We start from the raw sequence: 144,179 nt of genomic DNA on the forward strand, positions 1-144,179 counted from the left end.
AGATGCTCCGCTCTGAGACGCTCTGCTCCACTCCGCTCTGAGACGCTCCGCTCTGAGATGCTCCGCTCCGCTCTGAGACGCTCTGCTCTGAGACGCTCTGCTCTGAGACGCTCTGATCTGACACGCTCTGCTCCGCTCCGCTCTGAGACGCTCCGCTCTGAGACGCTCCGCTCTGAGACTGCTCCGCTCTGAGACGCTCTGCTCCGCTCCGCTCTGAGACGTTCTGCTCCGCTCCGCTCTGAGACGCTCTGCTCTGAGACGCTCCGCTCTGAGACTGCTCCACTCTGAGACGCTCTGCTCTGAGACGCTCTGAGACGCTCTGCTCTGAGATGCTCCGCTCTGAGACGCTCTGCTCTGAGACGCTCTGCTCCGCTCTGCTCTGAGACGCACCAGACTTGATGTAGTCCTCCGATGAGTAAAGGTATTTACTTGCGACTGTGTGTCTATTTGTGTCAGACCACCGTCCACATCGGTGGTCAGATGCTCACACTGGACAGGGCAGGGCAAAGGGCTCCACAGGGCAGGAGACCACAAGACTTGATGATTTACTTGGTATTTACTTGCGCCTGTGTACCACAATACCACAGGCAGGAGAGCACCAGACTTGATGTAGTCCTCCGATGAGTAAAGGTATTTACTTGCGCCTGTGTGTCTATTTGTGTCAGACCACCGTCCACATCCCACAGTAGAATCATACCCAAGTAGGCTGCAGCACTCAACATGCCATGGTGCTTGGCATGTCCATGTCCTTGGGATGTCCATTTCAGATTCACATGTCCTGCCATCGCCAAGATAGTAAATCTTCAGGGGATGATGAACAATAAGAGGGACAAAGAAGGGCATTTAAAATGCTGAATTATTTTGATGATCACTGCTTTTATGATGCTAATTAATCTGAGTAACTGGTCAAGGACCTCTTCAAATCACCTTTCGCCTCATAATGAGTGTGTAGTGAAAAGAACTTCTTTTCAGGGGCAAAACAGTGCCTTTTTAAGGGCAGAACAGGGAGAAAAAAAATGCCTTTTCAGGGCACTTTAAGGGAAAGAACAGTTCAGTAACTACTAAAGTTCAGTAACTACTACAGATGGTCACACTGGAGATCTGGGCACACGAGTTTCTAGACATCAGGGCACACCGGATAAGTGGGCATACGAACATGTGCACACACAAGATGAATCGGCACAAGGACATATGTCACACAAGATGACTGGGCACACGGCCAAGAGTTCACAATACCACAGGCCAGAAGAGCACCAGACTTGATGTAGTCCTCCGATGAGTAGGGTTAGGGCACCAAATACAGAACATGAACGACTACTTGACGAAGACTGTATAACAGAAATAGAACGACCAATGGAACAACAAGACTTGGATGACAATGCACAACTTCTAATGAGAAGGCCTACACAAACAACAAACAACCTTTACAGTGCTGAGATAAAGAAATTTCACATGCTTCACCATGATTATTGTAAAATGATGAGATCTCTAAACATTGAACAAAGGGAAATGATAGACTATCATCGTAAGTGGTGTAAGAAGACAATATTAGATTTAAAGGGAGGAAAGGTACCTACTCCCTATCATATATTCCTTAGTGGTCCAGGAGGAGTAGGTAAAAGTCATTTAATTAAACTTATAGATTATGACACTAAGCGATTGCTTAGATTGGCTGGACATACTGATCCTGAAGATATTATTTGTTTATTGACAGCACCTACTGGAGTTGCTGCTTTTAACATTGGTGGAATGACAATACATTCAGCATTTTGTTTAAAACCATTAAGATTTGGATTTAATTATTTACCATTGTCAAATGAAAAACTTCCTATTTTAGAGAAACAATTCCAGAATCTACAGTTATTAATTATAGATGAAATATCCATGGTTGGTGCAGACACTTTACTGCATATATACAGACGACTTTCTGAAATTAAGAAGACAAAATCATCAGATCTTAATGAATTTAATCCATTTGGGAATATATCCGTATTAGCGGTAGGAGATCCTTTTCAGTTACCACCAGTAAGACAAAACTATATATTTCATGAGACTAGGGATAAAATGGCAAACATTTGTGGAAATGGATGGGATTTATTTAAGTTATTTGAATTACATGAGATAACAAGACAGAAAAACGACAAGCCTTTTGCAGAACTGTTAAATAGAGTTAGAGAAGGTAATATAACAGATGATGATGTAAATATTTTGAAAACTCGACAGATAACTACTGACCAAATTGATGATCTGCAAGACATTCTTCATGTATATGCTATCAATAATTATGTCAATGAGCATAACTCCAAGAGACTTCATTGTTTAGATAAACACATCTTTCATATAAAGGCAAAGGATAAATGCAAAGATGATGACACAATGCTATTGAAGTTGGCTTCTACATCAGGCAAATTTAGTGATAAAGGAGGTCTAAGTAAAGTATTTTCTATTGCTATTGGTGCTAAAGTTATGCTTACTGTAAACATTGATGTCACTGATGGTTTAGTAAATGGTGCTAGAGGATGTGTTGAATAGACAACTGCAAGATGTTCATGCCATACTTGTAAAGTTTGAAGATGTTTTTGTTGGAGTAAATGCCAAATCCAGAAGTGTTTACAAAAACAATTACCCAAATGCTGTTCCTATTTTCAAATATGAATCAATACTTTATCATGGAAGGCATAAGGCTGTATCAACTAGAAGAATTCAATTTCCTTTGTCATTAGCATGGGCTTTAACAATTCATAAAGTTCAAGGTCTGACTGTAAATAAAATTCTTGTATCTATGAAAGGATCACGTTTTAATACCGGACAAGCTTATGTAGCATTCAGTAGAGTGAAGAATTTGAATGACTTGTATATAACAGACTTCAACCAAGAGAAAATCAAGGTAAACATACATGTACAAAAGGAAATGAAGAAATTACGTGAAACATCCCTCAGAATATCATCTCCGACTTCATTTTTTCTACGACCATTAACACAAACCTTGAAAATTGGATTATTAAATGTTAATGGTTACTTACAACATTTAGATGACATAAGGTCAGATCACAACATACAAATGTTAGATATTATTGCTTTGACTGAAACACATTTAAAAAGTGATCATTGTTTTTCTACCATGGAATTATCAGGATTGAACTATAACATTTTGAGAAAAGATAGATTAAAAGCAAAAGGAGGTGGCTTAATGTTTTTAACTACAAAAAGTTATGAGATACACAAAGAAGAATTAATTTTGGATAATGATTGGTCTAAAACCTTAGAATATTTAAGCATTGTTTTACATTTTGGTATGAAACTTCGTATAATACTTATTTACAGAGAATCAAAGATGAAATTTAACATTTTTAAGAACACAATGACATCAATGTTAAAAAATATATCTACAACACAAACTCTCATTCTTGGAGATTTTAATGATGACCTTTTAAAGACCAAAGATGAACATATAGACACACTTTTTTCAACTTTTAATTTTAAACAATTAGTACATTCTCCAACAACAGATCAAGGAAGTCTTTTAGATCATGTGTACTACAACAATGATCAAGAAAATAATATAACTATTGAAGTCAAAGACACATATTATTCAGATCATGACTTAATTACAATAAATGTATCTACAAACCAAGAAAATGTTGTACTTGATATTAACTGAACTATTTTTTTTTGATAATTACTACATTACCATACTATACTTGAAACACTGTTTTTTTTTTTTTTTTTCTATATATTTTTTTTGTACTAGCACTGAATTTTTTTTATTTAACTTTTGACAATATTTTTAAAATAACATTTGTTTGTTTACTATCTTTATTTCCGTTTTTTTTCTCAAGGCGCAAGTTAGCAATTGACAGATTGCAGTCTTGTTTGAGATTAAGATTGACCATTTTGAACAAATTCCTCAAATCATGAACGCAGCGTCCGATTGCAGTGAAACTTTGCACGCACAGTCACGCTACGTTGAGTAACAAATGCCACCCTTTTGACATTTCCCTATTATAGCGCCACCAGGAGGCCGATTTTTGCCAAACATTTGTTTTGATATTACACCTACAGATTTTGTCCAAACATCACGCAAATCGGTACACATTATCTCTATAGTCATGTGATCAAGATGGATCTGTCCCATTCTTCATATTCCATCAACATTGCTGGCCCACAATAACCTACCTGACCTGGCGGAGACCTGTGCTCCGAGGAGCACTTTTTCTGGTTAATGTATTAGTTCTTTGTGTCTGGGTAGCTCAGTTGTATGAGGATTATTCTGACAGCAGCCTGTGTGGAGACTGTATGATAGATCATCATGCACCAGCACTACACCAGCAAACACAATCAGCTCTCAAGGAGAGACCCAGCGCTTGCCAACAGACCATAAGATGCACAGATTGGGCCAGTGCGTCATTTAAAATAATGTATAGGCATGCCAGCATCTTGAGACATTTGGGCGCATGGACCATGATGATTAGACTGTGGGTGTGGAAGACTGTGGTCGCACTTGGCTGCATCTAGAGGTGATTATGTGTGACAATGAGTATAGTTACCCCCTATACCCATATGCAGAAATAGATGCGTGTTCAGCAATGTCCATTATAATGGTTTGCTATCGTTATGGCTCTTCATTCAATTCTCTAACTCTGATAGCATCAATTAATCAGAGATGAGCATTATTTAACCTCATCGAACTCTCTATGATAAGGAGTCCCTAAGACAAGAAAAGACCTTCAAGGTCGCAATGCGCTGTTTGAAGATCTGTTCTATTGGTTCTTTTCGGATGGAGTAGTAGGCCGATAAATTTAGTTTAAAGGTGCTGATTTCCCTGTGGAAATATTTCATCTTTCATCTGTTTCAGTCTTGAAACGTGAAATTGAACCATGGGTTTCACGAAGTCAGGAGTTTGTACGCCCATTAACAACACCTGGCATTAATGATGAATATTTTTTCATAATTTGCAGAAAATTATTATTATTATGCTTTGCTATCATTGATACAAATTACTTTTCATCTGTCCTTGAGTGAAGGAGTGGATGATGTTCAATTGATCAAACAGCTAACAGCTTGCGTCACTACACCATGCAACCTATTGCAAGCAAGTCCAGCAATGCTTGAATAGTGTGCTGTCAAAGCCTAAAATAGCAATAAACTTTTCTTTTGAAAGCTAGCCTAATTCAGCAGCAGCTGGTGTCAATCAATGATTAGGAGCAGAGACACAGAGAGCATAATTCAGCAACAGCTGGTGTCAATGTGAAAATACTGTATAAGTGATTAGTGATTCATGCTTTAAAGGTAGGGTAAGTGATATTTTTCGGGTTAAAACAAAAAGTATTTTGTTAAAAGGTTAAAGATAGTAATCATTGCTATAGAGTGTTTGTTCATTAACAGGAGTCTCCCCGTATCTCCAGCTCTTTAATAAACAGAAAATACATTTTCCGGTAGGTGTGAAAATCTCAGCCAATCAGGAGAAAGTACCCATTTCTAAGCTTAATTTTTATAGTGTTCCAGTTCCAATTTTGCCTGCTCATTTCTTAGTGTCATCACTTCCATTTCACTTGTTTAATCTATATCCTGATTGAGTTCTCTATCCTGATTGGATAAAATTGGAAATGAAACTGAAACTGAAACAAAAATGCATTTTCTGTTTTATAAAGAGCTGGAGAGACAAGGAGACTCCTTTTACTGAACAAACACTCTATCGCAATGAGTACTGTCAGAATATAGAGCTATTTAACACTTATTTTAACCAAAGAAAATCACTTTCCCTACCTTTAATTTGAGTGATTGAAGTTTGATTGTTTGTTAATGATAGCTTGTATGTTGTATTTAGTTTTTGTCTTTTCTCTTTGTAAAAGTTTTCAACCTAACAAATTGCAACTATACCTTACTTAACTACTTCAGCCCCCACTGGGAGGACTTGGAGCCTTTATTCAGTGCCATGTATCTCTAGGCAACATTTTACAAATGCAAAGTCCCTTACTCACCATTGCATCCTTTATGATTTGGTGGGTTGGACATCATTGCCCACTCGCAGACAGCTCAGGTTAACTTTTATCTAAGGCGATGCATGGGTAAACTTCAGCTTACCTCTGAGTTTGTACCCTTGTCTGTCCCAGCTCTGGTAGTTATCATCTATGCTCCTCCAAATTGGTGCTTTTCAATGTTTGGACAATGTTTTGACAGATGTGGGAAAACTGCATTTTCCTACTATGGATCTTGGTCATGCTGGAATAGTCTACAAAAATCTCTAAAATTGGATACATCTGATGCATTTAATGGCATCATTAAGGATGTGGTGATGAAGGCATCTGATTCCTGAGAGGCCACTATGATTGAATATAGCAGCTGCTTTTTCATTTGTATTGTGGAATCTTTATATAAAGTTGCATATGTTATGATTTGTGTTGTGATTTTATACGACTGGCCAGGTCTCTCTTGTAAAAGTGATTTTGGAATGGGACTGACTGGTAAAATAAGGTAAAATAACATTTTATAAAATAAAAATAAACTAAATCAAAACTCAAAAGACAGATGACGTCTGAAAGGCAAAAAGTCACGAACTGGAACTGAACGGGATGTTTTGAAAAAACATCATTGCATAATGGTATGCGTTAAGCTGCTTTTTACAGGTTGAGAGGACCACTCTAAATTAACATTATATTGCAATAGAGCTACATGATTCATAGTCGGAGGGAGGCAGTATAAATACCAGGATTACTGCAAGTTTTTGTGAGGGTACTTACCCTAGGGGACACAGGGAGAACATGTAAACTCCACACAGAAAGGCCCTTTCGCCAACCCCACCTAGGGTATGGGCACTGATGACGCAGAGGAGAAGACACGCCCCCAGCACCCACAGCATCCCCGGCGGGAATCGAACCCAGGACCTTCTGTGAGGCGACAGCACTGCCGAATGCGCCACCGTGCCCCCTAAATTAATTTCTTAACGATTATTCCATCAATTACATTTTCAATGATGTATGAAAAGTATATTTTTTGATCATTTGTTTTATTTTTATATATCACCAAAATTCGAATTCTTTTTTTTTTTTCAATAATCAACCAAATCGGTTCGTATGATTAACCTATTTTACATTTTGTCTTACAACAGTGTCGCAAAAAAAATCTATAATGTTTTATTAAAATCGATTTAGTGATTAACTCCATTAGCTTGATTAACTGCTGTTCCCCTATAGTTTTGAGGCTTCCTGAGACTGATCACTTTGTCCTTTGTTTTTACAACATTGGCTGCCACGCAGTAGGTCTGCCTCCAGGCTGTAACTGTGTCAACAGCCACTTGGCATCTGCCCTGCTAGGAAGCCCTTTGGAGAGAGTCAGGCCATCTGCACACTTTCTAAGCTCAACACTAGCTGGTAACAAGTTATGATGATTGTCAATGCAGAAAAGAAACAGGAGAGGGGACAAGACCCCACCATGCAGGGTCCTGGCCAAAACTGCCTGTGGCTTTGAGAAGCAATTACCTCATTCATTTGACTCTTTGCCACCTTTCTTCCAGATAGCTGCAAACTGTTAGCAAGATGTTCTTCGAAGTCCATGGCTTGGCATTCACAGAAAATGCTGACCATGGTTGATTGTGTCAAAAATAAAAAGAGAGAAACAAGAAATGACCATAATAGTCATAATAAAGCCGCATGCGGCAGGCTTTTTTTGCCCCAATCTTTTCATAGACCTGATTACTTGTTTTTTGGATTGCTTGTTTCTCTCGCCAAACCCGGCAACATTCACAGAATCTGCAACGCTAAACGCTCTAATGTTTTTTATATAAGTGGTGGCAACATTTTGTGACACCACACGGGTCTTCCCAACAATAGCTAAGATTGAAGTCAGTGTGAACATGGTCAAATAATAACTTAATAGCCAAACTAGGTCTAATGAAGCACGCTAGCATTTAGGCAAACCCTCCTGCCTGAGGCTCTCTCCCTCTCTCTCTCTCTGCTGCAAAGAAGCAGTGTTAATTTTGACAGCAAATTCTGATTTAGTCTTAGTATTTTGAATAACACGCCATTTAGTCTTAGTCCCATTTTAGTCTTCTGAAATAGTTTTAGTCTAGTCTTAGTTTAGTCGACTAAATATCAAAATATTTTAGTCTTAGTCTTAGTCTTTTAATTTTAGTCTTAGTCTTTTAGACTAAGTCTTTGTCGTTTGTCTTAGTCTTTTAGACTAAGTCTTTGTCGTTTGTCTTAGTCTTTTAGACTTTTAGTCTTAGTCTTTGTCATTTAGTCTTAGTCTTATAGACTTTTAGTCTTTGTCAAATACATTTTAGGTTTGAATGTGCAATACATTACAGATTTATAGTTGTAATATGAAACATGTCTTGTTTATTTTTAGTATCAAATGACAAGAAATAAGTACATGACCCAATTGATCTCAGATAAAATGAGTATATGGCCTATATAAGTATAAGGTATAAGGAGCTATGGCCTGCACCTGTGCAGAAATCCAAACTAGCCGACCTACAAGCTCACAAGGCATTGCAGTGCGACGTGTTGTGAGCTTGTAGATCTGCTATTTTCATGAAACAACATGTCGGACTTTGGCGTTGATTTTAGCTTTCAGTTTTGATGCTATCTTGGAATTGTTAGCATACTTTTAATCACAAGGCCCGTACCTTTAAAATGGTATATAGATTGACCATGTAGGTGACACACACGCTAGTGTAGACGTGTTTGATTGTCTAAAGAAATGCAAAAAGACGGCGATCCACAACACACGTCAAGAACTAGTGTTGCCCTGTATGCTTATTATAAGCGACCTCGTTTTCTGTAAAGTTGCTTGTAAATATTAGTAGTTGCTTTTTATTTGTTGTGAGCTTGACAGCTTGTAGATCGGCTATTTCCAAATAGTCTATTTTCAAATAGCCGTTGCGTATAGGTTTAAAGTGCTCATGTAGCCTAATAATCACTTAGTTCTTTGGGATTGTTTTCATTGACCTGGTTGCTTATTTCTCTCTCGGTAATCTGGCAACATAGACATAGTCATTGTTTACACCGTCGAAGAAGAAAAATGCGGAAGTGATCCCTCAGTAAAAAAAATACGCTATTTTATGATGTTAATGTAAGTCATTACCCCCATAACGTGGTTAATAAATTATCTTTTGGGATGCACAATACATTAAAATTACGGGAATAATAACGCGACTCGCGTCAATAACTAATGGGATTTTTTGTTTTTAACTAAGTACACTTTTTTTCTCCTCCTGTATCGTGTAACTCTGTGCGTTGGCTTGTTGTGATTTGTGTTCGTCCATGCTGGCCCCTAATATGGTCTGCTTCCGGGTGGATCAACCTAACTTAACAAGGGGGATCGTTCTGATTGGATCCCTTCCCAACTAGTCTCACAAAAAGAGTAATTCTGATTGGATCTCTTCTCCATTCGTCCCGCCCTAACATTTTCGTGTCGTCTAATTCGTTGATTAACGTGTCCATTACATTTTCGTCTCCCCATTGGCTTAAAAGGGGGGAAGTGTGAAGGACAGCCAGGACAGCCAATGACAAATAGGTGTCAAAGGAGGAGAGGCGGGTGCTGCAAAGAGCCGTCTCCCCATTGGCGGGAAGTGTGAAGGACAGCCAGGACAGCCAATGACACTTAGGTGTCACTCCGACTCACTCGGGTGTCGGACTAGGACTAGTGCTGTCTGTTAGAGCCGCCAGCTTTCAGCATGCGGCTAAAAATGACATGGTTTGCTGGACGTAGGAAATGCACAGACTAAAACATTATATATTCTTTAAAGCTACTAGTTGGGGAAATGTCTGTCTTTCAGACAAACTTAAACACAGATGAGCCTTTTTTGAAGTTTCCTGTCCAATGCTGTGACAGTTGTTGTAATGGTTAGGCCACATCACTCCCATCAGCAGCAACCAGGAGGGAGCTAGGTGTAATTCTTCCACACAGAGACGATTCTTTGTTCAGAACTTACACACTGGGCGTCTGCAGCTTGTGACTTGAAACAGTTGCCACTGCTGTTGTTTCTGAGACGAGAGACTTCGTCCTCGTAATGCCATCTGTCTGCATTTTGGAACAAATAGGATACTTTGGAGCATAGCGTCTTGAACTCAATGTTGACCTCATATTTGAAGACTGGAGCTTTTGGAGGTCCAGCACGTCTAGACGTGTTGTCATCAGATTTAGTGTTCTTTACAGGATTTAAGCTTGTCAGCGAGGGGTGCTGAATAGGAGGAGTAGGGCACTACATCCTCCTCACTGGCAAGCAAGCCAGTAGGGTACAACAGTTCAATAAGAGAGAGATTGAGTTGTTGTAAATGAGAATTTTATTGAATAAAACATTTTATTATTCAATAAACATATTTGGCAATTAGACTCCGTTAACATTTATCGTTGGCATTTACAGATTGGCTAGAAGTACACACGCTTAGAGCTACATCAGAGGCAACATTGGTTTAACGAATAATTGGCTACTCTAAATTTAGGATTGAAGTGTATGTGAACTGGCTCTGAATATAGGCCTTCGACGTTAGTAATGATATAGACTCGATTAAAGCCAAAGGTTGGTTTGGACTTGTTTCAGATTAAACCGAGAACATAGTGGACCAAGTGTCAAGGAGTTTGTGTCACCTGTAATCACAATGCCTGGGCCTGTTGTCTATGTTGACCAATGCCTAGGCAGGCAGCGCTGGAATTGTTCCAAGACCTGAGCATCAGACGAAGCCTTCTTAGATGATTTAGGAGTGTTGTAGGACCATGCAGTGATAGCAGGGATGGTCTCAACCAGATCCACATTGTATTCTCCTTGTAATCTCCTAAATCCATTGCATTCCCAGTCTCATTGATTTGTAGAGATGCTCTTCATACAGTATGTTGTTATGTTATGTTATGTTATGTTATGTTATGTTATGTTATGTTATGTTATGTTATGTTATGTTATGTTATGTTATGTTATGTTATGTTATGTTATGTTATACTTATAACAAACTAATCATTAACAGGCCTATTATGCACAGTATAGGCCTGTAAAACTGAAACACATTGAAAACTGTTCCCTTGACATTCAAGGTTAAATAAGACAACTCAAGCCAATTAGAAATATTTTGACACCTTGGTACCATTTTAGATAGGTCATTAAAGGAGAAATCCGGACATGTTAAGTGTTATCTTTGATGTGTCGCTAATCACTCACCAACATTGAAAGGGACGTTGAGTTCCATAGACGCCAGGTTCTATGGAAGAAACAAGCAACCTGCATCATCTCGTTCTGCACGAATGGTCGCTCGTTTGCGACATTCACTGCATGTTTGAGTATCATGACACTCAACAATGAGCAGGAGTAGCGAAAAAACTAATACATACAGACCCTTGCGGTACTCCCGTACTGTTGGTGAGCAGTTACTGTTTCTCCCCATTGACCCTGGTACACTGTTGTCTCCCTCCCAGGTAGGACTATCACTGTAAGGCTTCTGGACCCACGCACGCACGCACACACACACACACACACACACACACACACACACACACACACACACACACACACACACACACACACACACACACACACACACACACCGTTAAAAGGACGGATCAGCAACTATAAGCTGGTATTTAGGGGAAAAGATAAACACAATTGAATAATAGAAAAATAAATCCCTGTGTGTGTGTGCGTGCGTGCGTGCGTGCGTGCGTGCGTGTGTGTGTGCGTGTGTGAGAGAGAGAGACAGAGAGAGAAAGAGAGAGAGAGAGAGAAAGACAGTTGTTTGGGCAGCCTCATGAATAATGAATTGTTATAATCCAGCCCGGAGGTAAGAATTACAGAGGGCATCAAAGTACGCATAAACAGTTATCATGGGTGGGGAGTGTAAGTAATTAAGGACCACGGTGGAGGCATCCACCATCTGTATTTACTCTATAGGCGTTTTTTACAGGCGTACACTTCCCCCACGCTCACTCCCTGAGTTATAATCCTGTTCGTTTAAAGATTTGTATGTTTAATAGCTTTGGGAGTCAAGGTTGTCAGTCAAAGTGAGATACTTTCCTCTGTAACTCTTAAACACACTGTAGAGACATTTTTGCCATTATTGACAAATTGGAAGTCACATAATGTGGTATTTCATTTGCCAACATGACATTTGACCTTGAGCAACCTTAAAACTCTAACTCAATGTCACGAATGTGCAAGGCATAACTTCACCTTCACCTTGAAAGTTTGCGTGCTCTATTTTAACCATTAGCTCACTAAATCCATCCTTACATGGAGCATCAGGCTTAATGGTGGAGCAGAGCCAATCAGAGCTCACCTGGTATTTGTCTAATTCAACCAATTAAGCTCTACTGCAGGGGTCTTCAATGTTTTTCAGCCCAAGGACCCCATAGCTGAGAGACAGATGAAGCAGGGACCCCCACTACATATTGTATAAAATTGTGTTGCAGATTAAAGTTTTTCATAGATTTCATAGGTAGCTTCAGACTTGTTTGACAGCACCTACTTGAAAAAGAAAAAGACCGAAAGGGTCGTATCTGCTGTTTGTCATGAATAAAAACCTTTGGATCATTCAACAAGTGAGTTGCGAGCCCCACTTTGTTCTTCTTTGACAGCACTGTCATCAGTGTTGTGCTGGTTTCATGTTAATGTGTATTTTCAGTCATTTAACCACTTAAAGCCTCAATATGAAAACTTGACCTTTGGCTCTGTACTTGGTCTTCTCTTTTTTCCCTCTACACCAAACCTCTTTGCTACAAACGCCTACAAGCTCAAAACCCTCAAAACAAAGCTTGTAGATCTGCTATTTCTTGCTAAAGGGCTCCTCCGAAAATGGATGCTAGGGTTCAAGTGGTTAATGTGAAAAGAAAATCCTATCACACAAAGATTTGGCGGCCCCCCTGTAGTAACCCTGAGGACCCCCTAGGGGTCCCGGACCCCCTGTTGAAGATCCCTGCTCTACTGTATTTACTTTGTCATACAAGAAACAGCTCAAATACTGTAGCTGAGCTTGTTGATCTGCTATTGTCGTTTTTTGTTATTGCGATTGTTATTTGTTAATGTTGTGACTGAGGCTTATCAAATCAGTGTAGGCGTCAGTCTTGCCAGTGACAGCTTGAATGAAAATTCTTTGTTTACTGGACTATTGAGTTGTCCTCAGTCAATTTCAGTTTTCGGGGTATGTAAGGACAAAGTTTTGGAGTTATGTGCATGTGGCATTGGGGAGATGGAATATAATACAGGACTGTCATTACATCATTACGGTGCTACCAGAGAAGAGTAGAGGGGTTATGCGTGTCTATGAAAAGGCAAGGTGCAAAGGGGAGATGGGATAATAATGTAAGACTTCACAGCAAACCTAAATACGCACATCGATAATGGATGCTGGGCCAAAAGTGCTAACATTGAGAAAAGTAGAGCCCGCACTCCAGTTACATGGATTTTTGACAAAATGATGTGCACATTACAGAGACACACTTATAACAACATGCACAAAAAGAGAAAAGTGGTTATTTTCCATGTAGCGGAGTACGGGCTGTACTTTTCTCAAAATGATAGGACTGTCATTACATCGTTATGCTGCTATGCAGAGTACACAGGCGACTGTACATGGAGACACATCTTTGTACAATCAAGTTTAAACACGTTGAAAAGTAGTGTGTCATGTTCAGAAGCTTGTTTCAGAAAAGCTTAATCACTGTCAGTAATTCCAAGGTGTAACGCCATGATACTAAGCATTATCTACATTATCTTTGCTGATCTGACAGTGATTAATGTTGTCTGAAGCATTAATATATTGTTGTTCTGGACACTGTGAGCCTAGTGGGTGTAATAGTCTATACGGGACAGTATGAGTTTGAGCCTCTGTCAGACATTCGCTATCACTTGCTCTCACACACACACACACACACACACACACACACACACACACACACACACACACACACACACACACACACACACACACACACACACACACACACACACACACACACACACACACACACACACACACACACACACACACACACACACACACACACACACACCATGAAATACACACCCCATGAAGCCTGGAATTCATGGAGATTTTTTTTTTGTCGCATTCCTAAACCAATAATTTGATGACCGGCGGTGTCTCCGGTAGGAGACTCAATGGAGACTCTTTGAGTCTACTAGCTATACCGGGGTCTGGGGGGTCAGGACCCCCAGATTGGCTTAATGTGCAACATTGTTTTCTCACTCAACAGTAAACAAACCGACATACAGTATAAGTGTACACAGGGTATCTGCACATTTCTAAAGTTGCAATTTAATGACTTTAAAAAACTTTTTAATACCAAATTGGCCAAATTGTCAAATATTATGTAAGAAAGAGGCAAACATTGTGAAAATAGCCGATCTACAAGCTCACAACGCCTCACAGTGCGAGTCGTTGTGAGCTTGTATTCGGCTATTTTCATAATATTTATCTGTGGAACCAAGTGAAACTAACTGTAATGCCTACAATTCCAAGTGCTTGTCAGGGTGGGGGCTCCCAAGTTCAAATATGATTATTTTGCGGGGTCGCGCCCTGAAAGGTTTGGGAACCACTTAAAGGGATATTTCACAAAAAACGTTTGGTCATTTTATCGTCTACTCAGGCCTTTGAGAACCCCCCAGACGGTTTTTAAGTTGCTTGATTCAGTATTTAGATATTTGATATTCATTTTAACAGACACGCCTCCTTCCAATACAAACCCATTGTAACTTCAAACTTCATTTTAACCATGTTAGATTCATCAAAAACACCCGTGCTTGGTTCTGGTGAAAATAAATGAAAAACGTAATTGAAAAAACACGGCCCCCTCGTGTATTAGGGGGGGCGGTATGAGTCACCAGAACCAAGCACGGGTACTTTTGATGAATCTAACATGGTTAAAATGGAGTTTGAAGTTACAATGGGTTTGTATAGGAAGGGGGCGTGTCTGTTAAAATTAATATCAAATATCTAAATACTGAATCAAGCAACTTATAAACTGTCTGGGGGGTTCACAACGGCCAGAGTAGATGATAAAATGACCAAAAGTTTTTTTGAAAGTGAAATATCCCTTTAAGTCATTTATGAATCAGGAATAACTATACCCCAACCCACAACCCTATCCTCTAAAAGTCTAGAATCTTTTCCTAAGTGTAAGCCCAACTCCCCAAATCATTTTTTTTTTTTTTTAAAGATTTGTTTTTGGTATTTTTTTATTGGAGAGGGACAGGTAAAGTAGTCTGACAGGAAGAATGGGGAGAGAGATAGGGGGAAGACATGCAGGAAAGGCCGACGGGAACGGGACGCGAACCCGCGGCACACTGCTATTAAGGATTTGCAACCAGGGTGCCTAGACCGCGACGCCACGGTCTAGGCCTCCCCAAATCATTTTTAACCATACAACAACCATTTCTCTTGTGAGGGGAGGACTAGGGGAGGACTAGGGAATTGTCCTCATAATGTCTATTTCTCAAATTCTATTATACTTGCTGGGACATTTGGCCCAAGTTATACAAGTATACGCACACGCGCACGCGCACGCACACGCACACACACACACACACACACACACACACACACACACACACACACACACACACACACACCTTAGCCGCATAACCGTTTCATTTGTCATCCATATATTCTTATTAAGGAGGTGCCCATATAGGGGACATCTCCGTAACAATTGGATAATGGAGTGCCCCCCCCAGGGTGCATCTCTTGTGAAGAAAACGTGATGAGGCGCCCATGCAGCTCCTCATCATGTTCCAGTGGAGTAAGGGGAGGCAGGCTCTCAGTTCTGCTGCTAGAGGGACACCCCAGTTGACCCAAAATATGTCATTGCTATTGAACACATGGCCAGAAGAAGAATAAGTAAGTAGGCCTTGCCAAGCCATGTGGCCATAGGTCATGGGCCTATCTCTTGTTTCTGTAGTGTATATCCTCCAGCCATGATGTACAAGTACACACATCACACTAGTATGTCACAAGGACTTGTTACCCCCGATCCAACCCTTGATGCTGAGTGCCAAGCAGGGCGGCATTAGCTCCAATATATTTATAACTCTATGATTATGTCCCATTTCTTGTCTTTGATATGACCTGGCCAGGGAATCGAACCCCGACCTCCCAAGATCTCAGGGCAGACACTCTAACCACAACATCTACTCTTATTCTACCACCCTGACTATGCCCTACTGAGGAGATCTTGTGAACATCTTGTAGTTGTACGCCTACCTGTATTTAGGCTAGGACCTAGCCGCTATAGGTGCTGGATAACAAGGCACAATAATAATTTTAAATACCCGCACACTTTGTTAAAGCTCCCAAACAAATGTATTTAAAGTGCAATGTTTCGACAGTCTTCATCAGGCAAATGCCTGTACAGACAGACAGTTCACCCCCCAGCCCATCCCAATCCAACTTCCCTTACTAATGAGAATTGAGAATACAGCTACTGTGCAATTGTAAGTTCACTTTTCAAACACTAGATGGAGGAAGAACACACCATTTTGGAAAATTGAATTGGTGATTGACACAAACCTAAATAGGATTTTCTGTTGCCATCTTAATGTTATTACATTAGCAAGTAATGTAAAATAAATACATTTCTTACACATACTCACATCTTGGTGAACACACAAGTAACTCACATCTTGGTGAACATTCCTACTTACTGTGCATACAAAGTTAAATTCATATCAATGAGTTAGGCATGTTCACAGCAGGTGCGCGCGCGCGCACACACACACACACACACACACACACACACACACACACACACACACACACACACACACACACACACACACACACACACACACACACACACACACACACACACACACACACACACACACACACACACACACACACACACACACACACACACACACACACACTCACTCACACACACACACTTTTCCAGGTGCATCATGGAAGTTCAGTAACCTCCCCCTTGGGTGGATACAGAAAGACTCAGAAGCCATCCCCCTCCTATCTCTTCCCACACAGACACACGTGCACACTGTGTGCACGCACACACACTGATTATCTCACCAGCTCTGTATAAATAGAGGAAACTCTCCCTAGCCAAGCACAAACCATCTGGATCAGGAAGACAGTTAGCTGAGGCTTAACACAACCCTGACGTTTATTCACTTTCAAGGTAAGTTTGCTCTTAAGCTTCACCTATGAACCCCTACCCCCATTATCTGAGTCTGAACGCACTTTGCAAGTTCAGTTTGATATAAAATACACAAAACTGATCTGATTCCAAGAGCTTTTTATAATTAAAAATAACTTCCACTGGTAAACACTGACGGTGCAGCTTTTGATATAAGAATGTGTTCTTATTATGTTCTTCTGTTCTTCTGTGGTAGCCTTCGAACTCTGGACCCATGTGGGTGTTGGAACAGATCCGTATCTCTGTGGATCAGAACCACTTTGCTTTCCCGGTGGAATACAGGGACCGGCTGGCTGACATGTTCGGTGAGAAAGCAGCCCACGGGAAACGAAAGACAACCTCCCTGTGTCCCAACATCATCACACCTAACACAATCCCTGAGTTTTTCATCCCACCAAAGATCACACCTCTGCAGGAGCTAAAGCCCTTTGAGTGGGGTAAATCCCTCGCTGCAGTAGCAAAAGGGACTCTATCTGAAAACAGCATTCTGGAGAGCAACACTGCCGCTAGAGAGTCTTTCAGCACTCACATAATACAGGTGGAGAATGTGGACGAGTTCCCTTGCAGCAGCGGCCTAAGTGATGAGGACAGCACCAATGCAGACCCCCAGAGCCAGGCGGCACTGTCACTGCCTCATTTGGCCAAGGCTCAGACCTGCTACGGCTTCTGCACGTTGTTGGAGAGCCCACACACTCGAAGGAAAGAGTCAATTTTCCATAATGACCCTGGAGCTTGCGGACTACCACTGCCGGCTCCCCGAGGCAGGGCCACCACCTCCACCTACTCCATGCGTCCTCACTGCAGCTCCTTCAGTCTCAACAAATTCACCTCCAGGCGTGTGACCTCCCCACGGGTGACGGCGCTGCACCGGCAGGGCACCCTAGACAGTGACACCACCTCCTCTACAGAGTCTTCCCCATTTAACTCCCCATTACTGGCCAGACCGTCCCCCAAATCTTCCCTCCTCAAATCCCTCGGCCATGACAGATTACTGTCCAGGACAATTAGGAAAGCCATAGTGTCCCGGAATGATTCTTTATCCACGGATGAGGGCAGCTCCACCGACAACAGCCCCAACATTGTCCGGAGGGCATCAGAAGGGCTGTTGGAACCTACCCTGACCAACACTTTTAGTCTAGCCCCACCTGCTCTGTTCCCCACAGACTTGCTGCTGTACAAGGACAGAGTTCGAAAGGAGAGTCTGGTACCAATAGGGAGAGATGGAATGTTACGTCTGTCAGTCGAGTACTGTCCTGACAACCAACGACTCAGGGTGAGACTCATCAGTGCGGAGGGACTGTACGGCATGTCTGTGGACCAGAAAAGCATCAACTGCAACGTCAGCGTGTGTCTTCTGCCTGGGAAGATACAGAAGCAACGGAGCACGGTCATCAAGAGGAGCCGCAACCCCATTTTCAATGAGGACTTCTTCTTTGATGGGATCTGCCAGGAGGACATTGGGAGTAGAGCTCTAAGATTTAAAGTGGTTAATAAGATGTCTACCATGAAGAGAGACTATATTTTGGGAGACTGTGAGATTTTGCTGAATAGTGTGTTAACGGCATAAACATTATTTGTAAAGGAAAGATGTTTCATATTTGTCTTTTTATACTTCCCATCTATTAAACAGTTAAAAGAAAGAATGGTATTGGAAATGTGAGTTCATTGAGAAAAGTGCTGTATTGGTGTGACCATATTCAAGCCACATTGAGAAATTATTAATCAAATAGTCTGAAGCAAGTTTATCTCTGTTTTTATTACATATTTAAAGAGGATATTATTTAGGGTATTACGTTTATTTTTACAACCTAGCTCAAACCATGCAGTCAGATAAATAATAGTCCTTAAATAGGTATGTTTTTTAATTGCTATTTTGAAACTAAGCTGTTGAATATGGACTACACTAAACACACACACACACGCACACGCACACGCACACGCACACGCACACACACACACACACACACACACACACACACACACACACACACACACACACACACACACACACACACTGACACTGTAATATCTTTGTGAGAACTAAAATGTTCTCACGAGTCGACAATACAAGTATGAGAAAATGTACAGAAAGTGATCTCTCTCTCTCTCTCTCTCTGTGTGTGTGTGTGTGTGTGTGTGTGTGTGTGTGTGTGTGTGTGTGTGTGTGTGTGTGTGTGTGTGTGTGTGCGTGTATGAGTGCGCGTGCATACATTTACTGAAAAGTAAAAGTGAATTAGAAAATAAATCACCTGGTTGATCCACCTAGAAACAAACTCATTTGGGGATAATGATCATTTTGTAATGGAAATGTGCCGTTTCCATGCAATTGTACAAACATGACAAGACCAGGCATAAGACTGTAGTGTAAAATGTGGACTATATAGCCAGTGCCAGTGGTTCAATTTTTTTGTTTAAATTGTGAAAATCTTTTGAAACAAAAAGAGGGATATTTATTCGCGACCAACAAATGGGTCCCAACCCACTGTTTGGGAAACAGTGGACAAGACTCTTCTGACTCACTCTCACCTGACCAAACAGTTCAATGCCAGATCGATGCGCTCCGACAGACATAGACAATAAGGTATAATCTATCCCAGAGCGAATCGCTTCTGTCACGGATAGAGGTAATATTATTTCCCCGTAACACCAATTAAGGCACAATTAATATAACGTAGACCACCCGTAATTTTATTTCGTTTATGTATATATTTAATAGTGGAAAATCAGACCGCCTTTAAAAATAGATTGTTTAAAAAGAGTAACGCTTTAAACGGCCAGACTTGGTTATATTAGAGCTGCCTTGTACAGCCAACGTCCCAGGCTTGCCATAATAGGTCGAGGCAAAAAAAAGCACTTGAAGCTCTTGTCATCTTACACAGCAGGACGTGTAACCAAAGACAGTTAGTTAACGCGCTGGTGTTTTCTAAACCTAAACGCATGAAGCCTGCTGTATCATAGCAAAGGGCTCGACACTGACAGCAGCCCATCATGGTGTTTGAGTCCTTGGTCAGTGATCTGTTGAACAGGTTCATCGGAGATTATGTGGAGAACCTGGACAAGTCGCAGTTAAAGATTGGCATCTGGGGAGGTAAGCACTGAGCAGACAGACAGTGATGCTAGCTGCTCTAGCTGGGCGTGTAAACAAACCGCCTCTGCTGCTAGTAGTAAACCCTGGTTCTTCTGTGTCATGCAACCATACAACGTTGTCGTTTTTTTTGGCAGTGTCTTTTAAATATGCTCTGTCTCGACTGTCTGTCGTCCACGACCTTTTGGAAATGGAGTGTATACAACAACGCCATTCATGTGCAGGGCTGCCTGGTTGTGCAAAGTTAATGAACTCTGGTCACAAAAAAAGCCTGAGATGCATTGCAGCTGATGTCTGCCACTGCACACAACGAGCCAGTTTGCATTAAAATACTGACAAATACTGTTGATATGGTAGTGCTCCATATTCTTTATGTCAGGACTGGAGGTGTCACTGTTATATGAAGGTTTTTAGCCATGGATCACAAATATATGACAGTCATGTCAGGGGTAATGAAGGTTTTAACTCCAACCTTACAGCACACCTAGCCTTGGATCAAGACTATCATAGATGTATTCGATTCTGACATTTGCATAGAAACGAAAGTAAAAGTCAAGACTCGATAAAATACATCTATGATACTAGTCTTGATCCAAGGCTATAGTGCACACCAATTCTGGTGGGGTGCTCTGAAGGGTGGTCGGGGGTTGATTTGTACACAGCAAAAATCCTCAGTGTTTGCCTAATTTAACTCATGTACAAATGTACACGAGTTACTAATGGATAAATAAACCAGCACTGGGGAATTTTGTGTTGTGTAACAAAAACCTAAGTAACTGAATATCACTGGTCTGGACTCGAGACTTAACCTCTCTTCATCCCCAATGCAGGGCTGGACGCAATGGTGACAGGTTGCGGTAAGGATACACCTCTTACCTATGAGGAAGTAATGATAACCTCATAGGCAAGAAGTGTCGGTTTGCATTGCTGTCAACTCTGACTCTGTACATATGACTGTTCAAACATATCAGCCACCTTTTCCTTAGTCAGTGGTAGAGATTGTTACGTTTACAAGCTCAGTTCCTCATTCGATTGAACTTGTGAGAAATGTAACACTAGGTGTGGTCCATGTATACCAAACTAGGCCATTATAGTTCCCCACCAGTAATAGGATACCCCTGTCTTGTAGTCTTATTGTGGGTGTTCACTCTCCATTTTGACATCTCACCACTCCGACATCTCACCACTCCGACTAGTGGCTTCCGCGTGCGTCGGAAAGGCGACATGTCGGAAAGGAGAAATGCACCCCTTATTGTGTCTCCCTGTTGTAGACTACGGTACGTTTTAACAGCGGGCAACTCTGGGCGACGTCGCCCAAAAATATAATGAAAGTCTATGAGAGCCGGCGATCGGGCGAAGTGGGCGGGGGGGCGATGAAAGATGGATTTTCTTTATCTTTTTGGGCGATATCGCCCGGAGTTGCCCGCTGTTAAAACGCAGGGTGAGAGCATGTTTACTCTATGCAAAGTACAAAGTGATAAATATATTGGCTGCAGCCCAAGTGGTATGATCAGGTGACATGTTGTTGTTGTTGAAAATATGACGGAGTGACTTGGGCTTCTACACTGAGACTTCTCTTATTTGGATTATTGTAAAGGGACCCGGGTAGGGGTAGGTAACAATAGTGCATAACTAAGCTGCCAGAAGCAAGCTAACAGGTCCAACAGGAAGTATTATAATTGGTTAGCTGCCTGGCTGTGGAATTCCCCCATGTATCTTCACTAAGCAAAGCTTAAGATCAATTATTGACATTCAAGTGAATAATGACAGGACAGAAAGGGGTTTACTGGTCACGAGACAGATACAAACCCATGATGACGTTCTCCACCTACAGTATGTTGTATGCACACACTACATCATCAGGATGCCCCAGACATCTCTTAATGTCTTCGATTACAGTTCTGTTCAACTCTATTGTTATGCAGTGAGTGACACAAACCCTTTCATTTGAACAACTTAGTTCTGCAGTCAGTGCAACACCAGACATTGTTGTTGTAGCTCTGTCTGTGTGGAAACATAAAATAGATATAATTCCCCCTGTTTGCCATTGCCATTGTTCAAAAAATGTACCACCGCTGTTAGGGAATGTGGACGAAAAGGCAGATTTACTGTATCAGTAATCCACAGCGTGGATTAGAGTAGTACGGTAAGTAAGTATTTATCCTTGTGAATCAACGGTTCCCGAGCCATGTTGCCCATAGTTCAGGAGCCTCTCTCCTGTTTCTGTAGTTTAGGCGGCTTGATGTACAAGTGTATCCCCTGGCCATGATGTACAAGTACACCCCTGGACATGACGGTACTGTATGTCGCAGGGACTTACCCCCAATCCAACCCTTATTATGCTTATTGCCCATCAGGGAGCCATTGCCATTTTTTGTCTTTGAGCTGGTAGAATAGTACTGTACTTGGCAGCAAAAGGAGGAACTGTGACTGAGATTACATACAGTGACATAGCACATTGTTTAAGCCGCCAATTTCACTTTCACTATTGAATATAATTGGATCTTGCAGTGGTTGCTTTTCTGCCAAAGTCGCTCATATTGTAGGGTAGACTACCACTAACTTACTAAAACAACAACTATATTTGTAGAAAAATAATGACCTTGGACTTCCAAATGATGGTTAGTAACCTAAGGGTCTGGAAGACCAGAAATTAGAACTGAGCAGAATTTGTCTGTTCAACATAGAACAGAAACCAATATGGAAGCGTGTGTGTGTGTTTGTTGTGCTGTCTTTGGGTGTTTATATTCCATAAGTTGCTGTGCATTTGTTTTTTTGTTACATTGCTCTGTGTTGTTACATAATGATCAGACTACTGCAGGTCCAGGCTGCCCAAAGTAGGACTATCCATGCAAATCTGCCACCTATTCACCTATTCTAGATCCAATTGTGAGCATTTTTGTAAACTCATTTAAGAAGCTATGCAGCACTGTGACTCATCCGTGTTCAAGGTGCTCCTGTTGCCAAATGTCTCTCTGTCCTGGGTCATAGAGCAACTGGTAACAACAAATTCTACACTATGACTTGTCTCCTTTTTTAATTTACAACTAATAAAATGAATCTGGTTAGCAAGTAGTGAACACCCAACAAAGAAGAAGGAAAATAAGAATGATGTTTTAAAATGGAAAGAAAGATTACAAAAATGCCACACTGCATCACATCTTTGCTGCTTTGATGAATATGGTGAATAGGGCAGAGTTGCCAGATGTTTGCCCTTGACAAACAGCGGTAGGTTACTGCCCAAAACCTGAAATTGAACATTGATAATGTAGGAAACAAGAGCTCCATACAACTTTGTGTTATCAATAATGGAAGAAAGAAATGAATTGTCATCTGTAAAATGAATAGTCTGTAAAATGTTATTAGTTGACAATCCTAGCACTTGAGTTATTACAGCTTGTATCCTATAGCAAAGACGGGAAAAACTCACAGAAAAACTTTTTGTAATAGTGTATTTGTATATAGTTATAAAAGGGTGAAGATAGAGTACTCTGCAAGAGTCTGCATACTTAGAGCTCAAACAGTACATACTGAATAAATACATTTTATGTTACCTTTTGTTGCACAACATTTCAACAACATTACGTTAACAAGCAATCAACAGTGAGGATTACAAGGGTCATATTTATAGTGCCTGGGAAGCCCTTGTCTATGACTAATTTGATTAGAGCCCTTTCTTTATATGGTTAAGCCTTTGTTGAAAGCTTAAAGGTCACAATGAGACAAGTGCATCAGTCTCGGTCAGGCGTACAATATTAGGGACAGTAAACAAAAGAGTATCTGTATAAAATGTTTGTGGGACGTTTGAAAACAAACTACCCCCACTGGTCTTCGTGAAAACTTAAGGAAACCTTTGTCTCATAGGAGGGAATGTTCTGTGTGTCTGATTTTAGTTAGTTTTTTCCTAACATTGTTTTCTTTTTTTTATGCAGGAAATGTTGTACTTGAGAATCTGAAAGTCAAGGAAAATGCTTTGGTAAGTGCTAAAGCCTGCAGTATGGGTAATCGTTCTGCTGAAATTATGCTCATTCTCTGTATTTCGCTTTCATTGAGCCTCCATTTTAGAAAAGTAGGTTTGGTTAGCAATTGATTTGGTCCTAATGCTAATTGAAAGCGCATGAAGCTCTTCGGCATGGCATTCTGAACACAGGCCTGCTTACAGCATCACAAGCCCCAGCACCTGCTGACACTGATTAGCCTATACAGTGCTTCAATGTCAGCCCATTTACTGGTGATAAGTTGTGATACTTGTTACAATAAATGTAACTCCTTAATTTAGAGTAGCCAATTATCTTTACTCCCCTTTTCTACCCAATTAAGTCGTTATGCCAATTAATTCCTCACCGCACACATTTCTATGCGTTATCACTACTGTTTTATCCTACTGGCTCCCCTTCAAGTGAGGAGCCCCCACTGGGTTGACGTAGCGCCTCCGTCCAACTCTTCCCGTGACAGGTGCTGCCCCAGCTCGTAGGTAGCGTACTTCCCAGCCTTTTCTCATCTTTAAAGGAGAAAACCCTGGTAACGAGTAACGACCTGAAGCAGAGCGTGTCCATAGGACACGGACTTCCGTTGTATGTACTTTCCCTGGAAGCTGTCTTTTTCGACCAGGAAACACGGGTTACATGCGCAGGAATGTAAACAGATCTGAGTACTTTTGGTACTTTCGGTTGGACGCTCTCAGTAGCATGTCTCACTCAGCGTAGGAGTACATGCAGGCACATTTATCTGGTATTAGGTAAAGAAATATTGTGATATTTGATTTTGTCCATCCCTATTTGGAGTTGGAGTTAAAAACTGTTAAACGAACAATGATGATTTTACTGTGCAGTGTTCAAGTGTTTTCACCTTCCTTGAAGGTTTGATGTACTGTACAAAATCAGTAAGTCACCATACTGTATCACTGCACCAACAGGGAAGTGAACCTCACACATGACCAGGTGCACCGTTTTCTCAGCCCTGCTGTGTACTCCACGCTGTAGTGTATTGTATTTTAGTTGACAGTTTTTTACATCACTTATGATTTGTTTGTTGTTCATTGCTTTCTGTCTCTGTTTACTTTCTTACAGAGTGAACTAAATGTCCCATTCAAAGTCAAAGCTGGACAAGTTGGTGAGTATTGAGAAATCTCATGTGGACATGTTGACCTGTTCCCCTACAGTATGCCTCCCCACTCCCCAGGGGTGTAATCATGTTCATCTGGTTAATCATGTCCCTTCCAACTTCTTCCACTCCCAACTGATGCTTGACCCCGCCCCCTCACTACCCAGAGTGAACTCCACTTCATGTTTTTGGAGATAACGATATCCACCAACAGCCATTATGCTTATGTCCAGCATTCATTTTTAGACTTAAACAACTCATTCATTTTCACATTGTATGGAAAAAATGTTTAAAGATCAGTGTAGTTATTTTTGCTTTTTATCTGTATTGATTAGTTTGCACAACTAGCTACACTCACACAGACACATTTTTTTTGTTAAATTAAAGTGCTTAATTAAAAGGAAAAAAGTATCTATATTTCTAACCTGGCTCTCCAACTCCTTACTTGACTGTTCCAGTTCTCACATTAAATGCAATCATTTTTTGTTTTTTATGTTGATCACAAGAAATGTTTATATTATTGTTAGTCTTTTACAATCCTTACTCTCTCTGAAAGAAGGATTCAACGAGTGAATGTAGTTAAATTTGAGTGGAGATCAGACTTATGACGTATGGGAGGCCTAACAGTGCTGTTAAACAGCCACAACAACTTCCCTTCACAATATCATTTTCATGTTTTGGTGTGTAAGGCGAGGCTACTAAGACTGGCTCAACCGGGTTTATACCTATAACTATATTGTTCACCACAGTCATCATTATAATTGCGGTATGGACTCTGCCATCCACTTAAGTTAGAATGATTGAAAACATATATCTTCATAGTTATAAGTGCATGGTGTGTGAGACCTGGTTGTATAACAGAGGAAGGAAACAGATCACCCATTTTATGTCGATGCAAACTCAAGCAGGGGTCTATACATGGCCCCCTCCCTTTTCCCTCTACACCAAATCTGTTCACCAAAATTAGCCGATCTACATTCTTACAATGTGTTGCTCTGCGGCACATTGTGACCTTGTACTGTAGATTGGCTATTTTTGCTGAATGTTCACATATTAAGACAAGGGTTGCTAGGTTCATGTGGTTAATATTTATGTCTTGTTTCACTTACTGGTATTGTTAGGACCCAGGTTTATTATTTAATGTAAGCTAATGGAAGAATGTGTTGTTGATGAATAAGTCCTTGTGTTATAAAATGTTAAGCCATGAAATAGTTTTCTGTGCAAAAGGGCCACTATGAGCACACACAAGACATAGCAAAACAACCTATTTCACATTGAAAAATGCAAATTGCGCCATTGTACACAGTTTCTACTATTTTAAGTCTGTGATGGAGTTCTTCTCAAACAAAATATGTTCAGCTCAAGGGCAATTTGACTGGACACACTGCTGTGTGCTGCAGGGATCGAACCTGTGACCTTTTGATGTAGAGGATCAAAAAAGACAAACAATACCAAGAGGGATGGAAGATGTGTGTACAGTATGTTCATGCACATGCTAAATCCATTCATTAAGTAAATGAATATATTGTTATCCTTGTTTTCATTGTAGGAAAGCTAACACTGAAGATCCCCTGGAAAAACCTCTATAGCGATGCTGTAGTCGCTACATTAGATGGGCTGTATCTGCTTGTGGTCCCTGGAGCCAGTAAGTACTAGAAACTCTTCCTTACTGTTCAAACTTTACTATAATACTTTGTCTAGATATTGGCTTATACATTTGACCAAAGAACCTGTACCTGATATGGTACCGACCTAAAAAGAAACATCGTAAAGGCTCATTCATGCTCGATCCTGCTGCCTCTGTATGGGGGGGGGCTGTATGGTAGTGTCCGGAGGAGACACCTTACAGTGGGTGCTTTCCTTTCATGGCTACACATTTTCCAGACCGTATCAGAAAGCAGCATGTGCTATGGAGAACACCGTATGGAGTATAGAGTTTTTTAGTGATGCGCGGAGCCTCAATATCTGCTCCATATCCAGATCCTCCAAAACCACTGGAGTCGCCAGAGCTCCTATTTAACGTTGCCTCCCCCCATACAGAGGATGCCGGATCAAGCATGAATCAGTCATAAAGACGAAGTTGTGGTCTTGAAATCCTTGATTTCAAGTTCAAGAATTGTATTTTTTATTTTCTGTCTGCGTGTATATGTGTAAGTGTAAAGACTGAAAAAGTGGATATTCTTAATATTTTCTGTTTCAGCCGACTCACAGTTGTTAACGTGTCCTTACAATGGTAAGAATGCTCCAGAGAATAGAGAACTGCTTACAGGTGGTGGTTAAAATGCGGACAAATATCTCTCCCCCAAATTGTACCTTTGCTATATATATTTTTTTCTTTTTCATTTTTTGTGACCGGCTTTACCATCTGCAGTCAGACGTTTCTGTTGTTGAAAAGTACAATTACATTTTAAAATCTCAAAAGCTGTCTGGTGACAGTCAATGTACTGTTCATATAAGGGATTATTCAGACCGCTGCAATTTTACTCCAATGTTCTAATGCTTCAACCTTGTTATGCTTCCATCGTTTGACAGTGCCGCGTGCTGAAAATAGCCTATCTACAAGCTCACAACGTGGTGTATACGTGACCATCTTGTTTTCCCAGCAGGACATACAACTCACAGGCCACAAAAGCACTAAAGAAATATCCCATCAGCACTGAGATCCCCAAGTATTGTGAGCCTAAACTGTCATTCTGCTGACAGTTTGCAAGTTTAACTAATGATATAGCCATATCTAATAACAAAAAATATATATATATTACGGCCCCATTCTCCTTGATTTGGAGAACCACTTCAAGTTGGTGAAATAAAATGCCATAAAAGCCTATGTTCTTATGGCGGGTCCTTGTTCTTTAGGCCCATTACTGCTAGCTAAGGCTGTACTAGTGTACCACTGTTGTCAGACAAACCTAATAACCCATCAATTGCAGTGCAGATAATAAACCTTTATTTAACCAGAAAGTCACACTGAGGTTAAACACCTATTACAAGGTAGACCTGGCTAAGACAGAGCCAAAGCAATATAGAAATTCTATTAACAGACACAAACAAGCAAAATAACAACGAGAATTATGTAACAATCACACAAACCAAAGCAGATAAGATACAATTTAAAACAGTGTATCCATTACCTTTCACAATATGGTAATAAAAGTAGGTGTTCCAGTGATATTTGACTGAAAATGGTACAGCTAGTCACCTTTCATTTTACTGTATAGTTTTTGCACAGTATCCTGTTTTGATAACAATGTAACCTTTCTTGGTTCATTTCGGGCTTGCTTTCTTGAATTTCAGAAAAAGATTGCTGCTAGGTTCTCCAAACTATTAGACTCTTTCTTCTTGAGGTTTGGGCTTTGTCTTGTAGGCCTAGTATGTATTTTATTTCGTTTTTAGCAAAACAGGTAAGTTTCATACACCAACCAATACTGCATCTCAGAAGCCACAGCCACAATTTTACTAGCCAAAATACGATCTTTAGAACAGAATATGATCTCCTCAGTTGTGGGTTACTGGCCCAAGTGACTTACCAGCCACAGACTGTGTTTCCAGAGACTGACCTTGTAACAAGGCAGAACAAGACAAAGCCATTTCCTCAACCCTGTGTCTATCACTATGATGTTTGTCAGTATGAAGCACTTTAATGTATATCTACTAACAACCACTGGCAGATAAAGGATTGATAAAATGGGATAGTTGTGGAGTTTTGCTTTTTTTTAAATCGTTGAAATGTTTGTCTAGTGTAGATGTCACATGTATTGCTTTGGTTTTATTATTGTTGGGCATTAAGAGCACAATGTGGTTTGTGTATAACCTGTCAAATACAATCCCTCTTTCCAACTCTCCTTGATAAGTGAAGCCTGAGGGAACGGAAGTAGATTATCGTTCACTCAAATTCACATGAGATGAGTTAAGACAAAACTTTAATGATTAAGCTAATTAGAATCTACATAATCAGAATATTTTATACTGCAAAATACATTGTGTGAAAGAAGTGGAATTGGTTACTAGAGAACATAGTACATTGAATAGTCAATTTCAGACAATGTTGGATTGAGTATTTTTAGTATTTCATAACTTGAGTTAACATATGATAAGATAAGATGCTGTAGATTTTCTGACGTTAGTTAGGATTTGATTGACTAGTAAAAAGTGACATTTAATTGTAAATTGTTATGGTCCTATAGTAGTATTTATTCATAACTTATATTGTCTAAGCCCCTCGGTGGGATGTCCATGGGTCTCAGCTTGCAGGGATAATGCAGACTGGCAATCAATGTTAACTTTGACTTCTACTGTACAGTATATCTCTTGTAGTTAGTGTCAAGATGTTAGAATATTAAAGTGAAAAGAAGCGAGTTCGCTCCCTTAATCACTTAAACCCTACATACTTAGTTGACCGGGGTCGTCCACCAGGGGTCTATACTTGGTGCCCTCCTTTTGTCCCTCTACACCAAATGTCTTCGCTGAAAAACATTCACTGAAAATAGTCGATCTACAAACTCACAACCGCGTTGTGAGCTTGTGCCTCGGCTATTTTCAGTGAATGTTTGCTTATTTTTCCCAAAATGTTTGCCTAGTATGGCATGCATAGAATAGGCATTCTTGGGTTCATGTGGTTAACATCAACTGCCTGTGCTGCCTTTGAGCAAGTCATCTGACTGATTTGCTCCAGTGGAGCCAACAGTGGGAGACTGTGGTTGTCCTGGGCAGCTGCCAGGAGTGAATGTGTGTACAGCAGCTGTATGAATGTGAAGCAGGGTGTTGCTGAGAACAAGCGTGTGCTTTCGAACACAATCATGTGTGCTTAGTGACAGTTCCTGGATAAATAAAAGGGTAAAAATAAGCAGAGGCAGAGGGTAATGCATTAGTTGAAGAACAGTGTCTTAATGGAATTCTGACTGCAGGCAGGCTGCCCTTCATAGATTGACTTCACCGAAATACACTCAAGATAAAAAGTGGGCCTTTTTCAAGAGAGCTGATGTATTGTTTACTCCTCCTCAGGGGGAAATGTTCTAGTTTAGTGAGTATATACTGTACTGCAGGCTGTATTACTTAAAGGAACGTACATGTCATTGTGTGTTCATATTATGGATGTGCGCACCTGCGCGGCTAGTCGTCTAGTGTAAACGGTGCTGCCCCTACAGAATTGTATTATACTAGTTGTTTTTTATATTAAATAAAATATATATATATATTTTTTTTATTGAGAGATTTATCTTTTCTTTAGATGTTTCAATTTTGCATACACATGACTGTCATATTTGAGCGTGCGTTCAGATATACACTCTTCAGCATTTTGTTCCCATTTCAGAGTGGGGCTGCACAATTGCCTAATGTTTAATGTTGTACTAACAATCAGGGGCGGCCTTAATGATCTGGGGGCCCGTTTCAAGAGCTCATATGGGGGCCCCATATGCAACCCCCCCCCCAAAAAAAAAAAAAAAAAACTTTTTTTTTTTTTTTTTTTTTCTTAATTAAAAAAAATGTTGTGGACTGAAGTTGGTTTGCTTCCACAATCCATAATGATGCATTTTCGAACTAAATTAATTAGGCTATCTGCACTTCCACCATGGACAGACAGCTAAAACAACTCACTCACATGATTCACTTGAGCTGAGCCCTGATTCAATCAGATCTACATCATCTTCTTGTATGAAATTCTTGGACGTCGGCCAGCCACAGGCGGGCCCCGGACTGGGATGCGAGTAAAAAAATATATTAAAAAAAAAAATTTTTTTTTTTTTTTTTTTTTGGGGGGGGGGGGCCCTGAGGTTGGGGGCCCGTTTCAATTGAAATGTTCTCATTTTCTTAATGCATTTGTTGCTCATTGTGCTTATTGGTGTCATATATTTGATCAAATGGCATGTAATGTCCTGGACTGGGTATATTAAACATTGTGTAATGGCGAGGAGATGAGGGAGAGGTGCAACAGGTGACCAAATAAGGTGTTTGAATTAATTGCCACGTTTGACGATTACATAATTGTGAAACACAAAATCACGATTGTCCATTAATTGTGCAGCCCTAGCTTAGAGTGGGACGAAGATGGTCTTAGCACTGAGATGCTCCCGTGAAAGCGAGCCCTGGGTTTTATTCCTGTTAAGAGATTGTTAAATCTAAAGGTCACTTCCCAGTCTGGTGGTTGCCTAGCAGCCTGGTGGCCAAGGTGCTCACTCTGGCCCTTTCGTTCAAAGAGGTGAATAATGCAGCTCAACAAGAGCTTTTCTTCATGGAAATCTACGTCTAAAAATAGTATAATTATCTGCACTTTAATATGAAGTTGCTGGATTTTCTATGGAGAATAGAGCAAGGCAAATCTGAATATTTAGCTTCAAAGTGTGCACACGCAAGGAAAGCCCAGGAAGCATTGTAATACATTTTGAATGGTCTATTTTAGTTGTTACTTTTCACAAAAATATACCTCCATGATGCATAAAAAAGTCACGACAGAAATGAATGAAGAAAGTGAATTTGATAATAGTGTAAAAATGTACAATAAAACGATAAGATGAGTTAGCTGAATAACCCTGGTCTTAATCAAGACATTACAAGATGAGGCAATTGATGTCCTCCTGAGGCCAGATCGTACCTGTAACGCTAATGGCTCTGGTGTGTGTATCTGGACCAAGCAGAACATTGATGGGTGACTGAGCAAACAATGTAGTCAGCCTTTCACAGTTGGTTTGGCATGGATTGAGGTCTCTCTGCAACACACAAACACACACATGCATGCACAGAATGTACAGTAGGAAATAGGAAGAGGTTTTGTTTTCCGTTTTTATGAAGACACCACAACCTACATATGTCTTTATTGTTGCTAATTTCTACAATTTTGTACAGGAAATCGTGTACTTGCTCACATGTATAAATGCATGTACATGCATCCAGATAAACACGCATACGTAACTCTGTGTCCCTTATCAGACTCAATTGCCATAATCATGAGCCATGTGAATGTGTTTTGGGCTGTGGCTAGACTTGTCCATGCCTTACTAATGAGCCTGTGGCTGTAGCAGATGGTCTCTAGCCCTAATATACATGAGCACTCTACAGCATAGTGCACACTGGTCTGGAACATGTGCACACTGCAAAAAAAGAAAAGAAAAGTCTATTTTGTTTTGTTTTTCTTAACCACACCCTATTGTAGCCATGCATTATAGGCGAAACGTTTTATTTAAAAATTATATTGTCAAAATAGGCAATCAACAAGCTCATGGCGTTGCATTGAGAGCTTGTTGGTCATCGCATGGCAATGTGTTGTGAGCTTGTAGATTGGTTATTTTCACCATTCATCATACAATGGAGTATATATAGGGGTTAAGTTAAAACCAATTAATAAATTAAATCATCCCTTAATGGTAAATAATTGTACTTGGTTCTAATCCCTTCAACATTTTAAATAATTTTCCTGAACCAAATTAGTGAGATTGGTATCAAGGGAGTCTGTTGATTCAAGCACACGGAAGGATTTGCGTAAATTTGTGAAATCTCACTTAATTGGCAGATATATTTTCTATGACTTGTATTCAGTTTAAGTGCAAGTTAAACATCCTGTAAGGTGGAAGCGTTGTGCTGTATATGTACTTACAGTACTTGAGCTTTTGCTCTATACTGCAGCGAAATACAGTAAAATATAGCCATTGAATGGGGAGTACAGTTATTTTTTACTGCTTTACTGGCAAGAACATTGCCACTCATGCTGAACTAATTGGTTTGTTACATCACATCATGTTTGTTCATTATGAATTATTGTGTGTGTGTGTGTGTATGTGTGTGTGTGTGTGTGTGTCTTAACTAGCATTAATGTTGTGGCAGTGAGAATCAATTACATTCGATTACAGTGTAGTGACTGGAAAAAGTTAATGGTTAACAATTTGCCAAAGTCTGTCACAGTATTTGCAATGTGTAAAAATACAGAGAAAAAGAGCCTATGAAAAAGTCACAGATAAATATATCATAATAAACGGTAGTATGATGATTAAAGCAAGACCCTAGCGATAGGACAGTTTAGTGATTGTTTCTGTCCCTCAAGCTAGGCCATGCTGATACATACAGTAGTGAGCGGTGAATCCTGCATTCCTTCCCTTGTGTGGTCCTTTTCACAATGCCACTTGTTCACCTGCACTAAGCAACCCTAGTGATGAGGCAGAATGAATCACACATTTCATGGATGTTTTTGACTGGGTAAACCAGTCCTACATTTAGCTGGCGAAAAAAAGGGTGTTTCTTTGTGTCCGCGCTGAAAAATGTCTCTTCACGGAACGTTTCACCATTTTAGCGCTCCTTCAGCAGCCATTGACCAAGGTACTGGCTTTACAACTGTAGTTGGTCCCCGATCACTGCACCATGGCTGCTCCTGAGAATGGACAGCATTTCACCAATGCAAAATTAAAGTTAAATTATGTACCTCAGCATTTCACCAATGCAAAAAATTAAAGTTAAATTATGTACGAGATATTGGAAGTCGAGGACTTCCAATATCTCGGGGCCTGGACTGCTTCAACGGAACATGACCTGAAGGTCCGGAGGGCACTTGCCTGGAATGCCTTGCATGGGATGAGGAGAGTGTGGAAATCAGACATGGAAGAAGACCTCAGGAGGTTGCTGTTGGTAGCTACAGTGGAGTCAGTACTGCTCTGCTGTATGGGGCTGAGACATAGACTCTCACAGCACAACATGAAAGGGCCCTGGATGGAGTCTACACAAGAATGCTATTGTTGCTGTTGTTTCTGTCCTTCGGACCAGTTTGAAGCCCTGCTTGGTAGACATGTTTTTGGTGTTCACTGAGCTTTTCTTGGGACAACTGAGCAACCATCCACAATATTCCACCATGTTAAAGGGATATTTCACTTTCAAAAAATGTTTGGGTCATTTTATCGTCTATTCAGTGAGCCACCAAAGTTGCTTGATTCAGTATTTAGACATTTGACATTCATTTTATCAGACACGGCCCCCTTCCTATACAAACCCATTGTAACTTCAAACTCCATTTTTATGTTTTATGTCAGATTCATCAAAAACGCCCGTCCTTGGTTCTGGTGACTCATCCTGCCCTCCTAATACGAGAGGAGGCCGTGTTTTTATTACTTTTTTTGTTTTTTTTTAAAATTGTATTTAATTTTTTTCATTTTCCAATTCTTTTTTTTAAATAAATGAAAAAAGTAATCAAAAAAACACGGTCTCCTCATGTATTAGAAGGACAATATCAGTCACCAGAACCAAGGACGTGTGTTTCCGATTAATCTAACATACTGTATTTAAAATGGAGTTTGAAGTTACAATGGGTTTGTATAGGAAGGGGGCGTGTCTGATAAAATTAATATCAAATATCTAAATACTGAATCAAGCAACTTAAAAACTGTCCGGGGTGCTCCCAAAAGCCTGAGTTGACGATAAAATTACCCAAATTGTTTTTTAAAGTGAAATATCCCTTTAATCTAAAATCTACAAGCCAGAGAAGTACACATGTCAATTACCCGTCTAACTTATTGTCTCTGCAGGTTTTTATCTTATCTCTTTCTTTATTTACCTCCTGTGTCACAAAGAGACTTCTGTTCAGCTTCAGTGTTTAAATAACATAAAGCTGTCACACTGTTTTATTGCTCTTTTTTACTTTCTTCTTTTTTTACAGCCATTAAGTATGATGCGGCCAAGGAGGAGCGTTACGTTCAGGAGGCTAAACAGAAGGAGCTGCAACGCATCGAACAGGCCTTACAGATGGCTGCACGCAGAGGTGAGGAATTCTCACCCACAGCTTGAACACTGGCGAGTCGTGGCGACATGAACAATTGGCTCCGTTTTCTCTTCTCTTTCTGTTGCTTGTGGGCGTGTGTTAGGACGGGGCTTGCATGTGTGGGGCAGCACGTACCTATTTTCCACTTTCCTCACCGCTTCTGTTTAATGCTGTTAATGCCTCTTTTCTCGTCCATTAGTCCCCTATTAACTGTCACAGTGTGACATGTCATCCTGTGCCCCAGTGCTCCCAGCACTCATATGATTACTTTTCCATTGTTCATCAGCCCCACCAGCTCCATATCAGCATACTGGATATGCCAGACAGGATATTTAAAGGGCCACTATTGTGCTTTTGATGTGCATTTCAGCTAATTGTTGTTATTAGAATAGTCTATAGAAATAACTAGATTATGATGCAATCCATATTGACAGAGAAGTTTCAGGCCTTTCTCTGTGTTTCTCCTACATTTCCCATGATGCATTCCAAAGTCAAGCATTGGTCGGCACGGCCATACAGTCTATGGTTGATTCATATTTTCATTTCGTTTTATACCATAAACACAGTGAACAAGACATGGTCACGGCCACCATGTGTAGCTACTAAAAGTGTTGTAGTTTTCACATTCATGGATTTTTTTCCCCCCAGTGATATCACTGTGGAAAAATAGCAACTTTCAGAGCAACTATGGTACTGTTTCTTAGACAGAAGACTGCTGCTCAGTTGTATGGGTACGAATGATACATTAGCACAAAGCAACAAATATCCTGTACAATACAATTGTGAAAGTATTCCTTTAATCTTTAAGGTCAAATGGCTTTTATTTCATCAAAAATGTTGTGTAATGACCACATTACACAGAAATGTTGTCACATGATTTGGGTTAAATGGATACATGGCTTTGTAGACTAACGTCGTGTTAGCTTTATAAGAGTGTCATAAGCTTGTAATCATTGTCGGAAAAGATTCTTTCATGGCCATAAAGCAGCCAGTCTGTCAGTCACTCATCTATTCAGAAAATCAACCAGCCAGACAGCCAATGCCCTAGACATCTAGTGGGGCAGTGTCTCTGTTTCTCGCTCTGGGTGTTAGTGCTAAAACAGAGGAGAGCGTTAATGTCCTGCTTGACTGACCTTTTCAGCATTTTATTTCACCTCCATGGCAACCTGGACCAGAGATTTGGAGATTAGATTAGATTAAAGCTAGCATACAGCTGAGCCATGCAATAGCCAAACTGTTTTGAGGTGTTCAGCTATTTTTCACCTGCATTTCACATTATAAGGAAACTTCATTGACAGCTGTTTGCAAATTATGGTAGCATCACCCTATAGCAGGGTTCCCCAATTCGTTTTCCCCAAGGGCCAAATTATGTCTAGGGTACCAAGCCGAGGGCCAGGGGTATTGTGTCGAAATCGGGCACGAGCACTTTTTTTATTCTTTTTTTTTCCTCTAATCTAGTTTATTTGACACTGTTATTTTGGGATAGCCTGGGATTCTTAAATCCTGTGTTGAGGGTCACACAAGGAGACAATGCACTCTAAAAAACGAAATAAGTTGAGAACCAACCATTTACTTAAAATATTTGGTTGTTACAGTCTGCTTGAAAAGTAATACAGATTAACAGCAGCCAGTTGTACATACTGAAAATCAAAATAAGTCCAGAATCAACAATTTACTTACAGATGTGTTTGTTACTGTCTGCTTGAACAGTAATACAGGAGAAAACAAAACAAAACAATAATAATAAAAAAAAAAAAGGCGGACTTTTTTTTCTCTCTTCGCTTCTCAGTCTGGAATGCACCCCATTGACTCGTTTTGCAGAACTACACTGGAACTACATATGTTACGTTAGGCAACGTCGTTGCTGATTGGATGTTGTTCAAACGAATGACGAATCACAACGATCCCACTGTTTTTTTTGTCCCGCCCCGCACCACAGACCAATCAGAAGCCACGGCACGACTCGAAACGTTTGTCATGTCCCGCCTCCCTTGGAGATAGGAGGCATTCCAGACTGATAAGCGGAGAGAGAGAAAAAAGTCCGCGCCGAACGTAGCGAATCAGGCTGGATCCCAGGCTACCCGATTCCCCCACTACCTCCATGTGACATTCCACTACCACTACCTGTCAATAAGTGTCGAACGTCTTTTTGATATTCCATACTTTTTGCCTTTATTTGGCTGCCAAAAGTAGTCTATTATTATTTATTTTTATTTTTTTTGGCATTATACTGTATGGCATTCCTATCCTATCCCACATAGGAATTGCATGTTGAGGGGCCTCTATAGAGCGCACCTCCAAAAACAACTTCTGACCATAGGGGCACTACAAATGCACTTTTTTTACCGTATGTTGTTGAAACGGATTTCCCCCCCGCAGATCCTGATGGCTGCAACCCACGACTTACTGTACATAGCCCCGTGTAGGCCATCCAGCCTGGGGGAGATATGCGCTCTGCGGGGTGCCCCTTTTGTAGTCATGCGTGTAGTAGGTTTGGACAGGCTGAGAAAGCGGATTTCATTCATCTTTATAGGAAAACTGTTTGTACTCCCACATTTTTGTAATTTATTATTTTGCAATTAGTCATCCAGTTTTACCTGGAAGGCTAGAAGATGTTTTTTTTCTTCTCCTGCATGCCTTCACAAAAAAGATGGCAGCCATTTCTGTTACAATGGAGTTTATCAGTGAATTAAAAACAGAGAAACATCAAAACTTAACAGTATTATACAAGTCTCAGGTATCCAGTCTCAGTGGGTCCTAAACACATCTATTCTTGCTAAAATATTGCTAAATTAAAAAAATCTGGTAAATCCTCTCCAGTACAACCTTTTTTGTCGGTTTGCTGTTAAACTGATTAGTATCTCCAATCAACTCAGAAATTGCTATCATCCGTGAAAGCATGCAAAAAAAGAAGAACGTTTTTCTTTGGGTATTCCAGGCAGCGCAGGATGAGTAATTGCGCAGCATTTACTGTTGACCTTCTCTTATCACAGTTGTGGAACAAATTCATACTCTTTGAATACACTGTATGCACATATGCAGTTATTTAGGTTTGTATGCAAGGCAAGCATTGCATCGGTATGAATTCACCAGCCTAGGGCTACGACTGTCGATTCTTTTCTTGGCGGTTATTCTATTGCGTTTTTCTTTTTATAATATGTATTTTTTAAAGAATCGACTATTTTGTTTTTAATTGATTTTGAATTGAAATCGATAAACCACTTAGGCCCTATTTTATACTTTAGTACAACAGTGTTGTGCAAAAATACAGAGAATAGCCGATCCACCAGCTCACAACATGTGGCATTGCAACACGTGGTGAGCTTGTAGATCGTCTATCTTGGGTATTTCCAAGAAATATTTTTTAAATGAAAATCAATAATTGTTTTGATTCAATGAATCAATTAAATTGATTACCGTAGTTCAATTAACTGTTGCACCCCTAGAGCAGTCTATGTGAAGGGGATGGTGGTCTCTATGGTGGTCTGTATGTATGAATTCACCATTCTGTGTACTGTTTGCTTTATGCTGCCGCGGGACTGCTAGGCTCTCAAACAGGAGACTTCCTGTTTGACCTGGAGAGTGTTGTGTACAAGGAGCAACAGAACGGTAGGTACTGTCTGTTCCACCGTACCTCCATCACTGGAAGAACATTAAAACACACAAACACACAGACGTTAGTGTGTTTGTTCTGCCTGCCATCATTGGCTGGTTTTGCCCTTTGTGAGGCCTTTATGTGACTGAGATTTAAACGGTCAGCGACAGAATATGAAATGTCTGTACTATCATTATCATAGTGTGTTGTTAATATGGGAAATGTAGTATTTAGTTGTTGGAACCTGTTATGGTTAAGTTATAATGTGTTGTGTGGTAGAACTGTATAGTACTGTAGGTATACTAGCTATTTCATGTTTTTTGGGGGCGATTATTTGAAAGGTTTTGAAAGGAGCACTTGAGTTAAATTCTGATATTTTCACCAGAGTTCTGTCCAATTCTAATCTGCAGCTCTTAAAAGTTTTCTTAATTGCTTCTCTCACTTTTTTTCTGGATTCCTGCAAATCTCTGGAAACATTTGAATAATAATTATATAACCCTTGACGTGAGTTTGAGAATTGGGCCCAAAGGTTTGGCAAGAGGTTTTGTTGTACTGGTCAGTCACATTGTTGTTGTAATAATGATTTATAGGCCTAACTACAAGTAATTGGCACCTTTCATACATCATACATCACCACACAGTGAAGACCTAATATGGAAACAAAACAAAATGTTGCAGCCTGTCCCGAGGACTATGACCAGTGCCCCGGTGATCATTAGTTTATCACATACCCATAACCTTATTTAGTCACACAGACTAGAAGAAAATAGCACTTAATCAATGCGGCAGCCATGTTTGACATGCCTTCCGCAGAGAGGAAGACAGTTCAGCGTGCGGTGGCACTTCATTTTGCACTGTTATCAGCAGTCACCCTTTTGGTCTCTGTATCACTCCCCTCACTCAAGGAAAATAAAAGCTGAATATGTGATAAATAAATATGGGCAATAATTGAGAATGTAGGAGTCCAGAATTGTTGCTCTGTTATTTTTCTGTGGGATTTCTGTGGTTGCCTGCCTTCTCTTCTAACACCTCTGTCTCCTTTTAACGCTGCACTAGTCGTAAAAGGACATACAAAACATAAAAAGCACAAAAAAGTATTCCGGAAGTTGAAACGGCATGAGCACAAACAAGGTAGGTGTCACGTTTTCATTTGTTGAACCGTGTTGCGTAGATGTGATGGATTGAATTGCAGACTGTTACAGTTAAATAGAACCTTCAAAGAATAGCTGGTTGTTGAGACTGTCCCACCCTGGTTCTAACCAGTGACACTAAAATGCATTTATTCTATATTATGTTCATGTGATGTGATAGTATTAACTGTATTGCATGCAGAGAGTTAAGCTGTATGTCTTTGAAGATAAATGTTTAGGTAGGCTTCCCCTTCATTTCATCCCTGGGAATAGTTAGTCAATAAACCAGGCTGTCTGTGCAGATATGTGAATCATCATCATTTCTAATTTCAGAAAAGCCACAAGATGACAAGAAGGACACCTTTGCTGAGAAGCTGGCAACACAAGTCATCAAAAACCTGCAAGTCAAGATCACCAGCATCCACATCAGATATGAGGACGATGTAAGTTCAGATTTCAGCAGTATTCAACTCTTTACCTTTCAAAATAACTGACTTTTGTTTCTGCGTTTTCTTGCCCTTTTGTGTTTAATCACCTGAACCCTAGTGTCCATATTCTGGGGCAAACATTAAGTGGAAATAGCAGGTCTACAGAACATTCCCATCTGATGTACAGGGAAAAAAGGAGTGTACCAATAGGGCCCTGGGGGACCCTGGTCAACTAAGTATATAGGGTTTAAGTGGTTAAAAATAAATAGTAATTGTAATTAGTACAGTATTGGTAATCAGAAAAAGATATGTTTTTTACGTCAGTGGCAGTGAATGAGTTAATAGTGGGGATTATTTAGGTGTCTATCTACCAGTGGTGTCCCCATTAAGATTAAGGATGGTTGTTTTACCTATCTACTCAAGTGGTTAAATCAATGGAGTGACACTTTGTCTTAAGCTCCCTCTCACACACTACATACTGTACAGTAGAGCATGGGTTTTCAACTGATTATGAACCAGGGACCACCACCCTGACTGAGAATCAACCTGGGGACCACTGTTGTGTTGGGAGGGGGGATATGGGCGTGGTGTGGGGGGAAAAGCTTGAAATTAAATAATGACTGTTAAGGCCTTAATTTAATTTGTTAATTCGAGGTGAATTAAATCAAGCCCTTAACAGTCATTATTTAACTGAGATATGCTAGTGGTCCAGAGCTCAGAAAAGATTGAGAACCACTGATCCATTCCTTTCCCATGGTTGCCCCTATTCTGTTCTCTTAACCTTCCATACTAAACTCATGTTATATGTATGAGCAAGCACATACGATTGATATGGGCACATTTCCTACTAATGATGACTCAACCAGGTAAACCGGTACAGTTTCCCTTTTCTGTGGAAGTTCTTGACTTCCGACTTCCAAGTAACTGACAACATTGATGCGTCATCATACATCATAACTAGTGGTCGATAAAATAATATATAATACAAATCTTCACTTAACTACATTACTAAATGCATGGACAGGGACCACATGCAATACCTTCACGGACCACCAGTGGTCCACGGACCACCAGTTGAAAACCCATGCAGTAGAGTACATACAGCGTGTGTGTGACTGTGTCTTTTCCTCTTTCAGCTGTCAGACCCAGAGCGGCCCCTCGCCATGGGAGTTACCCTTGCAGAACTCAGTCTACAGGTGGGAGACACACACACACACACACACACACACACACACACACACACACACACACGCGTGTATTACTTACAGTGTGGGAGGTCGTAGCTTAGTGGGTAGAGAGGCCGTCTGGTAATCAGAAGGTCACCGCTTTGCCTCCCAGCCCTCCTAGCCTATGTGTCCCTTGGCAAAGACACACACACACACACACACACACACACACACACACACACACACACACACACACACACACACACACACACACACACACGCACACACACACGCACACACACGCACACACACACACGCACACACACACACACACACACACACATGCTCACACACACTCTCACACACAACCTCACACACACACACACACACACACACACACACACACACACACACACACACACACACACACACACACACACACACACACACACACACACGCGTGCGCAGTACATAATTGCATACACTTACAATGATGTACTGGTCAGACAAAATTGGATGCACTTGCACACAATTAAGTTATACTTACTTACTAATTAAAAAGTGAATAAAATGTTATTTTGTCCAATCTGTATGGTACAGTATGTTAATACAATATAACTTAGAGCCCCCTTTCCATTGCAGCTTAAGCACCACACCACACCACACCACACCACACCACACCACACCACACTACACCACACCACACCGCATCAAAATATCTACCGTTTCCATTACACAAAAGTACCCCTGCTCAAATCCACAGGTATGAGTAACAGACTCCGGTCATTGACACTCATTTGTAATGTAAATTTTTGTCTAACAATGTAATGTAGGTGAGTGGCCAACTGTCCTGTATACAAATGCAAATCACCTGGGCACGTGGCCCCGCTTGGCCTAGCTCAGACCTACCCAGGACTGGGTACTTTTTAGGCACCAGTTTAGTACCACTTACACACCACTCTACCCACTTCATTGTAGTGGAAACCGAGGCACAAGTGGGCGGTGTGGTGTGGGGTAGGGTGAGGCCATGCATATGGAAAGCCGCCTTTATTCAATTGGGGTGGTCGTATTTGGTCTCCCTGCTCTTCCATTGAAACATTTATATATATCCTGTGTCTTGGTTGGACGTGGCCTTTGACACAATCCTGTATCTGGTTTGACAATTTCGCCATTGAGCAAGCAGGCAGGCTCTATTAGCTCAGTGGTAAAAATGTCAGCATTTGCGCAGGAGACTCGGGTTCAAATCCGGGGTAGAACAGGAAAGTTACATTGTGCATAATAAGGATAATTCCTTTTTAACAGGTCGTTCATGAAAGTCCTTGCGGTCTTGTTTCCAATGAGAACCTGTGAGCAATTAGGGGTTAAGAGTCTTGCTCAGGGATAAATTTAATTTCATCGACACATATGCTGGCCTGGCCTGGAATCGAACCTGGGGCAACCAGGGCCTCTGGCTCCCTAGGCGGGCTCACTAACCACTCAGCTATGGCCGCCCCTACTCAGCTATGGCCGCAGCTTTAACATTGCCAATAGTTGAATGATTTGAAATGTGACAATTATTCTAACTCTTGCTGTTTCTGCTTTTAGACCGCTGACGAGAACTGGAAGCTCTGTATTCTGAATGAGGCAGCCAAGATCATCTATAAGGTAACACAATGCTATGAAATCACTCACTTTAGTATTACAAAATAGGAACGCAATGTACAGTAAGAATTTGTACACTACTGTATCTAAAGTACAAATAGTAAATTGAAACCATGTTAATCAATCATTAATAAAGTGGTGGTGTTTAGCATGTGGAGGTGTAACACTGTGTCTGTGTGCTTTCATGGTCTGTAGTTGGGTCGTTTGGAGTGTTTGTGTGCCTACTGGAATGTCAACAGCTCCATCTTTTATCGAGGCTCTTGGGAAGAGATTGTGGTGAGATATCTTATCTTTCTAATACTGTATAATCGCCTGAATCATATTTGAAGTTAATTTCTAAAAGATTATACTGTGATTACAAAGTGTGGAATTAAAGTTAATACTGGATGATTTCCTAAATACCTAAGACAAAAAGCCCTAGCTATGCAGTGCAGGTAACGTATATATACATAGTTTTAGATTTCAACTTAGTTTATTTACAATATATCTTGCCCTTATTGTCTAAATAACAAAAAAAGGATATGTTTTACAACAGCATAACTTACATAAGACAGGAAAGAGAAAGGAAATCAAAGTTTAGAGAGGAAGGACAACTCGGGTCTCCAAATGTTTATCAAGCGGCTTTGCGATCATGTGTTTGATGCACTAATTGGTCAGTTATGGGTACACTCTGTGTTGGGCTGGGTAGCTTTTATCACATTATGTGCCAGTCAGAGATTTTGCAAGTTGCATTTAGGGCTGGGTTGAGATGGTCAACAGAAATATCTGTAGCCCCAGGGCCAGCCGTTTTGTTATTGCAGGCTTGAATGGTTTTCAATAAAAAGCACATCACAACTCATCATATCAACCTGTGCATATTATATCTTGTAATTGAGATACAAAGTTGTGAAATCAGTTGCTTTGGTAACATAACGCAATGACGTCAGTGTGTCAAGGAAGTACGGTTGAAGCAGCACAGTATCCTCATCTAGCTCAGTGATATAACCTCCTCATTCCACCTACTCCCAGCATGTGGCCTGGTGTACATAATGTGACATCATGGATAGGTTTGGTTTTGCTGTACTACAAATGTTAAAACTGGACAAACCACAGATAAGAGGAAATGAGAACTGTGTGGGAAAACAAAGACCGGACACATTCTAAAAGGGGAAAAACAAAATGAGAAAGATGACAAACAGAGAGGTGTGTAATTCAGAAATAATAATTGTGTAGTTAGGTCGGCCGTAATACTGACACTGTCAGGAGTAGGTACTTGCATCTCACTGCATATTGTTATCACTCTCGCTATAAATGTAAACAGTCATGTTGCTGTAAGGACCTTTTGGGTAGAAACCACTGAATGGTGTATATTACCGAACGGACATTGCAATGCTTTGTTTGGGAGAGACCTCTCTTTAAAGCGGTTCTTATGTTACCATTATTCCATCCATTGCATCGTGTCATCTGACTGGCACCGGTGTGGATGTGGATTATGTGTTTACTATGCAGTGATAAGCCGTGCGAACACGTTCCCCAGCTCTTGTTTATGTGGCTAAATGTCAGAGTAGAAGATTTGAAGTACATATGGATCACCTTGTCACATGTCAGCTGTTAACAAAAAAGCTTGGTACATTGGAAACAATGGGTAGGCTCAACCAACTTTAGAGTTAACAATGTAAACAACTCACTCATGGCACTGACACCGACTTAAATATTATATCCAGTAAACAACACATTTTCTTTTGTTTGAATAAAAGAAACCAAGATCACAGGTTCAGTTCTGTATTGTGAAATTAGACTATTTTTTAAGCCATTAAAACGGCAATGATTCAATAGACAGAAAAATAATTATGGAGAATAAACAAACCCACCCTGATGTACAAAATGTGACAAATTGAGCAGCATTATTTCTTGAGGGATAAAACAGTTGTATATGTATTGCTCCTATCCTTGGGAAGCTTGAACCTCCTGCCTAAGGGGTGGGTCTGGAATGGATGTCCCCCCTAAAGGTTGCAACCTTTATATGATTTCTCACATTTCTCACGTCCTTGATCACCACCAAACAGTGTAAATATTACTCTAAAACAATTTTATAAAACAGTCAAGCACACATTTCACATATCATGTGCAATGTATTCCATTTCTATTTTTACTAAGTTTTCAACATGTTAGGATACTTTGCCATCCCATGTCCATGGTGATGAATTACATTTTATCCTAAATATAGCCAGGTCATATTAGGTTAAAAAGTGTTTCCTGTCAACGTTATCAGATCTTAAATCCCACAGCCTGCTAACAGTGAGTACTATGCCTTTTCCGGTTATATGTTACCCTGCTTTAAAATTAAAATGAGTCATGCTTCAAAGACACAGAATGTAGAGAGAGAAAGGTGGTGACGTACATCACAGGTTTTGATTCAAATCACTGACATCATGGCAAGAGGATTTACAGTGCATTTGCACATGAGCAGGAAGAGCCATTAGGATGCCACTGAATCTGCATTCTCACAAAGGATATGACATTTGTGTGGCTGCAAATCACAGCAATACCTTTCAAAACAAGACTGTTTTTCTAAATTATTATATTTATTGTGCTATCCTCAACATTTTCATTGGATATGTAATTGTCATAGTGGCCTGTTATATAATTATATATATATACTGTATGTATATTTTGGTTGTCAAATACATCAAATCAAATACAAATAAATACTGTGTCTGAAGCGTTGGAGAGCTTTTATTAAATTTGAAACAACGGATACAGGAATTGACTACACTTGGCCACTCATCTGGGCAGCGGACAATCAGATTGTTGAATGCGTCAGGGTAGCCTAATAACTGCATATCATTAATCAGTTGCTGCAGTTTGAAACAGCAGCTTAGACATTCATAAAACCGGAAGGGGAAAAACTAAATCATCATTCTGTGTTAAATGCACTGCTAAAAGGGCAGGAATATTTTTTTTTCTCAACTGCCCTCTGGCAAGTGCTATGGATCTCTGCCTACCTAAATATGCTTCGGCTAGAACAGCTCCATCCTATCTGCAATATGGATTTTAATTTTCTCGCATTGGTGGGAAATTTGGGAATACAGGCCCCACCCGGTTATTATATATAATAATATATATAATAAATACCCGTTGCACATGTTGTCAGAGTACTCGCTGTACTCGTTGTCAGAGTACCCTGGTGTTTAATTTAAGATGATTGTAGATCGACCAGTTTCGTTATTCATCGTACAACAAAGTATATAGCGCTTAAGTGGTTGGTATGTTAATGTCGCTGTCAAGTTAAGTACTACCATTTTGTTTTTCTTGATCCTTTGTCAGGATTAGACTTTGACAATGGCCTTGCCGATGTTCTCTCCCAGTAGCAAGCCCATGAAAGCAGCTGGCATGTTTTCAAATCCCTCTGTAATGTGCTCCCTGCACCTCACTTCACCCTCCTTCACCCAGGCCATCAGCCTTCTGAGGGACTCAGGGTGTTTGTGTTCCCACCTACTCTGCAGGAAGCCCTCCATCCTCAGCTGCTTGAAGATCATGGGGAGGTGAGGGTATGGCCCTGTTTGTGGCGTGGTGTCGTTGTACAAGGAAATGCCTCCACACACCGCTATCCTCCCGTAGTCTTTCATCTGTGGCAAGGCTACACTGGAGAAAGGCCCTCCCACATTCTCAAAGTAGCAGTCATATCCATCTGGGGAGGCGTCTTTCAGGGCCTGGTCTAGTGATGTCACACTTTTGTAGTTGAAGGCTTTGTCGAAGCCCAGCTCTTTGAGGAAGGCCACCTTCGCATCGGAGCCTGCGCAGCCCACCACCACGCAGCCCTTGAGCTTGGCGATCTGGCCGACCACGGAGCCCACCGCCCCGGCTGCTGCATTCACCAGGAGGGTCTCCCCGCCCTGGAGCCCCAAGACCTCCTCTATACCATAGAGGGCAGTCAGGCCTGGCATACCCACAGTGCCCAGGGCCAGGGACATAGGGACGTCTTGAGGCCAGTCAGGCATGATGGGAATCAGGTCTGTCCCATCAGAGACTGTATGGGTCCTCCAACCACCCCTACTGACAACATGGCCGCCCACTGGAAATGCTTGGTTGTTACTCTGGAGGACCTTTACCACTTGAGTTCCAATCATGACATCTCCTTCGGCCATGCGAACTCTACTGAAAGGTCTCATATATGGATCCACGCTCAGAAACATGGCTTCCAAAAGAACCTCTCCATCTTCAGGCTCAGGGAGATGCTCCAGTTTCAGTTCAAAGTTACTGTCCTTGGGGAAGCCCTCAAAGTGCTTTGTCAGAATCCATGTCTTAGCTCGGACCATGGTTCTTTGTTTTGAGCGGTATGGGATGCTCACGATGCTCCTATATTATTACAGCCAATGTGGTATAGTACTGAGATTACTGTCTAGTCTGTATAGAATTATAGCCTTAGCAGGGTTTGTGATAACAGTATGTCACATCCTGGAGTCCAAGATATGAATACAGAGTCGTCGCCGTCCTCCATCATATAGGCATAATAGGCATAAGGCCCATATATAGACATCATACACTACTGAATATGCCTATATATGGGCATCTCGGTTGTATAGAAGTTCTGGACAACCGTCTATCTGACTTCATGCCAGGCACCACACTCCCTCGGGTCCTCTGTGATACACACGCAGTGTTTTAAGTCAATCAGTCAGACGGCTCTCGAAATACGCAAAGTACAGAAACACACGTGCGTGCACACACACACACACACACACACACACACACACACACACACACACACACACACACACACACACACAGATTTGCGTAATTTATAGAAGGATATTTTGCACAGCACAAAGTCTGTATTTTGCACAGCACAAAGTCTGTTTACTTGTTCTGTAGAACAGGGGTCTTCAACGTCTTCAGGCCAGGGACCCCCAAACTGATGGGGAGAAGGAGCAGAGCAGGGACCCCCTACCTCTCAGGGTGGGGGGGCTACAACATATATGTATATGTATGTATAAACATACAATGTTATTGTGCATTCAATACTAAGCTATTAAAATAATAGACAGATTAATATATTCATACTTATATTTTACATGACATGTACAAGTTACAGTGAGTAGGGTGGCCGTACTGCCATTTATAAACATGCCTTATTAACTGAGAACCAATGTCAATACTATCAACAATCTGATAATTGCACAATAATCATGTATACAAGCTATTCAAAATGGACAGAATCATGATTTATTTTAAACATAAATGTGGAAAATGTTTTTAAAATATTTAAAGACAAATGGACATTTTTGGACATTTTTGGACGCGGACCCCCCGTTGAAGACCTCTACTGTAGAAATATTGTGTAACATACACTATACCATGAGTGAGGTAAGTGACACCATATACTGTATGTATGGTGTCACTTATCTCCGCCAGGCAGAGATCTTGTATTTGTATCAACATGGAATAATATAGAGTCTTAATGTCCGCACACATTCAACTCAGTCCAAACTGTCTTCATTCAGTCTGTAGACCCTTAATTTGACACAGCTTAGAGTGCTGACATTCACCAACACATACACCAACATTTTTGCCTAATACAGCATGGTGATACAAACATAATTGACACAAGGTATTAACAAACATTTCGCATTTCAGACAGAACATTGAATGACAGAAAGCTGTTCAGAATTACGTGCACTGCAGGAACTATTGACATGCTTTAGTGACTTTAGTGAGCTGGGAGGACCCACACACATATTGCAATGTAATAGGCCATGACATTTTAACATGTTCTTCATGTTTGTCCTAGTGATGACAATATGACACACTACTTTTCCGTTTGTTCATTGTCCAAAGATGTGTCTCGATATAGCCTGTCTACTCTGATTGCACCATAATGCTGTAATGACAGTCCTTTATTGTATGCCTTCCCCACGCTGCCTTGTGCCTTTTCATAATTTTGCACAACCCCAAAACATTGTCATCACATCCTCCAGACAGACAGAAATATGATTTGCTCTACTGAGTGAGCACACCTTTCTAGTTCATTGTGTGTTCACAGCAAAGTCTGAAAATGACAAATGAACCTATAGTATGAGGGGCCATGTCCACATAAATGTTTTTGAGCTGCCAGTGCCTGTGTGCCATGCATTTCAGACATGCTGGAGCGCTCCTCTTCCCATATATATTATATAAAAATATATGTTAATATATGTCCTTTGCCCCCCTGGTGGCAGAGGCAAAAATCGCCTATGCCTCCGCTCATAAAACGCTTTCTGTGGACACAGCCCCTAATGGCCCAGTTTTTACACTCAGGATTGTGTATTTGTATTTTGTGCTTAATGTGGTATACAGTGAGCTGCATAGTGCTGAGTTGAACTGAGCTCAACTGAGATGAAGTGGCAGAAACTGACAGCAGTACATGTTCTGCTTTTATGTAAAACAATGTCCTTTACTACTGTAGTTACATGGATGGGAAAAAAACAAAAAGTATGTACTGTACATGCAGTCCAAAATTTGCTCTCTGAGGGCATATGGGTAGTGCAGGGGTAAAGTTCCAGGCCGACCACTGAGAAGACTCGTCGACGCTCCAGCTAACACAATTGGCAAGTTCATGGGTGAAAAGCCGGCAGGGGAGGGCGATCTCTGTAGCTACATTAGCGATTCCTACAGTTCGGTCGGGTCTCCTGTTCACCAGGAAGCGGAAGCGTGTTCCTCCGCACACGTCTACACCCTCCAGGTGCAACTCCTCACTGTCAAGTGAAAAGAAGCGTCCGGCAAATCCCCCAGACCAACAGAAGAGGTTGGCAGTGACAGGGATTATACACATGGGGCAGAATAGGCAATTACTAAGAATAAAAGGTCACAGTAGACGGATGCCCCAGGCGACCGTGTGTGTGTGGTGTGTGTGTGTGTGTGTGTGTGTGTGTGTGTGTGTGTGTGTGTGTGTGTGTGTGTGTGTGTGTGTGTGTGTGTGTGTGTGTGTGTGTGTGTGTGTGTGTGTGTGTGTGTGTGTGTGTGTGTGGCAGGCATGGTTGCGTGTGCACGAACGTTCATGTGTGTTTGTTGTTTTATTTGTGTGCGGTCATTACAGTAAACCAGATCAGACCAGTAGTGTTTGCCTGTGTTCAGCCAGCTGTAAGGTAACAGCCTGGATGAGGCTTGCTGACGTGGGAATGACGTGACAAATTCAAACTCTCACAGCTGGATGGAGCTCTCTTCCTCCCAACCTCCTCCTCTAGGCAGCTATGGTGAAAAAGGACAGTAGTCATAATAACTATTAATGCTAATGTCAACATGAATCGGCATACATACTAATTAACCTTGAGACAGAAGACAAGGCACACCATGGAGCAGTGGTTCCCAAACGTAAAACAAGTTCAATTGTGCCTTGGGACTTTGTGACGACTACAATTTGTTATTGCAATATATCCAACTATACAAAAAGTTTGAAAACCACTGCAATAGCGGGATGGACTTAACCTAAAACTGGCACAAAACCTCTCTGCCGTAATCCCTGATCTGGGTCTGTAGGAGAAGCTTGTTCTGTTATTTTCATCCTTTACTGGTTTAGCTCAGGTTGTGTTTGTGGTTGGATGAGTGCTATTTACCATACTCACAGGTGCCAACTCCCTAAAGTCCCCAAAAGTGAAACGCAAAAGACATCGATGAGACATGAGATTCCCAATATGTAGTTTGGGGAACGCTTGCATGGTGATCCAAGATGAAAAAGACAGAATTTCTTGTAATAGCTGAAAGGTGTGTCCAGTAGCAGGGAGAAGTAATAATGATTATTATAATGATGATAACAGACAATCAGTTAACATGTGAGGTCTTCAACTGCCTTGTGTAATGTTGGAATTACAATTAATCTAATTCTATTCTCCTGACTACGGTACTTCATTATAAATAACTCCCCTACTACAATTAAAAATAACTCCTCTACTACAGTCTGCTATCTCATTGCACACTTTGTATGGACAGCACTGCTTTTCTTCATGTTCTTGTTTGTAGTATACACACTATCATGACCCCACGTGAAACCTCTCATTGTAAACTTGTGTAAATTGAATTGTGTGGAATTGAGGTCAGATCCCAAGAGGGATTACGACAATATAAAGACCTTCTCCATGTTAGAATCTCATTAGTTTTCTCTTCATGTTTCCCCTCCAGGACAAACTGAAAGCGGGCATCAGCACCAAGGACCATGAGCTCAAAGACTATCAATACAGTGAGCATCACTCTTTTTAATTAGTGGCCATTATAATGTGAAAAGGAACGAGGCCTTTGAATGCGGCTTGTCTTCAAGATACCGCTCATTTGATCACTCTGTGTGTATGTGTGTGTGTGTGTGTGTGTGTGTGTGTGTGTGTGTGTGTGTACTGGAGAGGTTGATGATAATGATGATGATGATGGTGGTGGCTTTCATCTTCACATAGCTTTGATCTTTACCCCACACGTGTTGATGTAGAGTAGACACTCACATGGCCAGTCACATAACATACACAGACACACACAGGCTGGCAGACAGCCAATACACACTATACACGTGCGGGGACACACAAAGGGACTCCCTCTTTCATCGGTGTGTCGCCCAGGTTGCGCCTAAACCCTAACCTTTAACTTCACAAAAACTATGCCTAAACCTAACCTTAACCCTAACACTAACCGCACCAACACTATGCCTAACCTTAACCCTAACCTCACAGAAATTATGCCTAAAGTCCACCTCAAAACCCTGTCCACCTGGGCGAAACACCGGGATAGAGAGAGTCCAGACACACAAATGCACATGCATACAGTATGTACAGTATAATGTTGACCTCTCATAATCCAGATCATGTATCATGACCTCACTCGAAACCGCTCATTTGTAAACTTGTGTGAATTGAATGGAATTGAGGTGAGATCCCAAATCTCAATGTGTTAGTATCTCTGACAGTGCCCTTGTATTTGTATAGACTATAGAACTACTCATGGTTTTAAAATAATTTCTTTAACTTTTGATAAGAGCTTTACTTCTCGACTATGGCACAAAAGTAGCGAAAATAGCTGATCTACAAGCTCACATCGAATTATGAACTTGTAGATCTGCTATTTACATTATTGAACATTATTGAAAAATATTGACTATAGTGACATGTTCAAAATAGAGATGGAAGGTTCAGGTTGAGTTAAGTCTTTCTGGGTGTTTTTAACCAACAAAAATATTAACAAGAACTTTCCACCTGACAGCGATGACATAGTTGTGTGTAATCATACGTTAACATTTTAGAAACACAATTATTAATTGCAGAACATTATCATTTAAAAGGTAATCCATGAGATGACAATTTGAATTGTGCATATTGTCACACATACAGTACTGATGTACATGGTATTGTACAGGCCTAGCATGTCAGAGTGAAAATACATTGTATTATGGCAATTGTAGTTGCATGTTTCAATTGCATCAAAGTAGTGGTTTGACCTTTTTACCATTTCTACTGACAGTTTTCAAACCCATCTTTGCCTCGGCTAAGATGCGCATCAACCCCAGTGATGAGATTGACCTGAAGTCTCCTAAAGCCACCCTTCACCTGGAAGTTCAGAATATCGCTATAGAGATGACCAAACCACAGGTACCCCCCCCCCCCCTCTCTCACACACACACACACACACACACACACACACACACACACACACACACACACACACACACACACACACACACACACACACACACACACACACTTGCCCTTCTTCAATTACTGTAATATTTCAGTTTTATTATATTCCCGTAATTAATAATTAATGCATTTCCCAACATTGCTAGAACAGTTAAGAATGGGGATAGTACTTGGGGTCATTGCTAAATATTTGCTCTCTTGGAGTGCAAATTAGAGCTGTAGTACCTGACAGTAATTTATAATGTTCCTGGATGTTGGCCAAAATGGTGCCGTTCAAACAACATACGGTAACCCTCTGGGTATCAATGCATAAGAATACACCTGTAATGAGCTTTTATTATGAATTTCCTCAAACAGTAATCTAACACAGGGAATTTCCAATAAAGTCTTTCATTATTGACCTTTACTGTAACTCAGCAGCTTCCGTGCCCATAACAATCAAAACAATAATGTTATATCAAGTGCTTTACTAACAATACGTCACAAATGTGTACATCAAAAATGCATAAAAGCCCATCTAACACATAATTGCAGTGTGTTTGCAAGATCATGCTCATGTTCTGTGTGTGTGTGTGTGTGTGTGTGTGTGTGTGTGTGTGTGTGTGTGTGTATGTGTGTGTGTGTGTGTGTGTGTGTGTGTGTGTGTGTGTGTGTGTGTGTGTGTGTGTGTGTGTGTGTGTGTGTGTGTGTGTGTGTGTGTGTGTGTGTGTGTGTGTGTGTGTGTGTGTGTGTGTGTCAGTACCTGAGTATGGTTGACCTCCTGGAGTCCATTGACTGTATGGTGAGGAATGGACCATACAGGAAGTTTAGACCTGATGTCCCCGTCCATGGAAACACCAAGTCCTGGTCAGTCCAACAAACATCACACCATGGTTATGATAATCGTTAGTGTCAGGTCTGACTATTAGTAGTTAGACCCAGTGTTCCATAAGTAGGATGACAAGCACCAGGTCAATGCAATGCACTTCCTTGTAAGTTAGTTGGTAGGACTAGAGGTCCTGGTAGGATTTAAAAAACAACATTACTAGAGGTCCTGGTAGGATAGAAAACCAGCAGTACTAGAGGCCCTGGTAGGATAGAAAAACAGCAGTACTAGAGGTCCTGGCAGGATAGAAAACCAGTAGTACTAGAGGTCCTGGTAGGATAGAAAACCAGCAGTACTAGAGGTCCTGGTAGGATAGAAAACCAGCAGTACTAGAGGTCCTGGTAGGATAGAAAACCAGCAGTACTAGAGGTCCTGGTAGGATAGAAAAACAGCAGTACTAGAGGTCCTGGCAGGATAGAAAACCAGCAGTACTAGAGTTCCTGGTAGGATAGAAAACCAGCAGTACTAGAGGTCCTGGTAGGATAGAAAACCAGCAGTAATAGAGGTCCTGGTAGGATAGAAAACCAGCTGTTCGAGACGTCTTGGTAGGATAGAAAACCAGCTGTAATGCAGGCCACCAAGGACCAGAGTTGACAACCACTGTCCCAGTGCCCAAACTGATGGGCACTGTGTCAAATCTATTTTGTTGTTGTCATTCTTTCAGGTGGAGGTATGGAATAAATAGTGTTTTGGAAGTTCATATTCGGCGCTGTAACCAGATGTGGTGTTGGCGCAACATCAAACAGCACCGGGAGACCCTGAAGGCATACAAGACTGCATTCAAGACCAAACTCCTTACCCAGGGCAAAGTCAACCCAGAGTCAGACCAACAGATACAGGTGACAATACTAAAATTGTTCTCTGGGTTTTTGAAGGCCTCGCCCCTGTCCGTCCACCTGTCTGTCTGTCTCACTCTGTGTGTGTGTGTGTGTGTGTGTGTGTGTGTGTGTGTGTGTGTGTGTGTGTGTGTGTGTGTGTGTGTGTGTGTGTGTGTGTGTGTGTGTGTGTTGATTTGTCAGTTTTTAAACTCTGTGACTCAAATATATTGTGTGTTTGCGTTTTTGCTAGGATCTAGAGAAAATCCTAGACGTGTTCAACCTCACTTTAGCCCGACAGCAGGCCCAAATGGAGGTAATACTCTGGATTTGTTCATCTACAGTATATGACAATGCCATGTAGCCTTGCTCTTGTACTGTATTGACAAGACTGTATTTATATACTGTAACGTTTTGCACATTGCATCCTCTTGGTCTGTCTCTCGTTCATTTCATTTGCTCCTGTTTTTGACCTTCATGTTCCCCTTTCTATTGTTCTCTCTTCCCATTCTATCCTCCTCATCCCTTCTCCATTCCTTGTTTCCTCACTTTGCTCCTGACTCTATTCCTCTTGGTCTTACTCCTTTCTCACTCCCTCCTCTTTATTTCTCCCTCTCTCCTCGCTCCTCTCTCTCCTCTGTCACTCCACCAGGTGATTCGTTCTGGCCAGAAGCTTGTTGGGAAGAAGGCAGCAGCTGGCCAGAAGCAGGGAGGAGGAGGAGGAGGAGGATTCTTTGGCAGTTTGTTCGGCAGGAGGGCCAAGAAAGAGGAGCAGGAAGAATCCAAAGAAGCTGAGATTGAGAGTGCGTCTCCCGCCACCGCCTCAGTTCACTCTTAAGCCTGATTTATACTCGTTGCACAACGATGTAGATCTACAAGTTCACAACGTGTCGCGACGCATAACATTGTGAACTTATAGATCTGCCTTTTCTGGCGAGACCGTTGTACGACAGAGTATAAATTAAGCATTACACCAGCTATGCTTCTATTGCTTACAGCTACTGTATAACAATGCATTTCACTATGCAAATTTAGAAAAGCTGGATGGCGAGGGCATCATTTCAAAAACATTTTCACAGTATTGCTGAAATGTTTTTATGCTTGTGTTAGTCTCTCCATACAGAAATGATGGAAAGGTCTTTGTCAAATATATAATGTTATAGTGACCTTACCAGTAGATGTGCCTTGGATGTAGCTACTGTACCATGGGGGGGGGGGGGGGGGGGAGGGGTTATATCATACATTATGAAGCTAAAGATAGTTTTGCTCCATATGTCCTCTGTGTTTAGGTACTGGCTTGGATGAGCTGATGACTACAGACGAAAAGCAGAAACTCTACACTGCCATTGGATATAGCGGCAGCTCGCACAATCTGACTTTACCAAAGCAGGTACTGTAGAACTGACTGATGCTGTCTCTCTGTATGTTGCTCTTTCTGTGTGCCTATGACCCTCTTTCTCTTCCTGTTTGTCTGCCTGTCACTTTTTCCCTGCCTCCCAGCTGTGTCTGTGCCCGTCTATATTTTATGTATTTGTTTATTTGGACAGGACAGTGCATATTAATGAACAATGCACAAGATGTAGAATGCTAATTTGCATCCGTAGTCCCCATACATAAAACAAGCAACATCACAAGTGGCACACATAGAGTACAAAAGGTACAAAGGAGAAGAAAAAAGAAGTACGGTAACAGTAAAATAACCATTTTTTTTACCTATTAACTCATTTTGGGCGGGAGCCCCTACTTGTAAGTATACCTTTCACGACGGGAACCCCTTTTGGGTGTCCTGTTGCTATGTACAGTAGCTATATAGAAACATACATTTTTGTAATTGTTTAATACATATTTGAGGTTTTTCAGAAAAGTTAGGTCGGGATTTAGAAGGCTTTTTTAGAATCAGCCTCAGGTCTAAATGGGTTAAAGCTATAGAATACAAGGAAAGACCAATGAACAATAAAGAAACTTAATTTAAGCCTATTTTGTTTTTTAAATAGTTTGTCCTTGATTTTTTTTTAAGTGGACCTTAAAATATGTGAAGGTTGGACACTTGTGTCAGTGTGTAGATTGTTCCAGATAGTGCTTCCCTGAACTGAAAAAGTATTTTGCGCAAACGTTGTGTGTCTGAACTGCCCCCACAATGCCCTCTGGTTGCGCCCTTTGTGCCGATGCCCCTGTCGGGCTTCCATTTTATAAATTCCCCCATAGGAGGCGGGCATAACCCATGTAATGTTTTATACATTACATGTGTCTGCCTGCCTGTGCTTATCTGTCTATCTATCCATCTATCTGGCAGTGGCTATCTGGCTGCCCCCCCATCCCAATAATGTTCATGACACCTTTTGTGCACCTGTCCGCCTGAAAATGTATATCCACACACTCACACTCATACACACAAAGCTGTGCACATTAATATGCCATCAAATTAGATTAGAACATTCATGAATGCCTGTTCTGTTTGCAGTATGTGGCGGTGATTATAACATTCAAGCTGCACAGGACGTCGGTCACTGTTAGGGAGGAGCCCAATGTTCCAGAGATCCTCAAGGTTCAGATGATTGACCTGAGCACCACAATATCCCAGAGACCCGGGGCCCAAGCTGTTAAGTAAGGCCTTTTTCTGCTCTAGATTTTCTAATTGTTAGAGACACTGTTTTGTAACGTACAATTTGCAATTTCAATTACCACAATGGCCAATCCAGACCGCCATGCATCATAGCACACATGCACGCACGCACGCACGCATGCAAACCCACCCACAAGGTGCTTGTTCTGTAATGCTTTCTTACATTGTACTCATCCTGTATGTACCATTCTACAGTATTTTGTTAGATTCTACAGTGTTCTTCAGTTAGATTATGCAGTATTCTTCTGTTAGATTCTAATGTATGAGATACTGTATCTGTAATGTATCAAGTGGACATGGGACGGAACATTCTCTCATGCATCTCTTTCAAATACAGCAAATATACTGCAGCTTATTAAATGTGACTGTTATTGATCTGACTACTGATACCTCTCTCTTTCTCCTCTGCGTCATCACTCTCTGGTCCCCTGTCTGCAAACACACACACACTAAACACACTCCCCAGGGTTAAGGTGGAACTGCAGCACTGGTATGTGACTGGTTTGAAGCAGCAGGGAGTGGTTCCATCGCTCATTGCCTCGGTGGGAGACTCGTCCTCGTCTCTGCTGAGTGTCCTGTTTGAGCTAAACCCAGAGGACAGCGCGGCAGACCAGCTACTACACATCAACTCCCTGCCTGTCGAGATCATCTACGATGCTGTACGGATAATGCATAAAACGTTCAGTACACACACGCACGCACGCGCACACACACACACACACACACACACACACACACACACACACACACGCACACACACACTTCATTTATCATAGTCTCCGCCAGGCTGAAGGCGTGGCCGAGACTACGTTTTGCCCCCTACCTGTCCGTGTGTTTGTTCGTCCATCCTTCCGTCTGTGAACAGCTAATCTCCGGCACCATTGGGCCAATCAGTGAACGTGAAACTGTGCAGGCACACTCCCTGGATCCAGAGCAGAACCAGTTGCCCACATTTTTCACATCGGCCTGATTGGCTAAGATTGGCATGTAAATCTAATCAGGATACAATATGAAAAATATAATGGATCCGTCTTGATCACTTGACTATAGAGATAATGTGTACCGATTTGTGTGATGTTTGGACAAAATGTGTTGTACAAGTAATAAAATTGGCCTATTTTGAAAGGGTGCCATTTGTTCCTCAACGTAGTGTGATTGTGCGTGCAAAGTTTCACCGCAATCGGACGCTGCGTTCATGATATGCGGCATTTTCTTCAAAACGGGCCACTCCTGCAAACTTTAGATGTCAATCTTAGCCAATCAGGATGGAATAGGAAACATCTAACAGATCCGTCTTGATCACATGACTATAGAGATCATGTGTACCGATTTGTGTGAAACGTGGATAAAATCTAAAGGGAGTAATATAAAAAAATGGTTTTACATAAGTTGGCCTCCTGGTGGCGCTATAAAAGGCAGATGTGAAAAATGCAGGGCAAAGGTTTTTCCTAGGCCTCTAGGGAGTGTGCATACAAAGTTTTACACAGATCGGTGCAGTATTGGGTAAAAACACGAATCGGCCTGTTATAGCGCCAACATGAGGCTGATTTGAAAATGTTCAAGTGCTATTTCTTCCTGGGCCAAGTGGGAATGTGCGTGCAAAATTTCACGGAAATCGCATTTTGTTGAAAACGGAGCACTCCTGCAAACTTTGGAAGCCAATCTTAGCCAATCAGGAAGGAATATGAAAAATCTGAAAGACCTGTTTCGTTTAACACATTGGACGCCAGAGGTTAATCTCATAATGTACCTACCAGTGCCAAGCTCTTTTTGTTGTTTTTTTGTTTTTTTCATGTCGTCATAGCCCCCGCTAAATCCGTTTAAAATCCGCGTTCATTTGGTTCGACACAAACACGGGATCCGTGAAAAACAAAAACAAAAAACTCCGAGCCGATCCGTGCCGCCATTTTGAAGTTACAGGCGAGAACGTTAGACAGGACGATGCGGTGAGGAAAACCACAAGGGAGATAAATCGATTCTAAGCTGATGCCTAGACAGGAAACGGATGCGAGCGAAAAAAAACGGAACCAGTTTTATTCCGTTTCCGGTCGGCCCCGGAACCGGAAATGGGTCGAAAAAAATTCCGGAAAGTGCACTTTTTCGATTTAACATGGGAAATGCGAGTCGCGACTGGCACACTGCGGCTTTAAATCGGTTCGCGTTGATCTACGCGACTGGCACGCGATGTGTTGACTATAGAGATACTGTTAACCAATTTGTGTGAAGTTTGGACAAAATCTGTAGTACTGTCAAAAAATGTGATTTGCAAAAATCTGTATAACAGGCCCATGTGAAACATTTGGGGCAGAGGTTCAGCTCTGGCATCCAGGGAGTGTGTGCGCACATTTTTGGTGCGATCAAGCCAACGGTGCCGGAGATTAGCTGATCACAGACAGACACATGGGCGGACGGACGGACAGGGTGCAAAACATAGTCTCAGCCATGCCTTCCGGTGTGGCGAAGACAACATCCCATTGATTTTCTCTAGAGAGAATTGGATTATCAACTAAAATGTCGTAACAATTGAGGTTGGATGGAGGTTCCATTCTCTGTGTTGCTCAGTTAGTGGAGCAAGGCGTTAAATTAACACTGTTAGGTTCCCTTTGGAGTCACACAAGCTGAAAGAAGTACTGGTGGAATCTTACTTTAGTATATACATTTTTCTGAAAGCTTTATACATATACAAATATAGTCTGTATGCTCTTTTTCCAGCTGACAGTGAATAGTGTGGCAGACTTCTTCAAGACGGGGAAGGGTGTGGACTTGGAAATGCTGACCTCAGCCACTCTCTCCAAACTGGAAGAGATCAAGGAGAAAACGGCTACAGGTGGCTGACAGTTTATTGTATTATGTTCGATAGATAGCTAGACAGACAGACAGAGACAGACAGATAGATAGATATATTGTTTGTGTGTGTGTGTGTATGTGTGTGTGTGTGTGTTAAACAATAATAATTGTGTTATGATGTTGTATGATGTTGTGCTGTCTTTTCCAGGTCTCTCTCACGTCATTGAGACCAGAAAGATCCTGGATCTGAGGATAAACCTGAAGCCTTCCTACCTGCTGGTGCCAAAGTCTGGATTCTATGACGCCCAGTCAGACCTCCTCATTGTAGACTTTGGTAGCTTACAGGTTAGTTAGCAGTATACAACATAATATACAAAAGAGAGTGAAGGGTGAAAAAACGTCCCACACATAGAATAAATGCCAGAGAAAACAGAACAACCAGGTGCTCAAAAATGGTTAAAAGTGGTTAAAAGTATCAATGCTGCTCACGGATCAAACAGGATCAAACATGAGAAAAAACAACAAGACAATTTGGGCAGGTCTTCACCTTCATCTATTTTTTTATCGGCCTGATACAGACCTTCCGAGGTCAAAACATGTTGGCAGTTGCCTTATATTAATAAAGGCTTGTGTGTGCCCGGATCGTCTGTTGTTTTTTCGCATTAAAATAAATGCGTTTAGAAACTGTTGTCTTCTTAACTGTTTAAGATTTTTAGGAGACTACAAGCATAAAATGGGACTAAGATTGGTCATAACATTTTATGTTTTATGTGTATACATATACAGTACATCATTTTAAGTATACGAGCATGTTTATGTGGTTCAGCTGAACAGCGTGGAGCAGGGTAGCCACCCGCCACTATCCGCCAGCTTCGCCGCTCTGGAGGAGATCATGGACCGTGCCTACGAGAGATACTCTCTGGAACTCTGTAGCGTTCAGCTCCTCTTTAGCAAGCCAGGTACACGCGCGTGCACACACACACACACACACACACACACACACACACACACACACACACACACACACACCACACAATCTTTCATTTGGCATTCATGTTACTATACAGTTTATTTATTAATCCGGTACATCTGGTATGATGATTTTTACATTTAGTCTGTACAGGACATTGGCCATCCCACTACTCTTTTATGTTTCTTTTTTTAACCACATGAACCCTAGCGCCTAGAAAATAGCAGATCTACTGTACAAGCTCACAACATGTAAGCTTGTAGAGGGGAAAGAAGGATGCAGCCTTGTGTAGACCCCTGGGGGACTTCCATCAAAGTACTATACACAGTTTAAGTGGTTAAGTTAGAAATGATATTTAAAATCTGAAGGGGAGTGAAATCTCTGACAGGTTTTTATACTAGATTTACTCAAAGTTCATGTATTTGGAGGCCATGTCACCATGGAGAGGCACATGTTACAAATTACAGAGTGTAGTCTGACTGTAGTCGTTAAAAATGTCAGGTGTTTTAACATTGTGTTTGTGTTGTTGTTTAGGAGAGGCATGGAAGACTGCACGTTTGCATGGATCCTCCAACCAGCATATTCTGCAGCCCATGGACTTCACTGTTCAGCTGGCCAAATGTATGGTGGAGAAAGATGCCAGGATGGCCAGGTTTGTTTGATTCATTTGTTTCATTGTATTTTTGAACCACTTGAACCCTCCGTCCCTATTCTGGGCATTTCATAATAGGTGAATATTTGGCGAAAATAGGCAACATTCTGCAAAAATAGCATTCTTACAACACATATTCTCGGCGAAGAGATTTGTTTTAGAGGGAAAAAAGAGGGGGCAAAGTATAGACCCCTGGGGGACTCCTCAAATTCTTCAAGGACACCAAGGAACATTGTACTTTGTGATTTTAAGGTTCAAGGTGTCTGGAGAGCTGCCATTGCTCCATGTGAGGATCTCTGATCAAAAGGTCCACGGTGTGCTCCAGCTCATCAACAGCATCCCCCTGCCCAACATGGGCTCAGCGCCCTCCACCCCCACCGAGAAGGTAGGCTTGTACACTCAATCCATATCAGAAAAAACTTCCCTACATGAGGTCCAAGCCTCTACTCTCAAGAACAAGGCTCATTTGGTACAGTCCAATCCATGGCTCCATTCACAACAAAAAATGTCACAATTGGCACACTCCTGATCATTGCCCATGAATGTCAAATAAATACATAATACATAAACAATATTTCAAACCTATTGAGTGTTTTTCAAAGAAAAAACATCTTTGTTCCTGTCTTCTTGCTCTAGGTGCTGTCTCTGGCTGACACTAGGCCTAGAGCTCTCAGCCTTCATCCTGCCTTAATCGATGCAATTGAAACAGGTTAGCAATAACATTACACCAGCTGCCTTTCACTGACAGTGTTGTACTATTTGGCATTGCCAATCTTAATATACTATGAACTTCCACTGTGCTGTAGCTGCACAAATGTGCATTTTCCGCAATCTAGGTTAAATGGTTCTGTACTGATATTACGTCAGTTGTAATTATGTCCGATTCCCATTTACTATAGGAAAGTTATGTACTCACTGTGTTGTTACGTCTTTCTTTCCTTTATTGCTGCTATAATCTACATCCTGTTCTAATGGCTGTAACGACTCAGGGGATTAGACCTGAGGCCGATTTTAAAAACGCCTGCTAAATACTAACCTAAGTTTTCAGAAAATCTTACATTTTTTATTCATCCAATTTAAATAATTATTCCTGTTGCTATATGCATTTTAAAAAAATGTCACAGATGCTTTCCCGGTTTTAAAGGTATAACAACCTATAGGCTTCCCCGGTCTTAATGGGTTAATACATCTGATCTACCGGTATGTTGTTGCTGTCAGGTGGAAAACTCGTATTGTATGTCCAAAAACGTTACTTTTTAGGATTCAAATTTTAAAATTGCTGATCTACAAGCCCTTAGATCTGCTACTTTGTGTGACACGGTAGTATGACGAAGTAGGGCATTCATTTATGAAAAAAACAGGAAAAGTTAAAATATGGAGATGAGAGGTTTCCACCCGACAGGAATTATGTCAGTTTGTCTTTATCTGATTAATTTATTCTATTTGTGAATGAATCTACTGGAAGCCATTGTACTGTTGTCATTATAACTGCAACATAACAGCGCCCCCCTCAGGTCAGCTGTGTTCTCTCAACATACAAGCTACTCGATAAGACTAATTCAACAGTCTGCAAAGATCCATAGACCTTTACTTGAATATAGTGGTTACTCATCTGACCTACAGTTACATACAGTACGACATGACAAACTGGAATTATATTTGAGGAAATACGTAAGACTGACCCAAACGTACAGTAGACTGGCTCTGACCACAGAACTACTCCAACTGGATCTTGTCTTGTGCAGATTCTGATGAGGATGCTAGCATGCGGTCTCTGGACGATGGTCAACAATCAGCCATAGAAGAGCTCACTGATGTTCAGTTCCAGTTTGAAGTCAAGACGGTGCGTTTATCAGCATGTTTATTATCTCCTCATCTTATCCTCAGTAAACCACAGAATAGGCCACAGCGGCCTACCGAGCTCAAAAGAGAAGTTCATTGAGCTGTGTCAGGATGTTATAGATATGATGTTATAGATACAGAAGAGGTAGTGAGACGGTGAAGGGGATGAGCTGCAGTATGCTGCAGTTTTAGTACTTAATGTTATATCTGCCTGTGTGTGTGTGTGTGTAGGTCTTGTTGGAGCTCACAAGGCAGGCTGACCAGGAGAACACGGTGCTGGCCCTCAGTGTGTCTCAGCTAGGAGCCCAGGGCAAGCTGAGGACATATGACCTCAGCATCACCTCCTACCTTCGCCGAGTAGGCCTGGACTACTGTGGTAGGAACACACACACACACACACACACACACACACACACACACACACACACACACACACACACACACACACACACACACACACACACACACACACACAGCATGTCCTTAAATGCATGCATACTGTGTACATACATGCACAAATACAGACAGTAACACTTACATACTGTATCCCAGCACACTAATTCATAATTGCATAATATGACACATATATACTATACTGGTCTGATACAGTAATAGTGAACCACCTGGCAATTCATCCAGCTAATACAGTACAACCCCCAAATAGTTCAGCAATGTGTGTGCAATTTATCATCCACTTCTAATGTTTTTGTTTGTGATGGACAAGCAAAATAATCCAAATTATTATGCGTTGGAAGCCCTCTTTGAAATATAGCCCTGATCGAATCGCTGAAGATATTTGGAATGTTTGGCAAAGTGTGTGCTGCTTTGCCTAATATGGAATTATCTGAGGCCATGCAAATACGTTGGCTTCTAATCTACAATGAATTGGCATTCGTTATTATACATTCATAGATACATTTGAAATGACATGCCTCTGAATGTTTGATTACCGTGACGGTACTTGTTGGAATGATTTAAAATGGAAACTTGCCTACAATAAATGAGACCCATTTTATACAGCACAAAAAAAGACACAAAAACAGACGCATGCTGACTGTACATTCGAAATACACACAATTGCACTCTAGGTACTTCTTGCACAGTTGTGCTGTAGTTAGCGAGTGTGAACTTTTAATGTGGACGTGTGTTTGTACCAGATGAGCGGAAGGAGCCTCTCCACCTGATCAGCTCATCAGACAAACAGGGCTCTGACTTGCTGAAGGTGGAATATGTCAAAGTAAGTCTCTCCATCAATGTTTAGATGTCGGTATCTAATAATGCATTTTTCACATCCACAACAAAGAAAATCCCATAACATCCCCTCAAAAACCAATAAACAAATGTTTAAAATGTTTTTTGCATTTGTTTGTTTTTCATATTTTCTCCACAGGCTGACCCTAATGGCCCCAGCTTCCTGACCATGTTTGACAACACAGAACAAACACTTAAGGTGAGTAATGGATGTAGCTTTGGAGGTGCTTGGCTTGGTGTGCTGCAAAGAAACATAATTGGCCGTGTTTACGGGTGGAAAGCCGGCAGGGGAGAGTGATCTCTGTCACTGGAATAGCGACTCCTACTGGTTAACCGAGATGCCTGCTCAGTAGGAAGCGGAATTGAGAGGGATGGCATGATGTTCCTCTGCATGCATTACGCTCACCCGGTGAAACTCCTCACTGTCAGGTGAAAGATACGGCTGGTGACTCCATGTGTATTGGAGGAGATATGTGGTGTCTACCATGGCTGCACGATATTAGGAAAACATGCAATATATGATAAAATTGTTGACTCAAGTAAACAAATGTTGAATTATTTATACAGTGTTAAAGTCTTTCTGCTTTGGTTTACTGCTAACATAGAACCCAGACAAGGAAAAGCCCACTGTATGCACATTGCACACACACAAAAAGAAGAAGAAAGAAATGGATTTCTGTATATTTCCATTCCAACATAGTTTTACAGACAACATTGCACCTGGCTACACCTGCTATTGACAATGAATGTATACCACCAGCTTAACAATGCCGTTTCTGACTGCTCCCCTAATATTTCTTCTAATCTAAGAAAAAACTTCAACTTAGATAATTAGCTGGGCTCTGAGTGATATGCCAAATGTATTGATATGCAGAGTGTGAACACATGGCACATAATATTCATTGCAGTTCAAGCATATCGTGTTGATATTGCGATGACGATAAATGTTTGATATCTTGTGCAGCCCTAGGGTCTACAACACCCTCTCCAGACTAAACCATGAGGTTGGCAGTGGCAGGGTCTATAGGGGAATTGGCAATGACTAAATTGGAGAGAAAAAAAAGTTGATAAAAAAAGTTATGGACATATATTTTCCTGGTGTTCCCATAGTAACAGACAACAGCAAATACACAAAGCGTTTAACAGGGCTTTAGAGCTCAGATTACATAAACTCTGAAGTGCTGCCTGTATTATAAGGGAAAGAGAGAGATGCTGTAGAAAGAACTAAATTACCTACTGTACCAGATTACAGCTGTATTTAGCTTTATTCCTATTGTTCTCTGTTGTGCTCAGGTGGAGTTTTCATCCCTGGACTTCCTCCTCCATACCAAGGCCTTGCTGTCCACCATCAACTATCTGAACACCGTTCTGCCTCAGGACCTCACCACCTCCAAAGACAGAGAGGTCAAGAAGCCGGTGGAAAAAGCTGGACATGGCAAGATGGGTAAACATCTCCATATTGCCCTGGCTGTGAGGGATAGGCAACTACACTATACGTGAATGCATGTACCTGTTCTGTAATATTACTTATACTATGATTACTACTGCTACTACACAGCAAAATCCTCAGTGTTAATTTAACTGAAATGGATTCGTAAGTGTCCATTTTTATACTGTTCTTCTTGCGCTTAGTCTTCTTTAACAAGAATATACTGTCTGATCTATATGTCATGCTTAATAACAATATTATAGACAATAAAACAATAATAGTTAATAGTTGTATTGTCACAGCTCTATGTTTATTTAACTGTGTTTCTGTATCCCTTGGCAGTATCAAAAGGCTCGCGAGATGTCAACATTTTTAACTTCAAACTGTTTGCCCAGCTGGGCCGTTTCCATGTGGAGGTCTGTGATGATCGACGCAGCATCGCTGACATCATAGTCCAAGGCAAGGTTCCACTTTGTTTCTCAGATATCTATCGTTCATTTATTTGGGGACCGTTTGATGAAAGTGATTTAGATTATTTTATTGTTCTTAGGCGCACTGGTGGCGCAGTGGTTAAGTCCCTGCCCACCACCACAGGTTCGAATCCACCGTGGTGCATCCGGCTTTGTCGGGCGTCTATGCTAGCACAATTGGCCCGTGTTCGGGGGAGGGAAGCCGGGCGGGGAGGGTGATATTGGTCATTGCATGTACTCCTACCGGCTGGGGCGGCACCTGTCAGCAGGGAGCGTTGGGTGGGAGGAGTAGGCAAAGCCTCTTCGTCCTCCCGGTGGGGGCTCCTCACTGGCACGTGAGTCAGTAGGATACAACAGCAGTGACACAGAAGTGTTTTGGGAGGAATTAATTGGCATAATGACGGAAAAAATGGTGTAAAAAATAATAATTCAAAAAAGTTTAAACAAAATATTAAGAATGGACTATTGGGGCATGGTAGTGTCTGAAACGGTTTCATCCTGGGTTCAGGACCTCTGTCTAACATAGTATGTACAATGTGTTCACAGGTATTGATGCATCTGTCCTGGTTCAGGCCAAAGAAACAGAGGTATTCGCCAGACTCCGAGATATCGTGGTCACAGATATTGACCCCAAGACCATCCACAAAAAGGTACAGTATAAAAGGAAGGTACAGGAAGATTATTGCTCCAAACTTAAGCTAATGTGATCAGAAATGATCTGTTAGTATCATAGTAATAATTAGAAATGATAGCTGTCATTACAGCAGCTAATCAATATAATATTGATTAAGTTACTGTAGAGTTTGCGACAGTCTTTCCCCAGGAAGGACACACGCCATAAAAGGCTATTTGCAGTAAAACATCGACCTTGTTCCGCTTTATCATCACATAATATTCATGTTCAGTGTGGGTGTACTCATGACACAAACAACCACACACGCACGCAACACACATTTGTAACTCTGAAAGTGTACACATGTAACCAAATGGACCGTAAGGGTCCAGGGTTCATTCATTTACATTTGTACCCTCTTGCAGCTACATGCTCCAAATGAATCCACCCACCCACCCACCAAACCCACTTATCCACCTAAAGTTCCTTATTGATAAGACACCATTATACTCCTTTGAGGGTTGACCCCGCCTCCCTCTGGTTCCGAAGGGGTGGTTGGGTGGAGAGTGACCACCTCACCGCTTATCAGCGCTGCCCAGTGACGTCATGTTGTAGCAATCCACCCACCCAGTTCGGTGGGTGGGTGGATTAATTTGGAGCATGTAGCTGCCTCTATAGTTAATTTGAAACTGTCCCACCTGCAGGCTGTGTCCATTGTGGGAGAAGAGGTGTTCAGCTTCAAGCTGTCTCTGTACCCCAACGCCACGGAGGGAGACGGCTACTCTGACACCTCCAAGGTGGACGGCAAAGTGACCTTGAGACTGGGCTGCATCCAAATCATCTACTTGCACAAGTTCCTTATGTCGCTACTGGTAAGGGCCTTACCGCAGATCTGTTTCAGTCCAATTTCCATCAGGTATTTAGTCTCTTTTTCGTCTTTATCGTATTTTATTCATTTATTCATTTTGTATAAATGATTTATCTATTTTCTTATCTATTTTTCTTTCTTCGTAAATATGAAGCTGTCTGCCCGTCAATGGATTATTATTATTATTATTATTATTATTATTATTATTATTATTTTATTTTATTTTATTTTTTTACACAGTTACTTTATTGACACTGTTAGCTTTTCTGGGGGTTGTATTAATGTGAATAGTTAAATATTGTACGTGACAAAACATGCTCAGCAGAGCCTTTCAGTACGCTAGTTAAACATGCAGCATAACATTCCAATATGGGCTGATCTGATTCTCAAGCTGTGTTTCCATGTTAGTGTGTTTTGTTTCATTTTGTCTTATTTGTACAAACTTCCAGTATTTTCTATCTTTCTTTCTTTCTTTCTTTCTTTCTTTCTTTCTTTCTTTTTCTTTACTCTTTTCACCTTTGTCTCTAAATGTGTCTTGTTCTTTGCAGGCTTCTTTTAGCTATCAGTATCTATCATCTGATGAGGTACAAGGTCATGGCATGCAGCACTGAACTGCATCCAAATCCAAACCCCTTTTGCTTTACAGCTTTCACTCAACAACACCTCTGCACCGCACCTCAAAGCCATACTACAATGACATCCTCTAATTTGACATTAACAGCAGGGCAAAGCATTCTGTTAACGGGTTAACTCTTTTCCTTGATGTGAAGTGACTTATCTTGTCCAGGGCTTAATGTTTCCTGACCTCAACACTCCCCCAACCACCCTCTTGTGTTTCTAAAGGAAGCTATAGTCTCTGCAAGATGACATCATGCTACGCAACAAAAGCACATGTGCCACTTTATAGAATGCAAACATCAGAGACATGCTCCACATTCATTTAGCTTTATAATTACTTTCTACTTCATGGAAAAAATACTAAATTACTCCCAATGGCAGTGTTTTCTAAATCATTCAAGATATTATAGCATGTCTTCAAAGGTTCTTTTTAAAATGTGGGTGGCATAGTTGCCTTTCTTGCATATTGCTGTGACCTGCCATTTGCTAAGCAGGCTCTTCTTGTAAGTTTGTTGAGTCTGTGTCAGAGTGGCACTCAATAAATCCCCAATTCCTTATCATGGCTTCCCCTCCCATCACTGTACTACCTCCCAGTGTGTTGTTTTTAAATCTCTCCCGCGGTAATGTGGGCAAACCATAAAAATTAAAAGCACTCCCGAGTTACAAATTTAAACATGACTGTCCAACTGTCAGATAGTAGATTTTAATGAAGACAGCAACAGCAAATCTGTTCCATAAATGTATTTTTATCGTGTTTTTTAGTGTGTCTTGAGCACCATGTACCACTTTGTAGCAGATGATGCTGATCAGTGCAACTAATAGAACCTGGAATTGTATGGCTATACACCTCTATTACAGTATCTCTGCTATATATATACTGCATTGTACCTCTACTACCTCCACACCTCTACATTTTAGACATTTAGACGAGGTGGTCATCCGGAGCCGCAGTAGAATAAGGTTTCATTCCTAGTTCACCAGGGATTATTAGAAAGTGCAAAGGCAGGTGTCAGTTGACATTAGGTATATACAAGGTTTGAAGAGTTAAAGGCTATCTTTAACGATTGAGCCTGTTTTACAGGCGGTAAGATTTAGTATAATTGTCATCAATGCAGAATAGTATTAGCTTGTCAGTGAATCATTAGGTTATACCATAGCTCTATACTGCATGTTAAGATCTCTTGGCATTGTGGACACCGGAACAAGGTCAAGTAGTATTTGCAAATAAGTGTTTTCTTCTGTTTTTAAGATCCTATGGGTGCAGGCTATCACAACAGAAGAATTCAGATAGATTAGTAAGATGAATTCTCAACCAGCGAAATATATATATAAAATTTACTTTCAAATACCTGAAACTTTCCAGCACTTTTTTTGTCGTATGCTCCACTCATTTGGTACAGCAGGCAAGAGAACAAATGGTAAGAATTATTTGCGAATACTACTTGAACCGTACAGTATACTATATATACACTCTACTCTGGAATGGTTTGTCTCAGCACGTAAAAAAATGAATGCTTTTCATGCACAACATGTAACGACAGTCAGATGTCACTCTCTCCATAAATGATGCAATGATCCATAAATGCAACTTCCTCAACTGCCATCAGACACTAATGTCATACCTCTGTTCGCTATCCCCACTATCTCTGCACTCTCTCATAACGGTGTGTGTGAATTCACTTCCGAGGTTACTTGCTTCAAATTGAAGCCAAGGGTTCAAAATTTGTATCAGCTATCCAGATTCTTTTTTTCTTCATTTTTTTGCATGATTGCCAGATTGACACTTTTTAGGCAGTGAAATTCTCACATACAACACTCCCTCTGGTTCCCCCTGTCATAGCCAAGCATTCTGTCAGGGATTCATTCATTCAGCCTTACAACACTGTTCCATTTCTCACCCCTCGTCCGTTGCTTTCCTCATAGACGTTCGTGGACAACTTCCAGACAGCCAAGGAGGCTCTGAGCGCCGCCACGGCCCAGGCAGCAGAGAAGGCAGCCTCCAGCGTCAGGGACTTTGCCCAGAAGAGCTTCCGCCTCTCCATGGACATCAAACTGAAGGCGCCACTCATCATCATCCCACAGTCACCAGTCTCGCAAAACGCCTTTGTGGTGGACCTGGGCCTTATCACTGTGGCCAACAGCTTCTCCCTGCAGTCGGCGGAGGGCTTTCACCTCCCGGCTGTGGTGGAGATGATGGACGTGAAGCTGACACATCTGAAGCTGTCCAGGTATCAGTATCCTGTTTGTTTGTTTTTTGTATTGAGTAGAATGAAGTTAACCGGATCTTGTTTGGTGTCATTTTAGCCAAAGAATATATATGACTCTAAGCAAGGTTTGATTTGCTGGGGGGCGGGGTCCATGCCTCTGCTTTTAATATCCACCCCCACTGGTCATTCATGTTTATCGCCGGGGGAATATGTTTCGTCCAATATGTTTCGTCCCTGCTTCTGCCAGACTGAATTAACTCATTGAGTGCCAGAACTTTTTTATTTTTTTTTACGTTTTGTTTATTTGTTTTTGTTCTTTTACATACTCCTAGGTAGTACAATTGAGTGCCATAATTGCCAGATTTTAAAAAATATTATTTTGTCCCAGTGCCAGAGTTTTTTTCACAGAAAACAAAAAGTGCTTAGGAAGCGAGATACAGCCTTTTTCATTTCTAAGTTAAACAAGGAGTGGATGGAGCTGCACATCTTCAGATGATGATATCTTGGGTTCTGAACATGTTACCATAGCGGTAAAAACACGTGAAACACGTTAATGGCACTCAGTGAGATTAAGTATTTACTTTTGGGAAGTGTCGACTGTCTCATGTTTGATATCAACTCATGAATGAGCTTGATAATATCACAATTTAAATATTTAATTAAGAATATGCACATAAACCCTGGCGTTCCTATTTTGGTCACATTTTCTACTTTTATCAACATTTGTCGAAATCATGTTTAAATTCAGAAATAATTAAATAGAAGATCAAATGTGCATCGTGACACATTTTATTGTAGATTGGGTATTTTCCTCTTCTTTTTTTTTTGTAAATGGAACTCTGACTAAGCATGGTGGATGTTAAAAGTTAAATGTTTCTCTGTTCACAGAACCACCTTGAACCGGGGCTCTCCACAGCCAGACATTGAGATTCTTAAACCAATCAACTTGGAGCTTCGTGTCACCAGGAACCTGGCTGCTTCCTGGTTCACCCAAATCCCTGGCATGCAGGTCCAGGGAGTCCTCAAGTCTATGAATGTGGGTGTTCAACAGTTCTCACTATTATACATTGAGTAGAAAAGGTTAGTGTTAGCCCCAGAATAGGGACATTCAGGGCCGTGTTAACGGCAGAATGGGCCCTAGGCAAAGTCCGATTTTCGGGGACCCCCTCCCTCGCTACACCCCCCACGCTACTAAGAAGCACACACACAGACTGTGCGTGCGGACTTCATAACACACTGAATTTCAGGCCTACGCTTTAAAAACCAACAATGCAGGACGTTAGCTTGTTTACATGCGTGTCGCCGCTGTAGGCTCGTTCGTACAGTACATGCGTGCCGTACGCAGTGACAGACAGTCATACTAAAACAACATCAGCACAGTCCCCAGATTACTCACTGTTGAAAATCTAATAATACATTTCTTGCACAGCTTAGCTAACCTGAGTGTCCCACCTCGTCACCTTATGGAACCATAGATAGCACAGAACTGTACAGTTCTCTTATTCTGAAATGGGCAAATGGAGAGGTGCGTGCGTAATGCTGTACTCTTTTGGAGACAAGTGTTCACTTTTGGACCACCTGCACTGTCTATAGTTTCGCCGCACCACTGCATCGCACGTACACATCCACTAACATGTTTGCAATGTAATGGCTTATTTAGTGTTTGCAGTGTTTTCTTTTCGATGTAGTCACAGTCTAAATGGTCACACCATACATGTTTGTCTGCTAAATACTTTGGACGTCCGTAGACAGCAGAAGCCAAGTTGTGGAAGTCAAGAAAGTAATCCATGCAAGTTTAATGTCAGCGAACTAGATTGCGTCATCCTGTTGCACGGGTATCTGCTACTACAGGATATTGCTCGACACGCATATTGTTCTTTTCTTTATCTGAGTATAACAAATTAAAGACCACTCGTGCCGTAGTCGTAGGCAACTCTTTCTTTACCATCTAAAACAAACAAACTCAGCTGACATCAGAGGCCTCTCTGCTTCGCGCGAGTTTTAGAGTTCATGTCATTATACATCTGCCCATACTTTCAGATGTCTCTGGGCCAAGAAGACTTTGGCGTGCTGATGAAGATACTAGTAGAGAACATCGGTGAGGGGAGTAAAGAACACAGCATGGACATGAAAAGACAAGTGGCTCAAGGTAACAGAACAACATGTCCCATTTACTTTATCCCATTTACTGTGTTTTTTTTGTAGTGTTGTTTGTTTATAATTTATTTATGATGTGGTTAAGTTTCCACCATCAGGACGGTGAGTTCCACAGTTAAACAACTTGACAAATCAGTAATTTGTGAAATGTCAGTGCTGGCAAGAATGATACCATCAATTTTACAATAGATCTCTGCAAAATTGCTATAATGTCATTTGCCAATGTTTGTAACCTGTCAATGTTCTATTTATGTAGCTAGCTGGCTTACTTATCAACTATCTGACAAAGATACTGCCAAATAATATAACCTAATGAGCATTTGATCAACACTTTATGTTAATAGATTTACAATATTGTCAACCAGGGGAAATGGTAGCTGCCGAGTTGTTTGAAAACACAGCCGGCCTCGCCATTCTATGAACGCTGAAGGTTGCTGTTTTCCACTCTGTGTTTTAGGCCAACAACCAAACCATCTGAATTTTGTCCATGTCTGACATGGTGAGCAGCAGTGAGATCACTTGTGGTGACAGTTCAGCTTGTGCTGATTGGTCAGCTGCCATATTGTCCCTAGAGAAAATACAGTAGCTGACCAATTAGCACAAGTTTATCATACTCTCTGTTCTTTGATCACTGCCTCACCCAGGGTAAATAAAGGCTGGGTATGTGATGACAATAAAGGATATTAGGCAAAGTACAAGGCTACATACCGATTAATGCAGACCCGCTAGTCCAAGCTGATTATGTTATGTAAACAAAATGCATGTCTCACAATCCCCACATTTTCTTTTTCAGGCTAGGCTTTTATTCTTCATAAAAGGTGGCTAGTGTGAAGTCTGTGAACATACAGTAATACAATTTAAATAAATGAATACATTTTTCCATTTTGTTCTTGAAACCCCTTCCAGAGAAGGCAGAGCTGGCAGAGGAACAGATGGTGGTGGAAACTTCACAAGCAGGACCTGAAGGCCAGTCAGTCATGACCAATGGAGCACTCGGGGAAAATACTCTCAATGTTCTCCTCAACTTTGAAATCCAAGAGGTACATCCAAATTTCTTAAGGATCTTCTTTAATCGCAGTGACTAGCAGTAGTGAAGATGAACAGAATATATTTGTATACTGTATGCTGTCCATGTTACTCTTGAAGTATATCCCCACTACATTCTGTATCTATTATCGCTTATTGCTTTGAGTTTTTTTTTTTTAGGTGGTAGTGAAGTTGACCAAGCCCAGAGAGCAGGAGGAATGTCCCCTCCTGGTGCTTCATATGGCTCGCCTGGGTATTGACACCAAAGTCAGGAAGTATGACATGTGTGCCACCACATACATCAAGAACATCACCATGAAGTGCCTGGAGTTTACAGGTTCGAATTAACACTACGACGTGAATGATATTGACCAAAATAAATATTATTATATTCTCTCCTGAATGTTGTGATAACACAGTGCTAGGATATAGTGTTGGAATTAATACAGTTGCTTGTCAATGGCACTATGTTTCTTACAATATTTTCACATATTTTCTGACAGATTGCGATAGTGAACCCCTCTGTCTCATAAGCTCATCTGCAGAGTCCGGTGCTGATCTGCTTAAAGTGCAATATTTCAAAGTAAGAACTCTCAAATTTCCGTTTACCTCTCTAGTATTTGTCAGGAAAGGAATGTTAAGAAAAGAATGTAGTCAATGAAAGGCTCATCTACAACAGCCAAATCATTTACATTAGGTACTGGTACTACAGTACCAATCAGTGACAATCAATGGATTTTGTGTGTGTTTTTTGACAGCGGTCTTGTCAAGACCTGCTTTAAATAGGAAAGGTTCTTTGCAAGAGAGCTACCTTAGAAATGACCTAGATATATTAAAAGTTCTAACTGTAGAAAAACCATTAGCCATGTGGGTCTCTTAGATACCCATACCTTTGCTTCCAGGCATTTCCAAGACAACACAGCAATCTGCTGTGTTGTCACAGCTACAGTACCATCAAGGCCTCTAGGTTTTAGCACAACTTGTCTGAGGTACCTAGATCAGTATCACTATAGTTGTAAACCACTTCTTAATCCATAATTGTGTAGGTGAACGTTCATGTATTTGCTTTTATTATTATTATTATTATTATAATTATTATTCAGCTGACCATATCTCACATCTCTTCTCCTTAGGCGGACAGGAATGGGCCCAACTTTGTGACTGCTTACAAGAATACTGAACAAATGATCAACGTGAGTAACCATGGCTGTAATCACTTGCTTTAGTTTTTTGAATATCTATTGCATCGAATTTCAATTTGAGACTTCCTTGTTATCTCTTTCTTTCTCTCTCCAGGTAACTTTTACCTCTCTTGACCTGCTGCTCCACACCGAAGCTCTCCTCTCCACAATCAACTTTCTGTCAACTGCTCTGTCCTTCAGTAGCCCGTCCTCACCGGAGAAAGAGACCAAAGCCAAGGCTGAGGACAGCAAGGCTGTCTCAACCATGTCCAGTAAGTCCTCAACAGTGTGTGTGTGTGTGTGTGTGTGTGTGTGTGTGTGTGTGTGTGTGTGTGTGAGAGCTGTACACACACTCAAATACATTTGACACACGTGAGTGTAATTATTAACATGGATTTCAGTGACCCGATGGTTAAACTCCTTAAGTGCATAAATGATGGAGTCATTGTTGAAGTCGGAAAAAGAAATAGGGTGCACCAGTTAACACATTGCCTGCCAAAAACGTTTTAAAATGTTTGTTTTCTTTTATATTTATAAATACATAAAAATACAGAAGAAATAAATACATACCACATAAATAAACTGTAATAAATTAATAAATACGAATTAAATAAAAGTCCAATAGAGCTACAACAGTTAACCACTTTAAATTTTCCACGTAATCCACGTTCCTATTTTGGGCATTTTGATTGATTGATTTAATACTTTATTAACACGATTGTTAACAGTACAGGCAGTACAGTCAAAGGTTATGCTAAAAGGATAACACAAAAAGCCCCGGGGGCTTGTTTCCATTGTGGTCCATTGTACTCAATTGCATATAATACATACAATACAATACAATACAAATTGTAGGCAAAAATGTAAAGTAAATAAAAAAATAGCAGTAGATTGGCTATGTTGGGTATTTTTTGCAAGATATTAGTGTACGACAAACTAAAATAAAAGAGATTATAAATAAATGTGTTCCATTTTTTTAATGTTGATTACACTAACACTTATTTCTCAATTCGATCAATTGAAAATCTAAATGTTAGTATTGAACGATAGTTGCAGCCTTAAACAGAATTAGGTCAAAATGCACATGCTGGTTTCATTCTGCAGGACATCAAGGCTTTGTTTGCTCAGTATTTAAAGGCACATTATTAGTGAACTGACCCAGAAGAGAATCCAAACAGTCAAACGTGGAGAGGAGCTCACGCATGCATGCAGGCACGTTTATAATTCCCGCACGTGTGCATATTGAAAACATGGCACGTTTTCAAGAGGCCATGTTTGCCATGAAGTCATATTTACTGCACATTCAAACATACACTCAACCACACATCTGTTCAGGCAAACACATTGTGTGGTCTGTTGTTAAGGGTTGACAGTAGAGCTGATAAAATGGGTTAATAATTAGGTTTTGTTCTTTTGTCCATTATGTATTGCACCTGACAACCTTTGCAAAGTCTATACGGTGCAGTATGAATATAATCGTTTTATGTTTCTTCATAAAATGAAATCCCTATTTTATACTTCGTAGTATGACAGTGTGGCGCAAAAGTAGCGATATACAATAAATAAGGGGCAGTACATTTAGGGCGCAGCGGTGGCCTAAAGGTTAGAGGAGCACGTTTGTGACCAAAAGGTTCTCGGTTCAATTCCTCGGACAGAAAAATCGGGGTTGGGAAATTAATGGCCATCACTTACTGCTCAAGACACTGAACCCCTAACTGCTCCCCATGAGCAGGTTGGTGCCTTGCATGGTTTCCTCCACCATCGGTGTGTCAATGTGTGTGTGAATGGGTAAATGTGAAGTATATTTTAAAGCACTTTGGAGAAAAGCACTATATAAATGCAGTCCATTTATCATCCATTACCATCAACACAGCTGAAGTGCCCTTGAGCAAGGCCCTGAAACCCCAAACTGCTCCATTGGAGCTGCTCAGTGGCCAACGGTATAAGACTTTGGTTGTACTGGCCAGTTTCCAGGTTTTAATGTGTCTGTTTGAATGTGAAGCAGAGGCGTTGCTGAAAAATATATATAAGCTCACAACACATTGTGATATATGCTTGTAGATCTGCTATTTTCAGTGAAGAGATTTGTAGACTAGAGGGAAAAAGACGGGGCCAAGCACAGATCCCTGGGGGACCCCGGCCAACAAAGCACAGTAGGGTTCAAGTAGTGAAAAAGAAAAAAACACTTCCTGTCTTCCCTTCCAGCTGCCCTTGCATCTCCGTCTGACAGTAATGTCATCGACCTGAAAGTGGTGATGCAGCTTGGAGCTTTCAATGTCCTGGTGTGTGACCAGAACTGCAACATTGCTGACATCAAGATCCAAGGTAAAGAGCCACCATGGGCCTCATCTAATAAGATCACCAAAACACAGTAAATCATCTGAAACCAACGCTTATGATTGATGAGGGCCTACCATACTGCCTAGATAGCTGGTTTAAATCATAACAACAATAACCCTGGTGTCCCTATTTTGGGCATAAAAACAACATTGGCATATGTACAAGCTCACAACACATGCAATACATGCATACATACGATGCAATACACTGTGAATTCGTAGAATTGCTATTTCTAAAATAGGATTTAAGTGATTAAAGGAAACAGGGTTGGTTGCAGGTGTGTCATTGGGGTTCATCATCAGGTGGGCACCTCATCACAGGTCTGTTGAATTAAGGCCATGGTTGAAGTATTCTCCCATTCCTCAGGTATTAATGGATCCCTGCTGATGCAAGGACCACAGACCCATATATCTGCACGCATGCAAGACTTCAGTGTGCTCGATGTCGATCCCAAAAGCATCCACAAAAAGGCAAGTGCCCACAGTTCTTTAGGACTAGGGTTCATGTCACTTAATGCGATATGCGCTTTCTTAGTCGCTCAGGAGCATCTGCTATTTGTAGTTGAAATGCAGGTTAGAAATGAAAAGAAAACACCTCATGATATATAACTACGAAGATACTAGAGCCATGGCAATGATAATATGTGGAGTTCTGACATACATTAAGTATTGCACTCAGAGTCGGGTGGTGCAAGAGTAAAGTACCTGCCCACCGCGGTGCATCAGGTTTGGTTGGAGGGAGGTACTACGTCCTCCCGGTGGGGACTCCTCACTGGCAGGTGAGCGAGTGAAAAAAAGGCAAAAATGGACTATTAAAGATTTTTAGCGGGGGAAATCTAATTTCATATATTGTGACATATCAAGATTTCGAAGTAAAATTTGCCTCTACCAATGACAATCCACCCATATGGCAAATGTCAGTCTATATTGTGGGATACGTGTTCAAGTCTCACAGAACAAAGACTTGACTCTTTAGGGGCTGTTTCTCAAATCTCTGTATCTCTGCAAGACATCACTATATATAACCCATATCTCCAAAACTGTTGGGCCAAACTGCACATATTGCATACTTCAATGTGTAGCTATGATTCCCTGCTTGCATATGACATGAAAAAAAAAATGAAAATGAAAAAACTCTCTAAGCCTAGCTGTGTGTCATGGTGAGTCACAAATCATTTGTTTACTATTTAAAAAGGACTGTAAGAGTAGTGCTATTTATCACTGAGCTTAATACCCAGGGAGTGGGCGATGATCTGCTCTGCTAATGAGCGTAAGCTAAAGCCATGTAAAATAAAAAATTTGCATAACCATGCGTTGTTCTGTCCTCCAGGCCATCTCCATTGTAGGAAATGAAGTATTCAGTTTCAGCATGGGTTTGACTCCCAATGCCACTGAAGGGGCGGGCTATGCAGACACATCCAAAGTGGACGGCAAAGTCAAGCTCAACGTGGGATGCATCCAAGTGATCTACCTCCATAAATTTGTTACTTCCTTACTGGTGAGTCACAAATAAATAGAGCAGTTGATAGATACTGTACATGGATTGATTTCATACTGTAATTGACTACATACTGTACTTGAAAACATGCCTGCATGTCTACAGTATATGCATGCTTATTGGAAATAAATGATTGACCATGTCTTTCAGAACTTCACGAACAACTTCCAGACAGCCAAGGAGGCCCTGAGCGCCGCTACGGCCCAGGCAGCAGAGAAGGCAGCCTCCAGCGTCAGGGACTTTGCCCAGAAGAGCTTCCGCCTCTCCATGGACATCAAACTGAAGGCGCCACTCATCATCATCCCACAGTCGTCTGTCTCCCAAAATGCACTGGAGGTGGACCTGGGTCTAATCACCATAGGGAATAGCTTCTCCCCGGTGCCTGCGGAGGGCTGCCCCCTACCAGCTGTTATTGAGAACATGGATGTCCAGTTGACACAGCTGAAGCTTTCCAGGTCAGTGAATGTAAATGCCTTATCCTGTTTACAATAGCCCAAATAAGCTCTTATACTGGCTAAGAGAACTTGGGATTACGGTAATTACGGGGCCAGGCTTCCAGCATGGACCCGTTTTGATATTGGCATTATTCCATTTCTTCTGCCGTTTTTGCCAGTTCTGGCTGAACCGTGCATACGCTTTTTATGAAACTCGGCCATATGATAGATGGTCATGAAAAACGATCAAAAAATAAATCTCATAATCTTTCGTCAAAAGGTGGCGCTATAGCACTCAGTTGAAAATGCCAACTTTGAACAGGTACAACTCATGCCCTGTTTGACCTACAGCCATGAAACTTCGATGCATACATGCGTCTCCTCATGCCTAACAACTTTCACTGTTTGACTTTTGACCTCTGACCTTTAGATCTCCCACCATTTCGAATTATATGAAAAGCAGTAAAAAGCAGTTAAAACCTATCTCCTCCTGGGCTTTTTGAGTAATCTGCACAAAACGTTTTACACATGAACTTTGGACCTATGCCGACGAAACGCTGCAAGCGGATTTTTTCTAAGTGAAAAAATGAAGCTTTAATGAGCCAATGAATATTGCAGTTTTATGACAATTATTCATCTGCCCCTAACACATACATGCAGACTTACCATTCTTTGAAACTTTGCAGAAATGTAAAGGGCCATTCCAAATATCACTGAAACCAATCTTACTCCAATTGGTCAAACGGGGGCGCTATAGCAATTTTTTGAAAATGCAAACTTTAAACAGGCAAAAGTCATGCCTCGTTTGGCCGACAGCCATTAGACCTGCTTACACATGTGCCTTGACTAATGAGGAACACATCTATCACGTTGACCAGTAAGCACCGCCCTTAGATTGTCCGCAATCTTGAGCAGTTTGAAAAACACTTAAACCCAGGATTTTTCAGCTATTTGCGTGAAACTGTATCATCAGTGTGATCTCTTTTTTCAGAGGTTTGTCTGTTGGTCCAATAGCTTCCCGCTTAAGTGTATGTCTCACAACCTCAAGGTCACAGGTTCAAGCCTCACTTGGTGCAGACTTCATCTAAGTTGCATTTCACACAACATGACTATCAATGAATACATCTGCAATTGTTAACACATTAGCTGCCAAAGACGTATATATACGTCTTTTAATTATCAGCTGTTGTCTGCCAAAGACGTATATATACGTCTTTGGAAAAAAGGAAAAAAAAAAATTTTTTTTTCAAAAAAAATTTTTTTTTTTTTTTTTTGCATTTTTTTATAATTTCAACCCTTGTCGAATTATGAACAGATTAGGAGCTAAAAATGTTCGAAGATTTGCTGCTCCATTCACTTCAATGTTAAAATTCAAACGGACAAACAATTCACTTTGTTTTTTGGTTTAAAACTACTGCTTTTGAGCTATATTGAAACATCAACCAAACATGTCAACGAGGTCAAAATGACCTCGTTGACATTTGTGAAACCACACCTGAATCTCATCTGTGATTAGAAACCATCTGGGGATCAATCATACTGGAGGAAAAAAATCTGTGGCTACGCGAACAGGTACCAAAAACATGGCAAAACCCTGGCAGGCAACAGCTAAAAATTTGAAAAAACTCTGGCAGGCAATGTGTTAAAGATAACATGAAATACTTAATTGAGTGTTTTTTACATACTTCATTGTGAAAATAGCTGATCTACAATCTCACAACTTTTCAGATAGCAATGAGAGTATGTTTTTTCAATGTATAACATACTTCATTGTGAAAATAGCCGATGTACAATCTGACAACTTTTAATTGTTTGTGAGCTTGTAGATCGGCTACTTTCACTAGTTTTGGTTCTGAGGAGATGTACAATTTCTTCATTGGTAAATGGTTTGTGAACGAGTGATCTTAGTGTTAGTGAAACAGGGGCTTGGGTCATGACAGAAGGCAAGAGTTTGTGATCCTCAACAGACAGTATCAGCCTGGACAAAGCTATAGCACTATAGGTAGTGTTGCAGCTACCTAAGAGTGCCTCACGACGGCAAGGTTGCCGGTTCAAGCCTCACTTGATGCAGACTCATTTAAGTTGAATTGCAAAAAACATGACTCAATCTATTCCGTTTCCATGGCTCTCTCTCTCTCTCTTCAATCTATTCCGTTTCCATGTCTTTCTCTTCAATCTATTCCGTTTCCATGTCTGTCTCTTCAATCTATTCCGTTTCTCTCTCTCTCTCTCTCTCTCTCTCTCTCTCTCTCTCCCTCCCTCTCTCTCTCTCTCTCTCTCTCTCTCTCTCTGTCTCTCTCTCTCTCTCTCTCTCTCTCTTTATCGCTGCTTGCAGCTATATTGTTACTTGGAATAGTCCAATATTATCCAGGATTCTGAAGCATTTGTGAAAAGTGAATGTGTTTCTGCCAGGATCTCTGTGGACCCTTCATTGACCCAGTCCAAAACTGAGCTACTACAACCAGTCAACCTGCTTCTGACTGTCAAGAGAAATTTGGCAGCCTCCTGGTACAAGAAGATGGCTGCCATAGAAATCGATGGAGATCTCAAACCAATGAAAGTACGATTTCTCTCCTCCCTTTTGTATTGTTTGTTTGTGACTGTGACTGGCTAAAGAGAGTGTGTGTGTTAGAAAATTGCTTAGACGTCCAAAGTATATTACTGTAGTAGTCTGTACACAGTATGTTAAGTGAGCCCTTAACCATTTAAGACCTGAGGCCGATTCTACAAATGTTTTCTGAAAAACGTATGTTGCTATACAGTATCAGTGGTTCTCAAACTTTTTCATGTCAACCCCCAAAATTATATCTATTTGACTGCGGATCCCCCATCTCAAAAATATTTAGTTCCAGGGACCACCAAGCAAAGATGAGTTAAAATGTTTGCTTTAAAATATATATATATTCAAAGATTTGCACAAATGTTCAATATTTTTCAAAAATAGCCGATCTACAAGCTCATAGTGCGGCACGATGAGCTTGTATATCTGCTATTTTTTTATAATGGTTAAAGTAGTTAAATTGAATGACAGATGCAGATGCTCACTCGATGTTACTAAAATCATATAAAAGTGGGGTGTGATCTTTTAAAGTTAGCTCTTCTCTACGTGGGAGACATTGCATATAAATTGTGTGGGATTGAATATATCTTTAAAAAAAAGGCCCAAGGAGGACACCACAATTTCTACCCAAAGGAATTATGTGACTTCATAGTTAGCAGTTTGGTAACATTGGCAGATTCGCTAGCGAATTTGTATTGATACTATATTTATTATGGGTTTTTATCCGCCCGAAAGGTGGAATTGAACCACTCTGCCGCTAAGCAGCTACAGGTTTGAAGCCTGCACCGTCGGACCACCGAGGCTCATCCGGGCATTAAACAGACAGCTGTGGCTGGGATATATATAGGTTGTGGGTCGGCGGACTGTGGACGTCACAAACCTAACATGCCTATATACGGAGAGGTGGGCGTCACGTTTGTAACATGCACTGATGTCAGACAAAACAGAAACCGTCACCTAACATTTTGTGCAGACACAACCGAAACCGTTGCGGACTACACATGTGGAGGCGCACCATACCCCTTTTATGGCCATATATGGTTTTCTGTGTTAGTCATGCCCAAATATGGAGTCCAGGCCAGACTATGACTTCAGTACTATGACGTCATATTGATGACATCGGAGTTCTCCATATATGGGGATTTGCGGATGTATCTATGTTTTTGTACAAACGGATGAGATACACCTCTGTTCCCCATATAGGTGGCACTGAGTCAGGAGGACCTGAGGGTATTTTTGAGAATCCTGATGGACAACTTGGAAGAGGCAAGAGGTCTGGAGCCTGACAAGCCTGACCCCGCTGCCAACCCACAGGGGATCAGCCTTAATCTAAAAACCACCAGCCCCGCACTCCAAGGTCAGGACAAACTTGTGTGTGCAACACAAGTGTGTGTGTGTGTGTGTGTGTGTGTGTGTGTGTGTGTGTGTGTGTGTGTGTGTGTGTGTGTGTGTGTGTGTGTGTGTGTGTGTGTGTGTGTGTGTGTGTGTGTGTGTGTGTGTGTGTGTGTGCGGCTGTGCGCGTGTGTGTGCGCGTGTGCGTGTTTGTGTGTTAAAAGTTGAATGAGTGTTTGAAAAGCGCTCTTTGTGGTGTTGTCTCTTCAGAAGATGCTGAGAAGCCCAGGGAGAGCATGACAGAGGAGGACGAGGAAGGACAACTAGAGACCCTGAAATTCAACTTCAACATCGAATCCCTCGGACTGGTCCTCTACAACAATGACCCAAAACAGGTATTTTATTTATCTTTCTTTCTTTCTTCCTCTCTGTCTTTCTTTCTCTTTGTTCATTCGTTAGTGATTTTTAAAGTGGCAAACACTTTAGGTGTTATTCTAAGTAATGGGTTGGCTGATTGTTAATGACTTTTTTCATTGTTGATCATTCAACCTACCCAGCCATCTGCCCTGGGTCAGCACCAGGAGAGCCTGCGTCTGGGAGAGTTGGCCTTCCACCTGTTGAAGGCCTCTGGGAAGATGTTGGCCAACGGCATGGTGGAAGTAAACACCATCCTCACCACTTGCACCCTGGATGACCTGAGGACTGGGATGCAGAGAGTCACCTCACGGTAAGAGACTGGACCTCAGAGCTTAACCACTTAAACTTCGCTGAAAAACCTCTTCGCTGAAAACAGACGATCTATAAGTTTACGACGCTTTGTGAGCTTGTAGATATTTTCACAGAACATTTGCCTATTGTGTGTAACTGTTGAAGTGTGTTGAACTTTTTTCTATGCGACCCGTAGAAACACGTCTATTCACATCCTGCCCAGCGTGCTAGGTCCCATTTTCCCATAGCTGCTTTCAAGAGTAAGAGCCGTTTCAGACGGGGAGCGATTGACGCGGGCGTTCTCGCTTGGATCAGCCGGATCGCGGTGTGCCTCTCACGTGCTTTTTTAACTATTTAAAATGGTGCTATGCAAATAACGTTTTATTTGATTATTATGAATATGATGATGATGATGATTGTTATTATTAAACCACAATGAAATGAGATATGGTTCCTATGGAAAAGCCATAAAATAACATTGTCAATGTTTGGTCCTCTTCTCCTTGCAGGATGATTAGCAAGCGGGACGAGGAAAGTGAGGAGGCCATGATTGACGTGACGTACCGTCAGAGCAGCAGGGACAGGGAGCTGGTGGCCGTGCTGCAGAAGCTGTACGTGTGTGCCAGCGTGGAGTTCCTCATGGCTGTGGGAGACTTCTTTATAAAGGCCCTGCCTCCCAGCCCTGAGCAGCCAGCTGTTACCACTGCCACCCCCTACGCCGACACCAAGCTACCTCTGAAGATTCTCTCTGCCGCCGACACCAAGGCCGGTGAGTTTGAAAAAAACCCACATTCTCTCCTTCAGATCAACTTCATCAACATCTGACTGAAATGGAACAGCATTTCTGTCTGTAGAACCTCACAGCAACTCCAACTGCTTCTGTTTGCTTCAGAGGCAGAATCACAATCAACTTAATTGTCACATCACAGGTTTACAGCTGTAAAGACATTTATATGATTACCGGTATACTTTGACAATATGCATGAACCTTAGCGTCGCTATTCTGGGCATGTCATAATAGGCAAAAATATAGGGGCACGGTGGTGCAGTCGGTAGCGCTGTCGCCTCACAGCTAGAAGGTCCTGGGTTCGATTCCCGCCAGGGACGCTGTGGCCGCTGGGGGCGTGTTCTCTCCTCAGTGAACATGGCCACAGCAGTGCCCAATGCCCATACCCTAGGTGGGTTGGTGAAAGGGCGTTTCTCCCCGTAGGTACTCTCACAAAAATGTACATCCTACCGGGGAATCTCCCCCCTGTCAGGTGATAAGAAGCGGCCTGCTCACTCCTCATGCATTGAAGGAAGCATGAGCTCAGTTTGGGGTTCTCCCCAGGCTGGCAGAGGGAGAGTAGCGCCCAGGATCACAGCTTAGACTATTACAAAAATCGTGGGATAGGAATAATGATTATTATTTATGATTGTTTAGTTGTCACTTTGCTGGCATTGTCCAGAAATTGTACTTTTCTTGATGTTGCCCTGTTGCCCATCCCCCCAGAAGAAGATATTATTAACATAAGTAAAAAATGTATTTCTTACCCCTTTAGCCCCATCATCCAGGACCAGGTTGCGAGCGGTGGTGGTGGATCCAGAGGTGGTGTTTGTGGCCAGCCTTATGAAAGCAGATGCCCCTGCCCTGGTGGCATCATTCCAGTGTGACTTCAGTCTGTCGATGCAGGACAACGGGGCCCAGGATATGAGGGCCAACCTCAGGGAGCTCAAAGTCCTGGCTTGTCCTTTTATCCACAAACAACTGGACAAGGCTGTCACCACTGTGAGCCTCACTAGTCACTACTGTCTGAATATCTGTCGTCAAGGCTGAGCTTCATTTGGAATCATGAAGCAGCAGTGATACATTTTCACCTGCCATTTTGTAATGTTTTCCTAATATTAAGATAACAGCAAAACAATAAAATAAAAACCTAATATTATTTTGTTAAAGATGATCCAAAGTGATAGTTCGAATATCACATATCTCACTGACAATTGTAGATACAGTTGTATCCTCTTTTCTTGCTTGTAAATGTCTCTATTAAAAAAATAACATCATTTTGGATAGTGAATACTTTAGAATGGATACTTTATATACAGTTTTCTAATGTATGGGATGTATGTTTATTCAACTGGCCCACAGGTGTTGAGGCCATGCTCTGTTGTGTTAGAAACCAGAACTCAGCCCAACCAGCCACTGATGGGTGCTGTGACTGTGGAGGAGGTCATTGTTAAGGTATGTTAAACAGTTCGGATTCAACTCTACAGCAGTATACTGTAGGAGCATCCATGCATTTATCCTGCAACTGTTTTATGTTAGTATTGTATACAGTGGTAATCCCCCTAAATGTATCATAGAGCTGTTCTGCTTTACTTCTAGTTTCCAATGTAATATAGACCCACTTGTTGCTTTAATCTAAGCAGCAAGTTGCTACAGTATAACAAGAGGCTAGAGAGACTAGTACACCAAGAGATACTAGTTAAACAATGACTACTTGTGTATATTTGAGGTTAGTGGGCATTTCAGCCAAAGCCCAAATCCAAAAAGGCCAGGAAAGGAATGAGTGTATAGTGATAACTCGCGGAGGATCAGACTTCCTCACCAAAGAGTCAGCTCAGCTCCTTATCCATGCTTCAGTGTCATTCTGACTCATTATATTAAGATAACACAATTTAGAGAGTTCTCCAGGCTTGATTACTTCAACTGCTTCATTGCTGATCTGCCTGGATGCTCTCTTAAACCTCTACTTTGATGACTGAAAGAGCAACATTGCGGATACAAGTGTATCTAGTAAAGATGCCTCCTGGTTGCCCCCCCCCCACGGAGGTTTTCTGAGGACCAGGTGAGGTATTATTATCTCCTCTGTGGCCTGGGAAAACCTTGGGATGCCCTAGTCAGAACTGGCTGATGTGGCCACTGGCCAGGGAAAGGAAAGTCTGGGATTCTCTGCTGGAACTGCTACCTCCGAGACCGACCCTGGATAAGCGGACGAAGATGGATGGTCTTACCATGTTGTTAGTTGACTAGGGTTAATGCTTCTTACACTGATGTTGTTCTTTGTAAGTGGCTCTGGATAAAGGTGTCTGCTGAAGGCCTAAATTGTGATTGTAAATTGAGTGTGGTGCTACTGTAAGTAACAATGTAAATTTTGTGTCCAAATCTCATTTCCCCTAGATCTCACCGGTCATCCTTAACACGGTGATGACCATCACCGCAGCCATGACATCAGAGCCGAAGGGCGATCAGAACCAGGTGGCTGAGGCGGATGTTAGCAGCCTGTGGTCTGTCATGAACATCTACGCCTGCAACTACTGGTTTCTTGGGGTGGAGCCAGCCACCGAGATCACAGAGAACTTCAAGGACCAGGACGGATCCAACCAGGGAGAGACCTTCACTGTGGATGTCAAGGTATGCTGTGTACTGTAACTATACATTGCTAGATTTGGTATCTTATGTCGAGGTCTTAAGTAAGTATTGTGCACTGTTTACAATACTTCTACATAGGTTGCATGCAGGTTAAAGGGATAGTTCATCCCAAAATGACTTTTTTTCTATCAATTACTCACCCCATGGAGCATTGAATTCATGGATACTTTTTAGTTTTTGTCGCATTCCTAAGAGAATAATTTGATTACCGGCGGAGTTTCCGGTAGGAGACTCAAAGAATCTCCATTGAGTGTCCTACTGGAAACTCCACCGGTAATCAAATGAATGGTTTACTAATGCGACAAAAACAAAAAAAACACACCAGAACAAGTAAAGTAAATCTTGTTTTTATCTTAACACATCGGGTGCCAGCATTTTTTCATAACAACTTACCGTGGGTGCCAGCATTCTCCCCATTGACTGCGCTTTGCTGTTTAAAGCTTCCGCGTGCGTTGCAAGCAAATCCACGCAAAAAAAAGCATCGATTCATGTTGTGCCATGAGCCTGGCTACAGCCTGGAACCATAACATTTCCCTCGCCAGTTACAACGGGGGGGGGGATCGCGCATCGCGCATGACCGGTTTTCCCCACAGGAAACAGATTCGGAGATATGTAGGCGTTTCAAAGTAGGAAATAGACAGGAAGCGGATGGGAAAAAAAAAATGTTTCCGGTGAGCGATCTGGCACTTCCTTCGCAGGATTACAATGGGTGCTCCCAGAGCTGCTCTAGCCTCGCCCGCGCGGAGAAAAACAAAAAAAACAAAAAGACAAAACTCACGGTTCAGACCGTGTTCGGCACCGAAGCGCCACTATGTAAACACACGGTTCAGACCGTGTTCGGCACCCGATGTGTTAATAATGAATGAATGAGGCAAAAGATAACTGTAAATTGATCTGGAACATTTTTGATAATCTCACACGGAGGTACCCAAAATTAAAATACTTAGGAGATTTTCAACTGAAAGCACATGGAGGGTTATTGGGTGCCTAGTGGCTCAGCCAGTTAGTACACAGACCACAATGCTCCGTGTGAACCCACTGTACCTTGTCATTCTTGCAGGTGGTGCAGGTGACTCTGGAGTCAGGGCTGGGCCACAGAACGGTGCCACTGCTCCTGGCTGAGTCGTCTTTCAGCGGTTCAGCAAAGAATTGGTCCTCCCTGCTCAACTTAACGGCTGACCTGACTCTGGAGGTGATGTGGGTGGTGGTGGGGTTGTTAACCCATTCTGACCGGGAACGCATCTCACTCATTTTAAGATTTCTTTGGCTATTAAAAAAATAGCAGATATACAAGCTCATAACGTGGGACCGAGTAGTGCCGCAATAAGAGCTTGTAGATGTGTTTTTTTTTTATTAAATATCATGAAAATGTGTGCAAATCTTTGAATATATTTTTTTAAGTGAACATTTTTTACTCAAATCTTTGCTTCTGGGGAATCTACAAATGTCTTCTAAATCCTTTCAGTTTTTTTTTTTACGTATGTTGCTATAATCAGTTCTCTTTTTCATGTCCCGGACCCCCAAAATCATATCATGTATTTGGCCGTGGATCCCCCATTTCAAAATATTTAATTCCAGGGACCCCCCCACAGAAGCAAAGATTTGAGTTACAAATGTTCGCTTTGAAAAATATATATTCAAAGATTTGCACACATTTTCACGACTTTTCAAAAAATAGCAGATCTACAAGCTCGTAGCGCGAGCTTGTAGATGGGGGTCCGCGACCAAATACATGTCATTTTGGGGGTCCATGACATGAAAGCGTTTGAGAACCGCTGATATTATAGCAACATACGGTTTTCCTATTTAGAAGACATTTGTAGATGCATTTCCGGATTGAATGGGTTAAGTGGGCCCTGATACAGAAGAAGTTGAGAACCCACTGTACAATAAAGCATGTAAGTGCCCGGGAACAGTACTATAATAATAATAATAATTCATGTTGTTGTACAGGTGAACTACTTCAATGAGATGCATGCTGTGTGGGAGCCTCTCATAGAGAGAGTGGACAACGGCAGACGCATGTGGAACCTCAAAGTAGAGGTACAGTACAGTCTACTATTACACAGTGGCTTCAACTCTATTATGCATTATGGTTTACACTGGGCATGTCACAATTATTACATAATCGCTTAATCGCAATTATTTGAGATCGTCATAATGTTGAAACATTTTCATACCTTTTCAAACTTTTTCCAAAAATAGCAGATCTACAAGCTTACAATGTGTCACTTCATGACATGAAATTATAAAATGATTAAATCAGTAATTTCTTTGTATATTTAAGCAATTATTTGTGTGACAATTAATCATCATGTCAAATTTCATAATAGTGACAGCCCTAGTTTACACTTGTCATTTTGGTTTATACTGACTAACATGTCTTGCTCCCATCATGAAGATGAAGAACAATCCGGTTCAAGATAAAAGCCCCATGCCAGGTGATGACTTTGTAAATATTCCGGAACCTCGCACTGCCATCAACGTCTGCTCCAAAGACACCATGAACATCACCATCTCCCAGTCCTGCCTTCACGTCTTCACCAACCTGGCCAAGGTGCAGCTCTATTCTCATACTTCACACTAACTGTAGTAACATTATCGTGATGGGAAAAAAACGGCAGTCACCAATCAAATGGATTTAAATCTCGACTCTGCCAGACACAAAAATACTGTTTGTCTCAGGGACTTACCTCCAATGAAACCCTTCATGCTGAGTGCCAAGCAGGGAGGCATTGGGTATAATTGTTATAGTCTTTGGTACGAGTCACTCTGCTGGGGATTGAACCTTGACCTCCCAATCGCAGGGTGGGCACTCTATCCACAAGATGCTGGTTAAGTCAGGTTTAAGGAAGGGTTTTCTTAAGGGAGTTATTCATTTGCTCTATGATTTATAAAGCACTTATAACTGGTTTGCCACTGGACAAATCATCAAATACACATACAGTCTGGAGATAACAAAATAAGGGCTCATAAGATCATGTTTGAGACTCTGACACCTATCACTTTATTATTTAGTTTCCTGATGATCCTTTTAATGACATTTGGTTCTTTTTCATCAGGCTTTCTCTGAGGGCACTGCCTCCTCCTTTGACCACTCTCTGAAGGAGAAGGCCCCCTTCACCCTCTGCAACGCGCTGGGCATCCCCCTCATTGTGCAGCACAGCGGCAGCCTGCGGAGAATAGATTCACCCACACAGGGGAAACTGCACGAGGTGGCCGTAGGCCAGAGTGTGGGCCTGGAAAACGCGGGGTACAAAGCTTCGTCCCGGGGAAAGCTTTCAACACTGCAGCGCCAGGAGAGCTGCATATTTAACCTCACCATTGGTCAGTGGCCTCTTTGACACTCAGTAATCACATCCACCCTGGCGTCCCTATTTTGGGCATGTCAAGACTCATTATAGGCGACATCTTTCATACATTTAAAATGTTTTTCTACAAGCTCAACGCGTCACAATGCGACGCGTTGCAAGCTTCTAGATCGGCTATTTTTGCTATTCTTCGGGCGAAGAAGGGGTTAATATTGTTTCTTTGTTCTGTTGTTGAAAAATTTGACAAAACAATAGAATGTCTTTATTTTCATTGTACAATGCAATTTAGTGGGACTCCTCTGTTGTGTTGTGGGTACCATTGAGGGGTCGCACAAAATGTTGTTGGACATTGTATAATGAAAATAAAGACATTCTATTCTGTTATCTTCTCTGTTTTTAACCCATTTAGACCTGAGGCTAAAAACGCCTTCTAAATCCTGAATATTTGAAGTTTTCTGAAAAACTTCAAATATTTATTCAAAAAATGTATGTTGCTATATACTGTACATAGCAACAGGAACCCCAAAAGGGGTCCCCATCCTGAAAGGTATAGTTACAAAAAGGGGTTCCCGCCCAAAATGGGTTAATATCTCAAAATGCATTGTGTGTAGCACTTTGAGATAAATGTTTCTAAATGAAATAATGACTGATATACAGTATATATTTGTTTTACCTCAGTGCCCGCTGGCTACAGTGAGATGTCCAACATTGCTATAGACAAGCCGGGTCGCAGGCTGTATAACATTCGAGGTCCGATGTTGAAGGAGGCAGTAGCAGTGCTGCTGCAGATAGATGCCGCGGACGGCAACAAGGTCATCACAATCCGCTCTCCGCTACAGGTAAGCTTTACATTTACTCCTGTGCAAACTCCTCAATAACAGAAATAACAGGCATCCTGTAGTAGCTAATGACATGCAGATTCTATCGATTACTTTTTCTATTAATCGAATTATCAAGAAAAAAATATTTATATTTTATTCAACATTTAAAGAAATAAAGCACAGGATTTCTTACTGGTTTCTTGCTTTCTTGTCCTTTTAATGATTAATCTATATTATAGATCCTCCTACACAAGCATGTAGACAGTCGATATATACTGTGTACAGTTTTTGATGTAAAGTAATACACAATAATAATTTTCCCTTTTCAAACATGCTGAAATTCAATATCTTGTTCTGACTTCCTTTGGTTTCAGATAAAGAACCATTTTTCTGTTCCATTTACCATCCTGAAGTATTGTTCCACAACCAGAGGACTGGTGAAGATTGGAGTGGCTGAACCAGAGAAGGAATTTCACGTCACCTTGGAAACCTACAGGTACCTGTACAGTACACAGATGGTTTTTGGGGCCTCTAGCTTGAAAAATGTATTTTTTTACACATTTTGTCACTCACTTTATTCAAGGAATTAAACTTGGAACAAATCACCACACACTTCTGTTGCTTATAATACTGAAGTACATTACAAATACATTTCATTGGTGAAACTACCGTGCATGCAGCTGGGTCATAGATGTAATGTCCTTTGCGGAAGGAATTTCATTAGCCAGTAGGGATGAATGGGCCAAAACCAAAGCAAATGATTACCAGCAAATATTGGTTAACCAACTATACGGCACCTCACGGCAGCTCTGGAATACTGCCTGACAAAGGAGAGCAGAAATCCACTCTATGTCATTCTTCGGCTAAGAGTCCAACGACTAGTCAACTAGCTATGTGGAGTCAGCTCTAATAAGAAAGTTCAGGGATCCAACTCTTAGAATCAAGGTGAATTTCTCTTTCAGCCTATCTATCCTGTGTTTCTCTTGTTCCAGATGCCAGCTCTTCGTGCAGCCGGCTGGTCATCTGGAAGGTCAGTACGGGCCCTCCTCCACCTGCATTGCCTGGAAAGAGCAGGTCCACTGCAGTTCAGAAGTGAAGTCTACGATTCAGTGCCCGCCGGTAGACAGCAGCTTCTTGGCTCTTATGATCAGCGCTGTAGCCATGCCTGACGACCTGTGCTACATTGCCAGTCAGGGCGAAGATGACTGGGATCCAGCCTACATCTTTCACCTTCACCCCACAGCCACCCTGCGCAACCTGCTGCCCTACACCTTCCGCTACCTCCTGGAGGTAGGACCTGACACTCTGAGTATAGCTGCCTTGGGAGTCTAGCACCAGAAAATGCAGGAAAATCGGGTTTCTGGCACAACATATTGCTTCATTCTTCTCAACTCAATAATGAGAATGTATTTGTATTTATGGGAAGCAACAGCTTCCTCTCACTGAGTAACCAACCCATGTTCAACATCTAACATTCACACGTTCACAATATTCATTTCATTGCGCACACACAGAAAGTCCCGCACCGACAAAGACTTGATCTCAGTGACTATAGTCACTAGACTCTAGAATAGTATATGTAATTAAATAAAAACGTTGATGTACATATTTGAATTGTGTAACCTAGGAAAGCTTTGATGAAACTAATTATTGAACTCATATCACAACAACTGCATTCCCATTGTTTGACTGTCTGATTGTCTTTGTCCTCCAGGGGTCAGCAGAGTTCCAGGAGCTCCAGGAGGGCAGCACGTCTGACGTCCTCAACGCCCGGGTCAGCGGCGAGATCATGGAGCTCACGCTCATCAAGTACCAAGGCCGCGACTGGCAAGGTCACATGCGCCTCAGCTGGGACATGCCCGAGTTCGCCGCCGTGTGCTTCACCTGCAGCTCGGACGCCAAGCTGACTGTGGACGTGAGCGTGCATGTGGTGCGCACCCACGGCTGCCTTGTGCTGTCCATCTTCAGCCCCTACTGGATCATCAACAAGACGTCTCGCGTGCTGCAGTACAAGGCAGAGGACATCGCGGTCAAACACCCGTCTGACTACAGGGACGTTGTCCTCTTCTCCTTCAAGAAGAAGAACTACTTCAGCAAGAATAAGGTAGCAGGCCTGATGTCCATTAATTCAAATGGATCAACATATACTTAAGAGGGCTCTAAGACGCACACTATTCACCTGTATTCACTTCTACTGTACACATGGTGGTAGAGCTTATATCATTAGAGAGAGTCTATTCTCTCTATTCTCCAATGCATAAGATGAAACTGAATTTTGCAGTGCAAGTCACATGAATTAAGGTCATTACACACCGGCGATAATGTGAATATACGCAAAATTCGGATGCGGTCCGAATAAATAAAAGACGCTTTTTCGCTCCGCGAAACGGATGTGGAAGCTTGCATTGACTTTATAAGGTTTTTTAAAAAAACGTATTATTCGCATGAAAAAAACACCCCCGGTGTGTAAGGACCTTAAGATTGGTACATTTGTTTGCTCACATGGTGTTTTCTGCCTTGTCTTCCAGTTGCAGCTGTGTGTGTCCACCAGCTCCTGGTCTGAAGGCTTCTCTCTGGATACAGTGGGCAGCTATGGATGTGTGAGGTGTCCTGCCAACAACATGGACTACCTGGTAACTAACTATGTTTACATACAGTACACACACAATACTACAGCAAGGTTATAGCATGAGGAAAGCATTTTGGGATTCAAAATAACATGATTACATGTCATGGAAATGGAACTAGCTCATCTACCACACGTTATGAGTCAAACTATATTCTCATCTAACAGGTGCTTAGGCCCTTTTACTATATACCTATTACTATATACTATAAATTCACTTCTCAACTGCAACTGCTTTTATTTGTATTGATTAATTAGAAATATTAGCCCCAGGGGCTGATTTATCCCAAGCCACACCATCCACTTAAGCTATTTTAAGAAATTACCTTTAGAATAGTAGTTGGTTATTTGTTGTTTTGTTATTAATTAAGACCATTAAGCCCGGGAAAGCATCTGTAATTTTAGATTTTAACCACTGTAACCATTATTTTATACTTTAGCTATTCAAAAATAGCAGATACACAAGCTCATAGCGTGGCACAGAGTGCCGCACTATGAGTTTGTATATCTGCTAGTTTTGAAAAATCAGGAAACTTTGTGCAAAGATTTGCACAAAATTAGTGTTCAAGATTTTTCAGAAATAGCAGATCTATAAGATCATTGCATGGCACTCGGTGCCGCGCTATGAGCGTGTATATCTGCTATTTTAGAATAGCCCAAAGTATAAAATAATGGTTATAGCTCAAATCTAAAATGACACAGATGCGTTCCCGGATTGAATGGGTTAATTGTCTGGTAGACCCGTACTCACTTTCAATATTAAGGCTAATATATAGTTTGTGAAAATAAAATGGTGTTGCTTTGCTGCCTGCTCTCTTGCTGTCAGTCCCAGAAACAATCTCTGTGTTGCAGGTTGGATTAAGCATCCAGATGAGCAGTTTCAACTTGACCAGAATTGTTACCATGAGTCCCTTTTACACTCTGGTCAACAAGTCCTCCTATGAGCTGGAGGTAGGGGAAGTCCAGAATGGAGGTTCCACCTGTGAGAAGTGGCATTACATCGCCTCTACTGAGGTAACAACTACAGTCTCAGTCGCTAGCAGTGAATCTTAAACATGTTTTTAATCTTGTTGATGATTGTTTTTGCGTCGACATTACTCCTCTTGACCACCAGAATGTGGTTAGTTCATGTTTTGCTGTGTTTCCCACCATGTTTCAGTGTCTGCCGCTGTGGCCAGAGAGCAGCACTGGGAAGCTGTGTGTCCGAGTGGTGGGCTCTGAATCGAGCTCCAAGGCCTTCTACTTTGACAAGCAGGACAACGGCACCTTACTGGGCATGGGCACGGTCAGTCAATATATCTTCTAGTGTACTACTACTACCACTACTACCACTACTTCCACTACCACCATCATCATCACCACCACTAATAATAATTACAAGACAAAGATTCTAGCAGCCCAGAGGACATGCTTACACTTACACCCTAACACAGGGGTCTTCAACGTTTTCAGGCCAAGGACCCCCTAGCTGAGAGAGAGATGAAGCAGGGACCCCCTCTATATTGTATAAAATTGTGTTTCAGATAAACATTTGCTGCTCTTTTTTCCCTCTACACACCTATAACTCCAAAAATAGCAGATCTACAAGCTCACAACGCCTCGCGCTGCGAGGTGTTGTGAGCTTGTAGATCTGCTGTTTTTGGCTAAAGTTCTCCTCAGAAAAGGGATACTAGGATTCAAGTGGTTAATGTAAAAAAAAAAAAGTATCACACAAAGATTTGGGGGACCCCCTGTAGTAACTCTGAGGACACCCTAGGGGTCCCGGACCCCCTGTTGAAGACCCCTGCCCTAACAGAACTATTGGCTGGGTGGTGCTAGACTAGAGGAAAGGCCATAGGGTCACCAAAATTCAATAGGGTTCATCCTGCAATCTACCGATTAGATTGAGATACAGTAACTTCTGTGCAAAATTAACATTTTGGCCAGATGGTGACATATGTACTAGTGAACAGTAACAATTTGTGTTGTTTGACCAGTTTTGTTCACCTTGTCCTGTCCTATACAGTACGGAGGCGTCATTGTTGACGTGAACATCGCAGAACATTCTACGATCATCAGCTTCATTGACTACTATGAGGGTGCCGCCCCAGCCCTTATTGTCAACCACACTCCCTGGGTGACCATCAATTACAAACAGAGGTCAGTAGGGTCACCATACCAAGGCTATGGCCAGATAATGGATAATACTTTGAATACTATTCAGTGATTGTGAAAAGCATTAACAATATGAACCATAGCGTCCCCATTCTGAGCATGTCATAATAGGTGAGCTTGTGGATTGGCTATTTTCGGCGAAGAGATTTGGTGTTGAGGAAAAAAGGAGGGGACCAAGTATAGACCCCTGGGGGACCCCAGTCAACCAAATATATAGGTTTTAAGGGATGTTGAAAGAGGAGAATCATCTGTTTCACAATCCACAGTATAACTTTCACCTGGATTCAGTCAATTTCATGGAAGAACCAGCATGATCAAAATGTTTTGTACACTCAATGTAACTTGGAGGTTTGATTCTCATTTAGTTCTAAATAAAGTCACTCTCGCTTTGTCTGTCTTCTGCTGTGTTTTTCTCCATTGGCTATCTGTCTGTCTGTCTGTCTGTCTGTCTGTCTGTCTGTCTATGCAACCATATAGTGGTTCTTCAGTCAGCCAGGAGCTGAAACCGGGTGAGGCCCAACGGTTTGCTTGGGACAACCCAGCAGGGGTCCGCAAGCTGAGCTGGAGTTGCATGGAGCACTCTGGAGAGCTGGGCCTGGTCAAGGTGGGCTGAAAACAGAAAACATGATTATACACAGGCCATTTCCGTTGAAGATATTTGGTTTACAGTGACAAAAGGAGAGAGCCTACTATAGACCCCTACGGTCTGCAAAGTATATACTGTAGGGTTTCAGTGGTTTTAACTGGCATGGATCTGTCTAAATGAACATACTGTTTTGCATAATATGAATGTATAAGTTGTAAACAGTACAACAGTGCAAATAAATACTAATATTTGTGGGTGCTCTCAACAATGCCAGACAATGAAGCAAACACAAAATGTACGTACATGTAACGTGTGTCCGCTTGTGACTGCAGTGACTGCTATAATTGCTAAAATCCACCATTGTCACTGTAACGGTTCCAAAGTTACTAATAATGGCGATTTTTACTCATATACTAATAGCATAATTACCCTGAGTAATACATGGCTTAGGTTAATAAACTGTAAATAGAAGGAAACAAATGATGAATAATGTGTCGTACCATTCCCTGTCCTCTGTTCCATGTAGGACGAGTGTGGTCAGTTTGCGTATGACGGCCTGTCCCAGATCCACTGGGTGTCTTTCCTGGACGGACGCCAGCGGGTGCTGCTGTTCACCGAGGACGTAGGCGTGGTGACCAAGGCTCGCCAGGCCGAGGAAATGGAACAGTTCCAACAGGAAGTGAACGTGTCACTGCACTCCCTCGGACTGTCGCTCATCAACAACACCAGTCGGCAGGAGATTGCATACATCGGCATCACCAGGTTAAAAACTAACTAACTAAAGGACATGGGGGTAAAGAAATAATATGTCTTTACTCCCACTTCAACCATCAGGGGATCGATCATACTGGAGATGAATATTCTGCGGTTCTTGAAAGATTAGTCAGAATGCTTAAAAATGCTGGCAGAAGCTACAGCCTGTTTAGTCAATACCCCTGGCAGTGAATGTGTTAATGTACCATAACAATATTCCACTTAACCACTTGAACCCTATTGTCACTATTTTGGGGCAAAGAGATATCGTGCAGACGGAAAACAAGAGTGGAAGTAAAGAGCCCTGGGGGACCCTGGCCAACTAAGTATATACGGTTTAAGTGGTTAATATAAAGTCTGCCTTTGGCCCAAAGGGGATGCAGGATGTGATCGATGTGTTCCATGTACCCTTCATACAGATTCAGTATAAGTACAACACATACAGACACACATACTGTAACTGTACATCATCATGCATGTAGTCAGACACGTTCTCTTCCATATGGTGTGTGCTTAGTTCGGGTGTAGTGTGGGAGATGAGGCCAAAGAACCGCTGGAAGCCTTTCAACCAGAAGAACATCCTCCAGCTGGAGAAAGCCTATCAAACCCACCTGTCAGAGCAGAGCCAGCCGGACTGGGTCAAGCTGCCAACAAGGGATGCTAACATAGAGGTCAGAGAAAACCCCACCACCAGTGACTGACGGACTAACTAGACTATAATGAATATATCCCTTTATACTAACCAGACTATACATATCACTCTACATATTAGATGCTAGTGTATAAATATCACTTAACAAATTATAATAATAATTAGACCTATTTGATCCCATGGGGGAATTTAAGTTTTGAGCTTCAATGCAAAAACAATAGAGGAGGACCACTGTAAAACAAAAACAAATAGTGTTAATACCTTCAAACAGCTATTTTACAACTTTTTGTTTTGGTAAATGAACAAACGATTGGCTCAAAGCCTTACAGACTACTCAGCAATGCGTTTCGAATATAGTGACTCTTCCTCAGGCAGCAATGACTCTCCACTTTTTTGTGGTAGTTTTCAGCTTCACCTAGATGATTGTTGCCCACAAAGGAGCGTAGGGGGTGTCTTGCTCAGGGACACCAACACATTGCCGGGGCTGGGAATCGAACTTGGGTACTTCCGCTTCACAGGTGGGCTCTCTGCCCATTCAGCTATGGCTGCCCCAAATCTCACCACTGATTACATAATTTGTGGAAAACACTACACTGTATATAAACTGAAGCCAAATTTATGCTCCTAATTTACTGCCCGACAAATTCGGCCTTGAGACCACCAGTTTACCACACTTAAAATAGAGAACAATATGTTTTGGTGACATTCAATTCCAAATGGCACAGCACGTATGTCAATTCAATGTGAATAGGCTGATGTGTTCTTGCGTGGCAGGTGAACTTTGGGAAGGCCCCCATGGTGATGAGGCAACCCCATTCTTGTCCTGTGAGGAGGAACTTCCTGTCCGGAATTCAGGTGGAATTCAAACAATCACCTCATCAGAGAAGCCTCCGAGCACAGCTGTACTGGCTACAGGTAACGCACGCCACGCACTCCACGCACGCACACACGTACACACACACACACACACACACACACACACACACACACACACACACACACACACACTCTACATATTATAGAAATTAATTCAAAGATGATATAGTACTGATTCGGCTTGCTTGCATACATAGACTCTCTCACTCTCATTCAAAAGACACACACACTACATATACTGCACACTTGGTTAATACGCCACCGTGCGAGGGATCTACAAGCTAAAAGATCTACAAGCTAACAACGCGTCACATACGCGGTGTTAGCTTGTAGATCTATTATTTTTGGCAAGCAAAGATTAGACTTTATATTCCTGTGATGTAACAACTTGGTATGTGTCTCCTCTAGGTTGATAACCAGCTCCCTGGTGCCATATTTCCCATTGTATTCCATCCTGTGCCTCCACCAATGTCTATTGCCATAGACTCAGGTATAAATAGACCCACCCAGGCGAGCTAGGCTTGCGGTACAACAATGACTTTTGCTGCTAGCAAGAGAGCTGGTATTATTGTTTTGTTTGTGGAGAGGAGGAGGAGTGATGTCAGGTAATGTAGGCGTAGTGTAATTGGAGGTACATTTTGATCTTTGTGCTTCAGGGAAGCAGCCTTCTGGAGGCACCATGGTTAAAATGGAATCGGATCACCTTTTTGCGTGGTCAGACAAATTCTAGAGTTTAGAATGTGTCACGTTCAGTCCCTCTGGGGCATTTTGCAGTTTGAAAAATCTGAGTCGATTATAGGAATTGTGTTCAAGTTGGCCCGTTGTTTCAGATCAGACTTTAACCACTTAAAACCTATACCTCTCTTCGAAGAATTGAATAAACAGCCGATATACAAGATCACGCAATGTGCTGTGAGCTTGGCAATCTGCATTTTTTTCTAGGGATGCCTTAAAGTGGTTAAGTGTGTGTTACTGTATTTGCTGCATTCAAATTAAATGCATCCTCTAGTCTACATAGCAGTTTCTCCCTTGGTGCTTGGCCCTCTGGCTGCCTGCCATTGCAAGCAATATTTTTGATTAATTCTTGTGCAGTGGAGATCAAATTAAACTCTTTGTATTGATTGGTTGACAGAGCCCAAGCCCTTCATCGATGTCTCCATCATCACCAGGTTCAATGAGCACAGCCAGGTCATGCAGTTCAAGTGAGCAAAACCTTTTTCTAAATAATCACATGTTCCAGCGTATTTTCCTGTGTTTTAATTTGAGGAAATGTATCGTCGTTAAATCACTAAGTTCTTGCTATAAAGAACTATGCAACACAGACCTATCGACAATGATGTTATGTCACAAGCAAAAAGTCAACATTTCCTATACTGTAGTACTTGCAGAATTTTCCAAATCAATGATCAGGTTATTACATTATAACAGTTGCCATTTATATCTGTTATACTCTTAATGGTATTATTGTGTGTGTGTGTGTGTGTGTGTGTGTGTGTGTGTGTGTGTGTGTGTGTGTGTGTGTGTGTGTGTGTGTGTGTGTGTGTGTGTGTGTGTGTGTGTGTGTGTGTGTGTGTGTGTGTGTGTGTGTGTGTGTGCGCGTGCGCGTGCGCACGTCCGTCCACACAGGTACTTCATGGCCCTGGTGCAGGAAATGGCTGTGAAGATTGACCAGGGATTTTTAGGAGCTGTCCTAGCTGTATTCACCCCAGCTGCTGATCCACAGGCACACAAACAGAAGGTGAAACCTCACATTTCACACACACTGTCTGACAAGTGGAGCATCATACTAATGATGATAACTCTTTGCCGCAAACACTGTACTTGATAAACAGAAATTAATTGAAGCCTAATCTCAAAATGCATTATGGAGATTACAATTCTGAGACCCTTTCATCCTATCTCATAAATGTGTGTGTGTGTGTGTGTGTGTGTGTGTGTGTGTGTGTGTGTGTGTGTGTGTGTGTGTGTGTGTGTGTGTGTGTGCGCACTTGCTGTAGCACTTGCCCAAAAAGGCTAAAATGGAACTTAGATTGCATGTTATGTAGACAGATGCCAGGTCATTTTTAGACTTGGCATCCTATAGTTTGTATAGTTTCAATGTACAGATTATTGATTTTTCTTGATTACTAGATTACTATTTCTATGCATCTGGATTAAGAGCATCTGCTAAATGCCGTGTGTGTGTTTGTGTGTGTGTGTGTGTGTGTGTGTGTGTGTGTGTGTGTGTGTGTGTGTGTGTGTGTGTGTGTGTGTGTGTGTGTGTGTGTGTGTGTGTGTGTGTGTGTGTGTGTGTGTGTGTGTGTGTGTGTGTGTGTGTGTGTGTGTGTGTGTGTGTGTCCGACAGACTAAGCTGATACAGAGAGATCTGGAGATGCTACAAGCAGAGTTGATGGAAGCATCGCTGACTGATGCTTCAGGACTCAGCTTCTTTGAACACTTCCACATATCACCTATTAAAGTAAATGTGCACGCGCGCACACACACACACACACACACACACACACACACACACACACACACACACACCTTCACACTCGTCTATTCATTCAGGAGGCAGAGCATCGTGCTCTTTTGTCATGCAAAATGGAAAACTCCCTCTGATGAATGAAGAAGACTAGAAAGGGACAGCTGTCTGATATTGTATGTTGGTTAATGAAGCGCTGTTTGTCTTCAGCATAAGAAGTCCATTTTCCCATAATGAAATTCAAGTTAATTGAACCTCAGCAAGATTATACAGTATATCTGCTAGATCTCTTGTCAGACGTTATACTGTCAGCAATTATCTTCTTGCAGGTTAAAATAAAGGTAAAGTTCAAAAAGATGAATATCCTTCTTGTCTTTTTCCAGCTCCACCTGAGCCTGTCTCTGGGTTCGGGGGGCGGAGACGACTCCAGCCAGGAGGAGATGGTGGCCATCGAGTCACTCAACCTGCTGCTGAAGAGCATTGGAGCTACGCTGACCGACGTGGACGACCTCATCTTCAAGTAAGACATCTGCATTCACACATGAATACAGTCGCTACTGTATACAGTATAATAGTGACGAGTTTCAGAAATACGTTTTACTTAAAAAACTAACAAGATAATTAAGCAGTTCGACGTTCTTCTCCATCAAGATAGTCTTAGAAAAATGTACAATATTGGCCCAAATGGGAAGGCATGGCATACAGTGTTCAATCAACATAGTACATTAAAAGTAGATGAAATATACAGAAATGTTCCAATTGCTTAAAAGAAACATTTTCAAAACATTAATATTAACATCCTCTCCTCTCTCTCCATTTTCAGATTAGCATGCTTTCAGGTGGAATACCAATTCTACAAGAGAGACAAGCTCATGTGGGCTGTGATCCGACATTACTCTGAGCAGGTACTGACCTGATCCTGATGATGATGACAATGGACATTATTAGGGCAAGAACTCAGAGTGTAACATAAACAAATGGTTCCATGTGTGCATGTTACATTAACACATTGTCCGCCAGAGGTTAATCTCATAATGTACTCACCAGTGCCAACGTTTTATTGTTGTTGTTTTTTTTTTCACGTCGCCATAGACCTTGTTAAAATCCTTAGATTTAGCTGTGCACTGTTTGTAAAAATCGCGCAGATCTGCCTCGTTCGACCAGTGAAAACTACGTGTCAAACGGTGCCTCCATGTTGTAGTTAGAACGGTGATCACCGAGGACAAAAAAACTACAGGGAGAAAATGGAGTTTCAGTTTCGTCATTAGAACATGGGCCGACGGGATCGGCAAAACCGGATCCCGAATAATTCTGTTTCCGGTGGTGTTACAATGAAATGTGCCGTATCGAAAATTGAAAAAGTTTTTTTTTTTTTTTTTTTTTAAGGAAAAAGCACCACAGCCTGTAGGCTACGGGATCGGTGCTTTACGGTTGGATTTATCGGCCCGTAGGCTACGGGCCCGGCGGTCAGAGTGTTAACACTGAAGACTTTACAATGAAGATTGTATCAAAAAGCTTGTATCAAATGGGGGTTTGTGACCTAATGCATTTAAAACTGGGGCTCCTTGGAATGTAAAAGTTTCAGAATCACTGTCACTGAGCTACTATATGCTATTATGCCCTACCCACCTTCCTGTAGTTCCTGAAGCAGATGTATGTGCTGGTACTGGGCCTTGATGTGCTGGGAAATCCATTTGGACTGATCCGAGGCCTGTCAGAGGGAGTAGAGGCCTTCTTCTACGAGCCTTTCCAGGTAGAACATGTACACACACACACACACACACACACACACACACACACACACACACACACACACACACACACACACACACACACAGACTTGAACCACTCAGCAGAGATTCAGAATGACTTGCAATGAGTGAGCAGGACTTTCATTTGGCACTTGGTTGTTGTGCAACTCAGATGGTCAAGTTGTTCATTCAGCTCTGATCCTGAAGCTTGTTATTTGTGTGTGTTTCCCAGGGTGCTGTGCAGGGACCAGAGGAGTTTGCGGAGGGTTTTGCGATCGGAGTGCGCAGTCTACTTGGTCACACAGTTGGTAAAGCCTAATTTATGCTCTGTCCCATGACTTTGTTTTCAAAGCTAACGATGTGACGAGTTGCACACATAAGATGTTCAGTAAAAGAGTGAAACAAGAAAGAAATATTTTCATTTACAAAGGAAAAGAACCATTGTTGACATAATATATATAAATTGGCCATTTAACAATGCTCTTATCTGTACACAACTGATGCAATATTATTTTGCGTCCCCTAGGTGGTGCTGCAGGCGTGGTGTCCAGGATCACAGGGTCAGTGGGGAAAGGCCTGGCAGCCATCACTATGGATAAGGAGTACCAGCAGAAACGACGTGAGGAGATGAACCGGCCACCCAAGGACTTAGGAGAGAGCCTGGCCAAGGGAGGGAAGGGCTTACTCAAGGTAAAAGAAGCTCAAGTCATTGTTTGTGACTGCTGGTTATTCTTCTTGCTAGTTTGTTTTCTTAACCTCCCTTGGGTCTTTCTGTGACTTCTTCATACACCCAATATGTAGTGGACATTCACACACAGGGCAGTTAACAAGTTTAAACAGTTCTAATTAACGGCGATCTCGCCCATTATTTATTATAATTTGTTCTCCCTACTGTAGGTAGTGTTTACCTTTAAGCCGTTATACACACCTCCGCAAGGTTTGAAGTAGTTCTTTATGCGACAGAATTATGTTGTTTTTTATGTATTGCTTTTAGGTCAATTTATCCTAACCCTGACAATTCCTACCAGCAAACAATAATTACGGTATTTTAGCATTGTTTACCTGGTAGCAATTCCTAGTGGTTGTTACCTATCTACGAGGTCACAATGCATTGTGATGACCAAGTATAAATCAAGCCTTTAGAGTTTCCACGTCACTCTGACAGTCACCTTGTCTCTCCCCAGGGTTTCGTTGGAGGGGTGACAGGTATCGTCACCAAACCTATGGAGGGTATGTTTCACCCACACACACACACACACACACACACACACACACACACACACACTCCCTCATCTTATCTGGTTAATGCTTTTTGAGCGTTAAAGACAGTGTTGGCTACCTCAGATGTGAAATGGACCCATTCTTAAGTAAACTAGATACAGTATGTCATACATTTTACATCAGGTATAGTTAGAAATTATGCAAGTAAAGATTTTAACTTTATTTGACTTTAGGTACAGCTGTGATAGGGTGCCCACTATTTTGAGCACCATTGCATTTGTGAGATATTGTAATTCTACTTAATATTTTCTTAGCTTGTACATGAATTAAGGCTGCTGACTAGTATTTCAAATCTATGAAACAAATTGTTAGAGTAATGTCTAATCCAGTGGTTCTCAAAGTGGGGCCCAGGGACCCTCAGGGTTCTTTGAGGGGATTCTAAATGGACCTTTACAAGTCTGTAACTCTGACAGTATACAAATGGAACCAAATGGACCTGTTAGGGTCCATTTGTATACTGTCAGAGTTAAGGGGGGTCCTTGAGGTTTTTAAGTCTGAGAACCACTGGTCTAATCACCCAATGTGTTTTGCTCCAGGTGCGAAGAAGGAGGGTGCCGCAGGCTTCTTCAAAGGCATAGGGAAGGGTTTGGTGGGTGTAGTAGCCCGGCCGACAGGGGGTATCGTCGACATGGCCTCAAGCACCTTCCAGGGCATTCAGAGGTAGGAGGCTGGATATTCAATTTGTAGTGCTTTTGACAGGCTTTCTTTATTTCGGTACATATGTATGTCATTTTGATTTTGGCACTGTGGTTATATAGAAATACTTGGCACAGTGTTTTGTGTGAATCTATTGTTTACCTCAGTAAATGTATTATTTTTTTACTGTATATCGTTGCTGTCGGGCGGAAACCTCACAAATGTTTGTTTTTTCGTAAATGAATATATATGTCATCATACAAAAGTGTCACAGAAAAGTATGAAAATAGCAGATCTACAAGCTCACAATGGGTCACGATGCGAGTGTGACGTGTTGTGAGCTTGTAGATCAGCTATTTTCACTATTTAACTTTTTTTTATAATAATAAAAAGGTGGTTTTGGACAAGGTTTTCACCTGACAGTGACAACATACTGTATACTGTTTAACATTATGCTTAATGTGTTGTGTGTTTAATGTGTCTCTGTGTGCTGGCCATAACCATTTTCTATCTCTTTGTGTTTTTACTCTTGTGCGCTGAGTTGACTAATGTTTCCATTTTGTTTTCATACTTTTTGTCTTATAAGTTAATACCTGGGATTGTTGATTTGTTTGTTTAGTTGTGAGTATTTGAGCACATTAAAACAGCACTCCTCAGTCATTAGGTGTAAGTAGTTTAATGAGCAACAAGGTCGACTTCCCCCAGTAATTTAAATTGAAACATATTTCAACATACTAATAGGGTTTATTCTAGCATTCTATACAGTGATGGTGGTATTTGAGTGATAATGTATTCATTTCAGATCATTACTGTTGCTTATCTTTACCTAACAATAATTCTACTCCTTTTATATCTTTATTTTGTATCTTTATTCTTTGACTGGCTACAGCTGAATGCAACTGAACTGAATGTATACTCATGTATTACATTTTTGTCTTAAGAAAATTAACCCAGCAAAAGGGGACACGTCTACTGTGTACAGTAGCCTCTTTGGTGCTTGGGCCCCCTAAAAGTTGTATTCATTCTATTCTCATTTTAGGCCTGAAGGCAATGACAACTAGAAAAGGTGAGAAGGTGTCTAGATTTTGATATGCACTCTGCATACAGCATCTCTCACTTGAGGGATTAAATTGGTAAAACTGAGGAGAGCTGCTTTGAATTAAACTTCGGAAGCTGTCTGATCATGGTTTTGCTAGTGTCTGCTAGGCTATGCTGGCATGTGTTTTCCTTGCAGGTAGCCCAGAAACAGGTAAGTCTATGTGCATTGTGTTGAGAGTGAAACCATCCATTGTTCCCTCCTTACTTACCATACTGTATGATGCACATGTATAACTGGGACTGGGAAAAACAAGATTGTATTAATTCTCCAAACTCACCCATCCATCATTTTAACTATGCTACTTACTTTACTACATGTACCTTGTCTCCCTGTACGCCCTTGTCCCTTGCTGCAGCATTGTGAGATTAAACTGGCCTACACCCTAAGGAAAGAACAGAGCTTCTGTCTACTGTACAATTAATTGGATAAGCCCTGCATATTCTTTAAAAAAAAAAAGGGATATAGCATTTTCAACTCACCAATATGTTTGCTTTTGATTGGTTTACATTTATAGATTTCCAATATATGTTAATAATAATGGCATATATTGACAAGACATGTTATATTATCATACTATGATATTGAATCTACATAATGTGTATTGTCCTAAATTATATTCGGAAATGTTTTGAAAGTGCACATTCTTTTTTTAGTGCAGCTGTTATGAGAAGATTATATTTAATTCCAAATACATTTTAATTAGCAACACTACAGCCATGTTAAAAGCTAATCGTTAATCAGAAAAAACCCAAATCTAACAAAGCTCCCCTCGCCATGCATCTGTTCTCTCCTCTGGGACTGGCTGACTGACTGAAAGAGCGCACGGCACTGCCATGAACACAAGACGTTTGGCGTGCTTCTACTGTCAACCACGACCATTTGACCAAGCTGAAAAGTTTCAGCTGAGCACAAAACAATTTTGTCCACTTGCTCACACACTCACCAATTCAACCGAAAGATCACCTGCCACTTTAACCGTTTTACCATCGTAGCAGGTTTTTAGAGTGGAATAGGACTCTGTAGAGGTTGTCAAAAACACTGCTACAGCAGACAGACCAACTACAACAGAAATGTACTATCGTCCAGTCAGTCAAAGGTTCAATACATTTCATACATTGCAATGCAGTACAATTTGCTTTACAGTACAATAAAAAAGGAACAAGGTAGCATTTGAATAAAGACTCAAATTGATTAAGAAGAAATTAAGTATAAATATGTATGCTGCGACCTGCTCTCAGTTAAGGTTGCATGTGTGAGTTGGAATGTACGTACAGACCATACAACATAACATTTTAAATTAATGTTAGATAGAAATCAATTGTTGGTAACAGTCTGCAAAGTCTGCTACTGTATGTCTTTAAATACATTTAGATCCATTTAAAAATGTTACGTGTTGCGTGCCCTCTCAGCAAATCACGACATCAGTGGTTTGGTTTTGTATTATAGCAGCACTTGAAAATTTGGGACCAGCGAACAAGCCATATAGAGTGGACAATCCTCTACTATAGAGTAGAGTACAAGCTGCTTATGTCTACCCTGGCAACACCATTACATTAATAATACAATTACTAATTACTTAATTACTGTCAGGTCCGCAAAGGCTTAAAATGCAGCTACGCAGATTAGGTACTGTAACTTACATACCACTCCACCATTCTCTTGCTTTCCATCCCCACATCTCACCTCACCAATCCACTGCCCCCAAACCAACTGCCAAACTGCCCCTTGGTGAGTTTTTGAAAAGCATTAGCTCCACTGACCTCCAAACGCACTGAAGAGCCATGTTTCATACACAGTAACACTCATTCATACATTAATGCACTGAAAATACCCAGTCCATTCTGCGTAACCTGACAAACTTACTGTTTCATGCTTTCACTGTAGAGGTAATATAAGGTGAGATATTGCAACTCAGCACATTGTAATGCAACTCAAAACCCCTCCCTCCCTGTTTTGGATTTGGTAATGGCAGAAACTTTTGTTTCATTATTTTTGGGCTGGCATTGTTCTGTTCAGAATGGGGAATTCAGCTGCCATGCACTGGATGCTAGAGCACCATCACTTAACAGCAAGCATCATTTTGCATAAGAAGTCTGTGTAGTGGCTGTTTAACTTGTGAGTCCAGGTCTAAATTGTGGCTTGTGTGTTCAGTTGCTTTTTAAAGTTGCTCCCAAAAGTACTTGATACGTGATCCCTTTGAATTCACAACATGTGAATTCTTATGGTCTATGGTCTGTCTTGGAGCATAGGGATATCATTGCTGCTGCAGGAAGAAAAAACAAATGCAAGTGCAAATAGTTTGTCATTGTGTTTCATGGCCTCTGGGGCCTTGAAAACTGTTAATAAACCTATTATGTAATTAAGAACAGCAGATGGCCATAAGTAAGTGTGGATTAATTCAAAATTATCATTAAATACACAGGCTTCAATGAGCATCATGTTCTTTATTCCTGAAAATGTAAATCTTACATTTTGTTGTCTGTTGTTTTTTGTCAGACATCAGTGATTATGCTGAGACTCAGCAGCTTTCCCCGTGTCACTGATTGACGTGTATCTGTTTTCAGTAAGCTAACTCTGCTCTTTTGTGTGTGTGCGTGTGTGCGTGTGCGTGTGTGTGTGTGTGTGTGTGTGTGTGTGTGTGTGTGTGTGTTCATGTGCTGTGGTGGTCAGGGCTGCTGAGTCGACGGAGGAGGTGACTAGACTGAGACCTGTGCGACTCATCAGAGAGGATGGCATCATCAGACCTTACAACCACACAGAGTCCCAAGGTTACGACCTCTTTCAGGTGGGACAATCTCCCTTTTTTTCTACTTAGTTCCTCCTATGGTACCACAACATACAGCAGAACCATTTTATACTGTATAAACCCCAGTTACATCTGCCATACATACTATACTGTGTAAGCCCCATTAAGACAGTACTTAACAACTTACGCTGTATACTCAGTAAACTAATACCCGCAATTAGTTGACTGAGGTTGGCTCTGTGCTTGGTACGCTCTTTTTTCCCTCTACACCAGATCTCTTCGCCGAAAATAGGCTCACGTTGCGCGTTGTGAGCTTGTAGATTAGCTATTTTCAGCCAGTGTTCCCCCCAGAACAGGGATTGTAGGGTTCAAGTTGTTTAATGAAGTCTAAAGTTGTTAGCAAACCTTTCTTCTTTCATTCTGTTATTTATTTTTGGTCAGATTTATTTATTTTTGCATCTATTGCAACATTCAATGTTCCTTTTATCTTGAAGTTGAAGGCTGGATTCCGTTTATTTCTTAAATGATCAGCAAACCTGTTTCGGCTTTGTGCAGACACCTTGTTTTCAGCTTCTAATTGCTGTTTTCTTCTCTATCTTTCCTTCTCTTTTTATGCAGCCTGATGACGAGATTGATTGATCCATTGATCCATTGATTGATTGATTGATTGATTGATTGATTGATTGATTGATTGTCAAACTCCTGAATGAAAGTGATATCTAATCTAATCTTTATAAATATAGACGCCTGTGTGTAAAATCCGGCATACTTTTCTTTTTAATGTACTTGTCAATTCTGTTTCTTTTCCTTAAGCCTCGTTTTGCATGGCAAAGCAAATAACTTCCTATACAATAATTAATAAGTTGTATTACTTTTTGCCAGATTAAGCTTCTTTTCTTCTTTTTATTGAAAACTAGCATGACAACCATTTATAATCTATCGACAGACATTGTAATAATGTATGTGGTACCCCTGTAGAAGTTAGCACTATTTTTGTAAAAGCTTTGTAGCATTAGCTTTTAAGCAGTTAATGTCATACCTGTATATATCGGTAACCACTGTTCCTGTAAGTATATATTCCATTCATGGTACCAGGTTTTTCAAATTGATGTAACAATTATGCAAAAGTGTCACTTACCACAGCATGACTGACAATACTTTGAAATGTATATTTTCAAGCACTTATAGTATATATCTCTACCCAGGAAATGCTATTGTATTTGTGAAATAATGTACTGTACCGAACGGAAGACCAAATATCCCCCGGGGGATGGATTTAATCTCAACTATTGATTGCCTTAAAGATCATTAATGTATAGTATGTATGTATCTAATGGCCCTAATAGCATTTCAATGTCCTTCAACACGTGATGTTTGTATTGTGTGTTGACAACCATTGTTTAATAAAAAATACACGACTTATTCAACATTTTCTTATTCCAATTTTTTTCTCATGTCAGTTGTAAAAAATCCTCAATCAACATACAGTACATAGATATGTGTTGCATGGAAATCACCTCAAGCATCTGTTATATTCTTAAAATGTATATACACACACATACTGTACGTCAACATGTGTTGATGAGAGAGGCTGATGTGTCTTTGTTTTAGAGGTCAGCGATCAGGCAGCTGGAGGGGGAGGTGTTCAGGGACCACTGTGTATATCCTGGACACAAGAAGACCAACATCATTGTCACTAACAGGTACTGTATGCTACCTGGGCCATATACTGTATTTTATCACTTAAAGGTAGGGTAAGTGATATTTTTTGGTTAAAACAAAAAGTATTTTGTTAAAAGGTTAAAGCACTATATTCTGATAGTAATCATTGCTATAGAGTGTTTGTTCAGTAACAGGAGTCTCCCCGTCTCTCCAGCTCTTTAATAAACAGAAAATACATTTTCCGGTAGGTGTCAAAATCTCAGCCAATCAGGAGAAAGTACCCATTTTTAAGCTTCATTTTTATAGTGTTCCAGTTCCAATTTTGCCTGCTCATTTCTTAGTGTCATCACTTCCAATTTCACTTGTTTAATCTATATCCTGATTGAGGTCTCTATCCTGATTGGATAAAATTGGAAATGAAACTGAAACGAAAATGCATTTTCTGTTTTATAAAGAGCTGGAGAGACAAGGAGACTCATTTTACTGAACAAACACTCTATAGCAATGAGTACTATCAGAATATAGAGCTATTTAACACTTATTTTAACCAAAGATCAAAATCACTTACCCTACCTTTAACTCATTCCCTGCCTAGAACGACTAAAACGACTTTGTCCATAAGCCATGCCTGCCAAGAACGACTAAAACGACAATATATATATATATATATATATATTTTTTTTTTGTTGTTTTTTTTTTTACCCAAATACCAAGGAGATATAATTTTTCGAAGATATAGACTCCCATCCACTTCCTTGTTAACTTAAAACTTAAAAATTCTGTATCTCGGCTCCTGAGTACTTTTTTATTTTCAATGAAAAATCTTGGCGGTGTTCAAACGGGCCAGAAATAATTCTGGCAGTGAATGAGTTAAAGAGGCTCTCGAGGAAAGACCATGGGGTAAAACTGCCTATTAGATTATGAGATATCCTATAAGAAAAGTTGACATTTCTACACCTGGTCACAGGGTTGATGTTTTTATTGTATATGAACATACATTTCTACATCTGTCAAAACTCAAAAGGATGTTCAAATGTGTGTTTAAGGTCATAGGGTCACTCATGGGTTCAGGGAGCGTGAATTAACTCATGAACTGCATTTAGCATGTACTTTTTGCTATTAGATTTTGAGATATCTTGTGTACAAGTGAACATTTGGGGCTTATGGCCCAATGTTGGCACTAAAAGGAAAACCAATGGGGTCACCAAATCCTCTACTGAAGATGAAGCTACACATCCAGTAGTTTTCAAGCTACTGTATGTTAGTTGTTATATTGTCATTTCACACTTGAGTCATGCCGTTGTACTGAATATTAGCATGGTTGTGATGATTTAGGCATTCTGCCTGTAGTCTCTATACCCCACAGCCCTAAAACCAAATCACACTCACAGCCTTGAGTGTGATATTTCTTAATTAATTGGTTTTGTTTATTATTAAGTATATATATTGTTGAATACTTACGTTTGCTATTGAAAGTTGCTTAATTGTACAGTATATGTAGATTTAACTTTCGTTAAAGCTAAATGCCAATTGTTATTTTATGCAGTCTTTTCTTATTCCATATACTGTATGAATAATTTATACATTTAAACTCTATACTGTATGTTTGTAATTTGTATTTGTGTAGCCTACAAAATGTTGAAACCACACACATCACCACATATTGGTGCAACATGAGCATTTTTCTGCTTGTTTGTAGTATCTGTTGTTTTACTACCGCTGGTGCTATAATAAGTTAATTCTTCGTCTACAGGAGGGTGATGTGCGTGAAGGAGATTGACTTTGTCAATCATTTCAACAAAGAATGGGAGTTTTTGTTTGAGAACTTCAACAGGCCTCCGACTGTGGTGGGAACAGAGCTGAAGATTTACTGCAAGGTGACAGAACTCATACATAAATAGGAAGATGGGACTCGTAATGTTGGGTTTAGAGCATTTAATTAACCACTAGCGTCTCCTATTCTGGAGATGCCATAATAGGCGAAATTAGCAGATCTAGAAGCTCACTTGTGAGCTTGTAGATCTGCTATTTTCAGTAAAAGAGGATTGGTGTGTAGGGTGAAAAAAGTAGGTGACAAAGTATAGACCCCGGGGGGACTGAAGAATATAGGGTTCAAGTATGCGAGTCCTATATTCCTACTGTACTTCTGTTCGTTATGTCTCATACTGTACAATTAACGGTCTGGGTGTTGTGTTGTTTAGGAACACAATGTACTAAAGATCCAGAAGAGAGATGGCCAGGAACCTGTGAGAACTATTAACCTGAGGGACCAAACCATAGCCCAGGTACGGTACAGTACAGTACAGTACAGTACAGTACAGTTACATGTCGTTGCTGTCGGGTAGAAACCTCCATATTCAAAGTTTTTGTTTTTTCTCAAATTAACTCCCTACTTGATCACACTACAGCGTTGTACAAACGCATCAAAAGCAGCAGATCTGCAAGTGTGTGTGGCGGGAAGCGATGCGTTTTGAGCTTGTAGATCTGCTACTTTTGAATTTGAATCCTTAAAAGTAACCGCTTGGAAGATATGAGGTTTCCACCCGACAGAGACGATGTGTACAAGTATACAGTCCAAATACTGGACAAATACTCAGATACCTGTAGAGTGCCTCTGTACATGATATTGTGGATGTAATGTATATGATGCATACGTGTGCATGCGTGTCATTGCATGCAAACCTGAGTGCTGTTTCTATACCACATAACATGTCAATATACACTATAACACTTAATGCCTCGCCTGTTGCCATAGCCATAATTAATACTGTATTCTGTATGCGTGCGTGTGCGTGCGTGCGTGCTCTGCTGACTCGCTCTGCTGACTCGCTTTTGATTTCCTCTCCAGAACCTCCAGGAGGCCATAGAGCGGGCACGTTTGGCCCAGCAGCAGCACAGGATGGTCAGACAGAAATCTCAGCGCTTCCTCAAACTGACCAACAAGCCATGATACTGCACATCATCAGTGGTTCTCAACCTGTGGGCCGGGGGCCCACTGGTGGGCCGTGAGGATATTGCAAGTGGGCCCAATTGGCAAAACACAGATTTTAATGATAACATGAAATTAATATTGAAAAAGAAATATTCGTGTGTTTAAAAAAATGCCATGGTATTTTTTTCTTTAAAACCTTTGAAAAGCGGCGCCTGATCCAGAAAAGGTTGAGAACCACTGCTATATGCATGACTGCCCTCTTGCTGCCATGACAGACAGTTCAGGGTTGCTGATGGACTTCCCACTCTGGAAACAGTATTGCACTAGCCCTACATACTTCTTGTCTAAGTAAGACACAATGTTTGAACATAAGACACAATACAGCTGACTTGACTATATATATATATGCTGATGTAATAGAAATATATGAACAAAATCATCCAGAAAGATTCAAAATATTTACAAAATGACTTCAACTGCTTGCATCAACAGAAAGCTGCCATCTGCTGTTTATGCCCATTGATGTCTATTCATGTTCATTGAAGTTATTTTTTATTAAATTGATTTTCATCAGATATATATATTTATGTTTAGATAAAATATCTTTGTGATTCTGACAGGAAATTAGGACCTGTCAGCATATCTTTGTCTATAATTCTGACATTTCTCAGTATAATGCTTTGAGTCGGAGCATTGCTGTCTTTGAGTTTAGAGGTACAGCTACAGTACATGTTTGTCAAATGAATGACCTTTCTTATGTTATGTAACATGAAGTATTTTCTATAAAACTATAATTTCAACACGCTATTCTTTTGAATTATTGTCATTTTTTCTCACCTGGCTCATATACTCTAAGACTATTATAGCCAGGCCTGAGTCAGGCCAGTGACCTGTTGAATGTGTGTATTTCATAATGACAGATCCCTTTGCATATTGAAATTTAACCTTTGAATCAAAATCAAACTAAACATAGCCAAATGTTACGTTGTTTTGTTCCACGTGAATCATTTCTACAGTTCAGAAACATCTTTAATATGTTTGTTTGGTATAAGTAGTTTAAATACCGTAAAACTTCTTATTGAATACTAAGATTAGAATACATTATTATACTGTAATCATGAACGCTATATTTCTATTGTAGCATACTTTAAAATGCTGAAACTAAATCACTGAACATTGGTGCAACCGTTGACTAATTCAAACACAGTACTACAGTGTGATAAATAGGGGTACAGTAGCTTTCTGGGGGCAGGAACATGAATTTAATCTAGAGTAGGCGTTCAACTCTTGTCATATTGTATATGTGGTCATTGTGATGACCCTTTCTGCCCTGTCTGCCTGTTGCTTATCTCCACCGGCAAATGTTTTAGCCCCTTCCTTTGTGAAGATCAGATCCATACCAATGGCTGTTGAAAAGATAATTCTGTGCCACCAATTGATACGAAAATGTCCTGTTCTCACATCAGTTAAATAATTAACCACTTGAACCCTAATGCCCCTATTCTGGGCATGTCATAGTAAGTGTCATAATAAGTGTGCATTTTAAAATAGATCTGCTACGCATTGTGAGCTTGTAGATCGGCTATGTTTGGCAAAGAGATTTGGCGTGTAGTGGGAAAAAAGGAGGAGGCCAAGGATAGACCCCTGGGGGACCCCGGTCAATGAAGTATATACTGTAGGGTTTAAGTGGCTGGTTGAGTCCACGTCATATCCAAGAATCAAGAATGAAGAGGGGTTTATTATTCACTCACAATTATGAGCAAATGTTGGTGTGACATGTTCACAACAGCAAAACAATATACAAGATAATAAAATAAAATAAAGAGTAAGAAAAATAAGATGTATACAAATAAGGTTAGAAATGGGTTGAGAAGTACAGTACCTCACCTAGCTGAACTTTTCAGTACGGGTTAAGAATTCTCTTGTCGCACAGGAATTGATACAATTGTCTGTCTTGGTGTGTCCTGCATGGGGAGCATGGGCTTTAACAAGATTATTGACATCAACTGGAGGGGCCACTCTGAATGGAACTACATGACACATGTCCAGGAAGTGATGTCCGGGTGGAAAGTTACAGGGGAAATAATGTTCAAAATAAAATTAAAATAAAAACATGAAACACGCCGCCTCCTCCTCTTCCTCCTCCTCCTCCTCCCAATTCCTCTCTTCCTCCTTCATGGGCTGGTTCTGTTCCTCCCTCCTGTCCTTTTCTTCTTTACTACATATAAGAGTAACACCCGAATGCTCCTGCTGCCAACGCGACCCCAACAGCAACCACTTTCTGCGTAAACATCCCCATCCCTTCCTTCCTCTCCTCCTCCTCCTCCTCTTCCTCCTCCTCCTCCCAACTCCTCTCTTCCTCCTTCATGGGCTGGTTCAGTTCCTCCCAGGCCTTTAGGACCTCCTGTCTTTTTCTTCTTTTCTGCATGTAAGAGTAGCCAAACACGAGTGCTCCTGCTGCCAGCGCCGCGGCCCCAACAGCAACCACTTTCTGTGTAAACATCATTAAAACAAAGCTTCTGACTGCATGTGTGACTGCAATAAGCAGGGGTGACACGGCCATTTATACACTTGGAGGCAGTGTTTACTCCTGTCATCATGATGAGGACACCATGACCATATATGGAGTCCAGGACAGTCTATGACGTCAGTAATGTGATGTCATATTGATGACATCAGGGTACTGCATATGGGGATTTGCTGATTTGTCGACATTTTGCATCCGAAGTGAATGATATTCTTTCCTTCTTATGTACAGGATATAGCCTGGTATACAGGATATGGCAGGAAGAATAGAGATAGGAAGAAGAGGAAGGAAACCAAAACAGGATGGAAACAGAACAGGTCAAGTAATCAAATGTGTGAGTGAGTGAAGAGATACATGTATCGTTCCTGTCCAAAACTGTTACTTTTCAGGATTTAAATTTGCTACTTTTGTGTGACACTGTATGACGAAGTAGGGCATTCATTTACGAAAAAATATATGAAAACGTAAAAAGTTACTAATTAAGATTAATCAGACTTCAGACTTTCCGTGCCCAAAACTGCCCATTTACTGTACCCACTTTCCTTTAAGTGACTCTAGAGCCAACTTTGTTTTAGTGCCCAGTTCACATGTATTTGCCTCGTGTAGCGGTAGATTAAAGTTGATTTGCACAGAGGAGATGATTATGTGGCGTGATGTGGCATAACGTAACCGTGCCTGCCTGTACCCATTGAACTCCGTAATTGGGCACCTCCATACTTGGGCAAGACTCCATATTTGGGTATGGATGTTGCTAGTCAAAGTACTCTGAGACTGAAGTCTGACATCATGGACTCCATATTAGGGCACGACCTGTAACTTTGGGGATGGATGACTCATCGTGACCTAATCGTGATGACATGAGCAATCGTAATAAAAAAGCAATGCTAGACAGTTAGATCGGTCTATACAACTCTCCACTTGACATTGCAGGCATTACAGTAATCCCTCGACGCGTAAAGGGACACCCTTGGTTCACACAAAATGTTTCGCTTACCAGCAGTCATGGGGCAAGTCAGGCCGGTGTGCCGGGCTCTGGCCCCCCACCTCACACGAGGCTACGCCAAGGAAGTCAAGTTTGGAGCCGATGCCCGTGCCCTCATGCTGCAGGGAGTGGATCTGCTAGCCGACGCTGTTGCTGTCACCATGGGGCCCAAGGGTCGCACAGTCATTATTGAGCAGACCTGGGGTAGCCCCAAGGTGACCAAGGATGGTGTGACAGTGGCCAAGGCCATCGACTTGAAGGACAAGTACAAGAACATCGGAGCCAAGCTGGTGCAGGACGTGGCCAACAACACTAATGAGGAGGCTGGTGATGGCACCACTGCCGCCACAGTCCTGGCACGTGCCATTGCCAAGGAGGGCTTTAACAGCATCAGCAAAGGAGCCAACCCAGTGGAGATCCGCCGTGGTGTCATGATGGCCGTGGACACTGTGATCAGCGAGCTGAAGAGGCTGTCCAAGCCAGTCACGACCCCTGAGGAGATCGCACAAGTTGCCACAATCTCAGCCAACGGCGATGTAGAGATCGGCAACATTATCTCCCGTGCCATGGAAAAAGTGGGCCGCAAAGGAGTGATCACTGTCAAGGACGGTAAGACTCTTCAAGATGAGCTGGAGATCATCGAAGGTCTTAAGTTTGACCGTGGCTACATCTCCCCCTACTTCATCAACACAGCCAAAGGTCAGAAGTGTGAGTTCCAGGATGCATACCTGCTGCTGAGCGAGAAGAAGATCTCCAGCATTCAGAGCATTGTACCTGCCTTGGAGATTGCCAACCAGCAGCGCAAACCCCTGGTCATAGTGGCCGAGGATGTGGATGGAGAGGCCCTCAGCACCCTGGTTCTCAACAGACTGAAGATTGGGCTCCAGGTGGTGGCAGTTAAGGCCCCAGGCTTTGGAGACAACAGGAAGAACCAGCTGAAGGACATGGCCATCGCCACTGGGGGCACTGTGTTTGGTGACGAGATACTGGGCCTTGCTATAGAGGACATCCAGCTTCATGACTTTGGCAAGGTAGGCGAGGTGCAAGTAACCAAAGATGACACCATGCTGCTGAAGGGAGGAGGCAACTACGCAGACATCGAGAAGCGGGCAGCAGAGATCGCCGAGCAGCTAGAAAGCACCACCAGCGAGTATGAGAAGGAGAAGCTCAATGAGAGACTGGCCAAGCTGTCAGACGGCGTGGCCGTGCTCAAGATTGGAGGTACAAGTGACGTGGAGGTGAATGAGAAGAAGGATCGCGTGACAGACGCTCTGAATGCCACGCAGGCAGCGGTAGAGGAGGGCATAGTGCCTGGTGGCGGCTGTGCGCTGCTCCGCTGCATCCCTGCCCTTGACAGCATCGTACCAGCCAATTCTGACCAGAGGATTGGTGTGGATATCATCAGGCGGGTCCTGCGTGTCCCTGCCATGACCATTGCGAAGAATGCAGGTGTGGAGGGTTCACTGGTGGTGGAGAGGATTCTGCAGGGAGAGGCTGAGATTGGCTATGATGCTATGAAGGGAGAGTACGTCAACATGGTTGAAAAGGGCATCATTGATCCCACCAAGGTGGTGAGGACCGCACTGATGGATGCGGCAGGAGTCGCCTCCCTGCTGTCCACAGCCGAAGCCGTGGTCACAGAGATCCCCAATGAGAAGGACATGCCAGGAGGTGGCATGGGCAACATGGGGGGCATGGGTGGAATGGGCGGCATGGGTTTCTAAGCCGAGCCTCCTGAAGCACTGTACTGACTAATTAGGCAGAGTGGTGCTGGGGGTGGCCGAGGGACAAGTTCGGCACTCTGAGAGCCTGCCCACCTCCCCACCAAAACCTGCGCTATCAAAGAACATTGCTTAGATCAGTTACATGCTTAAATTAAATCAAGTACAACAGTTTATTAATTCTTCTTATCAAACAGAATGTCTTCAGTTATCTTCAGCTGTACAAGTGACAATGTCACTTGACAGTGAAGTGTCTCAGTAATCTAGGATCATAGGTAAACCAAGAACCTAGCATCAGTCTAAATAATATAATATAATATAATATAAATAATCTGTACCTTGAAACTATACAAAATATAGGATGCCAGATCAACAAATGAACCTGGCATCTGTCTAAATAACATGCTGTCTAAATGACAACTTAACCTTTGCATAAGACTGCATGGTCGGCAAGGCTAGGTCAACTATAACTACACAACATGAATACAACATCAGCACAACTACAACATAACTACTCACCACACAACCACAACTACACCACATCAACAATACACAATATCCACACAACACAAACAAAACTACACAACATCAACATAACTAAACAACATATCTCTGCTGTCCGGCAGCAACCAGCTAACTCCAAAATGTTAATTTATCAGGAAATGACAAAAACAAAAAAAAAGTGGATTTAGGAGGTTTTGTTCATCATTGAACAGAACAGCTGAATGGACCTCCAAGCTCACAATGAAGTTTGAGGTCAAAAGGGGGTGGAGCCTTGAGTCAGCTAAACCAGCTAACTCCACCCCCCTTTGGTGAACTTAGCTGGTTTAAGGCAGCAAGGTGCCCTTTTTTTTTACTTGAGCACCTGCCCCTCAAAATGTCTGTGCACGCCACTGGTGAACATGGCTGAAAGGTTGAGTGAGTAGGTGAACAAGGCTTGTGTTCTCCAGGCCAGAGGAGATCTCCCGTGTAGCCAGCTGGTCCTCAGTGAGAGTGGGGTATAGTACCAGTACCAGTACCAGGGTCAAACATTTAGGTGATCCACATGTTTTCAACCAATTTCCAACTACTTGTAGAAATGGATCTGTACAGTATATTTCATTTTCTTCCTCTGTTCAAGCATTCGCTGCATCCTGTAACCATGCAGAGCCGTCAGACCAGGAGCTCCTCCCCACAACTGTGGAGTCTGGCTCTCATGAAAAAAAATTAACCCTTTCTCCCCTGACAGAGGCGATATAGTGCAGGTAGACCAAAGCAGCATGCAGTGTTTTGACTTTGCTGTGCGGTCAGCCCAAGTTCAAGGTAACTGGGGTCACCGACATGGGGGTCACGCACATCATGTGGACGTGAGGGAAAAAAAGAATTACCCAGGAAGTATATAGGGCAGTGTTTCTCATACTGTTTATGTCAAATTAATATGTATTTGACCATGGACCTCCATCTGAACATATTTTGTGCCACGGACCCCATAAGTGAAAATGATTCCAGATTTAGTTTGACAAGCTGCTTGTTAACCTTTCTTCAAACATCAAATATAACTGTCCAGAAGAGGATTTGAATTTAAGTTTCTCATAGCACTAGCAGCTGCACTAACCACTAACCAGTTGGCTAAAGCACCAGCAGGTCCACTAGAGAGCAGTCAGATATGTGTTACATTTATACCAAGCTCAAGTGATGTCATTGGGCATCCAGGTGTCAATCAACTCCAGTCAACCTAGCTGGTGAGGAGGTGGGACAACAACAAAAAAGAAGGAAGGAGAACAGGTGAAAACAAAGATGTTTATAAAATGATCTGGTAAATGTTGTCACCAAGAGCCAGGGATAAATATCAGTGTGGATATATCTGCATGTTTGTGTGTTTGGAGCTGAGTTTTTGCTGAGTATTTCTACCATAACCAGCTGACACTAAAAACTTCAAGATGGGCTGTGGCTGGCCAACTAACTCACTAGCCTGGAGGAGAAGAGAGTCTGAGACATTTCAACTAGTTTCTGAGTGAGTATGGACGCTTTCTGAAAACTGTAATGACATTTAGTTAAAGGACGACTTCACCGCTTTTCAACCTATCTTCATATAATTGGTCCTCACTAATACTCATGACAAAATGGTACAATTTTTTTCTACTCGGTCTGTGTCTCAGAGGAGGGCTGTGGACAGTTCAGAGTCCCGTCTACCAGTGACATCATCAATGGGGAATCCAAGCTAATAGAAACTGCAGGCTTTCTATTCCTGGAAAGTTGCAATGCAATAAAATAAGCCATTGTTCTCGTGTTAATAAAAATCTAAATAAAAAATGTGAAATCTTGTTGGGAAAAAAAATCATGCCTAACGATGATGTCACTGGTAGACAGGTTTCTGGACTGTCCACAGTCCTCCTATGAGACACAGGCCGAGTAGAAAAAAATGGTACCATTTTATCATGAGTATTAGTGAGGACCAATTATATGAAGATAGGTTGAAAAGCGGTGAAGTCGTCCTTTAAAGTATAGGACCTTTATAGCCCTAGAAGGCTGTGATACATTTCACTGACACAGGAGGGCATAGGAGTAATCTATGGCTTTGTATATGGAATACATGGAATGTATGTAATATCACAGCCATTCTAGGGCTAGGACCTTTAATAATGTTGTGGTGTTTTGGATAGTGTTCCCAAAAGTACTTTTACTTTTGGTACTTTAAGTACAGTTTGATACCAATACTTTTGTACTTTTACTCAAGAAAATTTAGAATTACAGACTTTTGTGTGTGTGTGTGTGTGTGTGTGTGTGTGTGTGTGTGTGTGTGTGTGTGTGTGTGTGTGTGTGTGTGTGTGTGTGTGTGTGTGTGTGTGTGTGTGTGTGTGTGTGTGTGTGTGTGTGTGTGTGTGTGTGTGTGTGTGTGTGTGGAGAGGAAAGGAGCATTGTTGCAACAAAGAAAGAAACTATTATTTATTAATTCATTTATTCATTCATTCATTCTTATTTCTTTTTTTTATTGTGTAGCACAGCACACAATATCCAGTCGAAACAAAGTCACTATCTGACGTTATGTAAGGTGATATAGCAGACCTACCGTTCCGACTTGCCTATAATAGTGCTGTGGCTTATGTTGTCTTATTTCACTTTGACTGAATTGTCTTTGTTTGCTGAACTAAACTTTGCTCAATTAAAACAAAAGTCTTTCTCTCAGTCGTTATTTATTACTCGACGAATACAAGAAGACTCACCTCAAGACAAACTCACCTCAACTGAAAAAGGAATACTCACCTCGGGGGTAGGAACAGTCACCCCGGGGGGTGGGTAAACTCACCTCAGGACCTGAGAAAACTCACCTCGGAACACTCACCCCGGGGGTAGGAACACTCACCCCGGGGGTAGGAAAACTCACCCAGAAAAACTCAATGGTGTAATGTACAGTGAGTTTTTGTTTTGTGGGTGGGTTTAACCTTTCCCCTCTACACCAAGTCTGTATGTTTAAAAAAGGCACATCTACCGGCTTGTGAGCTTTCCTTTTTCACAGAATGCTTTCATAATGAGACACGTTTAATCCATACTGGATTAAATTCTGTCTTTGAAGGTTATGTTGTTCAATGATATATTTGTGTTTAAAACACACACACACACACACACACACACACACACACACACACACACACACACACACACACACACACACACACACACACACACACACACACACACACACACACACACACACACACACACACACACACACACACAAAGAGTAAGGCATCAAAATGTACCAAAAGTAATATTTCTAAAAACTAAAGTTCTCAAACAATGCATGTGTGCAATGCAATGTTCTATACTGTTATCATTTATACCAGCAAAGTAGTAGGTAACTAAATATCCTAGGTAAAAATAGGGAAAAGTGTTTAATGCATGTTTTACAATAGTGAAATGTATATCTAATAGTAACTAAAGTTCAATAATGCTTACTATAGTGAAATGTATATCTAATAGTAACTAAAGTTCAATAATGCTTACAATAGTGAAATGTATATCTAATAGTAACTAAAGTAACTAAAGTTCAATAATGCTTACCAAAAGCTTTTCTCACAAATGTGTTCACACAGAAAACAAAACATTATACCTGTGTTTTACCTTCACTGGAGTTTTTCTTCATTTTTCTTTGTTAAGTAAGTATTTGTTTGCATTATACACATTGGAATGTTCACTTTTCTGATGAAATCTACCTTGTATTTAAAGCACTTTAATTAGCTAAATGTAATTTAACAACATACATTGACATTGGAATGTTCATTTCTCTGGGTTCCTACCTTTGTTTGTTTGTTTGTTTGTTTGATTGATGGGGGCACAGGAGTGAAGGGGAGGAGGGGGGTTGACCACTTAACACTAATATCCCATTCCACTTAATGATTCATTGTTTGATATCTAATAGGTGGATGGGGCAAGGTGTGGAGCTGGAGACACATAGCAAATGACCATGCTATTTGCTATTTGCATTCCTTGTTCACTTTTCTGATGAAATCTACCTTTCATTCATTCTGTGAAAATGGAAAGCTCACATTATGAAAGCATTCTGTGAAAATGGAAAGCTCACAAGCCGGTAGATCTACCTTTTTACCTTTTCTGATGAAATCTACCTTGTATTTAAAGCACTATTTAAAGCACTTTATTAATTCTATACCTTCAAAGAAAGAATTTAATCCAGATATGGATTAATCCAGATATGGATTAAACATCATTATGAAAGCATTCTGTGAAAATGGAAAGCTCACATTATGAAAGCATTCTGTGAAAATGGAAAGCTCACAAGCCGGTAGATCTACCTTTTTTTAAACATTGGGGTGAGTATTCCTACCTCTGAGGTGAGTCTTCCGAGGTGAGTTTTCTCAGGTCATGGGGTGAGTGTTCCTACCCCCCGAAAATCTTGGGGGTGAGTATTCCTACCTCTGAGGTGAGTTGGTTTTGAGGTGAGTCTTCTTGATACCTTACTCGACATGTGTGCTGGCTTAACTTGTCAGACGGTCCCTAGAGGGTACCGTTTTCATCCTGTAAATAACCTTTTCATTCACATGGCACCACCTGAATAACAGTGTTACTTTATAGCAGGGGTCTTCAACAGCGGGTCCGGGACCCCTAGGGGGTCCTCAGAGTTACTACAGGGGGTCCGCCAAATATTTGTGTGATAGGATTTGTTTTTTTTTTACATTAACCACTTGAACCCTATAGCATCCCTCTTCTGAGGAGAACTTTAGCCAAAATTAGCAGATCTAAAAGCTCACAACGCCTCCCGCTGCCAGGCGTTGTGAGCTTGTAGATCTGCTATTTTTGGCAAAGAGGTATATAGGTGTAGTGGGAAAAAAAGAGCAGACCAAGTAAACAGAAGAAGTTTAATCTGAAACTTTTTATACAATATAGAGGGAGTCCCTGCTTCATCTCTCTCTCAGCTAGGGGGTCCTTGGCCTGAAAACGTTGAAGACCCCTGCTTTAGCACCTTACATTCATGTCATATTATGCTACGTAAATACGTCTTTCTCCCAAAGATACAGCATGTCACCGGGAAAACTTGAGAGAATATCAGTATTCTTTAAATTACGACAGATTGAAAATAACTTTATACTTGTAGTTTAACCACCTGAACCCCAGCGTCCCTATTCTGGGGGGAACATTAGCCAAAAATGTTACAAAGCTACAAGCTCACAACGCGGCGCGTTGTGAGCTTGTAGATCGTACGTTTTTGGTGTACAGTAGATGGAAAAAGAACGCAGTGAGGTGAAGTGATTAAAACTGAAGTGATATTGATGAATTCCAAGTATTATCAAAGTATTCTGCAGCACCCCTGGCCCTGGACTTGCATCATGGCAAGTCCAGGGCACTTCGAGAAACCCTGCCTTGGAATTGCTCCACACTCTCTAGGACAGTGGTTCTCAACCTTTTCAGGCCGTGACCCCCCTAAAATAACCATATTTGTACTGTGGACCCTCCAAAATAATAATATTTGAACTGGGGACCGCCTAAAATAACCATATTTGAACTGGGGACCCCCCACCCTGACAAGCACTTGGAATGTAGGAGTTGAGTAATTCAATTTATTTTGACTCGGTTCCACAGATAAACATTGTGAAAATAGCTGATCTACAAGCTCACAACGCCTCACAAAGCGAGGCATTGTGAGCTTGTAGATCGTCTGTTTTTTTTTTTTTTTTGCCTCTTTCTTATTTTATTATTATTATTTGACAATTTGGCCAATGTTTGACCAGTTTTTATAGTATAGTTTGTTGATTACTTTTGATGCAGTAATTGTGTTTTTCTTTTCTTTCTTACCTTTTTTGTAGGTATTAAAAATGTCTTAAAAGTCCTTAAATTGTCACTTCACTGTCATCTGGAGACTCCCCCCCCCCCTTGTGGGGTGGGGGGGGTCTCCAGATGACAGTGAAGTGACCCCCCTGGGGGTCCCGGCCCACAGGTTGAGAACCCCTGCCCTAACGGTGCGTTTTAACAGCGGGCGATACTGGGCGACATCGTCCAAAAAGATAAAGAAAATCCATCTTTCATCGCCCCCCCGCCCACTTCGCCCGATCGCCAGCTCTCATAGACTTTCATTATCTTTTGGGCGATGTTGCCCGGCATCGCCCGAGAGTTGCCCGCGAGTCGCCCGACAGTCACTCTTTTAGCACGTAAATGAACCCAAACAAAGTTGATTCAGGCAATATAGAGCATCACCAAACCCAGTACTGTTTTTTTTTTAAATAAAAATGTCAACTTCCTGTTGATTTTATTATTTGAAGATTTGGATCCGGATCCGCCGATCCAGTCCGGGTTTTCTACTTATTAAAAATGGCAAAATCAACAGGAAGTTGACATTTTTATTTAAAAAAAAAACAGTACTGGGTTTGGTGATGTTCTATATTGTCTGAATCAACTTTGTTTGTGTTCGTTTTTGTGCTAAAAGAGTGACTTTGAGAGCTGTTTTACCGTACAATGTAAGTCAATGAGGAGCATATTTTGAATTATCAATTTCTAAGCAATGGAGCAATCATTTTTGATTTCTTAAATTCTTGCCCACCTTTGGAGTTAGATCATGGCAAGGTAACTACACAACCCAAACCTCTACCAAAGTGGTCTTGCCCTTTAAAACGCACCGTGAGAAGCAGGGAGGGGCGGGGCTATTTGAGTCCTTTAATTGATGGGCCCTCCCCCTCTCACACACCTACCAGCAAACAAATGTTTGCGACCGCGAAGGAAAAAGACTCTTATAGTGAAATAAACAACTCATTATGTAACATTACTCCACATTGACGTTGAGTAGAGTTATCAGTGTTCACAACAAGCTGTTAAAACACATTGTGGCTAGACTGTGGAACATTATCTCCATCCAAATGAAACGGGTGAGTTTTCTACATGAGGATGAAGCATTGTTGTGTGAAGTGAATATTAACCGTGTTTGTTTTAGTCCTGAAACATGACATGACATGTTATATCATGACAGTCATGGATGAACTTCAACCTGGTGTTTGCGCTTTCTCAATGTACACCCCCTACATCTATATAAACGTTCAGATTTCAAATATAAATTGCTTACTTTATGGCCACGGTTGTTATCATTATGTACAGGTCCTCAGATGTAGCTGTATATTCTGTATTCTTCAATTAAAAACATTGTAATCCGATCGGTGGCCAGTTTCTCCGTCTTTTCGCCATAGGCCTTAAACTACGCTACCCTATCAGTTGGGAGGTGTATTGCACTCTGATACATTATAACTCTATGAGGAAAATGGCCGCCGATCGGATTAAAATGCTTTTTATTGAACAATACAGAAGATACGGGTACTTTTGAGGGCCCGTATAGAATTGTAACATCCGTGGCCATGAGGTAAAAACTTTATATTTGAAATGTGAACGTTTATGTAGACGTACGGACCGTAAATAGAGAAAGTGCAAAAACCAGGTTGAAGTTAATCCATGACGCTCGTGATGCTGACGCTATGCAGGCCTAGTCAGTGGTGTAAGTAACTAAGTACATGTACTCGTACTGTAGGCTACTTGAGTACAATTTTGAGGAACTTTTACTTAACTGGAGTTTCAATACTTTTACTTCTACTCCATCTCAGAGATAAATAATGTACTTTTACTCCACTCCACTGCTATTTTTATACATTTTGAAAACTTTAAGAGACATTTCTGCATAATGAGTACTTATACTTTGGTACTTTGAGTATATTTTCGATGCCAATATTTTTGTACTTGGACTCAAGTATGTCTTTAATACAGTACTTTTACTTGTATTTCTGCATTGTGGTATTGATACTTTTACTTAAAACATGTGTGTACTTTTCCCATCACTGCAGGTTGGTGTCTGTGTGTATGTCTGTCTGTTTAGTTGTAGATCAGGGGTGATGCAACTTTAATGGCCACTGTATTTCCAAACTCACTCCAGAGGGCCACATTGCATATACGCAAAAGTAGCCGATCTACAAGCTCAAAACACGTCGCAGTGCGATGAATTTTGAGCTTGTAGATCTGCAATTTTTAAATTGGAATCCTGATTTTTTTATGCTATTGTTTAATTGGAATCCTGAGAAGTAACATTTGTATTTATTTCCAATGCATTTAGTTATACTTATGTTAACTTTATGAACTTAAATACATAGGACATCCTACTACACTACTGACATAAAATTGTAATACTAGTCATTAAGCTATAAATATAGACTGTAATCAATAATATATCAGTATTCTGATATTAACCTGCGGGCCGCATTAAGTGAAGGTGAGGGCGGCATGTGGCCCCCGGGCCGCCAGTTGCCCATGTATGTTGTAGATCATAGATGGGCAACTGGCGGCCCGGGGGCCACATGCGGTCCTCACCTTCACTTAATGCGGCCTGCAGGTTAATATCGGAATACTGATATTATTGATTTCAGCTGTTACAATACCAAACATGCAAACATGACCTGCTTTAATTACTTCAATCTACATTAGTAGCTTAATATTTTTTATGTCCAATGTATTTGTATTTAAGTTCATTAAGTTAAGTATAACTAAATGCATTTGAAATTAAATAAAGATGTTACTTCTCAGGATTCCAATTCCAAAATAACCAAACAAATTTCAGGATTCCAATTCCAAAATAGCAGATCCACAAGCTCAAAACGTGTCAGGATGCGACGAGTTTTGAGCTTGTAGATCAGTTATTTTTGCTACTTTTGTGTGACATACTAGAATGCCGAAGTACAGCATTAATTTACAAAAAATCACACCCAGTGTGAAGAGAGTGGTGCCTTTGAATTAGTGTAACTGGTTGCATCCTTGTGTTGCAATCACCCGCAGCTTTTGAGGCTGTGCTCAAACATACAGACGGACAGACACACACACACCGTCAAATGTAGGTCAAATTTTGGTTTGGAGTGACTTGAGTGAAGTGTTAACATAAGGGATATTTCACTTTCAAACATGTTTTGGGTCATTTTAACGTCTACTTGTGTTTCACCCCAGATAGGTTTTTAAGTTGCTTGATTCAGTATTTAGACATTTGATATGCATTTAATCAGACACGCCCCCTTCCTATACAAACCCATTGTTCTGGGACATTCTGCATGAGTATTTCACTTTTAAAATTTTCATGCCATTACTTTTGTACTTTTACTCAAGTAAATAAAAAAAATAGCCGACCTACGAGCTTGTAGATCGGCTATTTTCAAAATGTTTGCCGTGCCAATGTTTTTTTTTTATAGTTTAGTTGGTTACTTTTGACGCAGTAATGGTCTTATTCGTTTTTATTTCTCATTTTAAAGGTATTAAAAAGTCCTTAAATTGTAACTTGATAAATGTGCAGATACCCTGTATAGTATACACTTATACTGTATCTTGGTTTGTTACTGTTGAGTGAGAAAATAATGTTGCAACATTTAAGGTAATCGTCTGGGGACCCCCAAAATAATTGTGGGGACCCCTCCCAAGGGGTTCTGGCCCCCAGTTTGGGAACCATTGTTCTATTGCTCAATCTAGGCATTATCCTTGTATTTTGTAACTGCTGTTCTACTGTTATGGCAGCAGTATGGCATAATTTACAGTAATAGAGACATTTAATTTATTGCCTCACTTCACTGGCTCCCTGTCAAATTTAGAATTGATTTTAAGGTCCTTTGAATTTGCTTTTAAATCTTTAAACAGGCTAGTATAGCGCCGCTGTACCTCGCTGTGCTCCTGGAACCATACACCCTTAGCCAGGGCTCTGCGGTCTGCCGATCAGTCGTTACTGGTACTTAGCAAACTAGCAAAAAGACCACGGGTGGCCGCACTCGGTGCTACGCTATGAGCTTGTATATCTGCTATTTTTAAATAGCCAAAGAAATCTAAAATGACACAGATGCTTTCCCGGTCTTAATGGGTTAAAACCCACCTATTCTCTTTGGCTTTTCATGTCACTGGATCCTCTATTGCAGGGGTCTTCAACTTTTTCAGGCCAAGGACCCCTTCTCTGAGAGAGAGATGGAGCAGGGACCCCCACTATGTATTGCATAAACTTGAGTTGCAGATTAAAGCTTTTCATAGATGTTGGTTTCATGTTAATGTGTATTTTCAGACATTTAACCACTTAAACCATCAACACTAAGTAAACTTTCACCCTGTACTTAGTCTGCTCTTTTCCCCCCTCTCTTTGCCGAAAATAGCCGATCTACAAGCTCACAACGCAATTTTCGGCTAATGTTCCCCTCAGAATAGGGATGCTAGGGTTGAAGTGGTTAATGTAAAAACAAAAATCCTATCGCAAAGATTTGGCGGCCCCCCTGTAGTAACTCTGAAAACCCCCTAGGGGTCCCGGACCCCCTGTAGAAGACCCCTGCTCTAATGTGTTTTAACTATGCACAAGTGTGTGTTGATGCTGTGTTTGCCTCAACCTTGTACGGCACTTTTCTCAGCTTCTGTTGTTTATTAAATGTGCTCTATAAATAACGTTTGATTCCATATACTAGGCTGTGTATGTTGTGACAGGATACAATCTATGTATATATCTGGCTCTCGTCACTTGAATTAATATGTGTTTGTTTCTTCCTTTCTCAGAGTGGAGACGGACTGTGCCGAGGTTGTCCTTGTGCCATAAATGCCCAGAAGACTGAGGTTCTCACCCACGGTATAACACCCTCCCAGACACCAGAAGACTGAGGTTCTCGCCTACAGTATAACACCCTCCCAGAACATCCACCTCTAATGACTCACTACACAGAGGTTATCTGGTGAAGCTACAATGTGCAGGTGAGATCTTTGTCACTACCTGAGGAAATTCTGAGTCCCTGAGTGAGTGAATAAATATATATATATTTTTAAGGGTGTCACGATACTCGATACGTACTGAAATTGAAAGCCGTATTGCTATTCTCACTGTCCCGCGTCCAAGGCAGTGTTGCCAAGTCTGCTTATTATAAGCTACTTTGGGCCCGCTTATTTTGGACTTCTTTTTATAGACCTGGTTGCTTGTTTCTCTCACAATATCTTGCAACGCTGGTTCAAGGGAAGCCATGCGTTCGCTGTTGTTTTTTCTGTACATTCCTCCTTCCGACGGGGAAAAGGGAAGCCTCACAGCCGGGTTGACAGAGAGAGAAAGCGTGTGTTTCTTCCCAAACTCTCACATAATTCAACCCGCGGATCTTACTCAAGAAATAACGAAATGAGCGCAGGCTCCTGACATGCAAACCTTTTCAGTGGTGGAGAACGCTGGATTTGAATATTCAAACAGTGTATCTAGAATGTTACAATGGGCCATGGCAGCAGTTCGCATTTCAGCAAAAGTGTGTTGTCTGCCATGTATGAGAAATTAAGGCAAGAGTTACTAAAGGGCTGAGCCATGTAGAATTAATGGACTGCCTTAACTAGAATGCTCCTCCTCAAAGCAGAGATTTCCGACAATCTCCGCCAGGCCGGGTTGTCTACCCAGGACCCACAAACTTTTGAATGTGAAAAAATCTTAACTTTTCAAAGAATGTTAACTAATCTTCTTAAAGGTAGGGTAAGTGATTTGCAATTATTCAAATAATTGCAAAATGGGTCTATGTTCTGATAGTGCTCGTTACTATAGAGTGTCCTGTCCATATAAGGAGTCTCCATGTCTCTCCAGCTCTTTATAAAACAGAAAATGCATTTTCGTTTCAGTTTCAGTTTCATTTCCAATTTTATCCAATCAGGATAGAGAGCTCAATCGGGATACAGATTAAACAAGTGGAATTGGAAGTGATGACACTAAGAAATGAGCAGGCAAAATTAGAACTGAAACACTATAAAAATGAAGCTTAAAAATGGATACTTTCTCCTGATTGGCTGAGATTTTGACACCTACCAGAAAATGTATTTTCTGTTTATTAAAGAGCTGGAGAGACGGGGAGACTCCTGTTACTGAACAAACACTCTATAGCAATGATTACTATCAGAATATAGTGCTTTAACCTTTAAAAAAAATACTTTTTGTTTTAACCCAGAAATATCACTTACCCTACCTTTAAGGAATTATCAGAAAATGACAGTTGATAAAACGCGAAGTTTATATTGTAACGCTGGGGTACTATTACACATGTTTGTCCTGTTGCTTTGATCGAGGGCGGTGTCACTGATTTGGGTTTTGGCTACATGTGTGCCGGGGAGGGAAAAGAGTTAGTTAAGTTGGGCTGTTCTGGGGTGCTGTAAGCAGGACTGAGTGAACTGAGAGACGGCACACGTCCTCATTATTACTAGCCTTGGGCTAGCCACCCTCTTTATTGTTTTATGTTCAGTGACCCTCAACAGATTTATTCCCTTGCTGCAAAAGGGAATAAATCTGGACTGGCAACTTGCACATCGTCTCCTCGCATCGTCTTTCTAGCTACCCTGCAACGTTACAATATTATTATGTTAAAAAAATTGTTATTCTAGATTCTCATTTCGAATATGGAATCGTGAGCTTAAAATCGAATTGTGGTTTAGGCGTATCGTGACACCCCAAATAAATAAATATATATAGATATAGATATATATATCATCTTTTTATTTATTTTTTAAATACATTTGTATTTATTGTTTGCTATATTGTAACATTATTTGTACTTTTTCGTCTCCGATAGTTTTTAAGTAGCTTGATTCAGTATTTTGATATTAATTTAATCAGACACGCCCCCTTCCTATACAAACCCATTGTAACTTCAAACTCCATTTTAACCATGATAGATTCATCGACAACACCTGTCCTTGGTCCTGGTGACTGATATTGACCTTCTAGTGTGCGAGGAGACCGGGTTTTTGCAATACGTTTTTTCATTTATTTACTTTTTTTTTAACCGTTTATTTCTTTTTGCCAAAAGATTTTGTAAATAAATAAAAAAAAGTAATTGAAAAAACACAGTCCACTTCAGTCACCAGAACCGAGGACAGGTCTTTTCAATGAATGTAACATGGTTAAAATGGAGTTTGAAGTTTACAATGGGTTTGTATAGGAAGGGGGTGTGTCTGATACAATGTATATCATCAAATATCTTCTAAATACTCAATCAAGCAATTTAAAGTGTCTGGGGTGAATCACAAAAGCAGAGTGGACGTTAAAATGAGCTCAAACAAGTGAAATATCCCTTTACGGTTATTTGTCATTTGCAATTTGTTTTATTACGAAGCCTGAAAGCCAAACAGAAATTACATTTGAATCCATATGCAGTGGTGGATTTTTTTTTTAAATGTTTTACTTAGGTAAAAGTATCAATACTGCAATAAAGAAATAGTAAAAGGACTGAAAATTGGAAATACTCCAGTAAAGTAAAAATACCTCACAACTGTACTTAAGTACAGTACTTGAGTAAATGTACTTAGTTACTTTACACGACTGTCCATATCTTCCAATGCCAAAAACACAACTAAATGGATAATCACATGTATTTGCATGACAGCCGTCAACTTAAATGTTTTAATTGTCACAGCCCTAGGCATAGCCTACGCCGGTCTTAAAGGGATAGTTCACCCCAAAAATAACTTATTTTCGAACGATTAGTCACCCCTGAAGACTTGATTTTGTGGATATTTTGTTGTTTTGTCTCATTCCTAAGCCAATAATTCGATGACCGGAAGCGGTTCCGGTAGGAGACACAAAGAGTCTCCTTTGTTTCTCCTACCGGAACCGCTGCCTACCGGTCCGCTGGTCATCAAATTATTATCTTAGGAATGTGACAAAAACAAAAAGATATCCATGAATTCAAGTCTCCATGGGGTGACTAATTGATAGAAAAAATATTTTTTTGGGTGAACTATCCCTTTAATGGATTAATGTGCTGCCTGCTATTGCCACTGCTATGCTGTGTAGGGCAGGCTATGTCTATAGCTGTGTCACCGTTACAAAACTTAAATAATAACACATAATTGTGATTAACCATTAATTGTGTTTTTGGCATTGAACATTGGAACATAATACAATGCCTTTCAGGCACACTGTATGAGGAAACAGTATACGTATACTAGGCTGTGTATGAGGATACGTAATATACTAGGCTGTGTACGAGGATGCAGTATACGTATACTAGGCTGTGTATGAGGTAGCCCAAGGCTAGTAATAATGAGGACGTGTGCCGTCTCTCAGTTCACTCAGTCCTGCTTACAGCACCCCAGAACAGCCTAACTTAACTAACTCTTTTCCCTCCCCGGCACACATGTAGCCAAAACCCAAATCAGTGACACCTCCCTCGATCAAAGCAACAGGACACACATGTGTAATAGTACCCCAGCGTTAAAATATAAACTTTGGGTTTTATCAACTGTCATTTTCTGATTATTCCTTAAGAAGATTAGTTAACATTCTTTGAAAAGTTAAGATTTTTTCGCATTCCAAAGTTTGTGGGCCCTGGGTAGACAACCCGGCCTGGCGGAGATTGTCGGAAATCTCTGCTCTGAGGAGGAGCATTCTAGTTAAGGCAGTCCATTAATTCTACATGGCTCAGCCCTTTAGTAACTCTTGCCTTAATTGCTCCTACATCGCAGACAACACACTTTTGCTGAAATGCGAACTGCTGCCATGGCCCTTTGTAACATTCTAGATACACTCTTTGAATATTCAAATCCAGTGTTCTCCACCACTGAAAAGGTTTGCATGTCACGAGCCTGCGCTCATTTCGTTATTTCTTGAGTAAGATCCGCGGGTTGAATTATGTGAGAGTTTGGGAAGAAACACACGGTTTCTCTCTCTGTCAACCCGGCTGTGAGGCTTCCCTTTTCCCCGTCGGAAGGAGGAATGTACAGAAAAAACAACAGCGAACGCATGGCTTCCCTTGCACCAGCGTTGCAAGATATTGTGAGAGAAACAAGCAACCAGGTCTATAAAAAGAAGTCCAAAATAAGCGGGCCCAAAGTAGCTTATAATAAGCAGACTTGGCAACACTGCCTTGGACGCGGGACAGTGAGAATAGCGATACGACTTTCAATTTCAGTACGTATCGAGTATCGTGACACCCTTAAAAATATATATATATTTATTCACTCAGGGACTCAGAATTTCCTCAGGTAGTGACAAAGATCTCACCTGCACATTGTAGCTTCACCAGATAACCTCCGTGTAGTGAGTCATTAGAGGTGGATGTTCTGGGAGGGTGTTATACTGTAGGCGAGAACCTCAGTCTTCTGGTGTCTGGGAGGGTGTTATACTGCAGGCGAGAACCTCAGTCTCCTGGTGTCTGGGAGGGTGTTATACTGTTGGTGAGAACCTCAGTCTTCTGGGCATTTATGGCACAAGGACAACCTCGGCACAGTCCGTCTCCACTCTGAGAAAGGAAGAAACAAACAAACACATATTAATTCAAGTGACGAGAGCCAGATATATACGTAGATTGTATCCTGTCACAACATACACAGCCTAGTATATGGAATCAAACGTTATTTATAGAGCACATTTAATAAACAACAGAAGCTGAGAAAATACACCTTATTCTAGATTCTCATTTCGAATATGGAATCGTGAGCTTAAAATCGAATTGTGGTTTAGGCGTATCGTGACACCCCAAATAAATAAATATATATAGATATAGATATATATATCATCTTTTTATTTATTTTTTAAATACATTTGTATTTATTGTTTGCTATATTGTTACATTATTTGTACTTTTTCGTCTCCGATAGTTTTTAAGTAGCTTGATTCAGTATTTTGATATTAATTTAATCAGACACGCCCCCTTCCTATACAAACCCATTGTAACTTCAAACTCCATTTTAACCATGATAGATTCATCGACAACACCTGTCCTTGGTCCTGGTGACTGATATTGACCTTCTAGTGTGCGAGGAGACCGGGTTTTTGCAATTCGTTTTTTCATTTATTTACTTTTTTATAACCGTTTTTTTCTTTTTGCCAAAAGATTTTGTAAATAAATAAAAAAAAAGTAATTGAAAAAACACAGTCCCACACATTAGAAGGTCCACTTCAGTCACCAGAACCGAGGACAGGTCTTTTCAATGAATGGAACATGGTTAAAATGGAGTTTGAAGTTTACAATGGGTTTGTATAGGAAGGGGGTGTGTCTGATACAATGTATATCATCAAATATCTTCTAAATACTCAATCAAGCAATTTAAAGTGTCTGGGGTGAATCACAAAAGCAGAGTGGACGTTAAAATGAGCTCAAACAAGTTTGTAAGTGAAATATCCCTTTACGGTTATTTGTCATTTGCAATTTGTTTTAGAAATTACATTTGAATCCATATGCAGTGGTGGAAAAAATGTTAAAATGTTTTACTTAGGTAAAAGTATCAATACTGCAATTAAGAAATAGTAAAAGGACTGAAAATTGGAAATACTCCAGTAAAGTAAAAATACCTCACAACTGTACTTAAGTACAGTACTTGAGTAAATGTACTTAGTTACTTTACACGACTGTCCATATCTTCCAATGCCAAAAACACAACTAAATGGATAATCACATGTATTTGCATGACAGCCGTCAACTTAAATGTTTTAATTATCACAGCCCTAGGCATAGCCTACCGGTTCGCTGGTCATCAAATTATTATCTTAGGAATGTGACAAAAACAAAAAGATATCCATGAATTCAAGTCTCCATGGGGTGACTAATTGATAGAAAAAATATTTTTTTGGGTGAACTATCCCTTTAATGGATTAATGTGCTGCCTGCTATTGCCACTGCTATGCTGTGTAGGGCAGGCTATGTCTATAGCTGTGTCACCGTTACAAAACTTAAATAATAACACATAATTGTGATTAACCATTAATTGTGTTTTTGGCATTGAACATTGGAACATAATACAATGCCTTTCAGGCACACTGTATGAGGAAACAGTATACGTATACTAGGCTGTGTATGAGGATACGTAATATACTAGGCTGTGTACGAGGATGCAGTATACGTATACTAGGCTGTGTATGAGGATACAGTATACGTATCCTATATGTGGCTCTCGGTCACTTGAATAAATCTTTGTTTCTTTGTTTGTTTCTTTCAGATACTCAAGAATACATCCTGGCAGAGATTCTTCACCCTACCAAGCCTGCACCCTCCTGTGACACGTCTCAGCCTGCCTCCGCCACTGTCTACACTAAGGTAAGTCTTTTGAAGAGCCGCTGTCTACAAAGTCTTTCGAAGAGTCGCTGTCTACAAAGTCTTTCGAAGAGTCGCTGTCTACAAAGTCTTTTGAAGAGTCGCTGTCTACAAAGTCTTTCGAAGAGTCGCTGTCTACAAAGTCTTTCGAAGAGTCGCTGTCTACAAGTCTTTCGAAGAGTCGCTGTCTACAAGTCTTTCGAAGAGTCGCTGTCTACAAGTCTTTCGAAGAGTCGCTGTCTACAAGTCTTTCGAAGAGTCGCTGTCTACAAAGTCTTTCGAAGAGTCGCCGCTGTCTACACCTCCTGTGAACCGACCCCGGCTGCCTGCACCCTCCTGTGAACCGACCCAGGCTGCCTGCACCCTCCTGTGAACCGACCCAGGCTGCCTGCACCCTCCTGTGAACCGACCCCGGCTGCCTGCACCCTCCTGTGAACCGACCCCGCTGCTTGCACCCTCCTGTGAACCGACCCAGGCTGCCTGCACCCTCCTGTGAACCGACCCAGGCTGCCTGCACCCTCCTTTGAACCTCAACCTTCCCAGCCTGCACCCTCCTGTGAACCTAGGCAGCCTTCCTCTGAAGACGGCTCAAAGTAGGAACCTCTTTAGGGCTGTCACGATTATGATTTTTAACTTGACGCTTGATTAATTGTCGGTCAAATAGTTGCGATTCATGATTTTAATTGCGTCGTAGTAACATTTTGAATAAAACTTTTGTCTGAATTCGTGAACAAAAGCCCAACTACAAGCCCAAAACGCATCACGTCGTGATGCGTTTTGAGCGTGTAGTTCGGCTATTTCCACTATTTTGAAAATGTACGTTTTTCAACATGGAAACGATTATAACTATTATCCCCAAAATAGTATTGCGATTATCTCAAATACTTGCGATTATGTAATAATTGTGATGGTCCTAATTTTTCACAAACTGCAGTTGCTTCATACTGCAGTTTGTGTTAGATGCTACTTGTGGCGTATGCTGTTCTAACCCTAACCCTAACCTGCTGCTTTTTTCCCAGGTTTTTAGACATAGGCCTCTGTAAATCCGGGCCCCTACCTGGTCATTTGAAAAGGTCCAAAAGACCTGATCATTTGAAATGTCACTTTTTGGTAGGACCCAAAGGTGACTTTTTTGGGGTGTTAAGTCGGGGTGGGGGGAACTGTCTAATTTCTTGCCCGAAGAAGAACAAGAATCACATGAAGCTGCTACCTTTTAATAAAGATGATCTACGTTTTTCCATTTAAAAGTTTAATTTCTTGCCCGAAGAAGATCAAGATCAAGAACATCATGTCGATGTGTCCCAACATACCTGAACGAGAGAGTCAACGAGATGTACATTTTGAATGATAAATTTGAATGATAAATGTCTAACCAATGGAGCAACCATTTTTGAATTCTCGCCCACCTTTGGAGTTACATCATCGCAAGGTAGCTATACAATCCAATAGCTATACAAGTGATCAGCAGTCTGCTCAAGCATACTGTGCTGTCTACCAGGCCCCACTTCTTCATATATGTTTTGAAGTGTCTAACCCCAGTACGCAGTCTGTTCAGTTAGGTCAATTTCCAGTAGAGCAGATCTCCCTCCTTTGGCTGCTAAGATGTCCACGTGGACATGATGGAAGTCATTTGGGGTAGAGCGGCTGAGTTGGATTTGACAGACCAGGAGTGTTGGTATAGGTAGAGGCATGGCCGAAGAGCTTTGCCCATCACTCACTTCTTGCTGATGCCCAAGTCAAAACACAGTATTTCCCTCATTGTGATAGCTCTAAGTCTGCAGTACACCTGACTGGTGGCAATAGCCTGGTTGTGATGCGTAGATGTGATCAAAACAAATATCTCAACTGTCACAATACATTTCTAAGAACGCCACTAAAAATCACACTAAACGTTTGAAAGGTTCTAAAGGTTTGAAAGATGTGAAAGGTTTTAAAGGTTTAAGGTTTTAAAGGTTTAAGGTTTTTAAGGTTTAAGGTTTTTAAGGTTTAAGGTTTTTAAGGTTTAAGAGGTTCTAAAGGTTTAAGAGGTTCTAAAGGTTTAAGAGGTTCTAAAGGTTTAAGGTTTAAGAGGTTCTAAAGGTTTAAGGTTTAAGAGGTTCTAAAGCAGGCTTGTCAATGTGGCGGCCCACGGGCGTTTGGCGGCCCGCAAAATACTTTTGAAAATAGTAAATTGATACTACATCTAAGAGAGTCGCAGTGTCCAAGCAGCTGTGAGGACGCTCGCCGCTCCCCCACTCGCTGATACTAGCTGCAGCGAGTAGCCTACCTTTGATGGCCCTGTAGAGAAGCATTGTCTCTACCCAGCTGTGGAATGTTCTGGCTGATTGGCTCGTTAACAGCCTATTCAACTACTAGTCGAGTAGTAATGGCTATACTCTTTGATCCTCACACACGAGTCAGCCTAGCACGGACATGTTCTCTCTCTCTCTGTCTGTCTGTCTGTCTCACACACGCACACGCAAACACAAACACAAACGTAGTGGTCCCTGACATTTGCAAGTTGGTTAAAGCAAAGATGTCAGATGTCTGGAAGCAGCAAGCATCTGTGTCATTTTAAGATTTATTTGGCTATTCAAAAATAGCAGATATACAAGCTCATAGTGCGGCACTCAGTGCCGCACTATGAGCTTGTAGATCTGCTATTTTTGAAAAATCATGCCAAGTCTTTACAAATGTCTTCCAAATCTTAAGTTTTCTGAAACACTTATGTTGCTGTAATATGTGGTTCTCTAACTTTTTTTACGTCAACATTATATTATATTTTAATTCACACATTAATTCAACAGAAATTAAAAAGGGACACTAATTAGCCAACAGATGTGGCCCTCAACCCAAAATGAGCCTGACGAGCCTGTTCTAAAGGTTTAAGAGGTTCTAAAGGTTTAAGGTTTAAGAGGTTCTAAAGGTTTAAGAGGTTCTAAAGGTTTGAAACATGTAAAGGTTCTAAAGGTTTGAAACATGTAAAGGTTCTAAAGGTTTGACAGGTTTGAAAGGTTTAAAAGTACAAATGACTTCAAAAATTCAAATGGTAGCCGACATGTCCTAAGTAGGCCAAACGTTGTAGAGTTGGAACAGAGTTTGTAGCTAAAATAATTAAGGGCTAGTTTGCCGTCAAAAAACGGATGGAATGGGTGGAAAATCCCATTCATTTCGATGGGGAAATTCAAAGTGAAATATCTCTAAAAATTGAAATCAGATCAAAAAAATGCAACAAAAAAATAGCTTATATCCACTGCAACGGCCAAAGAGCACACCCTTATTGATCACATCTACGCATCACAACCAGGCATTGCCACCAGTGAGGTGTACTGCAGACATACAGCTATCACAATGAGGTATATACTATGTTTTGACTTCGGCATCAGCAAGAAGTGAGTGATGTGCAAAGCTCTTCAGCCATGCCTCTCCCTATACTAACACTCCTGGTCTGTAAAATCCAACTAAGCCGCTCTACCCCAATGACCTCCATCATGTCCACATGGACATCTTGGCAGCATCAAAGGAGGAAGATCTGCCACGCCGGCAATTGACCTAGCTGAACCCACTGCGTACTGGGGTTCGACACTTCAAAATATGCATGAAGAATGGGGCCTGGCAGACAGCACAGTATGCTTGAGCAGACTGCTGATCACATAATGACCTCTCTGTGTCCTTTACAGATCACCATCGGAGGCCGGTCTCTTTGATGTGGGACCTGAGACGAGGGCGTTGCTGCACGTCATTGAGCTGGACATCTGATGATGATACACGAAAGAAGAAGATGCCCAAGTCTCGTATTATGTAATATCTGTTTGCTTATGTTTGTAATAAATATTTCATGTTGTCTCATCCCAATTGTTGATCCCCCTCGCCCCCACTCTCGGCCTGCACCTTGTCGTGGTGAGTGGGCTTTAAACCAAGACAGGCCATTTAAAACCACTGTTGTAAGTTAACTTAAGTACATTTACTCAAGTACTGTACTTAAGTAAAATCTAGGTATTTTTTACTGGAGCACAATTTTCACTACCTTTATTTCTACTCCACTACATCTCAAATGTAAATATTATATTTCTACTCCACTGAAATTATTTGAAAACTTTAGATACTTGTTACTTTGTAGATTTTGATCATTACGAAACATACATTAACCACTTCAGCCCTATATACATTTCGTCCATTTGAAAATAGACGATCTACAAGCTCACAATACGCAGCTTCGGTGTCATTTTGATTATATATTATCAAAATGATTATTATATATATATATATATATATATATATATATATATATATATATATATATATATATATATATATATATATATATATAGATGTTTGAATTATATATAATTCAAACCACCTCCTTCCACCACCAGAAAACTCACTACGTGTCGCATCGCGGCGTGTTGTGAGTTTGTAGATCTGCTATTTTCAAATAGCCAAAATGTATATAGGGCTGAAGTGGATAATGTATGTTTTGTAATAATAATCAAAATCTACAAAGTAACTAGTAACTAAAGTTTTCAAATACGTGCAGTGGAGTAAAAGTATAATATTTGCCTCTGAGATGTAGGGAGTAGAAGTAAAAAATACCTTAACATTGTACTTAAGTAAATGTACTTTACACCACTGCAGCTATGTAACACAAGCAGGTTACCGATGGCTCGTTGAGCCTGTCCATTTGACCCTGATTTGACCGCATAGGCAATCAACAGCAACTAATTAATGGCAGCAGTAACCGCTTGTGTTTTGTCTGTGTCTTGTTTGTATGTGTGTAGGCCAGTGGTTCTCAACCAGTGGTCCGGGGACCACCAGTGGTTCTTGAGGGGGTTCCAGGTGGTCCCCAGCTAAATGATGGAGAGTTGGTAACCAAATGGACCCTTATAGATCTGTAACTCTTGAGAGCGTAAAATGAAACCAAATGGGCTATCCAACTGAATGTTTTCTGTAGCCTAGATGTCGAGTAATTCCCTGCAGAGGGTAGACCCTCTCCCTCATGCTAAATTGACTTCTAAGTTCCACTTCTCCTCAAAAGGACAACTTTAGTTTCCATCCTCAATGACAAGCCTAATATTATTATTGCATTTTGGCTACAGTATATGCAATAACTGCAAGCCAATGTTCAGAGGCATGTTCAGTATTTGGCTTATTTTCTTGAATTCCTATTTATTTTGTTGCCAATAATTCAACTGTAAGCCAGTGTTTTTGAGACATATTTTCTTTTATTTCTACACAATAAATAGTAAAAAGAAATTCTACATGCATAAATAATACAAAAGAAAATAATAATAAAATCAAATGAAAATAGAAAAGTTAATGTGGAGCCCTGTCTTGTTTTTGTAGTGCTGATGATGATGATGTCATGATAAACTGTATTTGGTTAGGTCAAAGATATGCTAAATCCACCTTTGCCCACTACTAGTATTTCTTACCTTAAGGTGTGCTGCCAATACTACAGATTAATATACATTTTAAATATACATATTCTCTCTTTATCTCTCTATAAAATACACAGTCTAGTTCTGAAATACTATGTATGCAATTATTGTCTCCGCCAGGCCGAAAGGCATGGAGAGAGAGTATGTTTTGCATACTCAAAATTACAGAATGACACACGGACACGGACGGACGGTAAAACATACTCTCGCCATGCCTTCGGCCTGGCGGAGACAACAAATCAAAACAAAAGGCACTGGTCTGGTTCTCCTGGTTTTACTAAGACGGGGTTCAAATCCCTGCGGTGCCCTGCTCATGGTTTGCGTTGCATTTACATTTCCATGGTTTATATGCACTCTATAAACCACTGTTGCAGTGCCTCTCTGGCAGCCTGCAACAGTGTTTTGGTCTGAAGGGCTCCTTCTGGTATGTCAACAATATTAGATAGCAGGTTAACCTCGATACCCCAACCTTGGTTGCCCAGGAAACTGAGCCATTCAAGGCATAACTTACGGCTGACGTGATGACGAAAGGCGTTACCCCACGCTATGTGTATAATTACTCTGTATCTCTGTTTTAACGTCAGAAGAATATATCTGGAACTCTGCATGTCCAACGCTTGTAAGATCTCTTCTCTGGAATAAACCCAAATACTATTATAACACGTTTCCTTCCCCCGTTTATTGATGTAATTAATTCTTATCTGACCGATAGATATGGACCGGTATTTACTAGGAAAAATAAAGCTATCATTCACGATTTTTCAAAAATAGCTGATCTACAAGCTCATAGCGCGGCACCGAGTGCCGCGCTATGAGCTTGTATATCTGCTATTTTTGAATAGCCAAAGAAATCTTAAAATGACAGAGATGCGTTCCCGGTCTTATAATGGGTTAAATGGCAGAATAGTAAGCAACACAGGGGAGCTTTGTCACTTTACCCGTTGCATCCATCTGTCTGTGTCCCTTTTATGCCCATATATGGAGATCTCTGTATCTGTCAGTCCTTGGTAACTTTCATGTCCATATATGGAGATCCCTGATGTCATCAGTATATGACCATATATGGGCACATCGATTGGATCGGCAGTTCTGGACCATCGCATATCCCAACTAGAAAATGTGCTCCTCGGAGCACAGGTCTCCGCCAGTACTGTTCCTGATTAATCCTGTCTTACCTATTTATATTACATATTGTCACGTGTCACTTGACCAATGTTAGCTTGGCTGATGGAAGCTCACTTCAAAAAATATACGTTATTTTTTGAAGTGACATACCTATTTATAGATTTTTATTTCGTCATGCGTCTCGCTAGCCAATCAAAAGCTTGGTGACAACATATTGTCACGTGTCACGTGAAGCTTTGAATTGGGATCCTGAAAAGTAACATTCGTATTTAATTTGAAATGCATTTAGTTATACTTTATAACACCACTGCAGCTTGGTGTTTTATATTAACCTTATGAATTTAATTACAAATACATTGGACATAAAAAGACAATAGAATTGTAATACTAGTCATCAAGCTACTAATATAGACTGAAGTAATTAAAGCGGGTCATGTTTGCATGTTTGGAATTGTAACAGCTGAAATCAATAATATATATCAGTATTCTGATATTAACCTGCGGGCCGCTTTAAGTGAGGGTGGGGGCCGCGTGTGGCCCCCGGGCCGCCAGTTGCCCAGGTATGCTCTAACTGCACCTCTGGGGTTTCTTAGTTGTCTAATGTCTTGTATGTTCTTTATAGTCCAGGCGTTTCGGGCCATATTTTGATGGAATCGTGCACTTTACGATACAAGCATGAAATTTGGCACACAGTTAGAGCATGCCATAAGGATCATTTTTGGCTATAGGGCCATCGCAGATTTGTCCTGTGGTAACCATGGCAGCCATTTTCCAAAATGGTCTCCATCTGCTGTTATTTTACCAATAACTCAGGTGCTAGACCACCTAGGATCTTGATTCTGGTGACTAATCCTACATTTTCAAGTATGAGGAATACAGTGGTACTATTTAGAATTGTCTTGTGGTAACCATGGCAGCCATCTTTCAAAATGGCCACCACCTGCTGTCATTTTACCAATGACTCAGGTGCTAGACCACCTAGGATCTTGATTCTGGTGACTAATCCTACATTTTCAAGGATGAGGAAAACAGTGCTACTATTCACAACATGCTAGTAACTACCTAACTAACTACAGTACATGAGGAGGCTGATACTCGTGTCATATTACACCTAGAAGATGCTGTGAAGAAAGGGTATAGCAAGGTGACAATACGCACAGTAGACACGGATGTGCTGGTCCTGGCAGTAACGTCAGCCCAACGCCTCCACTTGACTAAGCTGT

General features: G+C 41.2%; 4 protein-coding genes across 6 annotated transcripts; 3 read left to right on the top strand and 1 right to left on the bottom strand.

Annotated features, from left to right (window-relative positions):
- Nucleotides 1-17,072: 17,072 nt before the first annotated feature.
- On the top strand, nucleotides 17,073-18,718 carry LOC311043888 (C2 calcium-dependent domain-containing protein 4C-like; the record flags this gene model as incomplete). The annotated part of the gene is made up of 2 exons (XM_084055304.1): nucleotides 17,073-17,133; nucleotides 17,348-18,718. Exon 2 carries the CDS (start codon nucleotides 17,366-17,368, stop codon nucleotides 18,716-18,718), a length of 1,353 nt encoding a protein of 450 aa, XP_083911430.1. The 5' UTR covers nucleotides 17,073-17,133; nucleotides 17,348-17,365.
- A 1,315-nt stretch (nucleotides 18,719-20,033) lies between these two features.
- vps13c (vacuolar protein sorting 13 homolog C) lies at nucleotides 20,034-114,475 on the top strand. 3 transcript variants are annotated; one of them, XM_084042341.1, is made up of 86 exons: nucleotides 20,034-20,239; nucleotides 24,169-24,212; nucleotides 25,306-25,348; nucleotides 26,889-26,984; nucleotides 27,540-27,572; nucleotides 34,971-35,072; nucleotides 40,131-40,240; nucleotides 41,362-41,421; nucleotides 42,976-43,035; nucleotides 43,228-43,308; nucleotides 51,166-51,223; nucleotides 52,486-52,613; nucleotides 53,401-53,507; nucleotides 54,191-54,365; nucleotides 54,595-54,657; nucleotides 54,994-55,144; nucleotides 55,631-55,731; nucleotides 56,803-56,945; nucleotides 57,431-57,623; nucleotides 59,677-59,791; nucleotides 59,960-60,096; nucleotides 60,578-60,710; nucleotides 61,256-61,373; nucleotides 61,626-61,758; nucleotides 62,010-62,082; nucleotides 63,119-63,216; nucleotides 63,447-63,591; nucleotides 64,373-64,452; nucleotides 64,606-64,665; nucleotides 65,760-65,910; nucleotides 66,238-66,354; nucleotides 66,912-67,015; nucleotides 67,683-67,850; nucleotides 70,388-70,692; nucleotides 71,560-71,707; nucleotides 72,712-72,820; nucleotides 73,735-73,868; nucleotides 74,035-74,191; nucleotides 74,358-74,437; nucleotides 74,988-75,047; nucleotides 75,151-75,307; nucleotides 77,241-77,360; nucleotides 77,742-77,845; nucleotides 78,705-78,872; nucleotides 79,023-79,327; nucleotides 81,719-81,866; nucleotides 83,070-83,223; nucleotides 83,469-83,593; nucleotides 83,756-83,925; nucleotides 84,416-84,675; nucleotides 85,448-85,674; nucleotides 86,035-86,127; nucleotides 87,067-87,300; nucleotides 88,379-88,510; nucleotides 89,272-89,361; nucleotides 89,720-89,875; nucleotides 90,381-90,645; nucleotides 91,308-91,468; nucleotides 91,825-91,946; nucleotides 92,443-92,740; nucleotides 93,165-93,554; nucleotides 93,979-94,083; nucleotides 94,929-95,090; nucleotides 95,236-95,361; nucleotides 96,082-96,215; nucleotides 96,708-96,834; nucleotides 97,343-97,578; nucleotides 98,087-98,240; nucleotides 98,996-99,136; nucleotides 99,506-99,587; nucleotides 100,230-100,299; nucleotides 100,724-100,835; nucleotides 101,442-101,555; nucleotides 101,945-102,081; nucleotides 102,385-102,466; nucleotides 103,201-103,314; nucleotides 103,545-103,620; nucleotides 103,839-104,002; nucleotides 104,497-104,542; nucleotides 105,130-105,253; nucleotides 108,999-109,113; nucleotides 110,686-110,777; nucleotides 112,490-112,613; nucleotides 112,938-113,021; nucleotides 113,585-113,704; nucleotides 113,928-114,475. In XM_084042341.1, the coding sequence occupies exons 1-85, from the start codon at nucleotides 20,140-20,142 to the stop codon at nucleotides 113,684-113,686; spliced, it is 11,175 nt and encodes a 3,724-aa protein (XP_083898467.1). In that variant the 5' UTR covers nucleotides 20,034-20,139; the 3' UTR covers nucleotides 113,687-113,704; nucleotides 113,928-114,475. The 3 variants fall into 3 exon arrangements, with proteins under 3 accessions (XP_083898467.1, XP_083898466.1, XP_083898468.1); XM_084042340.1 differs by having other exon boundaries at nucleotides 113,585-114,475; XM_084042342.1 differs by lacking the exon at nucleotides 27,540-27,572 and having other exon boundaries at nucleotides 113,585-114,475.
- Nucleotides 46,341-47,336, bottom strand: LOC311034671 (prostaglandin reductase 1-like; the record flags this gene model as incomplete). Its single annotated transcript, XM_084042607.1, has 1 exon — nucleotides 46,341-47,336. Exon 1 carries the CDS (start codon nucleotides 47,328-47,330, stop codon nucleotides 46,341-46,343), a length of 990 nt encoding a protein of 329 aa, XP_083898733.1. The 5' UTR covers nucleotides 47,331-47,336.
- A 2,701-nt stretch (nucleotides 114,476-117,176) lies between the features above and the next one.
- Nucleotides 117,177-118,901, top strand: LOC311047719 (60 kDa heat shock protein, mitochondrial-like; the record flags this gene model as incomplete). Its single annotated transcript, XM_084060541.1, has 1 exon — nucleotides 117,177-118,901. One exon carries the CDS (start codon nucleotides 117,177-117,179, stop codon nucleotides 118,899-118,901), a length of 1,725 nt encoding a protein of 574 aa, XP_083916667.1.
- Nucleotides 118,902-144,179: the final 25,278 nt, after the last annotated feature.

The sequence above is a fragment of the Gymnoscopelus microlampas genome (assembly GCF_963454915.1).
Source record: "Gymnoscopelus microlampas genome assembly, chromosome: 1".
Classification (NCBI taxonomy): Eukaryota; Metazoa; Chordata; class Actinopteri; order Myctophiformes; family Myctophidae; genus Gymnoscopelus; species Gymnoscopelus microlampas.

Excerpts from the sequence above, each read along its gene's own strand:
- vps13c (XM_084042340.1), top strand. The coding sequence starts at position 20,140 with ATGGTGTTTGAGTCCTTGGTCAGTGATCTGTTGAACAGGTTCATCGGA. Across the intron at positions 40,241-41,361 it reads ACATCAGATATGAGGACGAT|CTGTCAGACCCAGAGCGGCC; the intron begins GTAAGTTCAGAT and ends TTCCTCTTTCAG. Across the intron at positions 55,732-56,802 it reads ATCTGACTTTACCAAAGCAG|TATGTGGCGGTGATTATAAC; the intron begins GTACTGTAGAAC and ends TTCTGTTTGCAG.